At 33.1% G+C, this 120,568-nt stretch overlaps 7 protein-coding genes across 7 annotated transcripts; 4 read left to right on the top strand and 3 right to left on the bottom strand.

Annotated features, from left to right (window-relative positions):
* Positions 1 to 3,523: 3,523 nt before the first annotated feature.
* On the top strand, positions 3,524 to 5,317 carry LOC126771147 (magnesium transporter NIPA2). Its single transcript, XM_050490902.1, has 3 exons — positions 3,524 to 4,220; positions 4,297 to 4,439; positions 4,512 to 5,317. Exons 1-3 carry the CDS (start codon positions 4,013 to 4,015, stop codon positions 5,184 to 5,186), a joined length of 1,026 nt encoding a protein of 341 aa, XP_050346859.1. The 5' UTR covers positions 3,524 to 4,012; the 3' UTR covers positions 5,187 to 5,317.
* A 2,621-nt stretch (positions 5,318 to 7,938) lies between these two features.
* Positions 7,939 to 11,801, top strand: LOC126771110 (ribonucleoside-diphosphate reductase large subunit). The gene is made up of 5 exons (XM_050490839.1): positions 7,939 to 8,513; positions 8,595 to 8,683; positions 8,947 to 9,124; positions 9,553 to 9,752; positions 9,828 to 11,801. The coding sequence occupies exons 1-5, from the start codon at positions 8,474 to 8,476 to the stop codon at positions 11,706 to 11,708; spliced, it is 2,388 nt and encodes a 795-aa protein (XP_050346796.1). The 5' UTR covers positions 7,939 to 8,473; the 3' UTR covers positions 11,709 to 11,801.
* Positions 11,802 to 12,373: 572 nt separating this feature from the next.
* On the bottom strand, positions 12,374 to 15,742 carry LOC126771152 (uncharacterized). Its single transcript, XM_050490908.1, has 6 exons — positions 15,350 to 15,742; positions 14,926 to 15,272; positions 14,681 to 14,827; positions 12,936 to 13,032; positions 12,660 to 12,858; positions 12,374 to 12,582 (listed from the first exon to the last, which is right to left on the bottom strand). The coding sequence occupies exons 1-6, from the start codon at positions 15,416 to 15,418 to the stop codon at positions 12,506 to 12,508; spliced, it is 936 nt and encodes a 311-aa protein (XP_050346865.1). The 5' UTR covers positions 15,419 to 15,742; the 3' UTR covers positions 12,374 to 12,505.
* A 304-nt stretch (positions 15,743 to 16,046) lies between these two features.
* On the top strand, positions 16,047 to 20,780 carry LOC126771119 (T-complex protein 1 subunit delta). The gene is made up of 11 exons (XM_050490852.1): positions 16,047 to 16,276; positions 16,595 to 16,647; positions 16,780 to 16,869; positions 17,167 to 17,334; positions 17,670 to 17,811; positions 17,985 to 18,193; positions 18,293 to 18,432; positions 18,704 to 18,908; positions 19,304 to 19,586; positions 19,674 to 19,873; positions 20,280 to 20,780. The coding sequence occupies exons 1-11, from the start codon at positions 16,171 to 16,173 to the stop codon at positions 20,295 to 20,297; spliced, it is 1,614 nt and encodes a 537-aa protein (XP_050346809.1). The 5' UTR covers positions 16,047 to 16,170; the 3' UTR covers positions 20,298 to 20,780.
* On the bottom strand, positions 20,772 to 23,449 carry LOC126771170 (mediator of RNA polymerase II transcription subunit 8). Its single transcript, XM_050490927.1, has 4 exons — positions 22,924 to 23,449; positions 22,265 to 22,510; positions 21,370 to 21,466; positions 20,772 to 21,068 (listed from the first exon to the last, which is right to left on the bottom strand). The coding sequence occupies exons 1-4, from the start codon at positions 23,086 to 23,088 to the stop codon at positions 20,827 to 20,829; spliced, it is 750 nt and encodes a 249-aa protein (XP_050346884.1). The 5' UTR covers positions 23,089 to 23,449; the 3' UTR covers positions 20,772 to 20,826.
* A 1,479-nt stretch (positions 23,450 to 24,928) lies between these two features.
* LOC126771123 (beta-1-syntrophin) lies at positions 24,929 to 31,617 on the top strand. The gene is made up of 5 exons (XM_050490855.1): positions 24,929 to 25,628; positions 26,261 to 26,455; positions 26,728 to 26,945; positions 27,289 to 27,819; positions 28,397 to 31,617. The coding sequence occupies exons 1-5, from the start codon at positions 25,133 to 25,135 to the stop codon at positions 28,490 to 28,492; spliced, it is 1,536 nt and encodes a 511-aa protein (XP_050346812.1). The 5' UTR covers positions 24,929 to 25,132; the 3' UTR covers positions 28,493 to 31,617.
* Positions 31,618 to 43,975: 12,358 nt separating this feature from the next.
* Positions 43,976 to 117,766, bottom strand: LOC126771161 (uncharacterized). The gene is made up of 6 exons (XM_050490916.1): positions 117,549 to 117,766; positions 98,536 to 98,648; positions 57,043 to 57,257; positions 46,710 to 46,845; positions 46,290 to 46,549; positions 43,976 to 44,463 (listed from the first exon to the last, which is right to left on the bottom strand). Exons 2-6 carry the CDS (start codon positions 98,588 to 98,590, stop codon positions 44,233 to 44,235), a joined length of 897 nt encoding a protein of 298 aa, XP_050346873.1. The 5' UTR covers positions 98,591 to 98,648; positions 117,549 to 117,766; the 3' UTR covers positions 43,976 to 44,232.
* Positions 117,767 to 120,568: the final 2,802 nt, after the last annotated feature.

The raw sequence follows: 120,568 nt of genomic DNA, 5'->3' as shown, positions 1-120,568 counted from the left end.
TATCGTGCGATATCCCCGCACTATGCGGATGACCACTCTCCGCTGCGAACTTTGGATCTTAGTCCTGCAGCGGCGGACGCCCGATAGTCTGTGAGACCAAACGGGTGCCCCGTAGAGGGCCATCGATCGCACGTCACCGGCATAGAGACGGCGAACTTCCTCCCTCGGTCCCCCGAGATTAGGCAGCAGTCTGTGCATGGCACCCGCTACCTTCTCGATCCGGGGGGCTAGGAAGTGCTCCTCGAAGCCCCGGCGACCATCCAGTGTGAGGCCCAGGTATTTCATGTACCTGGCCACCTGGACGTATGAGTCACCAACGCGGACGTGCAAGTCAGGCGGTTCCCTGCTCCTTGGCAGTTTATGGAACCATAGCGCCTCCGTCTTATGGGACGCGATCTGAAGGCCCAACTCGCAGATCTTTTCGACGACAATGTTCACCCCAAGCTCGGCGAGCTCTTTGGTTCTCTCAAAATTCTCCCCCGTTGTCAGCACCAACGTGTCGTCTGCATAGCAGACAATGCTGATACCTTCAGGGAGAGTGACGCGCAGGACTGCATCATACGCGAGATTTCACAATAGAGGCCCCAAAACTGACCCCTGTGACAAAGCCATTTCGAACTAGGCCAAATTCCAATAAAAATAAACAAGCCGAAAACAGAGATTCTGAGCGATTCTATTTGAATAACTCCTCAGCAAAGAAAATGGGGGGAGGGGGACGCAGGTACAAAATGGCAAGAAAGTTAAAAAAAAAATCAAATAATTTTCAACCTCTAGATGTTGAATCAGTACATGAAACTGAGACATTTTCATCTTTTCCACCATCATCAAGTTCCCAAGTTCTTACAACATGGAGATTGGATGGTCAAACTGGATTTAAGCCAGGCCAATTATCATCTCATCTTACCATATGATGTAAGGCCGCAGATCTGGAGGTCCTGGGTTCAATTCCCAGGTCGGGCCAATAAATATATATATATATATATAATATTGGGACTCTTCAACTTTGCAACTTTCATCACCCACCGGGGAAGGTTGCATTGCCTACAGAAAACTCGTCAGAATTTGCTCGTGCGACTTGCGACTGGCAGTTGGGAGCTAAATCAGGTGCAACGCCTCTTAGGACACCTCAACTTTGCGACCTTCATCACCCACCGGGGAAGGTTGCATTGCCGAGTCCTGCAGTACCACAGCAGCAAGCTCAGGAGGTATCCCCACTTACCAACGCAGCATCTGGACGAGGTACGTATAGAGCTGGAGTGATGGTTAGAGAACATCAGTCAGAGGACGCTAATTAATTACTAATAAACACGAACCATGTCATCACCGACGCGTCGAACATTCAATGTGAAGCCCATGTAAACAAAGAAAAGGTGAAAGGGTCATAAGATCACCACCAGAGCAAATGGCACTGCAATTTGAAGGAGATGTAATCAGTGACAGCAGCCATATCCTCCAGAGCAACGTTGCCTCAAGACTCGATAGTCATTCTTCAGAGCGACAACAGAACAGTTGTTTCCTACATAAAGCAAGAGGGAGTAACCTGGTCACGATAATTGCTAGATCTGGCTCAAAAATTACTGGGTCTAGTAGACCACCTCAATGTTGTACTTCTCCTTCACCACCTACCGGGGCTTGCTAGACTCGAAGGCCTGCTTTCACGACGCGTTCAGCAGATTTTGGCACTATCAGCTGGAATGGTTGTTTCCGCAGCCCAGTCTGATAACCAGGGTGCTGGGCCACCTCAACTCAGCCTCAGGTCGGTATATAATAGTGGCACCCAAGTGGAAAAGACCCTTTTGGAGCCAGACCTGGAAGCACGTGTCCTCAAGCGATTTGTGAAACTCGGAGCACCAGTCTAGTAGACACAATGACAATGATACCCCCAGCTCAAGTCGGCATTCTATACCTGGAAGCTTGGCTCATTTGGGTGGGACACGTAATCGAACCATGCTTGTTCATAAATCGATTATAGCATTCGTTTGCGAAACTATCGATATAAAATTAGCGTCGGGCTCAATAGTAAAACATATACTCAAAGCTATTTCCTTGGCAAAGCCTGCACCTCCTAAATTACCCATATGGGATGCAAGAATTTTGATTTGTCATTTAAAGAATTATAATATAGATTTAAATAGTGTATATCAAATATCCAGACACACTGCAGCTATTTTGCTGTTATCTTCTGGTCGCAGAGTACATGACCTTACTCTTTTGCATGTTGACAGTGGCCATTTTATTAATAATGTAAATTCCATTACCTATCCCATATTTGGGTCGAAAAATGATTCATCTTCGTATCGATAATCAAGTTGGACCTTTGTGGCTGCTCCTGGCCGAAACATCGATGCAGTATACTGGCTACGCACTCTAGTGAAAATGACACAGCAAATCAGAGGGAATATTAGTAATCTATTTTTAGCAACTAAATGCCCTACTAAACCGGCTACTGCAGCGATGATCGATGGTTGGATAAAAGGACTTTTAGCAAATTCTGGTATTCAGGCCTCAGCTGGAGCTTGTATAGCAGCGGTTTCATCTTTAAATTAGATAGAAAATTAGCACATTAATGATATTTTACCTAAAGAAAACTGGCAACATGAGCGTACCTTTAGAAAGTTCTATATAAAACATATTATTAATACATCAAATATAGAGATAACTTCTGAGAAACCTCTGTCTCAGTATTTTTGTCCTAAATCTTAATATTTCATTGGAAAATATTTGATTTATGTCGATTTAAATCCAGTAGTTAATATTATATGCTTCATCACCAGCCGAAAGACGTCCACTGCTGGACAAAGGCCTCCCCCAAGGATTTCCACGTTTGCCGATCTTGCGCTGCCCGCATCAGTTGCGCGAATCATGAGGGGATATGCCATAATCGCCACGCTTGGCAGACGGGTTGGCGATCGCAGTAAGTTAGTCATAGTACTCAGAGAGACGCTGCTGCCCGTTCTCTGGTGTATATTCCCTCGGGTCGACTTCTACGCCCCCCACGGGATGAGATGGGGTGGTGATATTCGTCGCCGTCACCACACGGCAAATTATATGCTTACATTCAATCAATTCAAATTAGGTACTTAATACCTTGTTTCAATTAAATATACTGAATCACATTGTTGCGTTTTAAATAAATATTATTTTATTACAAATACAAGCCACCAGGACATAACAAACACGTCTCTCATAATGGACTTCGGACATCGACCGGAACACATAATATAAAAATTTTTTTAGATATCAACATCTGAGGACAAATGCTCATCCAGTACCATATAAAGATGCTGAAGTATTATTGATTACGGAAACAAAAACAAACAATGCAACGGTTTTTGGGTGCAGTTGGAAAACAAAAAAAAATATTTTAATTATAAATATGTAAAATACTAAAAAGTAATATTTAATAACCACATTTTAATTAAATCCTGAAAGTTATTTATCTCCCAAGACAGGGAATGCAGTTATTATGGCAACATTATATGCACATATTGACAAACTAGTCTAGGTCTTTTAGTTTCTACGAAATACGAAAAAGAAATTAACTACTAGTATCTATCTACTCTTGTTGACATTGTAGGTAGTGATTGATTCATAAAAAGTCAAAAGTTCAAACGTCAACCGTATTCCGTAAAACGGACACAGGTACTCCGTACTACTGATAAGAATGTAATCAATATGTAGGACCATTAGAAGTGAAAAATGATCGGCTGATTACATTATCTGTTAGTTAGATTCTCTATTTTCTGTTCACATATAATTTTAATACTTCAATACCTGTTTGGAATATAATAATTGTTATTTGAATATACTTTAATAATAAATCTTAAAAATATCGTAAACCGTGAAACCGATAATAATAATTATGTAGATAAAAAGTGGATCTTTTATTTCTAGCAAAAAAATGAGTTAACAAACATATAATTGTATGATTTTCTTATTCAAGTTTCTGTGGCAACAAAATGATGACATCATTTCATAGCTTTATCATGTAAGATTTACTGTAATAAACAAAATGAAAAGTCCAACAATTAAGGAAAATGACAATGTGTCTTTTACATTAGGTCTTTCCCTTGCAATTTTATCTAGCGTGTTCATTGGATGTAGTTTTATTATAAAAAAAATTGCTCTAAAAAAAGTTAACACTTTGGGAATTACAAGAGCATCAGCAGGAGGATATGCATACTTGAAGCAATGGATGTGGTGGTTAGGCCTTTTGACAAGTAATATATATTATTAAAATAATTTTTAAAATATAATAGACCTCATTTTGTTACTAAATTTAAATTTCATCGACAGTGGGTATAGGAGAAGCTGCAAATCTATTGGCATATGCATTTGCTCCAGCGGCATTAGTTACACCTTTAGGTGCTTTGAGTGTGCTTGTTGCCGCAGTACTGTCTTCAAGATTACTCCAAGAAAAACTTAATTTCATTGGAAAGGTATAGTATTTACTACTATTATGAATCATCAACAAATATTTTACATGAAACTGTATGATTTAATTGTTTCAGATTGGATGTTTTCTATGTGTGATTGGGTCTATTATATTTGTTATACATTCACCTAAAAACGAGGAGATAAGTAATTTCTCAGAACTATCTAATAAATTGACTGATAATACTTTCTTAACATATGTCATAATTATTATAATTATGACTTTATTGATAAAGATAGTTTTTGTTCCTAAATTTGGAAATACTAATATTGTTGTGTATCTGTTGATATGTTCGGCTGTAGGAAGTTTGACTGTAGTTTTTTGTAAGGGTGTAGCTTTAGGTATTAAGGAAACGTTAAACAGTGACGTAAATAATTTATCTAATCAACTGTTTTGGCTTCTACTATTTTCGTCCATATTTTGTATCATGGTACAAATGAATTATTTAAACAAAGCATTAGATATATTTAATACCAGCATTGTGACACCAGTATATTACGTCATGTTTACAATCTTAGTCATTATTGCATCAGGTATTCTGTTTAGAGAATGGGAGCATATGAAAACTGAAGACATTTTAGGTTCTTTCTGTGGTTTTCTTGTATTAATGATAGCAGTATTCACTCTTAATGCGTTCAAAGATATTGATATTACATTTGAAAGTTTAAATTTAAATTCAAGACAGAATATAACAATACATCACGATTTGGAAGCTTCACATAGTATTAAGTTACCGAAAAGGATGAGATAAGTTTAAGAATGAAAACATTTAAATATCATTTTACTCTTCTAATATAGAACTATTTAATAGTTTAATATAAAAATGTAAGTAGTACAAAATTTTATTTAAATTTTAATAATTAATAAATTAAGATATTATTTTATAGTAGTTTAATTATATACACATTCTTTTAACCAATACCAACTGAACTAAACAATAACTATTTTTAAATTATCCAGGAATGCCTTTAAATGATATATATCACAAGTATACAGTGACAGAGTGGTAAATAAATGTTCTGCAAATAGGACATGTACGCTGGTATCCATAAAGACGCATGCAACATTCAGTACAAAGACAAACATGACGACATGGCAATGTCAAGACACATTTCTGTCTCTCCTGACAGATAACACATAAAGCATCTGCAGCATTTGCTGGATCATCATCATTATCATTCATTAAATGAACATCTGGATTTCTCGATACAACCGGTTGTCCACCATCAACCATTTGAGTTATTATTCTTACTTCTGAGTTTGTACAATAATTATATATAACATAATAAATATATGTAACTTTTCTTATTAGAATCCAATAAAAACTTAAAATCTGTGAATGTATGCTTTCTCTAAAATGTATGCATAAGCGTACAATTATCATGGCAGTAATTATTCCCATAAATGATTGTAGAGGTACATCTGACAAATAGTTTGTGATTTTCAACAAGGCCATATACCCATCAATAACATTGTTCACAATAATATCCTTTAAATATTTCATAAATATTTTTATCAAATAAGGCAATTGCACAGGCACAAATGTAAGCACAAGCCATAATGTATCACCACAGAAAACTACACTACACTTTAGAATATGGAGCACTTCGCCAATGATGAATATCGTACTAGAAAGTGTCACTTTAATATTGCTTATTATCATATTTACTCGAAAAGTTGTCTCACTGCTGAATGATGACAATATATTCTGTAAATTGGACCACTGATTATATATTGCATCGTTCAAGTTACTCGCCAAGTTGGGCAGGTCATCAGTGAATATAATAATATTGTCTTCATAAACTATTTGAAAAAATATGAATATGTTTCTCACTATATTGCATATAAATGAGATAATTATTGTCGTTAAAACCACTATCACTTGTCCAATTGAAGATGCGAAAAGTATTATGTTTTGAATTATTGAAACAAAAAGGTTTACAATCTTGGCTAAATATGCAATCATTTTTAAACCTCATTATAAAATTAACGACGATATTTTTTAATTTGAGTGTGATGTATTTTGCAAATTGCAATAGTCAATGTCAATTGGCTGTCAGTAATGATAAATGACAATTGATATAATTTATGGTAGGTACCTACCTATTCTCTATTACCTATAGAGAATAGGTACCTTTAGACTAATTCATCGCCATATTGCCTTGTCTCTTTGATACGTTGACATAATAATATCAATGTTCAAAAAACATGATAATTCTTTGCCAGCTCACGTGTTCTTACAACCTGGGTTCCTTCAAGGCGTGAAGAGGCATCTTGTGCAGAACACTTTTCCCGAATCCTCACTACTGGCCGTGTTGTTGCGTTTGGACTCTACTACCACTTACCATCCGGTGGAGTAGTCATTTGCCTTCCCCACAAATATATAAAAAAAAGAAACGTAGCTGCTACGCTGGGGTAATAATGGGAACAAGTTGAAGATAGTTTTTTGTGACTTCAACCTCGCGAGATATAGGACGATGCAACTTACAATACCTTGACCAAAAAGAAAACTAAGGGATTAAGAGCCACCAAGATTTATTTTATGGAGTTTATTTTGTTAACATGTTACTACAATTATATAATATATATTACAAACAAAGTTTAGTGTTATATCACAATAGCATTATTGTTATTAATGAATAACCTACATATGGCACTATGGTGTAGTTCATTCCATAGTTGTAAGTCCATTCAATACTAAACCAGTGCAAGTGTGTTTTGTGTGAAATATAAATAGCCATGTTTAAGAGCGTATCACAGGCTATTACTCTGTTCGTTTCCATTCAGGATATTCGGTAAAGAATTGCTTGTGGCCACGGAACTAACTCAATTCGTTGCACTAACAACGCAACAAATATAGCTTAAATATTTGATAGTGTGTTACGTCATAGCTTTACCATGAATTCACAGAGTACAGAACACCCAAGTTTCACGTTGCGCCGAGTCAGCGCAATGTGACGACAATGACGACGACGGTGGTCGCGACTGACCGCCATGTACCGGCATAATAATGCGCTACAGCATACGTTTGCTCTCAACCTTGAACTAGTCGCTACCTTTAGTCTAGACTTAAATTGTATTGAAAAAATAAACAGTTTTGATTAATTTCGGCACTTTGCAACCTTCGACTATAGCCCTCGTAATTAGTGTGTATTCTCTAGGATCACAACAGATAAGTTTTCGTAATAATTATATCAATGTTGTGGAGTGCGCGCTTCAATGGCGCCTTTTTGAACGTGTTACCCAGAGCAGTGCCAGTTGTCGAATGCTATACACGTACCACCCGGAAACGTGCAACCAAATAATATCAAACATATCAGAATTGTGTGTTGCAAATGTTTATATACATATAAAACAAATGCAATGTCTTTCTTATTGTTATATCTCTATAAATGATTTAAATGATTTAAATTCTACTGGTGGTAGGGCTTTGTGCAAGCTCGTCTGGGTAGGTACCACCCACTCATCAGATATTCTACCGCAAAACAGCAATACTTGATATTGTTGTGTTCCGGTTTGAAGGGTGAGTGAGCCAGTGTAATTACAGGCACAAGGGACATAAAATCTTAGTTCCCAAGGTTGGTGGCGCATTGGATATGTAAGCGATGGTTGACATTTCTTACAATGCCAATGTCTAAGAGCGTTGGTGACCACTTACCATCAGGTGGCCCATATGCTCGTCCGCCTTCCTATTCTATAAAAAAAAAAAAAAATTATTTTATTAAAATAGATATAGTAACACTGTGTTTTCCCGCCATAACGGACAAATTATTGTTAGATCTAATTGTCATTGAACTTACACTCGGCTCTGGACTAGACCGAAAAAGAGATCTTGAAACTTGGAATCAAAGAATATACTGCTTATTTTTATTTAGAATAGTAGCATTTGGTGATATCAAACATTAACATTTATATTATATTAGATCTACAATATTCAGACACCCAGTTCATATCATTGTTAAAAAATATATAACGTTTTTTTTAATAATTTTATTACGATTATCTTTCTTTTATTAACAAGCTTATCAAATTTCTAAAATGGTCGGTAAAAGTAACAAGCTGTATGTACTTAAAAGAGGTAAGTAAATTATGTTTCATAAGTCTAAAATTCGACATACCATCTAAAAATGCGTATTACTAATGACTTGTATTTTAACAGGTGGTAGAATGGAGGAAGTTCATATTGATAAAATTACATCAAGAATAAAAAAATTATGTTATGGCTTAAATATGGACTTTGTTGATCCCGTAAGTATTATACATTTAGAATTATTTCACAATTAAATAATTGGTAACTAAGCAGTTATTATTAACTGAACTTTTTGAATAGTTTGAAGAGTATTATTCTGTCAGTGTATGATATTATGTAGTACAATCTAGGGAAACTTTGTTGTTGCTCAAGAGAGCTTTCACCCAAAATTTTAAATTATACAAATTGTCCTTACTAATTTTGCTGATTTTTATATAAGACTCAATAACTTTTTTGAAAAAACTGTATTTTGTGTTTATAGGTCAGCATAACATTGAAAGTCATAAGTGGCATTTATTCTGGAGTAACAACAGTCGAACTTGATAATCTGGCTGCTGAAACAGCAGCTACAATGACAACTGACCATCCAGATTATGCAATTCTTGCTGCCCGCTTAGCTATTTCAAATTTACACAAAGAAACTAAAAAGCATTTTTCAGGTAAAACATCTATTTGTTTATTAAAATCAATCATTTCACTAAATACTGACTTTGTACAACAAACCTAAAAATAGAATTATTTATCTTTATTAAGTTATATAGAATAAAGATAAATAATTCTAAGCAAGTGTTAAAGAATTTCACGGTCCACAACCTGTATATGTAATTATGAGTATCTAATTACTTAGGTTCTGTAAAATAAAAGTACATATAATTTCAATAGTGGTTATATTAAATAAATTATTTTATTTGATAGTACCAGTAGTTCTCCCTATGTGTGTGGTTAAAGAGAAAACTTTTAGTTAGTTAAGCTATTTTGTGTATAACAGATTTGGAACTTTATATATCTAAATACAACTTTTAAATGACAAATTATAAAAGTAATATGAAAAACAAAGTTCTACATTAAATTTTTTTTGTCATTCCAGAGGTCATGACTGATTTATATAATATTATTAATCCACATACCAAAAAAAGAGAAGCAATGATATCAGAGTTTCATTATGATATTACAATGAAAAATAAGGATAGACTAGATTCTGCTATTGTATATGATCGAGATTTTAAATACAATTATTTCGGATTTAAGACTTTGGAGAGATCATATTTGTTAAAAATTGACAACAAGGTAAGTATAATTCATTGCTTTTGTCTTTTTTACTTTGTTTCAATTTATAATTACTCATAATAGCATTTTTTATAGGTTGCAGAAAGGCCACAACATATGCTTATGCGAGTTTCTATTGGAATACATGGAGAAGATATTGATGCTGCAATCAATACTTATAATTTGCTGTCAGAAAAATATTTTACACATGCAAGTCCAACATTATTTTCGGCTGCAACTCCAAGACCTCAGTTGTCCTCTTGCTTTCTTATAGCTATGAAAGATGACAGTATAGAAGGCATATATGATACTCTTAAACAATGTGCTTTAATCTCAAAATCAGCTGGGGGAATTGGCCTTCATGTGCATTGCATAAGAGCTAAGGGAACCTATATAGCTGGCACAAATGGAATCTCAAATGGTCTTGTCCCAATGTTAAGAGTGTATAACAACACAGCTAGGTATGTGGACCAAGGTGGCAATAAACGACCGGGAGCATTTGCAGTATATTTGGAACCTTGGCATGCTGACATATTTGAGTTTTTGGATTTAAAGAAAAATACTGGCAAGGAAGAAGTTCGAGCAAGAGAATTATTTTATGCTTTATGGATACCAGATTTGTTTATGAGAAGGGTAGAAAAAAATGAAAATTGGAGCCTTATGTGTCCTAATAACTGTCCTGGATTAGCTGATTGTTATGGTGATGAATTTGAAGCTTTGTATGAAAAATATGAACAGGAAAATCGGTTTGTTAAACAAGTAAAGGCACAGATTTTGTGGAAAGCAATTATAGAAGCACAAGTTGAAACAGGAACACCATTTATGCTTTATAAAGATTCATGCAACAGAAAAAGTAACCAAAAGAACCTTGGCACAATTAAATGCAGCAACCTCTGTACAGAGATTGTAGAATACACATCTTCAGATGAAGTAGCTGTATGCAATTTAGCTTCTATAGCAGTAAATATGTTTGTTGAAAATAAAACTTTTAACTTTCAAAAATTAAAGGAAGTGACAAAAATTATAACCCAGAATTTGAATAAGATTATTGATGTTAACTATTATCCAGTGCCAGAAGCAAAAAATTCGAACATGAGACACAGACCTATTGGAATTGGTATTCAGGGGTTAGCTGATGCATTTGTATTGATGAGAGTACCTTATGAGAGTGAAAAAGCAATTTTACTAAATCAACAAATATTTGAAACAATTTATTATGGTGCATTGGAAGCTAGTTGTGAATTAGCTGAGAAGGACGGTGTTTATAGTACTTATGAAGGTAGCCCAGCTAGTCAAGGCATTTTACAATATGACATGTGGAACAAGACTCCCACAGATTTGTGGGATTGGGCAGCACTTAAAGAAAAGATCGCCAAGAATGGTCTTCGTAATTCTCTTCTATTGGCTCCAATGCCAACTGCCTCTACTGCACAGATACTCGGAAACAATGAATCTTTTGAACCATTTACATCAAACATATACCAAAGAAGAGTTCTATCTGGTGAATTTCAAGTTGTTAATCATCATCTCTTAACAGATCTAACTCAAGCTGATTTATGGGATGAGGAAATGAAGAACTTGATAATTCACAATAATGGATCAATACAGAATATTGAAAGAATTCCAAAAGAAATTAGAGATTTGTATAAGACAGTTTGGGAGATATCAGTTAAAACAACTATACAAATGGCTGCAGATAGAGGAGCATTTATTGATCAAAGTCAATCATTTAATATTCATGTAGCTGAACCTAACTATGGAAAATTGACATCTATACATTTTCATGCATGGAAGATGGGTTTGAAAACTGGAATGTACTATCTACGTACCAAACCAGCTGCTAATGCTATTCAGTTTACTGTGGATAAGTCGAAAGTTCAAGTTACAAATGGCAAGTTGGAAAAGGACGAAGCTAGTATGTCTATGATTGCTTGTTCCTTGGCAAACAAAGATGAATGTTTGAGTTGTGGTTCTTAATATAAGTTGTACTTTTAAGTTTTTCTCAAGTGCACTAACTTACCTAATAAATCATTATGCAATACATTTATATAAACAATAATCTTTTTAAAAATAATGGCATTTCATTTACCTAGTTTTATTTTAAAATAAGTTAATTTAAAACATAAAAACTTAGTCAACGTAAACGGCTGACATTAAGACTTCAAATTAGACTTCAGTCCTGTTTTGTATATACGACGGATGTCTCTTCGCTTCCTTTCAATCACAGAGTTATTTGAATATTGCACTGTGAGCCTGGTCGCAAGAATGGATGTTTGAACTATTAATTCAGGTATAGGTCGTAAAGCTTTTAGTACTTCTTTGAAGTTGGAATGGCTGCTTTTAGGGCTTTCTTGTGCATTGTCGAGTACAAGACCTTACCTTGACCTTAGGTGGTCGAAAAGCCTTGTTTCTCGAATCCTCCGGTTTCATATTTTAGGTATGTTCAGCTACACTTATTCGGCATTAACAACGACTTAATTTTTAAGATAAAGGTTTGTTTATAAAAATCATATAAACTTTCAATTACATTAATAAGTGCATCTTACTTAATTTACTTATTATAAAATTTGTTATTATATAACAACTAAATGAACATGTTATGAGGTTTTAGGAGTTATTGTCTGAACATAAAAAAGCCAAGAAAATGCATATCAATTTTATTTGATAATAATAAGTAACATTATTCAATTCAGTTCTGGAATATTACTGTTTATTGTTTTATCATTGAAAATACCTCGTACATAGAATAAATATATTATATATAAGGTAATATATTAATTTTTCTTAAAACTTCTGAGTATTGGGTGTATAATATCTAATGCTTCAAAAATTTCATTCCTTGTCTTCCCACCTACAATGAAACGTAAATATGAAACAAATAATTATACCATTGATATAATTAAATGGAATTTGTTTTTTAACATTTACCTGTAATAACTAGTTTTCCATTGACAAATATTAGAAGAACCACCCTTGGTCGTATCATTCTATATACTAATCCTGGAAACAATTCCGGTTCATACGATGTAAATTGTCCATGTGCTTGCTGTAGAGCCTCTAATCTTATTGGGAATCTTAAATCTGCAGTTGCGATAAAATTTTGCACTTTGAAATTAAGAAATTTAGCCTAGAATCGAAAAATTAATATAAATAAAATTTAAAACACACTTCTCATATACGTTTTGGCATGAATCAATATTTTACCTGAAAACCAAGTTTTTGAATAATTCTGGCAAACTTTCTAGCGGCTAAATACGAATCATGTTCATTCTTAGCTCCTGTGCAAACTATTTTACCAGACCTGTAAGTTTTATTACTATACTTTATTTTCGAATTCAAATACTATTAATTACATAAGCATTATATTCGCTTATTGATTGTAAAATATCTATCACCGATTCTTAAAGAAGATCTCAGACCTGACAAAATCAGCGAAACAAACTCGGCGGTTTTATAGCTTTTCATAAATTGTTGTGTAAAATATGTATATAGTATATATTTATTTACAACTGCCTGGGGCGATAACTTGATTCCCAAGGTGTGCAATCATCTAAAAAGTCATTAGTTTTAAAGCTAACCTTTGGCGACAAATTTGAATTTGACAACTGATTATTTCGGAATTCCGGTATTAAGATAACAATTGATAACCTCGTGTAGTCGGGTAACAGTAAATAAATGTTTGTCCTTAGTATTTATTGATTACGGCATTTTCCAAGAGTAGAAAGCCATATTATATCAGGATATAATGGAAGTAACTGAACAACATAACATAAATTAACATTGTTATTATTTTAAAGCGAATGCTGCAACTTGAAGTATACTCGCCAATCGATTAATGTGACGGGCTCATTGTAACTTAGAGTCTATTTTGATTATTCGTTTTAATGTTCAATCGTAGATTATTAACATGAAATCAAAGTTATTTTTTAGATTACGTCTTATAATTAAGTCTTTTTATTTTAAGAATTAGTAAAATATCATCAGAAACTATTAGAGATAGTATTCTCGAATACTGTGTATTGCCTAAGATATAAGACAAATCTTTTGTGTATATAAGTAAAAGAAATGGACCAAGGTTTGATCCTAGTATGAACCCGACATTTATCACAGCCCCCTGGACCTCTTTTCATATACACAAGATTGAACGCTTCTCCAATGTTATAGTGACAAAGCTTTTTAGGCTTTATATATTTCACAAAATATGCCTCAAATATAATTTGACCTTTCCCAGGCATAAAAAACATTTTCAAAAAGTTTAATACACTACATTCATTAAGCTTATACTTTACTATCTGATAACACAAATAAACAATTTATTTAAAATAAGTTATATTTAGAGGTTTTATTTTAATGATAACATTAATTTAAATTATTATTAAGTATTATTTGGGCAATGATTTGTTAAAATTTGAATGACAGGAGAATTATGTTTAAACACTTGATTTATTTGGTGCTTGGGCTTTGTGCAAGCTCATCTGAGCAGGTACCACCCACCCTTAACATCTTGAGCCACTGTAACTGCAGGCACGAGGGATACCACATCTTAGTACCCAAGGTTGGTGGTACAGTAGGTATTTAAGGAATGGTTAATTTTTCTTAGGGCAACAATGTCTATGTCAAGGTGGTGATCAATTACCATTATGTGGGCTATCTGCCCATCATTTATTTTTTATATTCAACATTTATTATAAAAAAAAATGTGACAACATCACTCTCTCTGGTATCAATATTGAGATTAAATATGTAGATATGGTCTTTAACTCTTCCATTTTTCCAATTAATTGTGGTGAATGATGTGGATTAACATTTAACATAATATATATATATATATATATACATTTATATAATTTTCTTTGATTATAAAGCTAGTGACATAATTATTACATACATATATGCAAATATGTAATGTTAAATAATAATTTAGAATTGTGTATAAAAACAAATTATACCTGAAAACTAATGCTGTGGCACGTGGTTCTAAAATTTTCATAACCACTCCATGAAATCTTGCAGGGTTGTATTCCGAAAATCTTGTCCGACAATATATATCTAATAATTTCAATTCACAACCTAAACTTACTGTTGAGACACAATTTCTGAAAATTGTAATAAGTTGTTTAGATGTAATTTATGGACATTAATAATACAATATTTTAATTGTACATTTGTTAGGAAAATGCATCTAATAACATACTGAAATTTAACACTGCTTTTTGCTTGACTAACTGCACTTGCCATCGGTGTAATAGCAGTCATGGAACTGTGAGGGTTTGTCAGCTGAACTTGAGGTGTAAATGACCGATGTGTAGGAGTTAGTGTTACCTCCCCGGCTAAATTATGATGTAACATATTTTGTGGGGTTGAAGGAATATTTTCTGAAATACTTTGTTGAACTGGAGTACAAAACAGAGAATTGTCAGCCTGCAAATTTTCTGTTCTATTCCTTATTAATGTTTGACTAGTAGTAGCTGCTTCATGTTTAACAGCTGTTTGTAACATAAAACTTTTGTCAATAATTTCTTTATCTAATTCCATAATATTCTAAAACAAAATAAATTTTAAATATGTAAATTCTGTAGTTATATATATTAACAGTAAAAATCCTGTGTATTTTATACCTCTTGATCTTGTTCATTTTCTGTAGTATTTGATTTTGTTATATCATTAGGATTTTCAATGCGATCCATGGCGTTGATTTTTCTTTCGTATTAAACGTTGTTTTAGTCTTGGGTATTAATTTAATTCATAATTCACTATTATTTCATTTCATTAATAAATCATTGTATGGTAATCTTCAAATGCTCGTATTAATTGCCGTAATGTAATGGCTTTGGCAAAGTTAATCTGGTTTCCCTAATGTTGTGACTATCAATTATCATAGAAAGAAGAAACATGGGTCATATATATATATAATATTTTTTCCAGAATTTTGGATTTGAGCACGCAATTCTAAAATTATAATCATTAAGTGTGAAGAGAGTAACTCTAAGCACTAAGCAGTAAGCACTGGCAAATGTTAAGTTTTTGTCATTTGTAAAGTGTCAACTCAACTGTCAAAATTCATGATTGCCCACTGTTTGCCAAGATTTAAAGCACATTCATATTATACCTAACAAAAACACGAAAATAAATTAGTAACCATCAATTCGCCTTTCTTTAGGTATATAACAATTTATGAAATGCTTATTTCACACATTTTAGTAGAAATTTTTCCGGGTAAAAATGAGAATATGAGATACTTCTTCTTACCTTCACACTCCATAAACAAAACAAAGTAAGTCAAAGTAAATCCAAACTGTCAGAGTGACAGTGTCACTTGTCATAGTATATATTAAGAATTTTTGTTGCGAATAGACTTGAGATTGTGAACCATAAGCGGTTTTAAATCCATAATAATCTCAATAATTAATTAATTAAAACGTCTATATACAATACTAAAATGGCTCCTAAAGCTGGTGGTGATGCTGGGAAGGTTAATTCAGCCATTTACAAAGACAAAAGCAAGCCAACTGACATTCGTTTAAGCAATATAAATGCCGCTAAAGGTTAATATAATATAACTTAAATATTCTTGAATTATTTAACGTGCCGCTTTACATTCTAAAATAAAATATAACAGTAAAAATTAAAGTCATAAATAGTTATATGCAGATCTTCATCCAAACTGTTTATCAAAATAATGATATGTCAATTTTAGTCATTTCCTACACCCGGTTTTATTTTGTGTATTTTTACATAAAATCTTTATTTTAATTTGAATGATATATTTCGTAACAGTTACATGATATGTAAAATAAATGGAATGCAGTTAAAAAAGTTTATTTTTTTCTAATAAATAGTTAAATAATTTTGATATTTTACAGCTGTGTCAGATGCGATTAGAACCAGCCTTGGTCCCCGTGGAATGGACAAAATGGTAATCAAACAAAACTTATTATAATATAATTCTTCTAATTTTGTGATTTACAAAGTTTTTTCTAGCTTTTCAAAGATAACCTCCTAATATTCAAATATTTTAAAACAATCTTCATAATTATTGCTATTGCAGATTCAAGCCGCTAATGGTGAGGTTACCATTACTAATGATGGAGCAACTATCTTAAAACAGATGAGTGTCATACACCCAGCAGCTAAAATGGTAATTCTTTATTCTGACACTTTATTAGTTATTGTTATGTTCTGTGGGAATAGTCAGTGTTATGTTTATTAAACAAAGGAATTAATTTTTTGAGATATTTAGATTTATTCATAAAAATGTCTGTTTTTACAATTGCAATAATTTTAATGACTCAAATACATTCATATACATAGCTTCTAGAATGATTGAACATGGAAATGATTTTGTATGAATTACTTAAATAAACTTTTCATATCATAGCTATATTTTATATCCCATAAAAAAAAACAGCTTAAGCTTGTATTGTTTTTATTTTAGTTAGTTGAGCTGTCAAGGGCACAAGACATTGAGGCAGGTGATGGTACTACATCAGTGGTGGTAATAGCAGGAGCATTACTTGACGCAGCTGAAAAACTTCTTCAAAAAGGCATCCACCCCACAGTTATATCAGATGGCTTCCAGAAGGCCTTGCAAATGGCTTTGCAGGTAATATTCATTCAATATAAATCTTGCATATGTATTTAGTTTTATAGTAAAAAATGACAGTGTTGTGTATCTTGATGTATGCACAACAATATGAAATAATTATAACTTATAATATTGAATATAGTTTAATAGATATAATCTGTGACATAGCTATATTTATATTTTAGTAACATTTGTAAAAATAATGATAGTTATACGAAAATAAGTCCATAATAAATATTGATTATTAACTATTTTAATTTCACATATTATTTATCACATAATTTTATATATGTCAAATGCTTCTAGTATATAGTTTATTGTTGTTAAATGTGTTATTCATTTTAAAAAAACAGGTAGTAGAAGGATTATCGATACCAGTTGATTTGTCAAATGAAGATGCACTCTTAAAAGCAGCAGCAACATCTCTTAATTCGAAAGTTGTATCCCAGCACTCTACGATTTTGGCACCAATCGCAGTTCAGGCAATCCGTTCAGGTATGAATAATCATGATCACTATCTTACAATCTTGTATGGAATTGAAGTTATTAATAAGAATTGAATGTCAAATAATTTGATGTTTATGTATTTTTAAAAACAAAGTGTAATGTTATATATTTCTCTTTTAAAAAGAATTGAGAATTAGAATTATTCATATGAAATGTTTTAGTAATGGAGCCAATCCAAGGAGGAGTGGGCGCGCGTGTTGACCTTCGCGACGTTAAAGTAATTGAACGTATCGGCGGTACCGTTGAAGACACTGAGCTGATTCAGGGGCTTGTAATCCCGCACCGCGCTTCTAATGTCAATGGACCTCACCGCATTGAAAAAGCTAAAGTTGGACTTATCCAATTTTGTATCTCTCCGCCGAAAACTGACGTGAGTTATTTTCAAAGTTATTTTTATAGAAAGAATTCTTAATTTAATCAAATAACTTTTAAAATATTGTTTTTTTTTTTTTTTTATGGAAAACAACAGATGGATCACAATGTGATTGTATCAGACTATGCTGCTATGGACCGTGTTCTAAAAGAAGAGCGTCAGTACATTTTAAACATTGTAAAGCAAATAAAAAAAGCTGGCTGTACTCTATTGCTGGTACAGAAATCTATTTTAAGGTTTGTAATCAACTTTATTATTAATTCAATGCATTTATTGAACATCTTAACTAATATCATAAAAATAAATATTTTCTTCTATTTAGTTGTGTTATATACAATATATTGTTATTATACAATGTAATAGATGAGATTACTTTATACTTTATTGTACACCACAAAGAGAAAAAAATACTAAACATGGATACAGCCTAAATAAAAGTAGTATACAATTTTGGCGAAGATGTTTATTAGTAATTGTAAAAATTAAAATATGTAATGCATATTACAGGGATGCGCTAAGTGATCTAGCTATTCACTTCTTAGATAAAATCAAGACAATGGTTATTAAAGACATTGAGCGTGAAGACATTGAGTTTGTTTGCAAAACTCTTGGATGCCGTCCCATTGCTTCCTTGGATCATTTTACAGCTGAAAATTTGGTTAATGTAGATCTTGTAGAAGAAGTAAACGAGCCTTCTGGAAAGTATATTAAGGTAAAAAAATTAGACTTTCAAACTTTTTTTATTCGAACTAATACATATAGTAAGATTTTAAAAATAAATATTGTCTTTATTAACATATATATATGTAAAAATCTTAAACCACTTTTTAAACGTCTCTACTAATAATCAGGACTCTCTACAGCATAACATATAAATGTTGGGTTTAGCAAAAGCAGGTGATTAGTGAAACAATACTGTCCTTTTCTTTCGAATGTCAAATAAATGGCATAAATAGCATAATCAGTGTTTAAGTAAAAAACCACTGAGCAATGTTTATACATAAGACAGTTTATTTAAAAATTAGGTGTTGAATACAGCTAGTTATCAGTATTTTGGATAACCTAACGAGTTGTTCGAGAGCTTAATAGAGAATGATGTTACAATAGATGACGGGTTGCTCCGGCGGAGGCCACACCGTGTCGGTGCTGGTGCGCGGTACGAGCGGCGCCGTAGTGGCGGAGGCGGCGCGCTCGCTGCATGACGCGCTGTGCGCCGTGCGCTGCGTGGCGCGCCGGCCCGCGCTCGTGCCGGGCGGGGGCGCGCCCGAGGCCGCCGCCGCCGCTGAGCTGGCCCGCGCCGCTATCGTGGCACCCGGTGCGGACCACTACTGTTTCAGGGCTTATGCCGACGCGCTCGAAGTCATTCCCTCTACGCTTGCCGAGAATGCAGGTTACTATCATCGTATATGTGTGACGTTTATAAGCGTTCATTAGCTTGTGCGTTTCGTATATTGATCGGCAAACGTTACTCTTCTAGGTCTGAACCCTATCGAAACTGTGACCGAGCTTCGCGCGGCATACGCAAGCGGCACGCAGAGCGGTGCCGGCGTGAACGTAAGGCGCGGGCGCGTCACCGACATGCGTCAAGAGCACGTGCTGCAGCCGCTCCACGTCACGGCGTCCGCACTCGCGCTGGCCACTGAGACCGTGCGCGCTATCCTCAAAATTGATGATATCGTAAGTATGCATGTGAGGCGAACGTTTGACGATGTGCGTAAATTATAATATAATAGTGAATTATATATTATTATTTATTATATATAGAAAAGAAATAATTAGAAAAATCACGCAATAATATTATAAATTTATTTTTCTTCTGATAAAAGTACATATAACGAAATGATACTGGTTACAGTTTCATCATCCTGTGAGTGTCATGTGTATTGTTATCATTATCTACCAAGTGATAATGATAACAGAATTGATTACTTGTTTCTTTCATACAATTTTTTTTTATATTATCATCATTTTAACAAAATATACTAAAACATATGGCAAATACCCTATATACTTCAAATGAAGATGTTACCATAATGTCATGGAAAAAAATTACAAAATTAACATATTATTTATTTATTTTCAGGTCAATACGCTGAATTAAGGAGTAATGCACTTAATAATTATTAATTAATAAAAAATTAAATCACAAAGTATTAACAACCTACTCATGTATTTAGTTTTTGGCTAGCCCATTATGGTATTTGTAATAAATATTGCAAATTTTGTAATTAATGCACACACTTCAGTTTTCTTCAAATTGTATTGATTTTGTCGTACACAATTTTTAAAGATTATATTGACAACTAAAAGAATTATTACTTTTTTTAAGCCAAAACTGTGAAAAACAAGTAATAGTATTTTTAGTACAATTCAATTAAAAGATATTGTGTATGACCTGGGCCAATATTTCTGTTAAATATCTTATGTCACATATTTTTTAGTGTTTATTCATGAAATGCAGAAAGAATGGCTTATTTGTTTGTTTATATAATAGTAATTACATTAGAGCTCGTAATGCTTTAGTTAAGACGCGAAATATTTTTAGTTCTTAAAAACTAATTTAAATAAAAATTACTAAGATTTATACATGTTTTATTTTATAATGTTTATTATTTTTATATATTTACAAGTTATCGTTGATATGGATGAATTTGGTTTGCGGCCTTTATATTGGTCTTAATTGCTGAAGGTGCTTTGGGCATAGTAGGAGTCGCAGCACCCATCTGAGGAGTTGGGCCTCTAGCAGGGCCCATTCCAGGTGTTCCAACACCAGGTGGTCCAATAGGTGGCATTCCCGGTCGGAGTCCTTTACCAGTTCCTACTGCTGTTACTAAAGCATGGGTGTCAGCTATGCTATGTGTTGGCTGTATACCTAAAATATAATAAATATTATGTTAAAATTGCTTTTAAAGAAATATATATAAAACTGATGTTATAATATTACTATCACATTTCAAGAAAAATAAATTATCATTACAATATTTTAGATGGTTAATACAATGTATATTAATTATTTAGAATACAAGAGCCAATACAAAACATAACAATTTTTATCAACAAAACTTTTAATGATTAAAATTAGGTGCTAACCCTAAAAGAAATTGTCATGAGATTTATCTAATGTTTGAAGCAATTTGGACGATTTCTTCTAACTTTTAATAAAAATAAAATACCTGCAGATCTCATTGACTCTCCTTCCCAATCTTCACGACCTTTTGATATAATTTCCCATACATGACTTACAACTTTTGTAAATTGTGCTACCTGTTTCTGTAAAAAGACATTGATATTTAGCAATAATACACAATATTCTCATCTCATCTAGATTATACTGAATTTCCTGTAAAATTAAAATTGATAATATTTCAGCATTCTTTAATCACATCTTAAAAACACACTAATCTTTTCAGTCTAATTTTATTACACAACTGCCCAATATATTTTCAGGACTAATAATCCTATATAGACTATGTATGTGAATATAATGTGACAATGTGAATGTACCTGAATTTATTACAGCATAACTCCTATTTAATTTTTATTTTATTTACAATGTGTTAAAGCCTAAAATGATTATAAAAATACCTACTGTACAAAATATGAAATACAATCAAATACCGGATAGGATTTGGTATTGTTAGAATCATCCCTAGTGATGCTGTATATTTGTTGAATTGCTATCTTTTTAGTTTGTTATCTTGAAGGATTTTAAAAAGGTAATTAAAAGATATGCAGTTATGTTTTGATATCGTCAAAATTAGTTCTTTTTAGTAACATTAAACATATTTTATATATTATTATAATATAATACATATTTTATAATAATATATATTATTTCACATAAAGACATCTTAAGTTTTTAATATGTGATTTGAATGGAGTTAGCAGCAAAACATGTCAGAAAGGTGTAAACTATACATTTTTTGTTGTTTTATTCTCTTCTAGTCTAATCAGGGGCTGACACAGTAGGTCCAATGTATTAATATAAGAAAAAACATACTTTATTTTGTGGTCATGGGATCTGATAATATGATATCAAAGAATTAAATCTAATGATCGTTAAAGTACCTGAGCAGTATCATAGCTTAATGTGCTAGCTTTGTGGTTTAACTGCTGTAGTCTTTGCTCTGCTTGTGGCTCAGGCTTTGTACGTAGCAGATCCGGGACGAGGTCATGTGTACAAGCTGGCACTCTCCCTTCTGACAGCCTTGCTAGTTCCTCATCACGCTCACATCCCAATTGTAAAGGTAACACTACAACTGATCTTAATGATGGAGGCAACTCATTTTGAAGAATTTTGCTTAAGCCTGTCAACTAAAAAAGTAAAATAAACATGAGTTTCCCAAATTTTTTAAAATGATTATTATCAAAATAAATAAAGCAGTTGCAACAAATATGATTATTTATTCAAATAACGAATATTCAGCCACCTTTGCAAAAAATCATATATGAAATAAAACAGCAAAAAAATTGTTCAGGGATATAAGATAACCTGTGATCAATACAATATTATCACTTAATTAGTACGACTTACTTGTAGATATTAGTTTTTACAAGGTTTATAGAATATACAGTGAATCTAATATTTTGGTCGCACTTATATGAAGTAGCTGAATATTTAAGTAGTAAAACAAGGCTTATGGGTGCCAAAAATAAAAATATTATTGTATAAAATTAGAGATATACATTTATAATTTTCATTGCGTATAATCGAGAAAAATACTTACATGCCCAGACAATATAGCGTAATTATCAAGAAACGTAGGCCAATTTATTGTTTCATATTCTGTTTCTAATTTTGCTATTAACCCCTGTATAGCAGACTTAAGATCATTTACTCTGTTTAAAATAGCGTGCAATGTAACTTCCAATTGTTTTTCTTCACGTTGCATGGTTATATCGTGTTTTTAAGCTTATATTATAAATACCCATATAATTATATTTTAGCATTTGATAACTGCTTGGCAGTGTTCAATTGACAGATATGTATAGTTAATACTTTAAATGTTAAATTGTTACTGTAAATTGTTAAATTAACAACAAATAACACTTATTAGACCCTTATTTATTGTTATGGCGTGTATCTGCACAAATCACGTGAAATTCATATAAATTATAATGTCCACTTTGTCACATTTAGAATTTGTCAGAATCTGTCACTGTAACTTGTTAGTTTTGCGTAGAAAGGGAAACTATAATTACTAATTACTTTAAACAGAGGAATTAATGAACCAAGGGACCGTGAAATCGCGTTTGAGACAGAGATAGTTTGTCAATGTGTGTATAATGTTGCCATAGTAACTGCGTACCCTATTTGGGAAATAAATAATATTAAGGATTTAATTAAGACGAAATGAGGTTTTTAGAGTTTTATTTTTTAATATATATTTTTTTTAAATAAAATATTTTTTTGTTTTCCAACTACACCCAAAAACCGTTACATTTTTTGTTTTGTTTCCGTTATTAATAATCTAAAACACTCAATTAAATTATTAATAAAGAATGGTTGCCAAATACATTTCTATGTAAACCTCTTGACTCGAAATGTAATAATAGTATAAATTCAAGAAGAGTGTTAAATTATGTTGTCATTAGGAAATTAAAAATAGGAAAAATAATATATTTAAAAACAACATGATGATCGCACCAACTGTCATGTTTGTTTCGCTACTTGAGTAGCCGACCTTGATAAAACTGGTTACGCGATAAGGGACAATAGATTTGATAATTCTATCTCTGTCTAAATCATTTGTAACGTAATCTTCGTTCTCTTTCTTGTGTAAGTGAGAAGGAAATCGTCATTGCGTCTATTAGTTTCCCTGTCTACGGTCTACGCCCCATAGTAATCGTAGACAAAGAATCTTATTGCTGAAGTACTATTGATAACGGAAATAAAAACAAACAATGCAACGGTTTTTGGGTGTAGTTGGAAGACAAAAAAATATTTTAATAAAAAAATGTATAATAATTATTAAAAAGTAAAATTTAATAATGTTATTTTGTTTTAGTTAAATCCTGAAAATTATTTATCTTCCAAAACAGGGAATGCAGTTAATATGGCAACATTTTACGCACACTTTGACAAACTATCTCTGTCTCAATCGCGGTTTCACGGCCCCTTGGTCTATTTGTTTCTCTGTCTACTAGTCTTCTAGTAATACTTTTCTATAGATTAAAACAAATAACAACTCGTCAGAATAATCCTATGACATCAGTTTTTTTTGCAAATAATTGGGTCTATGGGATCATTATTAAGGTATTATAAATTAAATTGCTTGAAAAAAAAAGAATTTTTAACTTGAAAAAAATAATGATTAAACAATTAAAAGATATGAAAAAAGACCTCAAGTTCTTCTCAGGTCAGTATATTTTATTTTCTGAAACAGTGGCAATTTTTAACTTAACTATCTATACGTAAATAATCTTTATATTAAATAAATAATTTTTATTTGAAGTATTTTTTTCTATATTTAACTACTTGATAAATAAATAAAGTTATGAAGCTTTTTGTGTATGAATTGCTGGTAACGATGGATCTATACTTAACATTTATAAATACAACAAAATTAATTCAAGTACCATACCGTGTATACATAGCCGAAAAACATATGAAGTTAAAATGATATTTTATAATCTGTAGTTTGAAGTTTGATAATATTTCATCTGTATTTTCTATAGTAATTTTAATTTGATAGTATTATTGATTGTAAAATATCAGTTGTATTCATTCGATTATCTCGTGTCAATGGTTAATACTGAGTTACTTCACTTTAAATGAAAGTATAATTAAATAATATTAAAATGTAATGAGAATAATTTTGTATTGAACATTACTTTTAACATCTGGTTTAAAATTTTTTCAAATAATTTAAGGCTACATATTTACATATTTATTGCATTGAAGCATCAAGTTATCATACTATTTTAGTGGAAATTATGGTGGAGAACGGTGCATCTAGTGGCGGTAGCGAAAGTCCAAATGCAACCACTGGAAGATCCGGTCTACTAGAAACATTAGTTCGCGGCGTTTGGTATCGGGTGCATTGTTCCTTGGAGGATGATTATCTTAGTGTATGCTTAGATGATGGCTACGACGCTACCACAACTCTAAACGGTACCTTAAACAATAACAATGTTGAGACACCGAACAGTGACTTCACTGAAGTACCGGAAGCTATTGCTAATCAGAAACGGATGGTGCAAGTTGTTAAATCAGATAATAATGGCTTGGGGATATCAATTAAGGGAGGAATAGAAAATAACATGCCCATACTTATATCAAAGATATTTAAGGGTATGGCAGCAGACCTTACAGAACAACTTTATGTGGGTGATGCTATACTTTCAGTTAATGGAGAAGATTTGAAAGATGCCACTCATGAGGAAGCCGTTAAGGCCCTTAAAAGAGCTGGAAAAATGGTTCAACTGGAAGGTAAGTTCTCTTTTTTTTAATTTATATATTGCATAGTATAAATTAGCCCATCTTTATTATAATGTATCTTTTTATAAATAATATGTTTAAATAAATTCTCATCATGTATTTACTTACTATTTTGTGTATTCCTTTGCTATGTATGTTTTTTTTGGTTAGAAGTACATATCTAATAGGCTTAACATAAAGTAATTGAATTAACCTATTAATTAACCTTCATCAACATAACTTATATGACTCAATCTTTGCTGATGATATTATAACAGTGGTCTATAACACTTGATAATATCTGTGTTTGCAACTGTCTTTAAAAATTTGCCAAAAATTACATCTAAATTCTTGTTTTCGACTCAAGTTATATACAGAAACTTTTGTCACTATGAACATTGACAACTTAATATAATAATAGATAAATATACTACTCATACAAATATGTGTAACAATGATGACAGAATAAAAAAAAATCCATATGTAGATTGAAGAAATTTTATCACAATAACTTTTTCTCTTGTATCAATATACCAAAGTTATATTAATAGTTATCAAAACACTATAAAAGTCATTATGTTTTTTTTTAAATTCTTACTTTACCTTATTACTAAAGCTTAGAATATAATTATTATATGTTACAGTTAAATATCTCCGTGAAGTTACTCCATATTTTCGTAAAGCTTCAATTATTAGTGAAGTGGGATGGGAACTGCAACGTGGCTATATGGTAGAAACTCCACCATCACCGCCCTCACCTAGACGTCGACGTGCTGATACGAGATATGTACCACTTCTCATGGCCTGTGTCGCTAAGAATCTTCGACACCATGATCCAGGTAACTAATGCATCGTTCCATAAAAAAATATAACCACGACAAATATAATAATTCTACAAGTAAGAGCACAAATTGAAAATAAGAAAAAATGAAAGAATTCAATAATAGTTAATTTTTCAATAAAATTGCTAAAAAGAATTAATTATCCATTTGCAGCTGTTGAATTACAATGATTATTTTGTAAGTAAAGCAACTAACATCCTAGTCACATTAAAAAGTTTTAAAATTGGATGTAGTGTGTCGTGTACAATCGGCAATGTGGACTTCCACAGAGGAGCGCACGATAGAAATCTACTCGCCCGACGGCGTGCACGCGCTGGCGCTGCGCGCGCCGTGCAGCTCGTCGGCGGCGGGCTGGCACCGCGCGCTGCACGCGGCGGCGCGGCGCGCGGCGCGGGCGGCGCTGGCCCGCGCGCGGCCCCGCCTGCGCTCGCTCATAGGCGACGTGCGCTACGCCGGCTGGCTCGCCAGGCGCCCGCCGCAGGACCACGTGAGCTTCTTTACTATTGTTTTTGGGGTGTAAGGTCGCCTAACATATATATTGTATATTTATTTATTTAGGTTACTAACATGACGTACAGTAATAATTACAAATTTATAGGTCTAAGGGTGCTATACTTATATATAGGTAACCATGACATGCAAAAGAGGCACTGAGCATCTAAAATATTAACGAAAGAAAAGAAAAATTTAAAAATAAATTATTATATAATAGTCAGTTTCATAGATATCATGCGTATATTCAAAGTAATAAATTTTATTCGGTAGTATTATTTAAATATAATTTGATGTCCCGTGGTAAATAATCAGCAAACGACGGATTTCTCCCCCAGATGGGTGCGTCCGGCGGATCCGACGACTCGGACGAGACGGAGGGGTGGCAGCCGACGTTCGTCGCCATCACGGACCGGGAGCTGCGGCTGTACGAGGCGGCGCCGTGGTCGGGCGAGGCGTGGTGCGCGCCGGCCGAGAGCTTCGGGCTGGCGGCCACGCGGCTGGCGTGGTGGCGGCGCGGCTCGGGCGCGGCGGCGCTGGGCGTGCGCGCGGGCACGGCGGGCGGGCTGTGCGTGCGCGCGCTGCGGGCCGACGCGCCGCACGACCTGGCGGCGGCGGCGGGCGCGCTGGTGGACGGCGCGCACCACGCCGTGCGCGCGCAGCCCGAGTTCACGTTCCGCTGCCGGTACCGCGGCGCCAGCGCGCGCCTGTCGCTGGGCGCGGGCGGCGTGTGCGTGTGGGAGGCGGCGGGCTCGCTGGGCCGCGGCGGCGCGCGCGCGCTGTACCGCCGCCCGCTGCACGCGCTGCGCGCCTCGGCCGACGACGACCGCGCCGCGCTGTGGCTGCACTTCGCCGACGACGACACGCTCGTGAGTGCCCTGCACCTCGTTCCTAGCGACGGAGTAGCGTCCGCGACCTAAAACTGCGTCGACATATGACGTTATTATTAATCGAATATTCCAGGCACGAGAGAAGTAAAAACAAGTAAACAACTTTGACAATGAATTGCCGCGATATCGTTGGTCGAGATCTTGACTATCTATTTTTATTGTGGATTCGCAAAGAAATGACGCCTTCAATGTCGGTTTTTTTTTTTATTTAGGCCACAAAACTGACTACAATTAAACGATCAATAATGACATACAGTAATACATTTAACCGAATATATTTACAATTGAGTCTTCTCGATGTGGAGATTACATGCTTGTATAAGGGTTAAAAAAATATGTTAACATTTTAAACGGGAAACGCGCAAACGCGTTTTTCCAGCAAAGAAAGAAAAAGGAAAAAATAAACCACTTCCGTTTCGCGTTAAAGGCAAATGTATATCAGGGTTTTTTACATACATAGTGATATCAAAATGATGATGATGAATTTGTACATACCGCTTTATTTGTCGCGTAAGATTGTGGAACACATCGTTTATGCCACCATTTGCATTCGCAGGAACTGGACATGGAGGGCAGCCCCAAGCCGGCGGTGTTTATTTTACACAACCTGCTGTGCGCGCGAGTGCACGCGCTGCCGGCCGACGCGCTCTAGCCGCGCCCCAGCAGCGCCCTAGCTGCGCCCTAGTCGTGTCCTAGCCGCGCCCCAGCCGCGTCCTAGCCACGCCCTAGTCGCGCCCTAGCCGCGCCATAGCATTGCCGTAGCCGTACACTGACCGGATGCGCGCCCCCTACGACGGTTCGACGATTTCTTTCTGTTCGTATGTTCTGGCGTTGCGAGATGATGCTGTTTGACTTAGTTACGACATCGAGACGGTGTTCATATTATTTTCTTGTGTTTCCGACTGAAGTGTTGCCGGTCTCTCTAGAATTCTGTAAGAGAAATTGACTATTAGCGATAATAATGCAAAGTATCGCACGAATATTTGTCCGTTACATTCCAAAGCTGTGTTTTATTTAATTTGGATTAGGTTTTTTTTTAATATTTAAAACGTATCCTGCGCTCTTCCAAAGAACGAATCTCTGTAATTTTATTTAATATTAATACAGTAAGGATTTGTATGATATGTTATCGATTATAATATATTTTTTATAATTTATTTGTTGTATATAAATAGTTATAGTGTTTTGTAATTCGTACGTTTCCGAATGTAGAATAGATTTACTTTAATAAGATTAGATAATGTTTAGTCTCGAATACTTCGCCATTGACTAACTCTCATTTGTTTTATTATTATTTCGATTGAAGCTTTCGTAATCGACAATACGTGCAATAATTTGTTAAAAGTCTAGTAAATTTATAATGTTTCGTTCTGATCTGATGCGTGTAGAATTATAAATGTATTATTATTAAACATAATAACATTTAAACACGATATTATGAGGAATATAAAAATTATACTGTTTAGTATAATTAATTCATTAATCCCTTATATTAAATTGTCTGATTAAATAGGACGAAATTAATTGTTTATAACTTGTTTTTTCATTTATGTCAATGGTATGACTTTTGTTGGACGAAATGGCTGGTCTTATATTTTATTATTGGCAATACTTTGTTATTGTTGGCCCTCTAGCCTTTTGAATCTTTTGGCCTACGTTTGCATTTTTGAATGCATATGTAATATATAACGTGGCTTATGTTAAAGTAGCTGAATTTAATGTATTAAAATATGTCATGCTTTAAATATTTATATATTTAATAAATATAATGAAAATTCAAAATTAACTCTTCTCGATGTGTAAAAATTATTCAAAGTTCAATACATGATGGATTGTCAATTTTTATTTAATAATATATTTTTTATTACGTTGTTGTTAAAGTTACGTTGGTTTATTTCAATTCGAAGGAACATTTATTTACAACATTACCCAACAGTTAACATTAATAATATGAACACAAGTGAGCAAATCTAAGTCTCGCTAAATCGAGTGTTCATCGAGTGAACCGTTTAGTTACCATATACAAAAATTGAAACGCTTAAACGCATAGATTATAATCATCATATTAATAATAAGTTGTGTAATGAAACGTGTTGCCATATCAATTATACAAAATTAATGTATGATGTAAGTCTCAGTAAACTTGTAATCTCTTAGCATTTCTATGATACAATTGATATTTCTCGGTATACTATTCGATCATGACTAATTTTGTACTATTTGTAAGTATTATTATATCATTCCCTTCTTGGTAAATGTTAAGATTGTCCGCGACGAGATGATTAAGGAAATTATATGAATGCAATAACATTCCTAACTGTAATACACTGGGTCTGATTATTATAAAGTTTATAATAAAAGCTATCAAGTTAGTAACAGGATTTTATTGAATCTACAATGGTTTGGAATTTTGGGATGGATCGGTTTAAAATCGCATTGCTAAATTAGATTCATAATAATTGCTAAATAATAATAAATAAAGCAAATAAAAAAGTTTGTAAAACACACATAAAATGTACATTTAGATCTTAAAGTAAAAAAAAAAAATTAAATTATTTGTATATGTGTTATTGTGTATATGTATGTATGTATATTCTACCGCAAAACAGCAGTACTTGGTATTGTTGTGTTCCGGTTTCAAGGGTGAGTGAGCCAGTGTAATTACAGGCACAAGGGACATAACATGTTAGTTACCAAGGTTGGTGGCGCATTGGTGATGTAACCGATGGTTAACATTTCTTACAATGCCAATGTCTATGGGCGTTAGTGACCACTTACCATCAGGTGGTCCACATGCTCGTGCGCCTTCCTATTATATATATATATATAATGTCAAACATTCAAACATTAACCTCTCTGTGTCGGTCCGGCATTATTACAACAATCTGTCAAATTGTCTAGGACAATCTTATTTTATCAAAACGACCCGTAGCATAATAAAACGCACCGATTTGCATAACAAACGTCACTTTGGAATTGATTTACAGACAACAGGTTGAGACGGAGCAAGGTTATCAAGTGAGCTTAAAAAACTCTCTCAGAATTTATATACAACCTTCTTTTTTTAATATTAATTTTGCGGTGTAGTTTTATTGTCTCGGGTGTACATTCCCTTCACTGTAGATCTCCGTTACACGCACTACCAATGGCACATAGTATTTTCCTATTTAACTAAACCAAGCACTTATACATTTTTTACTAAAAAATAATCGATATCAGAATATGGATGCTATTAAAACATGAAAAAATTAAAAGGGTATATTATACTAGTTACCTCTTTCTTGATACTAGTGTATAATGATAGCATTTGAGTCATTCGACGTAATATTTGCTAGTCCGTGGAAACAAACCTCGTCTGTCCCCGTGTTACCAATTTAATTAAAAATATCCTACGTATTACTACTCTGTATCTTATAGTTAAAGAATTATTTAATTTTGTATTATTTAATGTATAATTTTTAAGATTATTACGAATTTCATTTTTAAATAGGAATATTCATCAATTTACAGTTACGCTTAATACTCTATGCACATGTTAAGTCTCGCAAGTAAAGTGACATCTTAATCGTGCCTTGTATTATTTATAAACATGTCAATGCATAATAATATAAAAATCTCGTTTCTGAAACTCTAATCAAAGTCAAATAACTTTGATATAGATGTATCTATTGGTCGATGGCATTAACGGGTGACCAATGAGCGTTTAGATATAATTAAAGATTACTTAATTTGACTTCGACTAGCGTTTCATAATCAAATCACGCTTTTATGTGTAGCACGCACATTTACAATTTTATGTATTAACATACTTATGTTTGTTTTTTTTTTTTAAATTATGAGTATGTAAAATAAGTACTACCTCGTCCAGCAGCAGATTTTTATCATAACAATATAACCAAAGGACTCATAGATAAGTCGAACGAGCACAAATTCGCGGGAATTCTTTTAGGCTTCTATCGCCATCATCATACCATACGCATTGGTACCGAACTATTGTATTATCAAAGTTGCATATGTGTACAGTACAGTATAAATTATTAGATTTTCTTTTCATCTAATTACATCATATTTTTTTAAAGTATAAAAAATGTATTACTTTAATAATAGTATTTTTTTAGTAAGACGAACGATTAAAAAGTGCTATTTGGTTACTTATGTTGTTAGTTATGTTACTATTTAATAAGTGACATTTAGTTAACTTCGAGTTATATATTTCAGATATCAACTCATAATTACTTTATTTTAGCTCCCAGTCAGTCAACCACTTTTAATCGAAACAAATGGTTTTGGATTCTATCTATTAAATATTTGAATAATAATTATAGTATTTAAATACTTGTAACAGTAATTCTTTTTATTTTGAATAAGTATATATTTTGATTGTTTGTAAGGTTTTTTGTAATAGCTAAGAACTCACGGCGCGGCGAAAGCGAACATTATTATTGACTTTCAAAATCGCTGAAGGCCTTGTTTATGAACATTTGCCTATTTACTAATATGATAACAATTTTATAAATATTTTAACTTTATATAATAAGTTAAAGTGAATAAACCATTAACATCGTCTGGACAGTAACGAGTGTTTTACGCGTGCCTTTAGCTTAACTTGTACCTCGTACGTTTTAAAAGTTCAAATACTCAAGTTATTTATTTTCAAACCTTTCATTTCAAACAATTCTACAAAAATAACACACACACATACACACACACTCATTCTCTCTCTCATACACACACTTTACAATGTAACTTATCAGCTAACCCATGCTATGTGAGACAGGTTAATACTGACAGATGACAAACTGTTTGTTTTTCTTTTTTTTTTAAATGTATAAATCCCGCTGTCCTCGTGACTAACATAATCGCGCTGTGAGATCTTAGCATTTAGCTTACCACTGCCCTTCTATAAATTAACAATACCAATGTTTAAGTACTTCCAGTTAATGTAACAGTCAATAATTTAAAATGTTCGATTTGATTAATTACATATCGTTTTAAGAAAAACATTATTTTATATCAATTTATATGTTATATATACTTTAGTAGTTGTTACATTTTTGTAACACCGATACGATATTATATATTTTAACATTTTGTATTAAATATTATAAATAAAAAACATTTGGTTTTCTTTTTTGTGATGTTTTGCAAGACAACAAGATTGTGAAGATCAATAACAGTAATGTTGTGTGATCCGTTGGTACGTGTGATGTAATCGATAATTAGATCCGTTAGCATTCATTAAAACAACGAACATAACGGACTGTTTCATTTACCCTGTTCCTGTTATTTGTAATTTTGTAGAAATTATATCGGTATCAATAACGTGCGGAGGTAGAGCAAGCATAATTCTTTTAATAATCAGATATTTTTTTTATCTAGTGTTCAGTGTTAAATTTGAAATTTCGCGTGGAAATCTGCATATGACTGAATGAATTCTACACTTGCACTGTAAATACATAAAAAAAAATGTGTAATGTTCTTGACTATTGTTGAGTTTGACGGAAGCTATCTAAATATTTATGTGAAAAATGTATAGGTATGTGAAATTGTGTCACATCGTCTGTATCATATCCACCAACCCATACTGGAGTAGCATGGTGGAATATACTGTAAACCTGTTTGGTAGGAAGTATTCCATCAGCGATAGAACTTTTACGAGTTTTTCCTGTGTTTTTTTACAAAGGATCAAATAAAAAGTTAAACTGAAGTGTACGATTTTAGTTTTTCATAACCAATACATATATAATGAATTGTGACATATATTTTTAATAATGTCAATTACAAATTATATCATTTTATAATTTTTTTTAAAACAAAAGTAATATTTAGATTGCAATTTAATTGTATCTGAAACCAAAGCTTAAGCTCAAAAGTGAGCAACTCAATTCGCTGTTATAGCGTCACATAGCTGATATATTTATAGATAGATTATAACAGAACAATTTCATGCTTGTAGCCCTAAGAAGATAAGATTTAGGTAGGACTTAGACAAACTGCACAATGTTTTTAAAAATATAGCTAACATTTTGTCATTTTAGTTGAAAATTATTAAACGAAAAATGTTATTTGATACTTTTCTTTTTATTGCAACTACCACTCTGTGAGTATATTCTTACTAAAGTAAATTATTACTTGCACTTTATATTATAAACAAAGGTTAAAAAAATAATTGAATTCAATAGCATATTAGCATGTTTTTACAAATATTATGTATTTCATATGAACGTACCTATAATACAAAAAACGAAAATTATTTACGTATAGTGTCATATATAAAATATTTCCTAATTATTGCCCGATTGGCTAGCTAGATAGACCTCCAGGTCGGGCCAATAAAAAGTTATTCTCAGTAGCAGCCCGGGGTCTGGAAGTTCCCGTACCTCGGAAAACACGTAAAGTCGTTGGTCCTGCGCCTGAACTCTTTCCGATCGTGTCAGATTGCCGTCTCATCGGATTATGAGAGCTAGGGAACAGGTGTACTCTGCACCTATATTTGTGCACACACTTGTGTACTATAATATGTCCTGCTCAGTTGGATAATTTCTCTTGAGATTGACCGCCGTGGCCGAAATCGGCTTGGAGGACATTATCTTATACCCCTATCCGTCATGGTGAGACGTCACGGGCTAACGCTGGCATATGAGGTTTCAATTATAGTGCTTGACGTGCCGTGTCTACGGACGTACCGCCAAAAAACTTGCCTCCACCGTTGTCAGGACTTTTTTTTGCTTAATCATATAATAATATAAGTGAGACTACATAAGTAGATTAAGTTTAAAACTTATTAGTAACTTACACAAGTAAATGTTTTACCGCTGGGGATCCTTAATACAAGTGGGGGAAAAGAGTAAATGAGTTTTTCCAACGAAAAAAAAAAATGGCATTCGTAATAAATAAAGTTTGTCTGAATTTTGTTGCAACGGAAATAAAAATTGTTCTAATTTTGTTTAATGGACATCGATTATTAATATTTTTTTAATTACGTGTCACGGTTGTTATAAAATGCTATATCTTATATGTTTTTCACGTTCACCTATATATGTTCGAGCTATAAGTTTATCGGTGTGCAAACGACCAAAATATGTGTTTAAATCTCTCTCAGATTTGGTGTAGAGGTGAAAGAGTCGGTTAATTGGCGACCCACAGTTGTAGAACATAATGATTATTCTACAGAATTTTGTATCATGTAAGATTAATTTAGTGTACAATAAAGGATTTTACTAACAATATCATTAATTTTAAAAGCAGCTGAGGGATGTAATAATATTATATTGTGAATTTCGTAAGATTGAGAGACGAAAAGCTCGTGTTTTGGGTTTGTTAGCACACACCCGTCAAGAATGAAGAAAAATATCTCGGCTTAAGCCTTTCTGCTCGGCGCGCAAATAGAGATTTATTAAATCGCTTCGTAGGAATTCGCGCAGTGACGTTCTGTTGTTACGTTTATTTTTCTTTATTTACTGTAGGATTACTTTGAATTGGTTATTTTAACAGGCAAAGGTTAATAATTACACATCGAAAGGGAAAATGGGATCTTATTTCAACTAACATAACCATAACAAAAAAACATAAAAAATTACTAAAACTAACAATTACAATAAAGTAGAGCTCACCTATTAATCTTTAAAGTTATTTTCTTTTGAATACTTCATAAATGGGATAACAAACGGTAACTTTAGTTTCGTTAGTAGTAGTAGTAGCTAGTAAATTTATTTTTCATACAGTATTAATCCTTATAAAAATAATAAAAAAAGTAGAATTTAAAGAGTTTTTTGTAAAGATAATTAAATATTGAAAACATGTCTATTGCGATTCGACTCCAGTAGTTTGATAAATATTATAAGATTATAATAAATCAATAATGAATAAACGCTGATTAAAAAGTTGGTGCAGTAAGATGAACGAACGAAAACATCGCTTGACGGAGTACGAATTGTAATAATCCGAATCATTATGATTGTTTGTATCTCATTATTTATAAGCTACGAGGTCAACCCCAAATTTTTTCGTGCGAAATCGGGACGGGCAGCTAGAATTTATATAAGTAAAAGTAAGAGTACATTGAGATTTATCGTAAATAAAAACTCTTTTTTAGTAAAGAACGTATAAATAAAACTTAGTTATACCTTTTGAGTTAAAATTAAATACGTAAACCTATTCAGTAGTAATTCATTTCGTATTCTACATGTTCTCGTATTATGTGTTGAAGTAGTACTTCAAGAGAGGAGACGGCATTCATAAGTTGCCTGCAGCATCTCACATAAATACCAATATATTCTTGCCTCATATCTTGAACTCAAACAGTTGAATTAATGTTGGAAACATTTGTGTGGTTATTAAATGTGCTTCATGTTCTGTTTACCATTTTACTTTAATGGACACTTCATGTTAATTTAATCTTAGTGTTATATAGAAAAATAAATGTCGAGAACATGTCATGGGCCAACATGATGGAGTTGCTACAAAGCGCGTGTATTAATATTTGTGGCCGAAATAGCAGATTAGAATTTGAGTATATTTTGTTTACACTTTGCCTCGTGCTACGAGCACAGGATAAATCTTAAGTATCTATCTTTAGTAGCATTATACTAATGTAGTTACTTTATTTATTTATTTATTTATTTAGTGTACAGGAAACAAACAGTGAAATAATTACAATAAAATAAAAAATATAAAACAATTCATAAACCAAAACAGTTTCCATTTATAAATTAATCATAAGTAATTACAAAACAAGACATTTTTTATATTTAATATAAATTTAATTTTTAAATCAAGAAAACATAATTTAATAATAAATAATCAATTTATAATTAATTAATTAAAAATGCATGAGTAAATTAAGCCTCTTGAGAGTATAATATTTCTTTTACTTGCAGTTTGAATTTTTTAAGGGAGAGATGAAATATATCACATTCAATAAATGTTTTATTGTATTGTTTAGATGATCTATTAATAAATGCATTTGCTGCATATTTAGTCTTTGTCAATGGAAAATCAAAAATAGATTTATTGCGACTACCAGGGCGAGGACACTTGATATTTATTTTAGAAAGGAGATAAGGGGAATCAAATATGTTGTGGATCAATTTATATAAAAACACCATATCACGTTCAAGTCGTCTCTGTTCAGTTGTCGGTATCTTTTCTATTTGATTCAAATTATTTATAGACGCAAATTTTAAATATTTTAAAAACTTTTCCTGAATATTTTCGATGAATTCTATATATTTACTATACTGTGGATTCCAGACAGTGCAAGCGTATTCTAGAATAGGTCTCACAAATGATTTATATAAAAGAGCAAAAGTTGAAACACGCTTAAACTCTCTGGAAATCCTCAGCACAAATCCTAGCATACGAAACGCTTTAGAAGTTATGGAATTTATGTGTTCATCGAAAAGAAGTTTAGAATCGAGTGTTATTCCAAGATCTTTGACCACTGATACACGTTTTATATCATCTTCCTTAAATCGGTAGTTGTAAATGATCACTTTTCTTTTTCTGGTATATGTTATACAATTACATTTCTTTATATTCAAAAACAGCGAATTGGTAGTACAATAATCGCTAAGTAAGTTCAAATCTTTTTGCAGACTAATACAATCATCAACACTCTTAATAATTTTATAAGTTTTTGTATCATCAGCATATAATAGAAATTTAGAAGATGCAAATACCGAAACAACATCATTTATATATATATTAAAAAACAGTGGTCCAAGATGTGAGCCTTGAGGGACTCCAGATGGAACGGGTAGAAAAGATGAGCAATATCCTTTCACAGTCACGGCTTGACTTCTATTCAATAAATATGACTTGATCCATCTAAGGAGGTCACCATGTACACCGATGAACTCCATTTTTGCTATTAAGATAGAATGAGAGATTTTGTCAAACGCTTTGGAGTAATCGGTGTACACAACGTCCACCTGATATCCTTTGTCCATTGCAGTCAAAACATAGTCAGCTTTATGAAAAAGTTTAACAATACGAGGAGGGCTAAGAAAGCTACTAATGTTAATATCTATTAACATAATATCCAACGTGGGATGGTGTAAATCTTCCTTTACTAAAGGTGTTTCACAGCGCATGACCCTACAATTTGAGTTACTGAAGACAAGGTCTAATTGGCGATTATTGATGTTTGAGACTAAGTTATATTGGGAAAAGTTATTTAAGGACATGAAGGAAGTCATTGCATTGACCATTGAGTTTCCAATATTCTCACAGAGCTCAGCGGATGTGAACGAAGGAGACCAAATAGCACTGGGAACATTAAAATCACCAACTATTAAAAATATATCTTTCGGATTCAATATCACTAATTCAGAGATACGTTCATAAAAGTTCAACTGATCTTGAAATTGTGAACCCGACTGAGGAAAATAACAACAAAAAAATCTACAATTAACGGGCTTACCTTTTGTCCTTAAAGCTACGCATAATGAAAAAACGTCACAGGAAACAATATCGTTTGACGGCAAAAAGACAGGGTCTTTAACAACGAGTCCGTTACGCACCGCAATTAGGACACCGCCTCCCATTTTATCGTTACGTTCATTGTAGTTACGATCACATCTATAGACCGAGTAGCGACTATCAAAAATTTCTGAATCAAAAATTCCAGGTAATAACCACGTTTCAGTTAGGCAAATTATGTCATGTTCACAATTTAATATATTCGAAAAGAACTCAGAAGTTTTTGTTCTAAGACCTCGCACGTTTTGGTACAAAATCGCTATTTTGGATACCATTGCGAAATAAGTAATTTATAAATCATATAAGACTTAAGAATTATACTAAATACATTTAAACTGACCATTTCATCTAAAATAATTATAATAATTCTCCTTTCTAAAATTATACAAATAGAATAAACCTTAAACAGATTTAGCAGTTTCATCTCTCTCTCAAAGCCCAATAAAATTACAATCAAATAGAAAAGCCAACATAATTTTAGTAAATTTATAAAGAAGACACCAAACGTACTTATATATAATATGTTGGATAAATTAATTGCGCGTATTACAATTTTTTTAAATCACATTCGTTAAGTATATGAATAACAGGGCTAGTGTCAGTTTTTCTAGCCATAATAGAACAGTTTTTTACCCAAATATACGTATATTTTTTATCGCGAGCTATTTCTTTTGTTTTACGAAGAAGCGCCTTATTAGCACTTGTTAGATGATCGTTAAAGTAAACACGATTAGTATTTCCCACGTAGCCAAGGTCGCAAGCCCTGATATTCTTCTTTGCTCGTAATCTAGCAAGGAAATCATCCTTCTTCCATCTAGACAAAAATCGAATAATTACGGGTCTTGGTTTTTTAGAATCATTGTTTTTAGGGGCCACGCGGGTTATAAAATCGATGTCCGAATGACTGTAAGCTGAGTGATCCACCAGTTCCGATAACTTATTCATTGTTGTCATTAAATTTTCGTTTTTGGATTCGGGAAGGCCAATAATCTCAACATTAGAACGCCTGGACCATTGTTCCTTATTATTAATTTCATTTTGGAGGTTTATCATAGATAATTGGCAGTTTTTTACATCGGAATATAATGCATCACACTTTTTTATCCCATTCTCGACTGTTTCTAGTCTCTTAAGAATCGCATCATGAGTATCACTTAAAAATTTCACAGAGTTTTGGAGTGACAAAATTTCCTTTTTAACATCCTCAAGGACATTTTGAAATCCAGAAAAAGCCTCTTTAAACTCAGATTTAATAATATTTCGAATTTCATCTCTTGATATTTGTAGCGCAGTGAGATTTACCTTATGTGTATTTTTTTCAGAAGACGTACTCTTATCAGTTTTTTGCTTGGACCGCTTTGTGACATTGCGAATTGGGGTATCAGATTTGTTGTCCCGAGAATTATTTGAGGTACACGATGAACACCGCCAGGAGATTCTAAGATCATCGTCCGGTTTTAGTTCTTGATCTTTTAGCTGTAGCATACAAGCTACATGGAATTCCCTATCGCAAGATGTACATACAATAGGATCTTCAGTATCTTTTATTGATTTGCTACAGCAGGCGAACTCCATATTATTACTTCGCAACCAAAAAAAAAAAAAATGTAACGATGCGCACAAGTGAGATTTGAACCTGTATCGACTGCGTATGCGGTGCGTTCGAAACCTCTGTTCCAACAACTGTTTAAGTTGACCGGGCAAAAATAGTTATCAGTTTTGTACGTTGTTTATGTGTGGTCAATGACCTATCGGTTGCGGTATGTTTTTTCAATATGAAGCTCATTAACGTCTTGACGCACGAAGTAGATCACGATGCACTTGTCCAACGTTAAACATATGTAAATCACTTTTATATTTGCAAAGTTATTGTTGAAAACTATTATATTTTGGCACTGAAATTGTTATAAGTTTACTTATACTACGTATTAAGATCTTAATTTTCGAGAAAACTGTTAGCAAAATCACTGATTTTTACAATAATATTAAAGCACCAATAGTTAATACGTCTTGTCGCTATGTAACAAACAGTGCAACTGTTTACTGTTACTATCGTATATATTGTTTAAGATATGTATAATTTGTTCAAAAATAAATAAATAAATAATAAAATAAATATTTCGGAAAGAAATATCTAAATGTCTTTATTATTACGATACAAATATTTCCACAAAATTGCAACTCTTTTAAACATGAGTACATAGTTTAAATAGGTCGACGAAGATCAATAATTTTTTGTTTTTATAAATTATTAGTTTTCGTCCGCGGCAATATCTGCATGTTAATGGAGGATAGGTGTTATGTATAAAAAAGCTTTCCATGGAATTCGAGTTTGCTTAATTTCAAATTTCATCTAAATCGGTTCATTAATTAAGTCCTGAATGAATATCAGACAGACAGTGTTACTTTTGCATTACATTTTGCATATAAGCATAGATTTTATTACTGTTATAGATATGTGTTAAAAATATTGTTATTCCATAGACACAAAGACATTTTGATCATATATTCGCTTAAAAACTACATGTAACATACTATTCTATGTATTTCACAGTCATACCTACAATACATTGACATTAGAATTGCTAAGCCACTATAAAATATAAGATTAGGAACACGTATTCAGCGGTGCAATGTAACGATACTGCGTTTTAGTAACAACCACCGCAGAGCTTGTAGACGTTGAAAATATCTGAGCTTTGTAGCGAAAAGCCTCTTGAAACTCGAAACAACGGTTATACAACAGAATAACTAGAAATTTGTATAAACTAACTTTAATTACAAACTCTCTTTACATGCGTGTAGGAATGTTGCATGATTGATGATAAAATGTAATTAATCATGAATATAAAACGGTCAACACCACATATAAGCCACCAATTATAGTGTAACTATTCCTTAACCGTCAAATGACCGCCAATCATGGGATATTATGGCACCAGTACATTCTATATTCTATAGGCCGAAAAGAGTTTAGGCTTAGGACCAGTGGGCTTATGCAATTTTCGAAGCAACGTAACTATACACACCTATTATATAACTATTTACTGGTGGTAGGGCTTTGTGCAAGCCCGTCTGGGTAGGTACCACCCACTAATCAGATATTCTACCGCAAAACAGCAATACTTGATATTGTTGTGTTCCGGTTTGAAGGGTCAGTGAGCCAGTGTAATTACAGGCACAAGGGACACAAAATCTTAGTTCCCGAGGTTGGTGGCGCATTGGCTGTAAGCGATGGTTGACATTTCTTACAATGCCAATGTCTAAGGGCGTTTGGTGACCACTTACCATCAGGTGGCCCATATGCTCGTCCACCTTCCTATTCTATAAAAAAAAAAGATTCGGGATTACCTACCTATTTAGAATTTTTCCACAGAAAAACCGTATAACTCTTTATTTGCTCGACCGGCGTTTGGATCGAGATCCTCGGAATCAGCGGCTCTTTAAGCTAGCCGCTAGATTAACGAGGCAGACAATAATAATAATAATAATGTCCTCTAGACCGATTTCGGCCACGGCGGCCAATCTCAAGAGAGATTAGCCAACTACGAGATATTATAGTGCACAAGTGTGTGCGCAAACACAGGTGCACTCTCTATTCCCTAACTCTCATAATCCGAAGAGACGTCAATCCGACACGACTGGAAAAAGTTCAGGCACAGGACCAACGGCTTTATGTGCTTTCCGAGGCACGGGAGTGTATATACTTCCAACTTCCAGACCCCGGGCTGCTACTAAGATTTTTCTGACAGAAAAACCCAATAACATTTTACTGGGAATTGAACCCAGGACCTCCGGGTCAGCGGCCTTACATCTAGCCACTAGACCAACGAGGCAGCAAATATTATTAATCTTTTCGTTAGTATAAAGACGAGGTTTAATAATACGAATGAAACAACATGCTACTTCTCTTATATTTATTAATTTGAGCTTTTATACTCATTATTTACACATATTACATACTATAAAATTATATTCTTATAACAATAAGCAACAATATTCATTAATTTACCATTTTCATATGTACGATTTTTAATTAAAAACATTTAATTAACAAATTTTAAAGTAAACATGGTATTGAAAGTAAATTTCAGTTAATAATAAATAATATGTAATTAATTATACAAATAAAATGAATAATTTTATAAGTAATTTTTTGAATCAATAATTAATACATAAAGAGCTAATTATAGTGATGTATTATAAATGTATTACTTTCGCAAGAGATGATATTATCAGATACAGTGGAATATTCAAACCTTCACTAATAAACTTTGCGTATCTGTTGTACCTATATTTACCTTCGTGTAAATGTTTTCATTCGTCGATTTATTCAATCAATCTGTTAAACAATATTTCAAAAGGAGTATTTATTATTATTTAGATAGACAAAAAAAAATTTTTTAAGTCTGTTTAATTGTCGTCGTATATAAGTTTTTAAAGAATGTTTTAAAGTTAGAATTGTCTTTGTTAGATAAAATAAAAACAAGTAGTCTTATTAACGTAACTCTTATAAAATTGTAAATATTAATGACTTTATTTTCTTATAATGCATAAAAAGTACACAAATATACAATTTAAAACAAATTATTAAATAAATTAATAAAAAAATATAGACAATATAAATTTATCATGCGGGAATTAGTTCGCGAAATATTGGTATTTAAGCCATGATATACCAATATTCGATAATTTTATTTATTTTATTTCGTACTAATGTAAAATTTTATTAATTACATAACTGTAAACGTTTTTTCCTATTATTACAACGGTTATACCGCAAATTGACTGCGTGTCTATACACTATACGATAAATAGTTACAATATAATATTTTAATTACTGAACAAGTTCCATTTTTAAATAAAAATATTTGCTATACAAGTCTTCCCTGTACACTTCTCTGATTGGATTAAATTTACTAAAATTAGCATTGTCTTCTTAATTTAAATTTTGTTTCGCCACGTGCTACGTAATGATGGTCTTTATATTATGTCAATTAGTAACAAAACATTACCTATTTAAATAATATGGTATGATAAATAACAACAGATAACACAAATTTGTAATGACGATATATTGTATTTTTTGGATTTATAATTTATTTCTTTACCATAAAAATTTGAGTAACATGAAAAATTGTACTAATCTTTTTGTTAAAATATGTACAATACACGCCAGAAAAGAGGAAAAAAAATGTACAATTGAAAATAGTTTCATTTTATATGTAGAAAAAAGATTTACATATAAGATTTAAAAAAAATGTTGATTACATAAAGTGGAATCCATATATATCTTTTTGGGTAAGCTATGGCAAAACTTTTGTTTTAAGTAAAATGCATTATTTAAAAAAAATATATAACTGTCGTTGTGGTTTTTTGTTAAAGTTGTATTTGTCTTTACATTTTTAAATACTATATCTTTGATAAATAATCAATACTTTGGTCATATTCATATCTTTGGAATATTATGAAGTCATAACAAAAGGAGTTACAATGCTATTCAAACGATTTGAAATGAATACTGTGAAAATTTCTGTGTAAAAAATAGATTCAGCCGACAATATAATTTAATAGAAATATATGTATTTTAAAATTATTTTATATTAAAAACACGTTAATATAGTTTTTTAAATGTTTAGGGTCGTATTTACAATTAAAGCGATATCTACGATTTTTCTCATGTTACTCTTAGCTGAAGTTATGTGTACTAGTATCACATTATAATTACTAGTATTATAATGTTATACTAGTAATTTATTTTAGTTATCTATTATTTAAATCAGTATGTTGCTTATGATATGACTGGAATTTTCAATTATTTTATACTTTTATTTCCGGTACGCTTATAAACTCTTATTCATTGAAACGTGCCGAATATTAATGGAATGCTAAATTCATCTTTCAAAATCCTTACATTTTGTGGAATCTCATTGGAAAATGTAGAATAAGAGTTAATAGGAGTGTCACTGGTAGTGGAGGTACGTTATGGCCGCGGTATCCAGACTTGCCCGCGGCATGCACGCGGTCGGCGCGCGAGGCGCCCTCGAGGGACTCCTTGGAGCGGGAATACCCCTTCGACCGTTCTCCTTGCACGCTTTCTTCGTTACTACGCCAGTACACTGTGGCGATGGTTGCGAGGCACTGCAGGGTAAAAATTAATATCTATTACTGTTTTGTTACGTAACCAATAAATATAATAACTTCGGAGATCCATTTAAATTTTTGTTTGATTGTCAGACAGTTGCTTTTACCGGTTCTTCTCAGGTCAGGGTATTTCCTTTCCGAACCAATAGTAGTTTCTAATTTGTCAATTAATAAGTTAGTGGACTTTCTATGTTGAATAAAGCATTTTGATTTGTTATATATTTTAATAAGATTATTATAAACATTATTTAATAATTTAAGGCAAATATACTATTTTTGATAAATCTATAAAATAGCGTGAATATTGGTACACGAAGTATATGTAAAAGTAAAATTAAATGAGTTAATTATACAACATATTAAGATTTTTGTCTATTTTTCTACATATTATGGTTCGTTACGTGACATATCAAAACTATCAAGAGTATTAATAATAATTAATGAAATGGAACTGAATATAGACAAATTTTCAAATAAGTTAGTCAATATGAAATCAAGTTTTCACTTATATTTATCTATAGTAATTCTCTAACATTGTATTACAAATGTGACATATATAAATATATATATAAACAGTCGTGGCCAACTAATTAGGGACAATAGTTCTATGTGACTGAATATTTACTTTAAGTCTATATTACGAGTGTTTCTGTAGAGCTTTGATGCTTATTTTGGTACTTAGTTGAAAGCACAATTAACCCTGAATAAAGCTGGAAATGAAATCAAGGCATTGTCAACAAGATATATTTTTTTCAACGGTTAACAATAACTTTAAATTAAATACTTTTTGAAATCATGGACAGCTAATGAAGGACACATATTAACAGGAATCACATTAAAAATAATTTATTAAATTACCAATTGATCTTTATTGTAAATAATAATTTAATTAAATACACTCTAAAACATATTAGTAATTCGTGGTTACCATTGTTGATTATAACCATTTGGCATCGACGGGGCATGGATGCCATTAAATTCCTGCAAGCATTTGCAGATATGTTATTCCAACTCTTGAAACTCGTCGTAGAGCTAGTGTATTGTTGCGGAACGTTGAGTTGCAACATTCTTCTTTACTTCAAACCATATGTGCTCTATGGGGTTTAAATCTGGGCTTCTTGCGGGCCAGTCAAGTACCGTCACAGACTCCTTTATAAGAAATGCTCAGACAGACTAAGTTGTGTATTTAGGGTCGTTATCATGTTGATGTTCTCTTCAGCATAAGGCAGCATAGTTTCTTCTAATATTTGTCGATATTGCTGTCGGCCATTTACTTTCATAGAAATTAATAATAATTTTTCGCATAGTAGCATCGCAACTTTTGCTTTTACCTATTTTGAGTCAAGAAATAATTTAATTCTTATCGTTTCAAGATAACAAATCCAAGAATGGCGCCAAAATTAAGTAGCACGAGAAGAAAAATGTATTTTTTTTTTATTTTGAATTTATAACGCAAATGTGATAATGTCCTTAATTATTAAAAAAACGCAGCACGTAAGTAGTAAAGAGTTTATCCTTATTTATATCCTTATTTATGCTGTTCAAAGATCTACATTTATACTTGAAATATAGACTTAAAGTAAATATTTATTCACATAGAACTATTGTCCCTTATTAGTTGGTCACAACTTTATATATGCAAACTTGATACGTGACCACGTAAATGATTTAATTTTTATTTGAGCCCTTAATGCGGATAAAAACTACTTATAGGTAAATTAAATATAGTTCAAAACGTGTTTATATTTTAATTACTCATTTGAAAACGTTAATTTCTTAATTGTTCAATCCATAACACACTGTTACACGACCATCAAACATACCTTCAACTTCAAGTCTCCCTTCCGAAAGTGCTTCGGCTTAGCTTTAAAATCGAGGACAAGACTTGTAGTCTCCAACCCATCTTCGTGCTTGTAAAGTTTTGGTTCAAGAACAGTGGAGAGTGGTGCTGGTTCACCGTTGATGTACCACGAGAGCCTCGTGGCGGGGCGGGACCGACCAGACGTACAGTTCACTTGAACTCGATCCCCAATCTGATAACGCAGTCGAGAACCAGTTATAACTGGTCCTGTAGAGGGTAGAGCTGAAAAAGTGCATTAAAATAAGTCAAGAAATAATATAAAAATAAGCTACGAATCCTTTATTTGTAGTTTATTTTTATGTAAGATGGTGGCCAATGGGCAGGACGCCATTATTGAGGGCTGTGTGTGTACAACAAATATAAAAAAAATAGGTGTTCATACCTACTACGATCATATCAGCATGATCTGAGACGGTCGGAAAGAGTGGTCTCTCGCCAGATACCTCGCACCGATAGCGTCCGCCTGTCTCGAGTACCGCTGGGTAAAGCGTTACGTTAGATGCGTTGGGAGATGATTGCTAAAATAAATAAATTATACTAAATATATGCTTCCAGCTTTGTGGTTTCCTGTACATTACAATTAAGACAAACTATGTGAGAGCTTGGATGTCGTTAGAGGGAATAAGATTATAAGAAATATAAGGGATTTTTTGGTAATTCAAGCAGGCGGTTGACCGTTAAAGTCGGCCAAATCCTTTTTACTGCGGTGTTATGTAAAGCGCGAACCCAAAACAAATGGGATAAGCGAATGATGAATGATAACTGAATGTTAGCTTCCTTTCAAACAATGATACTATTTATCGACATCGATACGACTCTCTTGGTATGCTTCATTTACTTTTACCGTGTAATGTCTTTAAACATATAAACATCTACTTTGGGCTTAAGTCACTATTCATGCCATATTTTGTTTTGCAAAAGACTTACATGCACGCCTTAAAAAACAGGCCCCCTATTTGCGCTATTTATGAATAAAGAAATTTAGAAATAAATGACATATATTCTATACATAGTAGTATATAGTGTGACTAGAAAAATATTATGAAAAAATGATATACATAACATGAGAACAAGGTCCAAGCTTATTACGCCTGGATAATCAAGCATCTTTAAGCAAATCTTTTGTTTTATAATACGTACGGTTTCACAAAAGAAGTCCAGAAAATGTCCAAACTGCCTCTGATGCTTAAATTAAAAAACATGTATGGAAGTGTTTTGTTAATCGTTCAGAGAACTTATAAATTGTATATGATCATGATTACTAAGAAAAACTTGCTACGTTTCTTTTACTAGTTCTTTTCTTTTACTCGGGTCTCAGTGTTTTATTTCACGGCGGATGGTAGTGTTTTCTTTGACTATTAATGAGTGTAAGGTTTGCTTGAGGTGGTGTCGTGTCGGATTACCGACCTGTTGGCCTCTGAGACTGTGTTTGCAAACTCACTTGTAGTCGACTATCGGTCAGAAGGTGTCTTTTATAGACATTATCGATGCGCATAGTAAGAAAACGTTGTAAGACTACTGTAATTTATTATCTATTTATAAAGTATGTGTTCGAAGGCAAGAATATATATTTATATCCAAGTCGTTGCTAGCCAAAGCAAAACAAGGGATCTATTTAGGTATAAATAACGACTCCCAAAGCAACTAATTAAGTCGAAAATAATTAGTCATAGAAGTAAATATTTAACTATTATTTTTATGTTTTAGTAAAAGTGATATGACATAAGGCAATTTTTTAAAATCAATTTTTCTTGATTTTTGTTAAAATCTATTTATTTTGAATTGTACATAAGAGATAGAATGATAAACCTTATCATTTTATGGGTCATTCTGATTATTAAAATAAATTCTGGGCTACAACAAGTCTTTAAATATACAGAAAAGTAATTATAATTTTATATATCAAATACTTCAATAGAGAGACGTACATATAATAATAATAATAATGTCCTCCAGACCGATTTCGGCCACGGCGGCCAATCTCGAGAGAGATTAGCCAACTGCGCAGGAGATATTATAGTGCACAAGTGTGTGCGCAAACACAAGTGCATTCTCTGTTCCCTAATTCTCATAATCCGATGGAACGGCAATCCGACACGACCGGAAAGAGTTCAGGCGCAGGACCAACGGCTTTAGGTCCCTTCCAAGCTGAGGGAGTCACACTGCCTTTCTAACTTCGAGCCGTTACTAATCACTGTATATTTTTTTATTAGACTGACCCGGAATTTGATGTCAGAAACCCGAGATTTGCAGCCTTATCAGGTATTCATTCGACAAAAGTAGCAGTTCAAAAGTTTAAATATACATTCGTGAATGGGCTAAGGCTGAGTTGTTCGGATGATATGAAGACCAATTTTAGTTAAAGACAAATATATTTTAACAAATCGTAAAATATCGTACACTATAGTAAATTAAAAATAAACACTAGGTGGTAGAGCTTTGTGCAAGCTCGTCTGGGTAGGTACCACCCACTCATCATCTATTCTACCGCTACTTTGGGAAGTAAGATGTAAAGATTGGTTAAAATTTCTTACAGCGCCAACGTCTATAGACGATTGTGACTATTTACCTGCCTTTTAATTATATAAAAAAAATATATATTTTTTGTTTTGACTGAAAAACAATTAATAAATAACGAATATAGTTGAAGGTTTGAGAGTTGAGATTTGTCTACTGGTGGTAGAGCTTTGTGCAAGCTCGTCTGGGTAGGTACCACCCACTCATCAGATATTCTACCGCAAAACAGCAGGACTTGGTATTGTTGTGTTCCGGTTTGAAGGGTGAGTGAGCCTGTGTAATTATAGGCACAAGGGACATAACATCTTGGTTCCCAAGGTTGGTGGCACATTGGTGATGTAAGCGATGGTTAACATTTCTTACAATGCCAATGTCTATGGGCGTTGGTGACCACTTACCATCAGGTGGTCCACATGCTCGTCCGTCTTCCTATTCTATAAATAATAATAATAATAAAAAGGTCATTATTAAAAATACTGTTATTGAATCTGAGCTTTACAAAATTGGGTCCTAAAGTGGTGTTAACATTTTAATCTTTTTTTTCTTAATTCGCTTTAAGGTTTTAAATGTCTGTTTTGTATATAACTTTATACTACTATATTCATAGTTTATGTTAATATTAAAATATTCCAGGAAATAATGTCTTTATTACTTATTTTATTTGCGTTTTTGTTGTCATTAAGTAAGAATTTTTATTTTCTTCTTTTGTATCAAAATACAATGAGGTAAAATTTGTGAGTATGTAGGAACTCATTTCCCAAGATACTCATCCAATTTTAAAAATTATTTAATTAATATTCAGAATAAACGTAGGCTATATATTATCTCATAAATGAAACGATTTTTCGAGGAGATCAATTTCGCAATGTAAGTCGACGGAAAAAAAAGTTTGATTTAATGTGTTTCCTACGACCGCCGCCTCAAAAGTTGTAGAGTCTAAATATCTGAAACAAAGCGCAAAATGACGTATATACTATATTCATTTATTTACTGTTATTTCACAAATTGATAAAAATAGGATATATTTATTTAAAATTAATTTTACGGGCAGGAACAAGTCTGGTTTTGTTATTATTATACCTATAATATTTTATTAGAGTTTAAAAACTAATTTTAGTATGATTTATTAACATAAACAAAATTATATTTCAACTTCTCGCGGTAAATAGCGGAGTCAGAGATACTCGTGGAATAATGTTTGTGTGTATTTTAGTCGGTAAGGGTTAAACGTTGCAACTAATTGGAGGAAAGTCGGAATAGCTTTTTATACAAGTTTGTTTACGCGTCTGCCCCTTCACAGTGTAATATCCGCTAGTTGTGTGAAAAGTGCTGCCGAGATCTAAGTAAACGGATGATCTCTCAATTGTATTAATTAATAATTTGACCTCTAGGTGCTATGCGTTTATTATTTATCTATTATCATGAATGCGCAACTAATTTCTGAAGGGATAACATAAACTTACAACTCTATTAACGTAAATATACATTCAAATTTAACAAGATTATAATATAAAGGTCATGTTATTATTTAATTTATAATCATGTGTTTATAAATTGATTAATAATTTAATTGGTTTGATTAATTGTATATATCAATTCGCGAAGAAAAACTTTATACCCCTTCTGAGGCTTATTGCGCGCTTGATGGATTTTGACATTTATTTATATTTTTTTATAAATTAAATATATGTGTACTAACTTTATAACAAATAAGTTTATAAATATCAAATTTTATTAGCGATTAATTAAAGTTGAATTTCGGTCCTTTTTTTCAGCCTTTTGCCGTCCACTGTTGGACGAAAGCCTCCCCTATAGAACGCCAACCATCCCGCTCTTGGGCAGTCTGCATCCATCCCTACCTGCCACCTTTTTTAAATCGTCGGTCCATCTTGTCACAGGGCGTCCTACACTACGTTTGCCTAAGCGTAGTCTCCACTCTAACACGTGTCGGCTACGTAATTCTACGCGCAATGTCGGTGACTTTAGTTCTCTGGCGAATTTCCTCATTTCGGATTCTTTCTGCCAGAGAAACCCCAAGCATCGCGCGTTCTATTGCTCGCTGAGCGACCTTAAATTTGTGGGCCAGTCCTACGGTAAGTGTCTACGTTTCGGCACGGTAAGTCATTACAGATAGGATGCACTGATTAAAGACCCTGGTCTTAAGCGACTGTGGGATCGAAGATTCAAAAATATGACGCAACCTCCCGAATGCCGCCCAGCCCAAACGTATTCTTCTTTTAGCCTCCTTCTCAAAGTTGTGCCAGCCAAGTTGTATAGTTTGGCCCAGGTAGATATATTCCTGTACAACTTCAAGTGGAGAGCCATTTACGACCACTGGTTTCGGGGATACATGTTGGAATCACTCAGGTTGTTTAGCATCTCTTCCAAATCTTGTAGAGTCTTTGCCATGATGACAATGTCGTCGGCAAATCGCAGATGTGTAATGTGTTGACTATTTATATTAAAGCCGCGTCCGTTCCAAGCGTCTTGAAGACCTCCTCCAATGCATTGGTAAAAAGTTTCGGTGAGATTACATCTCCCTGTCTTACCCCGCGATGCAATTGGATTGGTCTTGTGATCTGATCTTGTCCTTGGACGGTCATGGTTGCAGCTTCGTACAAACACTTCACCACCTGGACATACCGACAGTCAATTAGGCATCTCTGCATTTCCAGATTCCAGAACAGCCCAAGTCTCGATGGTATCGAAGGCTTTTTCGTAGTCCACAAACGCTAGGCATAGAGGCTGATTATATTCCTCGGTCTTCTGTATTATTTGCCTAAGTGTATGTATGTGGTCTACGGTACTGAAGCCTTTTCAATACCCAGCCTGTTCAACGGGTTGAAAGTCATCGAATTTTCGGGCAAGACGATTCGTGATTACCCTTGAAAACAACTTGTAAACATGGCTTAAAAGTGAAATGGGGTGGTAGTTTTTCAGAAGAGCTATCACCCTTCTTGAAAAACAGCACCACTACACTTCTGCTCCATGTCTTCGGTGTTATACCATTGTGGAGGACGTAATTAAAGATGTAAGCCAGCTCTCAGCTTGTTGTTTCCAAATTGTCCGAGAGCAAACCGAATCTCACCCAAATCGATGTCGGGAAGATCGTCTGATAGGTGGCGTGTCACTCTGGCTCGTGGGTCATCCGCACTGTGGAACACAGGTGGAGGTACTCGTGATGAGTACAAATCGCCATAGTACTTTTCAACTTCAGCTAGAATCTCTGGTTTTGAGGTGACGGTTTTGCCTTGTATGGTTCTGAGTTTTGTCAGGTGACAACAGGAGGTATGTGACTTTGCAAGAACCTTTGAGCCCCAATTGAATGCTATAGCATCTTCAATATTCCAAGTATTCGCTCGTCTTGTGTCACGCCTTATTAGTTTTTTAAACTTCCTGTTAAGTGCCTGACACTCAGATGGCGTCATATTCTGCTGTTCTCATCTCCTCGTGATCTCGTTCAGAGTCTCGCCTGAGAGCTTCGACTTACGTCCATTGCTCTTTTGTCGAAAGTAATTTTAGCCTACCTCGCGGATTACACGCACCAGACTATTGGTGGCGTCATCAATGTTCTGCCTGGTTTCCTACATGGCAAATCGGTTCTGTAGTTCCAGCTGGAAGCTTTTGCAACCAGCTTCGACCTGTGGCAGAGTTGGTCTAATAGTCGACTTCATTAACCGCGATCGTTCGATTTTAGTGTTAATATTCAGGGTGCCTCTTACCAGGCGATGATCACTTTCAGTGTTTACACTGTTGATTACTGAGACATCCCTGAATATTTGGCGCTTATTGACTAAAATGAAGTCGATCTTATTCATCGCTATGTTATCGGGGCTTTGCCAGGTCCACTTCCATTGTGGCTTTTTCTGGAAAAATAAATTTATCAGAAATAATCTCTGAGCCTCGAGGAAGTTTTCCAGCATTTGCCCTCGATGATTTCTGCGCCCATAGCCGAATTTTCCTACCCTCGATTCACCATCTTCTAGTACTGCGACTTTGGCATTGAAGTCACCTATAACAATTGTGTAGAAGGTATTGGTACGAGACATAGCTTTCACTATGTCTTCGTACATGGCTTTGTCCTCTGATAGACCTATTATATCCCAGTTAATACGACTTAACTCTACTTCCAATTCTGTCAGATGTTCGTCCAGCCGTTGAGAGCGTCCATTATACGTGGCCAGAAACAGTCGCCGTTTGTGGTACCCTGCCGTAGCCCTGGGATTCTTAGCACCCCTCATCGCACCGATACGATATATGGTCGGTACCGTGGCCAGGAATAGTGCGATTACCGGGAATTGGGGGTCGTGAATTTGCCTTAGTCACCACGCAGGCGGGTCGGTGACCGCAGTGGCTGGAAATCATTCACTAATAGCGCTACTGCCCGCTCTCAGGATTTTTTCATTTTCAGATTCCAGAATTTGTGTGTTTATACCGCCACGATTTCGGTCACTTTCGGATTATAAGAATAGAATCGTTTGTTTCAAAGAATTTGACGAGAATTAAGAAATATTTTAGTTGAATTCCGATAACCGTTATCTCTGTATGTTTTTTTTTTCTAAATTTATATAAAATACTTTGCTCTACTTGAGTACGGGCAGTCTTAACGGGTTGGGTTACTCAATAAAGTTCTGATAATAGCCAAACCATACAAAACTACAAGGTAACATAAACTCTTCAGCTTAATAAGAAGACTAGGTGTACCCGCATCTTCGCTCGCGTATAAGGAGAGGAAGAAGTTAAGTATCCTACGTCCTTTTCTATACCCCATATGCAAGTTTTCAAGCTGAAAAGTGGAGCAGTTAAAATTTACAAGCGCAACAAAGAAAGAAACTCACATTCAAATATATAATATTAGTACGGATATATCATAAAATGTATGCTTTTGAAAACTGGTGTTGGACAACTGAATCAATGTTCAATTGTTGTTAAGTTATATGTTTAACATATTTTCAGAAACCGAAAAAGATTTCTAAAATATAATTACACATACTTTTATACAAATAGGATATTATAAGTACTTTTGAATAGTCATCTTATCAAACAAATATGCCACCGTGTGAAACAGCTCTCTGCTCAAAGAATTGCGACCGTATAATAGTGAAAATTTATAATAGGTTGCCTTCCGATATTAAAGATCTCTCTTATTTAAGATTGAAGAAAAAATTACATGACTGATTGGTTGACAAATGTTTTTACGCTGTAAAAGAATTACTGCCATAAATGTCAAATAATTATTATTTATCAATTTTATAAGTGTTATTTAAATAAAGAATGATTATGTCGGTTTATAATTCAATGGCAAAATGTATATTGTGACATACCTTTATAATGTAATGTAATGTAATATTTAATAAAATCATTAATAATTAATTTAAGTTAAAATATTTGCACGTCATAACTATACTGACTAAACATGTGTAATTAATTATGTTTAAAGCAAATAAATCGAACTGAATTGAAAATGAAAATCAACATTTTTTTCATCGGTGTAATCTATTATCGAGTAATTTGTCTCATTTATCAATGTTTTTTTAACATGAGATTACAATACAAATGTTTTTGCTGAGCATAGTTGTTTGACTGACGTTAATGAAAATTAAAAATTATATTACTAGCTTTATTAGACAGTAAAGCTCATCTGTTATTACAAAACTGCACAAAAATGGAGTGTCATATTTTCAGGGTTCATGTATGTGAGTTTCTTTATTCCTCCATAACATTTATATGCCTGAACAGATTGGGATTTACTTGGTGGTAAGCCTTTGTTCAAGCCTGTCTCGGTAAGTGCCATCCATCAAATATTCTACCGCTAAATATCAATACTCAGTACTGCTTTGTTCCGAATGTAATGGTGAGTGGGACAGTGAAATTTCAGGCACAAGGGGCATAGCCACCAACCTCGGGTTCACCCATTGAGGGCGTATGTGTACTGAAAGGAATGTTTAATATTTCTTACGGCACCAATGTCTATGGGCTGCGGTGGCAACTTATCTTATCGTACTTATCTATATAAGAATCCTTATATCAAAGTAATACTAGATATAAAATTATACATTCAGACCAATCGTGTTTTAAACTTTACTACGTAATTCCAAGACGACTTGCGCGTGCAGCATTACGATGCAGTTCAATGCAAGAAACCATCAATTGTTTACAAGTTCTAAACAAGGTTTTAACTCAATCGGATGAATGGTTTCAAGCCAATACAACATATAATATACTAATACAATATATTCAGCATAACTACAATTAACATTGAATTTAGTTTTTACTAATAATATTAATAGTTACTGTGTATACATTGCTTATTTTGTTTTTAATTAGTATTTGTGTTTACTTGATATCCGTAACCGTACCGTAACAGCCTGTGAATGTCCCACTGCTGGGCTAAAGGCCTCCTCTCCTCTTTTTGAGGAGAAGGTTTGGAGCTTATTCCACCACGCTGCTCCAATGCGGATTGGTGGAATACACATGTGACAGAATTTCAGTGAAATTAGACACATGCAGGTTTCCTCACGATGTTTTCCTACACCCACCCGTCGGTTAAGATTCACGCGTTCTTACCACTGGGCCATCTCGGCTTTTTTGATATCGCTGACTATTTAAATGATTCCCAGAATATTATATTTTATAATCAGTAATTGATATAAGTAAGTTAAGTTAGCTACTTATCCTAATTAAACGTATAAAACGGTAAATATTTAGTAATTAATTATAAATTTATACTAATAAATGAAGTGACTTTTTTGCTTAACCGAATAAACCGCTAAATCAATATGCCTACTATAACTATAAATGAATGAACAAATAATAAATAAATGTGCTGTCGAATTGGAGGGCGTTAGTAGCTACGACACAGTATTATACTAATGTAGTTACTATCGTGTTTATTGTTTAAGATATGTATAATTTGTTCAAAATAAATAAATAAAAATATAAAAGTTATACAAGAAGGTACATCGAGTTTCAGAAAAGGTTTAAAATAAATATGCAAGTAGGTAAGTAGTTGCGCTTCGTAGGTTAATGTGCTTTTAATTTTGACTATTGACGTGATAAGCGTGAAATTCATGTTCTACAAAAACATTAAATTAATTGATGTTATTTAAATATTATGATATAGTAAATAAAATATAATAATGTTACAGGAAATCAGGTATTATATATTTTACATATATATTTTAATAAAATATTACAACATTGTTTGTGTTTTAATTACCGGATATTGTACTCAAGATTCGTGTTATATGATATCGTCCTAGTTTCTTCAGCTAAGTATTGTTATGATTCGTAAACAATTGTTTTTTTAATTTGAATTATATTTATTAATTTAAATTAAATGCCCCAATTTCTATTGTAATAATAACTATTCATTCATCATCCGAACCTTTTTTTTAAATGTATAGGCTAGCGCTTGACTGTTATCACACCTGATGGAAAGTGAAGATACAGTCTAAGGTGGAGCGCGCTTGACTAATTCAAAATAAAACTTAAAACGACTTCAAAAACTTAACTTATTTAATTATGTATATTATTATATTTATATTTATTCACTTCGTCTTTGTGATACATGCGGCAGAAATGTTCCGATACAGGTTACCTCACGATAATTTTCTTTAATTTAAATATAATAGGCCAAGTTTTTATTTCAGCATTACTTAAGTTATTTTATTGTTGAGAAGACTTTAATAAGTTGGAATGCTCTTAATGCAACGTACCCAGAACGTACCATATCTAATTAATGTTCTGATCAAAATTGTTTGACCTAAATAATTGCATATTCAGCTTGACTCTCAAGCTGTATTTTTATTGCATTTAATCGAGATATTATATATATATATATATATATATATATCTCGATTATATATATATATATATTATGACATAAAAAATAAATCTTAAATCTCATTACATTCATTCAGTTATTTAAAAAAAATTGCATAAAAGTTTAAGCCAATTATCAATAAAAAAATTATTAGTTTGCTATAAAGTAGGGTCTCATTCGTACTGTAATAAAATTGAAGCTCGAGCATATTTTACGTGTTACTCGGTTACAATAATAAAGTAGTTCAAATTACCCAGTCTTAGTTTATAGCTTATATAAAAATACCTATATATACCTACCTATATAATAGTGATATAAGCCCAAAGTCAAAATAAATCTTCCTAAATATTAAAATATATAAGTAGTTAATTACCTCTACGTCAACTCCAGGCAGCAAAAATTTTCTCCTCGGTTCAACATCACGCGGTACGTGTCTAAAGAATTCTTTTCCATCTTTGTACCACTTGACGGAGTATAGTATGTCGGTGGGACTCAGTCGCCAGCGACATGACAGCGATGGCCTCGTGCCCAGAGGTACGTGTGTCGGCACTCGGAGCTCTAACAGTTCCAAGCTTGTCACGGTGTACTCTGAAACAATGAATAGATATTTACAATGTATTTATCATAATTAAAATGAAACTTTTAAATTCTCACGCAAAAATGTTATCAGTAGTAGGTATGCAAACACGCTTGCAGTTATTTAAGTATTTTGTATACTCGCGTTTTTATTTGGCGGTAGCATGTTATGAAGGCAAAAATCCATTAAACGCCACGTCAAATAATTTCCCATGTGACGTTCACTCGCGGCCCGTAAAAGAGGCACTATTGCCCTCGCCCAGCAGTGGATAATATTACTTTACGACACGCGGGTGGAGCGCAAATGTAAGTAAATTGGCGAATAAAGACACTTGCGGGCGAATTTCACGGCTTACAATATTGTCCATACTGTGCAAACACTTCAATATTAATTTAAAAACAATTTTTTTTAAGCTACCAAAATTTTCTTTGTTTTTTTTTTTAATCACTTTTAAAACTGGAATATGTTTTATTTGATTCGTTTCTATTATAATATTCAATCATCAATTCAATTGTCAATCATCTCTAAATAATCTGGAGTGAATATAATTTCCGTAATTATATTTTCATTTGGACTTTTAAATTCAAATATTAGATACCTGACAGTAGTGTTTTGCGCCAATTTTTGATAGATACCATATAGAAACCACACACTCATCGAATATTCTACCTCCAAACAGCGATAATTGGTGTTGCTGTCTTCCGTCACATTTTTACCGTCAGATGTCACTTACTAGGTAGGCCTACCTATATATTTATATATATATATATATATATATATATATATATATATATATATATATATATATAGTAGTATAGGTAGGTATATATGTAATGTTGCAGGTCTTCCTATAAAGGCTCATTATCAATTTGTCGCAACAAAGAATGGAAACTGTAGATAGACTACATACTTGTATATGACTTTCAGTCGCGTACTTAACGTTTTACAAGCTTTTATTTTACTTCAACTTAATCACTTACTTCAGGTTAATACGAGTATGTGTAGGTTGACAACTAAGTTTAAAGCAATTTACGTCTAACTTAATGATCTGAAATATAGGACACTTTTGGTTCTCCGGTAAATATTTAGTAAACAATAATTTTAATTATTTTTAATATATACATTAAATGAAAGCTTGTTGACGTAAAAAGTTATTTTACGACATTTTTACTTCTGTTAAGCATAAATGAATTGTGTTCAATAAATATGTATTATTTTTTTATCATATTGTAAAAAATACGTGTTTTTTGTAAATAAATTCTCTGAAGTTGTAGTTGTAGCTGAATATATCAAAAATCTTTAATGGATATTACTGGACGTCTTATTGGGTAAATTTTAGTACAGAATCGAAGTGTATTCAATATTATCGATGTATATTGCCATAATATTGATTATTCAAAATGATTTACAGATTGCGCGAATAGCCCTTTTCTGAAGCCCAAATATCGTATGTATAGCGACTGGGCTACCACAATGTATACCTATGTATACTTTGAAACATATACATTATGCTGTAAGTGAAAAATACTAAGCTAGCCATATAATAAGCTAGACATTGGTAAATATTTTTTTTAATATTTATAAGACTCTTTGTAACTTTGCATCAAGAGTAAGGACATGGAATTCAGCTAGCGATAAGTCTACTGGATCTTTCAGCATCCCCACTGATAAGTGCCTCAGGTTTTACAGTTCTCACGCTTAGTGTGTTAAATTTTAAACTTTTGATTTTTTATCATTTAACAAGATTATTTACAGTAAGCCAATATACTAAATAAGATAAAAAATTAGGTATGGATGGTATGATATGCTTTCCGGTTGCATTTGAAATATAATAATGTGGAGTTAGTATTGTTTCTCAGAAAATATTGTCATAACTGTACGTTTTATTTATTTTTCGTGACCGTCAGCTGTGGACGCAAATTTGTCACGTTTCGCACGAAATCTGAGCGTATTGAGCTTACGTAGGTTTTATAAGGCGCAACATTATTATAAATACGCTGGAATATTTTTTATCAGTTAGATTGCCATGTCAATATTTGTCAATTTCATTGATTTTTACATACTAAACATTATTTTATTAAACATATCCGATATATTTTGTCCACAATTGCATTCCTCTCGATGGTGGATATTGTATTTTTTTTGTAATTTGATATTATTATAACTAAGAATGCTTTCATTTACGCCATATTAATTAAGTTATTTATATATGTTTTATATGAAACCTAACTTTTTTTATGGAATAGGTAGGCGGTTGAGCAAATGGAGCACCTGATGGTAAGTCACCACAGCCCATAGATATTAGCATTAAATGAAATGGTAACTATCGCTTACATTGCCAATGCGCCACCAACCTTGGTACAAAGATATTATGTACCTTGTGTGTCCATTCACCCTTCAAACAGGAGCACAACAATACCAAGTACTGCTGTTTTGCTGTAGAATATCTGATGATTGGGTGGTACCTACCCAGATGAGCTTGCACCAGTAAAACGTGAAAATCCTTTTGATTTAATAGAATTTGCATGTTGAACCAAGCAGACATTTTTGAATCATTCATTAATTTTAACATGGTGCATTTAAAGACATTTTATATATAAAATTTGCATTACACGTAAAATACGCAAAAATTTAACATACAACATTGGTACAAAACATATTTTGGAAAGATAAATATGATATTTGTTGTTGTCTATTGTTAAAAATTAATAACATCTTTATAAACAATAATATTTATATTCTTTTATAATTTACAGTCTTATTTTATTTATTTATACCACCAAAATATTAATTTTCTTGGCACCCATGGCCAAATCAGCTTGTTTGGGTGCTAAAATTATTCCAAAAACAATAAATTTATCTATCCGGAGATTTTCACAATATTATATGAGGATTAGACAGAGAGAGTAACAACAGTCAGTTGTTAGAACACGTGAATCTTAACCGATGATCGCGAGTTCAAACCCAGGCAAGCACTTCTAAATTATCATGTGCTTAATTTGTGTTAATTCATCTCGTAGTTGGCGGTGAAGGAAAATATCGTGAAGATTAGATAACACCTGCATGTGTCTAATTTCACTGAAGTTCTGCCACATGTGTATCCACCAACGAGCATTGGAGCAGCTTGGTGGAATAAACAACAAACCCTCTTCTCAAAGGGAGAGGAGGCTTTTGCCCAGCAGTGGGACATTCACAGGCTGTCACTTTACTTTGCTAAATGTCTTTAGCTTCACATATTATATATATTTATATTCTAATTAGGTTTAATATCAACTAAAGCTGAAGCGTAAGATAAAACTAATTTCAATTTCTTCGTTGCCTCCTACGTGTAGCGTCAGTTATGCTATTTAGTTGTTTATTTACGTTGCTAATTAACTATAATCTTTTTCGTAGGTGAAGGAAAATAAATTATTTGAGATATTCGCTATAATAAAATCTGTCGATATGTTTTTACAAAAAATATCAGGGCGTTGCTTACAAGTTATCTTAGATTAAAATGTATTTTTATTGAATAATTTGTAATCGCTATGATAGAATGATATGATATGATCTATGGATGTATGGGATTATTTTATTTAAATGAAAATATATGGCGTTTGTAAGTAACTTTACTTTACTTTTGGCGTTAGTAAGTAAACTTGCTACTATTATGATACGAGATTGAAACGACGACATGCAGTCTTCAATTACGAATAAAAAAAGAAATATAATAACACCGTCATAATACAAAAATAAAAAATAAAAAAAAAGATATATTACGCAACATACGTCGATGTCGGAAAATAATTCGTTATAAAAAAAGGTTTAATTTATATCTTATACTAAACTGTATTATTACAAAATAACTTACTACTTAATACAATCTGTATTTCCGCCAGTATCGAGTGTGTGCAAAATTTCCTCAATCGGTTAAATGCAAATGTTTTAAAATTAAATTTAAAAATTTAACACACCAAACAAACAGCAGTAACACGCCGGAAAGTGGATACATTGACAGAAGTTAAATAAAATATTTGGAAAATATAAGAAAACTTTACTTTCATAATTTATTTAATTTGTTGCTAATTAGGGGTGCATTTGTTTAACAATCCTGTATTTTTCTTTCGATAAATCATCATTATTTCAGAAATGTTAAAAGAGAGAAATCAATTTTTAACTAAATAATTTATATAAATAAAAATGCTGTATTTCGGATAGATCTTACACATTTTAAATTAATGAAATGAGATACTGTTACATGCCATCTGTTTAATGTTCACTACACACGATATAGAGCCCGTCACTTTACACATGGATCAGATGGGCTTAGCTTCTAATAAAAAGTAATTGATTCGCAATGGATGCCCATTTTTGTGGGTAATCCCCATTTGGGAGATGGTTGTCCGATACGTTCATGCATCCGGCTCATGTTTTTCTTACACAAGTTAACTTACCAATCACTTATTGATTTAATTTAAATTTCATAATGGTATTTAAATAAATAAAATAATATAGCCTTTTATTTCTCGATTTTCATTTTCACACATTAATATTAAGTACTGCATGCAATAATAATAATATTGAATTTTACTTGTATATTGAATTAATTCGATATTATTTCAAAATAGACAAAAATATACAATAATTGATTTTTTTGATAATTCATGTAATACGTCAAAGTTTAAGCTAACTGTCATGATGAGCTATATTAAATAGTTGTTATAGAGTTACGGTCCGTGAGTTAAAATGTACATACATTAAAATAAATAATAATTTCCTCCTATCGGGGATTCGACCCCGTTCACTTTCTTCTCACTCTCATTTACTTCCATAATTCGATAGAATAGTAATCCGAAAAGACCGCAGATACATTAAGCTTACAGCAGTCAACTTATTTAATTCGTGCTGCTACAAAGAATTTCTTGAATGAAAAACTCAACAAATGTTTGATTTGTCTGATTCAGGATTTTCATTTTCAGATTCAGCTTTTTTAGCTAGCCGCTAGATCAACGGAGCTAATATAGAGAATAGAATAGAATCGCTCGTTAGAAAGCTACGGTATGTCAGAGAATCAAAATTAACATAAATACAACGAAGAAGGCATTAATGGTCTTAGTTATAAACCTTTAGCGAGTGACTAGTTAAACAATGCTGGGTCTTCTTCTTTCGAAAGTCAAATAAATCAATACTGACAGGAAGCGAAATCGAAGTTTAAATAAACAACCGCTGAGCAACGTATAAAATTAGGGCCGTAAGTCATTAAGAAAGATATAAGTATGCAATACCGTCTTGAGCAGTAAAACAGAGTTCTTTTGTCTTTTTTTTCGTAATTTAATATTATTATAATGAGGTTTTAAAACATTAAATGTTTATAAACGCTTAACATTTTAATTAAACCACTTAAGTACCAGTCACGGAAATATTGAAAAGCTCCGGGACGAGGGTGCTCAAGCTGGGTATGCAAAGACTACGCTTCTATACAACTAGGCAGTCACTTCAGTTCCCTAGTTATTTTAAAAAGTCCTCGTGTTAGTCGCAATGGTAAATAGGCATTGAAAGATTTGCACTTGAAATATAACGTGAATATCTTGAAGCTAAATTTTAATCTTAAGGTAATTTCTTCAGTTATAATATGCTCTCTTCTATGCTCTCTCTTTAATGTTAATACATCTTGTTCTAACAATGGTATATGAACGGATATTTTAACTTTGTGATTTAATTAATTGGAATCATTATTTTAGTCTTATTTAAAAAGTTAGTAGTTGTTGATTATTGGGAAGGATATATAATTTTAAATGTATATTATATACCTATTTTATTCGATTGATGTAAACGAGTGATTAGTGAGTTCTTTACAGTTATTCTCATTAGAGTCTTCATTACAAATAGGTACCTTTTAAAATTACGTTTAATAAGAGCAGTAAATATATTTGAATAAAGTATATTTTGAATTTGAATTAGTAATGGGTTTTACATGATAGATATGATATATAAGAATTTGACGATTAAAGTTACCTGACATCTTCTGTTTATAATTAAAATCGTATCACCTGTGTTACAGAATTTCAATTGGCACCAAGACTTGTGTATTTTAAAAATAAAATAAATTTTGTAGGCAAATCAGCCACCTGATAGCCACAGCCCATAGAAATTGCTACTGAAATTATTATTAACAATCCCGTCGTCCATACCCATCTGTAACCATTCCATCTTCGTCAATCGACCACCAGCCTTTTGAACTAAGATGTTATGACCCTTGTGCTTGTAGTTACACAGGCTGATTCAAACCGGAACACAAAAATTCTAAGTATTACTGTTTGCGATAACAATTTTTTTAAATATATTTATATGCTTTAGTTCCATAAATATCGAATTTATTACAAGCTTGACCATAGCGCAAGGGAATAAGGGTCAGGGAATTATAATGATTATGATGTAATTGGAAGCGCTATTAGTGGCAATTAGAATAATTAAAATTATTAGTTTGTTGACGTTTTATATTTGAACAGAAAAACGATTGAATTCCTATGACTATTAAAAACAATATCTTGTAGATACTGGATAAGATAATAAATTAATTAAAAAAATAACAATTCAATTTTATCTAAAGCATTTATTCGTATATTTTATACCGTTCTAAGACATTGGCGCTGTAAAAAATATTAACCATATCTTACATCTCCAATGCACCACCAATTCTTTTGGCTCTAGTTACACTGACACACTCACTCTTCAACCATACTGAGAATTATGTTACATAATGGTAGAATATCTCAGGAGTGGGTGCTAGATAGTGGGCTTGCACCAAGATATATTACGTGCACATAAAAATGTGCGTAATTTGTGTCTGTGTAGACGGAATGGATGATGTCAATAATATATATTACCTGCATGTGTCTAATTTCACCGAAATTCTGCCACATGTGTATTCCACCAACCCGCATTGGAGCAGCGCGGTGGAATAAGCTCCAAACCTTCTCCTCAAGAAAGGAGTGGAGGCCTTAGCCCAGCAGTGAGACGTTCACAGGCTGTTACTTTTACTATAATTGCAATTCCTTTATTAGGGGAAGGTGTAATGCCATTGTTAATAGCTATATAAAATATATTCATACAAAATGTACTTGAACAACAACCCTTGTCAAAATAATTAAGGGACTTATTGTACCGGGAAATGTAATGTTACACACTTTACTTAAGTAAGTGAATAATTAAAAAACGTCGCAGGATGTACGTTATTAGTAATTTATTATCATTTTATGGTCACTAGTTATTCCAACGTTTTTCTTTAGGTTGGCTATTTTTAACAGACTTCAAAAAAGGAAGAGATCTGTATAGACATATATACAATCATGTATATTACGTTTTTTTAAATTATATTTACAAAATAAAATTATTTTATTCAACATAGAATCCTACACACTTACTTATTGATAGTCAAATTAGAAACCGCCACCGGTTCGGAAAAGAAATACCCTAACTGAGAAGAACCGGCGAAAAAATCTCAGCGGTAATAAAAATAATAATTTCGAGTTGTAATTACATTCGTTCTATATATAACTATAAAAAGGCAGAGATAAGGCAGTTCACATTCTTCTTATTTGACAACCAGTTCTTTTGTTTGAAAGGTTGACGCGGTTTCGTGTTATCAAAAGAAAACAAATTATAACTAAGAGTAGAAAAAAAATTGTAATATGCGAATTCATATATCTTTTCTTAATCAAATATGATTACGGTTACATAAATAAATTCATTTTGAAACTCAGCCTTGGTATTAGTTAAAGTTAGACTTAAAATTATTTATTTTTACACGAGCGTTAAGTAGCCATATCAATAAAGCAGTTCTACATTAATCGATAAGTGTTTCGGTCGTAAACTGGCATGGTCCGTAGACATACATTTTATGTGTAATTAAAAATGAATTGCAGATAGACAGCCGACAATCGCAGACGTGGGGCGGTGAATAAATTTACGCAAACCAGACGAACTTATATTTTAAAATGATCCTATATTTGGAATGGATCTTTAAATATTAATTAAACCCGTTAACTTCCTCTTTCACGCCCGTGAGAAAATAAGTAATGACAATATTTGTTGACGTTTTATTTATTTTCACTTTAATTATGCTAAGGCACTTTGATAATGCCAAATGAAATTCAGTACATTAATAAAGCCGGGCTAAGTTTTCGTTTATCAAACTGAATTATTCGTTAAATGTTTCTTAATTGTGAACCAGTTACTTATAATATTAGCATATATTTATAAATATATATTTAAAATCGACGTCGACGTTGCGGGTCTTTCTTATATTTCATCAGTTGAACTTACTCGTAATAAAAGATAGACATAAAATATAAGGTCCCATTGGGTACTTGATATGAATATTACTCCACAGTCGAACCAATTTATACTAACTTCATAAGCTTCTATGATATATATATTCTTTAACTGGTTAATATTATTTACGAGCTGTTCCTCCTACTTTAGTACCATCCCATTTCGAAGTTGTTGTAATGCGTCCGATTTTTGGAAATCATAATTCTGACAAATTACATGTTTTTATGTCAATTGTGTGTTTTATTAAGATCATGTATGTATGAATGTGTGTTTGAGAATTATTATGATATTAAATTTATAGTAATACGTATATTTAAAACTCTTTAATTATAGAAAGCATGTTTATAATCTGTACTTGTTATGAGAAAATATATTTTCAGTTTCTGAAACGTTGATCTAAGTCAGATTTAATCTGACTAAATACTGGACTCTCAGTGGTTGCTTATTGCGTCATCGGCCAACGAATTATAATTCAGATTAAAGAAAATTTACTATGATCATCTTTTAAGAAACTGGAGGTTCGATTTTATCATAAATGAAGTCAGAGAGAAGTCTTTTACTCTGCTACTGTTTTTTAGAAAAATGCGAGCGAAACTTAAAGTAAATACACTTAAAACCATATGGGTTTTAATTTCTTGAGTTTTATAATAATATTTTCAAAAATATTTAAACAGCGTATATAATTTAACAGATAAGTTAATTCTTTATATATACGACGAGCCGGTTGGCGTGGTTGGTAGATACTTGCCTTTAACGCCGAATGTTGTGGGTTCGATTCCCACCCGGGACAGACATTAGTGTGCATGAACATGTCTGTTTGTCCTGAGTCTGGGTGTAATTATCTATATAAGTATGTATTTACAAAAGAAAAGTCGTATATGTAGTATATCAGTTGTCTGGTTTCCATAGCACAAGCTCTGCTTAATTTGGGATCAGATGGCCGTGTGTTAATAATGTCCCAGGATATTATTATTATTATTATATAAATAATGTTTAAAAAATATAAATTGTATGTTTAATTTGAAGTCTTATTTCAAGTAATACTTGTACATGGTAAGGTAAATTTCATAAAAAATGTGGCCATGTTTCACGCCAAAATGCGCAGCATGAACGAACGCAATGAAAATCGAGTATCTTCATTTATCAGCGTGGGGGAGAAACCCAAATAATATTACTTATGTTGAATAAGGGTAATATCCGACGCGTAATCTTTCGCTTTGTTTTCACGTATGATATAAGTCATTGTTATATAAGTCATAAGTTCTTGTCGGTCTCCAATAACGGTATTCTAAAGTACAGATAACATTTTGTGACTATTTTTATACAATAATATAATATTGTTTATATGATTATTATTTTTTATTTTGATTTATTATTTACAATAAAGCCATACATACAAATAAAAAAACAAAATTGCTATTGAACAAATTATGACCGCGCGAAATGGTGGCAAGAATGGTAGTAGCATTTCCCCTTTGAATCGCAATTCCGATCCTCTGGGCGAAAAATGAACCAGCCTTTCTGTCATCAGTAGAGGCAATCACACAATATTTTTAATAAAAGTTTTGTGCACTTTTACTTGTGACCAAAGACATGTTTTGGCGGCTCTGACCTTTAACATTATATGATTATTATTGTATTATAAATGAGCAAATTATATCTATTATTAGGATATATATTTTATTTTAATTAAATTAAGTAATTTATGATATTTTATATAAAATTCAAGAACATGAATTTCACGTTTGTCACGTCAAAAGTTAAATTTTATCATTACAAACAGTCTCTTCATTTATAAGTACAGATTTACCTTTAACTAATACTATATAAAACTACTATATACTATATACTAATTAATTTATAATATTTGACTGCCTCGTTGGTCTAGTGGCTTGATATAAGACCGCAGACCCGTAGGTCTTGGGTTCAATTCCCAGGTCGGGCCAATAAAAAGTTATTGGGTTATTCTGTCAGAAAAATTCTCAGTGGAGCCCGGAGTCTGGAAGTTGGAAGTGTGTACACTCCTGTGCCTCGGAAAGCACGTAAAGCCGTTGGTCCTGCGCCTGAACTCTTTCCGGTCGTGTCGGATTGCCGTCCCATCGGATTATGAGAGTTAGGGAATAGAGAGTGCACCTGTGTTTGCGCACACACTTGTGCACTATAATATCTCCTGCGTAGTTGGCTAATCTCTCTTGAGATTGGCCGCTGTGGCCGAAATCGGTCTGGAGGACATTATTATTATTATTATTATTACTAATTAATGTATTTTATCTTTTATATACTTGCAAAAATTTTGTTAAATGTTAGTCTCTTTGTTAAAACATTCTAGCAAATAAATTAATTAATGTCACATATAACATTCTGACATTACACGGTAGTGTTCATGAATGAAGTTCGTGTTTGTTTTTTATAGGATAGCAGCACTAATGATCGGTATTGCTTGTATGTCCCTTGTGTGAATAATTAGGCACACTAGATTTCCCTGTAAACCGAAACAGCAATACAAACACAGCAGTGTTTTACGGTAAAATATCTGCCGGTTATATAGTTCCCACAGACAAGGGACTGCAAAAGCCCAAATTAAATAGTAAAGTTGGAAGGTACTATTTGCGATTATTTAAATTACATACTAAAGACTTTGCGTGTTCATGGAACTAAAAAGTAATTTTGAGATACATTTTTTCTTTTATTATATTTGAAACGAAAATTTTATTAATACCAACTATCAATTCAATTTATTATTAGAGAACATAAAATATAAATAAAAGTATATATTCATATTATTAGAGCAATATTGAAAAAAGATCTAAGGAATATGTGACTTTATAAAAATATCAAAATTAAGATAAATTTATGTATTACTCTCTACCTGCCTAGAAAAGAAAATATTCACGGTATTTTAATGGCTATATTTTGGTCAAGGTAATCGTTTCTATAAAAATATTCTGCCGATATTTTTAACATGGCCTCTTAATATATTTCAATCGCACGACAAAGAATAGAAGACAAAAAAATATTAAAAAAATAAAAATATTATTTTTTTGGATTTTTTATTTTAATATTTTCACTTATAGAAAGAAATATTATCATACAATCATTATCGCGCCAAGCAACATGTCTAGCCGAGTGAATTGATAAAGCTATTGTTCGCCTGGTTATCGTTCATGTTCTAACTTCAAATGTATTTCATATTAAAGCTATGATATTATATATTTTAAAGATCACAGTAGAAATTTGAAATTACTTACAATTTATTTTATTAGTCGTTTAGAAATGTCGAGTTAATATTGATAAAACAAAAGAGGTTAGTATGCAAACGATTGTTTGACATCAGTAACATCTAATGGTTGATTAACGGATATATGGTGAGCCGGTTGTTGAATTGGGAGACAAAACTATTTTAGCAATCGAATAAGGATACTTAAATAACCCATGTTAAGATTATTGCGTTTCTCTTCTTAAGTTAAATTGTAATTACATAACCAAAATTACACGATTGTACTATTTCGATGACTGATGTCCATTGACCTTCGTTGATTAAAATGTATTTATTTTCCTTTCCTTCCCTTTCTTTCACATTGCTGTGTGAAGTATTACCGTTTTATATAGATACATATCAGCGAGGAGAATCAATTTAACACATTTTTTAAAAAAAGAATCTTTAAATTTTAAGAAATAATACACACAGTATTATTAAATATAACCTTTTAGAACAATAAAATTCTTGAGTTGCGTTAATTTAAAATGTCCTGGAAAAACTGTACGCAGAAATTTACTATTTAACCCATCTTTTACCCGAAGCAAGTATGCGCAAAACACTTTTGTCAATCGAGCCTGCACTCGCTATTATAGACAGTTTAGTAGATTTTTTCATAACTGTGAACGTCGATAGTTTTCAGATACTGTTATTGAGATGCTTAGTTTTTGAGGAATAGCGAAATTATATATTGAATAGATTTATTTATTTAAACACAAAAACAAATTACTACTAAATTTTATGACTGTTATTGTAATTACTGGTGGTAGAGCTTTATGCAAGCTCGTCTGGGTAGGTACCACTCACTCATCAGATATTCTATCGCAAAACAGCAGTACTTGGTATTGTTGTATTCCGGTTTGAAGAGTGAGTGAGCCAGTGTAATTACAGGCACAACGTAACATCTTATTTCCTAAGGTTGATGGCGCATTGGTGATGTAAGCGATGGTTAACATTTCTTACAATGCCAATGTCTATGGGCGTTGGTGGCCACTTACCATCAGGTGGCCCATATGCTCGTCCGCCTTCCTATTCTATAACAAAAAAAATTGTATTATTATATATTATTATTATTGCCTGATATTTTTATTTCTTTAATTGTTATTATTTAAATCAATTTAAACATATTATTATATATTATTTATAAAAAATCTATTAAATTTTACAATTGTAATTAATTCTCGGTCGTATTAGTATTTTTAAGTTATTGTTATTGTCTGATTATTTAGCTAGTTTATCTTGATTTTATATTTTAAATTTTAATTGAATCCGTATTGATAACTATTGTTTTTTTTTCTCTGCACTGTTCTATTTTTGTACAATTTCTAAGTAGAAAGCTTTGATGGAAAATGTCCTGGCATTAATTGGTTTATTTAATGTAATATTATACTATTTGTTTAACTAATAAAAATAAAATGAAAAAAGAGTTTACTATAAATAAGAAAGCATCGAGATAAAGAATTACATTAATTACATCTCAAATTGTGACTGAGAAGTATTCATCTGGCGTATCATTAAATTATTCACAAATAAATGCAAGATCACGACGCTGCGAGCCCAGTTCTCGCAAATCCGACGATCGCATATGTAAATACCACTTTGTAATTATGCAGACCACGCGACAGTTGAATTATGAAACAACAAATTCGTATAGTGTGAATAAAACTTATTACGATACCGCACCTTAGGCGCGATGTTCGTATGTGAATGAGTGTATGAGTGTATGTGTGTCTTTTGTTAACATTTTATTTATATAATTGTTTAATTACAAAAATTTTGAACAAAAAATTAATTAAACTGATGTACATTATACACACAGTTCTTCTCACGGGATTACGGCCGAAGCAGCCGTTTTAGATTTATTATGATCGTGCGTATGGGTTTACAAAAACAGGTACTCTGTTATTAGTGAACTAAGAGTTTTGTTCTCTCATAGTTCGATGGGGGGGGGGGCGATCTGACACGATCGAAGAAAGATTAGGCGCTGGGTCGATGGTTGTACGTGCTCGGCGAAGAGAAGACTTGCTACATATTAACGTAGCTAACTCAGATACGTTAGAGAATTTCATGGGTTTTTCACCCATTGAATTTTTTCTGTCTAAATTAGGGTTTGAACTTGGAATCTGATCAGCAGTCATATAGCTATAGACTAATAATGCAATAGACACGATACTTATATACACTCTCGATACAATAGAAAGAGTTTGTCAAATTTTTAACTTTTTTGGTTAGGGTGACACTCGTAATCTTTTTATTCATTTGCTTTCCTTCTTAATTTGATATGAATAACTTACTTGTATTAAATATAGCTATATAAATGTATAAAAATAAATTTACATATGAAATACTATAGATAAAATACAAAAAAATAATATAGCGACTGTATGTTGGTGTTAATTTTCCATTTTTACTACTATTTTTGAGTTTCCATTAAATTGAATACAGAATTGCTTGTTTAAACCAGGAAAAGCATTTAAAGGGATTGTTATTCATATAGTTTATTTCTGACGTCGTACCTTGTTCTCGTATTTTGGTAAAACCGGATTTATTGCAGGCTGATAAGGTTAAATTTCGCTTGTAGTAATAACAATGTGAGATTACTACGTGTCGTTAAGATGCTCGTTTAGATATGGAACATGAGGAATTGTAGATCTAGAAGAAGCAGAATCTTGAACCATATGATGCTGTACACCTGAATGACATAATTTTTCACGTCACGTTCTTTGATCTCGAACACTTAATCATTGAAATATGGTCTGTTTTCATGTTCCCAAAGAAGTTTTTTTGGTTTTGAGTTTTGCGTGATATCAGCGCGGCGTATAAAAGTAATAAGTAGAATCCCACAGCTGCGCAAATGCCTTCTTAATAGATATCCTCTTCTTTGAGGAGCAAATTTGAAGTTTATTCTAATGTGCTGCTCCGTTGCAGGTTGGTGGTTAGCGGGGCGTACAATGAGACATTTTTTTTATTACAAAATAGGAAGGTGGAAGGCTAATTGGGTCACCTGATGGGTAAATGCTCTCACCACCCATAGATATTGGCACTGCAAGAAATACTAACCATTCCTTACATTGTCAATGCTTCATCAACCTTGAGAAATAAGATGTAATGTCCCTTGTGCTGTAGTTACACAGGCTCATTCACCTTTCAAACCGGGGCATAACAATACAAAGTATTGATTGAGTCGGTTTGCACAAAATTGCATTTTGCTGCATTAATAACATATTTAGATAAGATTTTGGCAGCACAAAGGATCCCTACTGACGAAATGAGAGTTTCGTTGAAGGTTAAGAAGAAGAGTCGATTCTCCGGATCAGAATCCATCCTTAAATTGCAATTTTACTAGATTTAATACAAACTATTCCCGAATAGTTATATAAGCTTCTAGAAAATTTCGTTCCATATACACTATAAATATGCCTTATAAATAATATTACATCGGTCGCAGTTCATCTCCAACATTGACTTAGAAAAAGATAGGACAAAGAAGATTTAACCTGTTAAGCTACATGTATGTATGTATGTATATTTTGAGCGTAATTGAACTTGAAATAAATGAAAATGAAAAGGTTAAAGACACTCATATTACAGAGTAGATTGTGGGTTTATCTCATATTATAAATTTCTTAAAAACAGTTTTGTAAAAAATATATTGTCGCTTACTTCTACAACTTGAAGTACCTTTCTAGGCAATACGCGGTTATTTTTGATTCATCTCATGCTTGATTGAATGAGGAAATTTTCATGCCTCGGATGAAAATCCCCATATATGTATCGACCGACTAAAGTGGTAGAGCTAATTTTCCATAATAGTTATTTTTTATACGAAACATCGATTAACGACCCTTGGCGGTAAGACCGCCTCGCGTGCCGTAACGGCAAACGGCATCACCACTTCCCGCCACTCTACTCTCTTCTGTGTGCATAGCTTGTTTTTTTTATATATTTCGTTGCTATGTATTATTACAATAATAAGAAAAATATGTTTATTTAATAAACAAAACTGGATTTTTATTTATTTTATACATAGCATTATTGGTTTTCTTTAATAATTTTTTTTATCAGTAACCATTAATTTCTATATTTTTGTGTTCCGTGCTCGCATTTTATGTAACATTATATTGCAATATTTAAACGTTTTCTGGGATCATTTTGTAAAAGAATATACATTGTTTCAACTACTACTTTTGTCAACTAGTTGGTTAGATTACAGCCGAGGTCATAAAGTTAATTTCAGTAAATGCTTACACAACGCTGTCTCCATTGTTTATATCGGATTAGGAATAGGCTAAGAATCACATTGAAATAAATACAGCTGCTCAATTTGCGTTATAATAACACAACAACGTTTTAAGTAATAACGTTGCTAAATGATCTCCTTTAGTCTCTATAACACAATAAACTTACTTCATTTTGACACTACAATGAATACTAATGTTCTCGCTTTAACCATAAAATAAACTTTATCTGAACAAAGGCAATGTGTTGTTCCTCTGCCACCTCTTCTGAAGTAATAAATCTAAAAAGAATAAACTCGCCTAATGTTAAATAATAACTTAATGTAACTTTATAAAACTTAATCTTTAATTTTAATTAGGAATAAAAGTTATATCCATTAGAGTATATAAATAATTAACAAATTTCGTGTGTCATAAAAGAAACTCACAAAATACAAAGTTATTATATCGTTATTATTTTTATACTTATGTAATTCCGTTATAATATTTAGTTAGAAATTATAGCATAATACGAAAAAAAAGTAAAAATGTATTATGAATCAAATATCTAATATATATATAGTTGGCATATAGCATACTTTTTTTTAATGTGTAATAAAAAAATAACAGTTTTGTTTTTAAAAATGCATGTCTTCTTGCAAAAAGCCAAGCGATTCAAGGAGGATGTAAGCAAGACAATAAACAAAAGCTAATCTCGTTGCGCGCTCCGTTACATTTGTCGAGTAAACAGCCCGAATGTTTGTGTAGACAATAGCTAAGTACAATAATTGCGCGTGAAGTGCCCGAGCCGCGGCTTGTTGGCACTGTTTGCACAGAGTCCCGTTAAGCCGTTCCTATGTTGTTACTAGTGTTTGAGTATGTTAATTATATGTTAATGAAGGCACGAGGTTCCGAGGTTCGTAACGAGATCATCCGCCTCCGTTTTGATGGTCGATCGGTCATCGGACTGCACTTAAACAGTGTACTCTATCAGTATTTACAAATCTTTCTAAATATACATTGGTGTGATTTAATGTACAAACAAACGGGCTTTAGTTCCGTTTATTTGGAACAAGCTGAATCGCAAATATTACTGATAGTAGTTCGAGTTCAGTGATAATCGTATTATTTAACTGAAATTGTTCGATTGCACAAAAACTTTTACTTTCATGATTATTAATAATATGTTACATGTAATCAGAGCTGATGCTGAGCTGGGATGGCCCAGTGGATCTAACGTGTCGATCCTAACCGACGTTTGCGGTTTCATAGTATTACCGTGTTTTAATGTTATACTATGCTCGACGGCAAGAAAAACATTACGTATTTATGAGCACTGAAGCATTATGATGAAACAAGCTTCCCCTAAACTTGATATATTTCAGCCATCGCCTCTCAATGTGAAGGTTTCTATTGCTCGCAATAGACAACACTTACGATATTAGAAAAACAAGTTCGTCTCTGCTTTCTGTTTTATTCTTTCGAATGTGGAATTTGTTTTCAGACCATTATGATATAGTGAATATCGTCTGTTACTACGCACTTAAGTATTCCAAGCGCCTAAAATTAAAATGTAATTGTTAAGGTATAATAATGTGTGACAAGGATATTATACTAAGGCTAAGTAAAGTTAGTAATGTTTTCTAAGAAAGCAAAGACAGATATAAAAACATAATTTAAACGTCCCTTACGTTTATAGTATAAACATAACTGAATATAATATATAAATAAACATTAAAAAGAAAAAAAAAATGAAATTGTGTTCATAATATAAATAATAGTTTCGAGATATTTATAAAATAGGAATAACTCAATAAATTAAAAAGATAAATAACTAACCGTAATGTGTCTCAAATAGATACCATTTAGCTTCTTTGTTGGGATCGAAAACACAATATTGATTATCAACCTAGCTGTGATAGGCCGTTAGTATTATTACGTAATTTGAATGGTAAACATTTATTAATATAAATAACTAAAATATAAGAATTAATAAAAACTTTAAAAATCCTACTATAACCTATATATTTAAAGTTTTGTTGTATCTGTTATAGTTTTGGCAGCATTCGCGCCTGAGCTTTGGAAAGCGCCCGGACCGACAATTTGCTTCCCGACTATGTTGACGTAATAAGTTATAAAAATGTAATTTATATAAACGTATTATGTAGTCTATGTAAGTCCTGAATAATGTGTAAGGGGTTGTGTATCTAGTAGAAAGTGTTGTATTTGTGCTTCAATAAGTAATGCAAATGTAAATTATATTAAAACAACAAAGCCGGTCGGTATGTATTACACAACAGTTCTTTAAATTTCAATTTATTTATTGGGTGGAAGAGCCGGGGATTATTGATGAATAGTCTAAATAAATAATATAAAAGTCTATAAGGGATAATATTTTACGAGTCTGTTGTTACCTGAATTAAATAAATAAAAGAAAAAATAATCATTTATTTATTATGTGCCAATTAACAACAAGAAAGATGAATGTGAATCTTAACCGATGACCGCGGGATCAAGCCCAAGGAAGCACCACAGCAATTTTCATGTACTTAAATAGTGTTTACAATTCATCCCGTACTTGGCGGTGAAGGAAAACATTGTGAAGAAATCTGCATGTGTCTAATTTCACTGAAATTCTGTAACACGTGTATCCACCAACCCGCATTGGAGCAGCGTGGTGGAATGAGCTCCAAACAAAGGAGAGGAAGCCTTAGCCCACCAGTGGGACCTTCACAGTCTGTTACTGTTCTTGTAAAGCTGAATAGCAATATATGAATATAATTTTGTTGAAATTTGTAGTATCATTTCTTTATTTATTTCGTTTTTACCTAACATAACTTTATTTAATATTGTTAACCGACTGTACTAAAACGAAAAATTTATTACTTGAATATTTACAAAGAAGTAAGTTATCTGTCGTATTTGAATAATTATTTTGGTAAAACAATTCTTATATAAGCAACATAATTCTTGTTTTATACGCATCTCATGACTGATCATATTAATTACGTTTTCTACTTTCGTATTCAACTTATTTATTTAATTTTCTATTAAATTAAAGTTTTCACATTTTCATCTAGCTTGCGGATGAAATATATACATATATATTCGGCAATAAATCATGAAGTCGTTGCAGAAATTTACTTCAGCTTAACCATCTTACAATGGTACGTAGTAATAATTCAGGTTGGTTTTCATCCAGCTGCAGTTGAATGAGACAACGTTTGAGTGAATTTCTTCGAATAAATTTAACAATTTTAAATGCCATGTCCATTACTAACATAATTCATCTCATGTTTTACGATGAAGGAAAACATCGTGAGGAAGCCTGCATGTGTCTAATTTCACTGAAATTCTGCCACATGTGTATTCCACTAACCCGCATTGGAGCAGCGTGGTGGAATAAGCTCCAAACCTTCAGAGGAGAGGAGGCCTTTAGCCCAGCAGTGGGACATTCACAGGCTGTTACGGTACGGTCCATTACTTCTTTTTTTTATTGCTATCTGACGCTAAGCTATTTAAGCTAGATAAGTACATTATTTGGGCCTGATACTGACTTCAGGCAGTTTTATTTTAAATATAAAACCTTTTAATAAAATAAAAATTATCTTTTTTTATGTTACTTTTTTAAATATATTTTTTTAATTATGAAATTATCATTAACCTACAATATGTCCTATGGCTTTTCTTCAATGTAATGGCAAAATTACAAATTCGATTTGAATACTTCAATCAATTAACATCCTTATTTCAATTTTAAGAGTAACTAAAGTTAATCTGTATATAATGTAAAACCTCGTTAACCTTTATGTCGTGACAAATCATATAAAATGAAAATAATACAAACGGTTACTTCACTCTCATAAATAACGAATTACATGAGAAAGCTGCGCTGATAACAATACGTTTTCAAGAATAATTCATAGCCGTTGCATTCATATGAAAGAGGCACGTATTCGGTAACGTACGGCCCAATTTTGGCGCACAATTTACCTGCAGATGCAACAAACACAAAGGTTATATTCGAGGAGGGCGCGGAGGCGTGCGGGTCTGTGTACAACTGCGAGGGGATTGAGGAGGAGAGGGTGAGTGCGGACAGCGTGTGCCGGGTCGGATTACAGCGCCGGGCGGCCATCTGCTGCGCGACACAACAATCAACCTAACGACTCGCGACAGGATTAAAGCCTAATACCACTGTGAACAATAGCGATCATGCCCTTTATCACTTACTATAACAAATAGCTCGTGTCGCGACAATGCCCTTTTTTGTTTATGACCAATCTTAAGTGGAATACATTCGCGCCGAGATCATTTGTCCACGAGCCAATGAAGCAATAAATGCTAATCGAGTACTTACTCAATTTAATTTTCATAAAGCGAATTAGCATCATATAGTTAACCTGTTGCTTCACCGAATACCAATACACACGTTTTTGTTTTTGTAAATTTATTTTAAAACAAAAAAAAACCTTTTATGTATTCATCCGGGTTGAGCTACAATTAGGCTTTGTGCCCAAGTGTCTGTTGCAGCGAAAATCTTGAATCTCGATACAATGCTTGTCGATTCAGTCTTAACCGATTTTGGCGCCGTCTCAAACGACAACATAGAAAATTAAAGACTTTATATTATAACTTAACATAACTTTACAACTGTTTAATTTTAACAGTTTTCCCTTATTTAATCCCTGCCCGCTATTAAAATGTTAGTTTTTCTTATATAAAGTTTACCATAAAAATAATTTTCAGAATCGCCTTTATTCTACAGGTGTGATTATTTGTTCATTTATTATCGTAAAATATATCGATTTGATTTCTGATTTGTTTATACTTTTATTTTGTAAAAATAAAACATGATTAAAATTTAGAATAATAACAAAATTAAGATTCATTTTAGATTATTAGCTATAAAAATAAAGTAAATTGAATATAATATCCCTATTATATTCGAAAAGTAGAAAAGTAAGGTTTATGTAACAAATCAATAGTAAAATTTACTAAGATTTCCATTGTAAAGTTTAGGAAGTTATAAAAGTTTCGTAACTTTGCTCATTGTCAACACAGCGAAGAGAGGGGTGAAACAACTAAGCATGCTGCTAGAAGAACGTGACTGTAATGTATATCAATCGGAACTTGATTTATACGGAAGGATCTCAAAAATATGATATAAAATAAATATTGACAGCCAAAACGATGAAATACGAGGTACTGCTGTGATTTAAGGGCGCGTTTCAAGATATTTTATGGCGCTATAAAATCAGCTCGGTCCGTACCCCACGCGCACGTACTGCACAGATTTGACAAAACAGACCGTGGACATTTATTTGTTTGCCTTTTTTTTTACAAGTTTTATGGACCGATGCCAACGTTACACTGTCCCAACGACAGCCGATTACGTTTGACAGAATAAAAATTGAACACTTCAATTTGATTTCTCTTTCAATACGGGGACGTTTATCAATTGTTTTCACTTTGTATCTAAAACATGTATCACAATTATTAAATTCGCAACTCTTAGTATGAAAAGACGTATGTAACATTATGTGTACTTTAAATTAGAGCATAAAAATGAAGTATTTATTTACATTTTAATAACGCAAATAAACTTTTAAGCAATTAACGTTTAAGCCTAATTGTAAGATACGACCTTTTGCGCTAATATCCGTTTTCTGAAACGTTGATCACATTCTAATTTATTAATTTGTCTTAATACCGAACGCTAATTGGTTAACAATTGCCTCATCCACTGACACGATCGCGATCAAAGTAAAATCAGTTAATTTAACGTTGATCAGCCTCTCAGAAGAAGGAAGTACCAGAGATGAATTATGTTTTGTATTTATCTATTTATCATTCGAAGATGAGAGATCAACTGATGAAGGGCACTTTATTTTGCAAGCTCATTACAATTTAGTTCGTTTATTGATAGGGATCTGTAAAGTGTCCATACGCCTTAATTTCACCTTATTATGAGTCGGTGTCGATCGCTAGTTGAAGATAGAACTGTGTGAGAATCACTAAGTGATTAAAACCAATGTTTCCTAATCGTTTTGACATTCGTATGAGTTGTTTGTGGCGCCGAGCGACCACCTTTCAATCACCAGCTTTGTAGTGTGTCGTGTGATGGGGTCAGTGTTTTTATAGCGAATGAAAAAGTATTTAACATATATTTTAGAGTTTTCGTTCATAATTTAATATATGTGTGTAATATATTGTATATATTGCGTGTATTGTTCAAATTCATTTTATATTTGTTATAACATATTCATTTTTAGATATTTCTTAATATAGCATTTGCATAGTATGTCTAAAAAGCAACTTTGCGTGGAGTTTTCGAGAAAAGTCCACTACTTAAGTGATAAAGGCGCCCTTTGCTATTTCTTTTTATCTTAAGCTCTCAGTGTAATTTTTTCCTCATTTTGTACGTTACATATTCCGATAAGAAATAATACTATGTACTTTGTGTTGAACAAGTTAAAGTTATTTCTTACTTTTATCATAGTTTTGGCAAAAATTAGTTAGAAATATGCTTTTGTAGCGTTCTTTGTAGACATTTTGAATATATTTCAATATATTTCTTTTAAAGTTATCGTGTAACTTCCAAAACGCTTAATATGTATTTACATCAGGTAAAATTACCTAAATATATATATATATATATATATTATTTGTAACTATCCTTACCTATAATTTAGCTTATACAATGATTAGTAAGAAATGAAAATATATTGTTTTAAATAATTTTGATAAATTAATGATATATATACAGAAATGTCGAAATAAATAATTATTATTACATTTTCTATCTTAAATTAAGCATATATTAAATAATATTTTATATTGAAATTAAGAACACCACGGGTCTATATTACTCAGTTCAATAATACTACTATAAAAATACTATAAAATACTATAGAAACTGTATCCTCGATTTTACTCGTGTAGTCCAGGAGGTGAGATAGAGGGATATATCTATTGCAACAGATTTGGTTAAAACTAAATAATTTTACGCTCAAACCCACAGTTAAGTTGGCAAATAGTTCAATCGTTACTTGTTTAGCGGATATACTACGATTTTTTCTTTTACAATGTTGCCTCGCAGACTATAATACAAATGGCCGCACGCTTCATGTCTTTTTTCTCATTAGTTCTTTCAAACCTCTTACGCCAGTTGCTCAAAAATACTAGTCTAAATTGCAAAGTTGAATCGGTGATTATAATTTACAAACTATGCGTATTAACTATTTAAATAATAATATTTAAATAGTTAATAATAATCTCTCTATATGATAGCACTAGTTTTTTTTCTTACCGTTTTTCTTCGTAGACATGTGCGTTCGTGCCTCGGTTACATTTATACTAATATTATAAATGTAAGTAGCTTTGTATGTCTATTATGCTTTCATGGCTAAACTATACTCTTTTTTTTTTACCTAACACTTGCGCTTGTCGTTGAAGCCGCGGATGAAAACTAGTTGTTAAATATACGCTTAGTTAGAACATTACTATTCGACACGATAATACATAATATACAACATTTTTTTGGACTGTGTTTTAAAGATGATTACGTATAGTTCTATAGGGAGTTGGACGCACTTAGCTTCTTAATGCGTACTCGTACTTTACCCTCTTGTGAGTTGATTTTCTTGAAAGTCTAAGTGGATACTTGGAATTCAAGTTAATAGGTTTGATTGATCCAGAGAAATGGTGATGAGGGTGTGAGTGATATATCCCTTATATAAATCAAGCTTTTCGACGGACTTCGTACAGTCCGTGATGTACAGTACTTACGTATAAATATTGCTGTGTGGCGGCAACATATTTAAGTCGGTGGTACCCACCTAGACGGGCTTCCACAAAGCCCAACGATGGTTGTTAAGAGTAAACATGTTTGTTACTGTTTGTCAATAGATGTCGTTGATTCATTATTTGAAATTCCTGAATCACGCTGTCTAAGTTTTTTTGTAATAGTACGTATACGTAATGTCAATGTTACATAATTGATCAAATTTACAAAAGTACTGTGAACAGTGAAATATAGTTATTTCGTTCATCATTTGGTTCCTCCGAATTTCGAGTACTTCGGGAGTAAACAATAATTTTTGAATAAAATTAAAAATCATTAGAAAAAATAATTCACTTTGTATTGCTTTAGGAAAAGTTATTTGAAACTTAAGTTATGTTATGTGCACTGATTGATTTTTACACTTCACTTTTAGGTCTGGTCTACGACACCAGCGTATAGTTTATAGAATACACATTTCTTCTAAATGTCATTTATATCGTGCAAATGTCGTTAAAGGTATTCAATACTGTTAGATATAAGCACATTTTGTACGGCTAGTTATTATCAAATACGAGTATATTAAAGTTTAAACAAAACTCCTCTTACGTCGGAGATAATAATGCGTCACAAGAGAATGTATTAAGAGATAAAAACTCAAACAGCAAACTGGTATTAAACATCTGGAATATTAACTGCAGCAAATGCTGAGTCACAAATCCGAACTCTAATAGAGTCCGCGGCTCATGTCACCGCGCTTATATATTGTTAAATATGAAACGTACAGTCACACAGTACAAATAACTTCGTAAATAAATATACGTATTAAAAATACTCTTAGATTTAGTATTGTTATTTTCAATTTAACAAGAGTTTTCGAATCTCGATTGTTAAAGTAATAGTTACTATATAATTATATATATATAATATTTTTTTTTGTTTTGAAGCACTTTTGGATTTTTGTTTTAGCTCAATATAATAATTGACTTTTCCTGTTAATTACTTTAAGAGTTATTAACATTCTTAGATTTTATTTAATTTTAAATAAATTTTCAATAAACGTTTACAAAATAACTTTCAAAATACTACAGTAAAATACGAAAGCAGCGTTCGTGTAATGAATAGAATTGAACAAGTAATATTTCGTGGAATCGGTCCAAAACAAATTTAATTCAGAAAATGACATTCATTTTTGTTATACATTGTTTGTGTACAATCAGGGCTGAAGACAGGTTGCGGTTAAACTGGGTGGAGTCGGCTTTGAATACCGATGACGGCGCAACTACCCCACTCGTTTCAATCTCTACTCTATGCATATGTAATGTGAAAAGTATGGAGACATGGCTGCTATGCGGAATACACTATCTACAATATTGTTGTGAATATTTACTGTAACGACTTGCTATTTGTTTCTTAATAGGAATATTAGAAGTAATAAAGCTATTTATAGTAATTCTAATAGGTAGAACTTCAGTTTTATTAACATAATTTTTTAATAGGTTAGTGCGTAGTAAAACTGATAAACGCTCTACATTAAAACAGGAAAAAAAAGAAAATCCGAGATCGTCAAAAAGACCTACATAGCCTAGTTGTACAATCGACAATAATTGCCTAGAACGGGGTTGTACTAAGTAGTAGTCTTAATATTGTTTGTATTGTTTTTTCTAGGTGCAATAATCCGTAACAGCCTGTGAATGTCCCACTGCTGGGCTAAAGGCCTCCTCTCCTCTTTTTGAGGAGAAGGTTTGGAGCTTATTCCACCACGCTGCTCCAATGCGGGTTGGTAGAATTCACATGTGGCAGAATTTCAGTGAAATTAGACACATGCAGGTTTCCTCACGATGTTTTCCTTCACCGTAAAGCACGAGATGAATTATAATCACAAATTAAGCACATGAAAATTCAGTGGTGCTTGCCCGGGTTTGAACCCACGATCATCGGTTAAGATTCACGCGTTCTTACCACAGGGCCATCTCGGCTCGGTGCAATAATATAGGTATTAAATAAAACTTTCACTATTATTATATATTTTTTGGCTGATTAATATATATGTAAGTACATAACCTTACAAACCACTCATCACATATTCTACCGCCAAAAAGCAATATTTAGTATTGTTGTGTTCTGATTGTAATGGTGAGTGAGACAGTGGAACTTCAGGACGTAACATCTTAGTTCACACGGTTGGTGGCGCATTGGCGATGCTAGGAATGGTTAATATTTTCTACGGCGCTTTCGTACGGTGTCCCTATGGGCGGTAGGACCCGCTCGCCTTCAGGTGGCCCATTTGCTCGTCCGCCTACCTATTTTAGTATTGTTGATATATATCTTCCAAAGATGCCGAGTTAAAAATGTTTTTTCCATTAACCGATTAAAATGTTTTTTCGAACCAAAACAAATAATAATAGTTTTTTTATTGGTCATCGTAAATAAAAATTCCATTTTAATATTTTAATTTGGTTCGGAAGATTTAAATATATGCTTCACTTAATGCATAAAAAAATTGAAAGATGTTCGACAAGGATTATTTGCTTTGGATAAGCTGGTTAGATACGGGCGGAGATCGTTCCGTGAGATTGTATAATAATCATGCCCTGCCCAGCGGTTTTACTCGCGATTAATTTCAATAATGATTTTTTGGTTTTTGTCAGATTTCTTGACTCTTAGGGAATTTTAAAAAAAAATTGGCTATAGGCGCGCTCTTAATTTACTATTTTTCTTATTTTAGTTTAAAAAAAAACTAAGTTTAGTTTTTTAAACTAGTTTTAGTTTTTTACTTTATTGTTATTTATTTATGTTAATTTTAATTAAGTTTACGCTTGAGTCGTAAAATAAGCTTGCTGCTCGAGATTATCTCGAATTTATTTCAAATGGTTGTAATCTCTTGACTTTATTTCTCTTCTCTGATTGTTATTGAAATCTGAGGTTACCAGTATCTCAGTGTGTTTGCAATTAACTGTTTAATATTAACAATATTTTATATGGAAGATTTATGACTTTAATCTTTTGGTGTCCTAAATAAATAAATAGTTAAATATGCCACACTTCCTTAAACTGGTACACCAGCATTGCTAACGAAATGGTAAGCTTTCTAAACTAACTACATAAATTAGATCTCTGCACCTTGAGCTGCATATATGTACTGTTATGAAAAAAATATACAATTATACAATAGTAAAGTAATCTTATAAAGAATGTGAATAATATATTTTTATATTTATTATACTGACTGCCTCGTTGGTCTAGTGGCTAGATATAAGGCGGCAGACCTGGATTCAAATTGCAGGTCGGGCCAATAAAAAGTTATTGAGTTTTTCTGTCGAAAATTCTCAATAGTTGGCCGGAGTCTGGAAGTTGGAAGTGTGTACACTCCCGTGCCTCGGAAAGCAAGTAAAGACGTTGGTCCTGCGCCTGAATTTTTTCCGATCGTGTCAGATTGTTGTCCCATCCGATTTCGAGAGATAGGGAATAGAGAGTGCACCTGTGTTTGCGCACACACTTGTGCACTATAATATCTCATGCGTAGTTGGCTAATTTCTCTTGAGATAGGCTGCCGTGGCCGAATTCGGTCTGGAGGACTATTATTATTTATTATACTAGCTACCTGTTCTTAAGGGGGCTACATAAAACGTTAATATCGTAGTACATATAACTGTAATGGTTTACGCGGCGTACGCCAGTAAACTTGGCCACTTTTTTTCCGACATTTTCAAAAATTTTAATCAATTATCCAATTAAAAGTTACTCATGAATCACTTCTTCATTGGTGAAAGTTCAATAAAAACCCGTTCGGTAGTTTTTGAGATAACGCGTTCAGACAGAAACAGACATACAGACTTACGCGTTCGTGCCAACTCAGGTAGCCAAAATTCGAGATAGTGAACATTCTATCTTCCTATCTATCTATCTATCTATCTTTGTGAATGTGACCTAGACAAAGTTTTCGCAACTAATATCCCTTTTTAAATGTCAACCTTCTTCGTCCCATTTACTTGTGTGTATGTATACATTTAAGTACTCTACCTCTCACTCACTCTACTCGAATATAATGGACATTATTATATCAAGAAATAAACGAGTTCCCCTAAATAGTCCTTAGAGAATGTCATTCAATACATCTATTGCTATGTTTGTAGAGGTTTAAGTTGATGCATTATCTAAAAATTAGAATAATAAGGAATTAGGTTCAAAATTTTCGGTAAAAGAAGTATTCACATGCTATGAGCGAGCATGTCAATAAATGAGCGGTTAGCGTGGATACTGTCTATTCCGACTGCGGTAGAAACTAGGCGCTTATTTTATTATTATTGACAAACAGGCACGCCTTTATTTTTGTTAAGGTTAATTTTAGTAAGAACATGTTAAGAAAAATTAAAATATTCATTTTTAGTAGAGCTCTGTGCAAGAATATCCGGGTAGCTCCCATTCATCGCATATTCAACCGCCAAACATAACCTAATATTGTTCTGCTCTGGGTTTAAGAGTTAGTGAGCCAGTGTACAGGACAAAGGGACATTACATCTTAGTTAGTTGTATCATCGCATCGACGTTTTAAGAAATCGTTAATATTTCTTCCAGCACCAATGTCTTCGGGAGATGGTGACCATTTACCATCATGTGACCGCTCATCTTGCCGTGCGCCTTCCTTTTTAAATAAATATTGATTTTTATCTTCAACTTCGGTAGCTAGTGGCGAGTTATTTCTTTTTTTTTTTTTATAGAATAGGAAGGCGGACGAGCATATGGGCCACCTAATGGTAAGTGGTCACCAACGCTCTTAGACATTGGCATTGTAAGAAATGTCAACCATCGCTTACATATCCAATGCGCCACCAACCTTGGGAACTAAGATTTTATGTCCCTTGTGCCTGTAATTACACTGGCTCACTCACCCTTCAAACCGGAACACAACAATATCAAGTATTGCTGTTTTGCGGTAGAATATCTGATGAGTGGGTGGTACCTACCCAGACGAGCTTGCACAAAGCCCTAACACCAGAAGAATTTCGGTTACCTACAAGTTAAGAAAAAAATAGTTTTTCTTTTTTGCACTTTATTTGAAACATTTTTATTTTTACGGTTGGTAAAAGGAAAGTTGGTCAGTTGGTGGTTGGTTTGGTAATAGTTTGATCTCGATTGACAGACCTGATGATTACAAAGACACACTATCGTAACTGTAACTTATAAATACTTTCTAACTATCTACATTTTTAAATATTTAGTTGATATATTTTATCTGTGTCGGTGGTAATTGTCAATGTCAAATATCTGATACAGAAGATTCGAAAAATTGTCATCGCTCGCTTTTTTTTACAGTCTTCTGCTGTGATGATCAATAAAATTATAAATCATAGGGCAAATCAATTTCCGTCCCACAGACTATAGTATACTATAAACAGTCGATTTTACAATTAATAAATATAAAATAAATACATAACTTAAAATATCATAGCATTCGCTGAAAAAAAATTTCATCGACTATTTCAATTTTATTTCTATTGTTATAATTTAACTTAATCACAAAAGTTCAATGTAGCTATTCAATATCATTGGAGATGAGTAATTGAAAATATTTTTTTTAATGAATTAATTCATATAATTAAATACAAAGAAGAGTATTGCGTATAATGTAATAATAATGTAGTAATAAAATATTGGCAGCGAAAAATTATTTCACTTAAACATACATATACTCGCATTCCATCAGTTGTACATCGATCAAAGTTCTAACTGTCAACCGTGTAATGTCATACTCGCCATTTATTGTAATTTTTTTCGTGCTGTTTTTTGCTATTCTTTCATATATGTATTAGATGATGTACAATAATGCTAAATAAGTAAATTCGTCAATAGCAAAAAGTACAAAATTATGCAAAAAAAAATATTTTTTCTCTTACAAAAATCATTTTGGTAAGAGGCTAGAACAGAATGTCGTTAACCAAACCGCTGGACCAGATCACAGATTATAAAAACAAAAGGCAGATGGAGAACGCGGAACGAACTTTGTGTGACAAAATTTAGTACATGTTGTGTGATAACGCTGTAAATATAAGTGCGCCGGTGTGCTTATAGAGTTGCTATGGTAATGTCAAAAATCCGACTTTTTTATTAAATTATATTAAATGTTTATGTTAAATGAATATATTCAAAAATAAACATTATTATTAGTATTTACTTATTCAAACAAGTCTACATATTATACTGGATACAAAACCAAATGATATAGAAATATAATAAGAAAATACATAATACACGAAAATTAGAATATAATATAATAATATATATAAAAATTAAAATCAACTAAAGGATTGAATAACGAAAAACTATACATGTCAGACATGATACATGCAAACAATGGGATTCCCTAAAATTGAAAATTAATTAATTTATTTTTCATTAATTTAAAATATTTCGTTTTAATTAAACAACACAAAGTTAAAATGTAATAAAAACTAAATATACTCGTATAAATATATCGTACCGATAATGCTGTATGAAAAAACTTAAGGATGTTTTTCATTATATAATGAAATATATGCAGACCTAATGTTTTATTAATTATTGTTTTCGCACTGATGACATCATCCTGGCGCATTTTAAAAACTTTCGAATTTCGAATTCGAATTTAAAAAGGCTGAATCCTCAATTAGGAAAAAGCATAAATATTCAACAGGACTATATAAATAAAGTAAGTTGAGGCCATTTATTCCGATACACCGAGACGCTGCGCACAGACTGGAAAAGTTAGGAGGAAACGGGATTTCCTAATGCGATTTTAATTCTTTCTTCTCGCGACGAAGAGGGTAATTTTAATAATAAAAAAACATCTTATATTTAATCCAAATAAAAATTGAGAAACGATCAAGTTGGATCTATATACACGGCAACTTTAAGCGAGAAGCGTTGTTCATTAAAATTTCCGGATTTCTATTTTTAAATGTTCGATTACTGTACTATAATATGCTTAGCCTAATTTTGGCGATACTATAATAAGAAATAAAATCTATATGTTCTATGTGATACGGTCATTATAAAAATAGGTTTGATGAAACGGTTTTTATGTGATAATCCATGTATATAATATTTTCGAAGGTGTTTTTGGTGAAATATAAGCTGTCTATATAATTTGTTATTAAGTAAATAAAATATTTTAAGTATAATATACCAAAATGTTATTTCAATGGTAATATTATTGGTAAGTTTTAACATAAAGATGCTAGAAAATAACGATAACGTTGAAATGTTTATTCATTGCTATAATAAATAGTCTCGCCGGATTCGAAGCTGAAACAATTAATATGTACTCGTAACTACTAAATGAACCGAAGTTCTTCATGATTTTTGATGAAACGCTTCGAATTTACTGTGTGAAATTGTATAACAAATCGGAGGTACAAAGACATACATATAGCTATTGAGATTTTTTGTATATAACCATGTATATTTTTTTTTTTTTTTTTTTATATGCCCCGGGATGGCAAATGACTCCACTCCACCTGATGGTAAGTGGTAGTAGAGTCCAAACGCGACGACGGCCAGTACAGTCGGGAAGAATGTTCTGTACTAGCCGTCCCCGCCATGCCGGCCCGCAAGATGCCTCTTCACGCCTCGTTTGAAGGAACCCGGGTTGTAAGAGGAGGGGAACACGTGAGCTGGTAAGGAATTCCATTCTTTGGTAGTGCGGCAAAGAAAGGAGTTGCCAAATTTCTTTGTGCGCGATGGAATTGATGTCACAGTTAGGCGGTGACATCGAGAACCAGCTCGCGTGGACTTAAGAAGGAAGGGGGAAGCAGGAATTAGAGAGAATAATTCCTCAGAGCACTCGCCGTGATACAGACGATAGAAAGCGCTCAGTGCTGCTATCTCGCGACGCAATTGTAAAGGTTCAAGGGTGTTTGTGACCTTTACGTCGCCAATAATGCGTACTGCACGTCGCTGCAAACGGTCCAAGGCCTCCATTAGGTACTTAGCGGAGCCATCCCAAAGGTGCGAGCAATATTCAACGCAAGACCGTACCTGTGTTTTGTATAACAGGCACAGTTGTTGTGGCGTGAAAAAACGCCGCACCTTGTTCAGAACTCCGAGTTTTCGTGAAGCTGTTTTTATAATAGCCTCGATGTAATCCCTTGGACTAAGGTCGCAGCGAACGTCCATCCCCAGCATGGCGATTTTGCTTTGTATCATCAGCGGTGTGCCACAGAGGGAGGGATGAGGGTAAAATGGTGACTTTTTCGCTGTGAGAGCGCACACCTGTGTTTTCTTGGCATTAAACTCAACAAGATTATCAGAACCCCATTTGGCGATGAGCTCTAATGTTCTATCGAGTTCAATGACAAGATTCTCCCGCCTCTCCTCAGTTTCCGCCCGCTCAGCCACTGCGCGTCCGTGGTATCCACCATGCACTGTACTGTCATCTGCATAGCAATGTATGTTCCCAAGAGAGAGCATATCATTGATATGCAAAAGAAAGAGTGTGGGAGATAGCACAGATCCCTGGGGGACCCCAGCATTCACTACATAGAATTGTGAAGCGCAACCATCTACTAAAACACGAAGGCTACGCTTGTGTAGGAAGCTGGCAATCCAGGTGCATAGCTGAGCAGGCAGACCATATGCCGGTAGCTTGGAGAGAAGACTTCTGTGCCAGACCCTGTCGAAAGCCTTGGAGATATCGAGGCTGACAGCCAACGATTCTCCATGCTTGTCGATAGCTTCACCCCAGAGGTGCGTTACGTACGCTAGAAGATCACCTGTGGACCGTTTTGGTCGAACCCCGTACTGACGATCATTAATTAGACAGTGATCTTCTAGGTAATGGATCAGTTGGTTGTTTAAAATCCGTTCCATCACCTTACAAAGTACTGAGGTGATAGCTATTGGCCGATAATTTGCCGGGTCAGACCGATCCCCTTTTTTGGGAACCGCTTGCACATTAGCTCTTCTCCAAGCCTCCGGCACACATCCCGAAGAGAGAGAAAGTTGGAACAGGCGCGTTAACACAGGAGACAGCTCCGCTGCGCACTTCTTCAGCACAATGGCTGGTATTCCATCGGGGCCGCTAGCTTTCCGTACATCAAGTGATTGCAGCTCCGCACGCACATCACGTTGCCTGATTTTAATGTCAGGCATCGTATGGCCACATGCAGGTATTGTAGGTGGCAGTGCACTACAATCATCGATGACGGAATGGTCGGCAAAGAGTTTAGCCAGGAGATCAGCTTGCTCTTGCGGACTGTGAGCTAGCGATCCGTCCGGATTTCTGAGCGGTGGCAGCGAAGGTTGGCAGAAATTGTTTTGCACAGACTTAGTCAGACGCCAGAAGCTACGGGAGCCCCTAGGATGCGAAACAAGGTCATGACCAATCTGTACAATGCGCTGTGCATCCGCTCTCGTGTATGCCTTTCTACAGGACTTGGAATTTTTATTATAGTTTGCTTTCAGTGAGTCAATGTTAGATGCCCCGCTAATGCAGCCGTTGATCCACTTGCGATATGCCGCCTGCTTAGATGATACAGCATCGGCACATTCACGAGTGAACCAACGGTTACGCGTACCCCTATTGATGAGATCTGAGCTAGGAATGTAGTATTCCATTCCTAACATGATCTCATCAGCAACAGCAGCGGCACTAGCTGTCGGGTCATTCCCACTGAAGCAACGTTCCTTCCAAGGGACTGACGCATAGTAATCGCGCATACCGTCCCAATCTGCCGACTTATAGTGCCAAACGCGACGTTTGCATACCGCTGATGGCGGCAGCTTGGCCTGTGGCACTTTGGTAGATATAAGGCCGTGATCCGAAGAACCAAGTGGAGCCTGAACCACAACCTGATATTCCACCGGGTGAGAAGTCAGCAGAAGATCCAGTAGAGAAGGCGCTTGCCCATCAATGTCCGGGATCCTGGTGGGCTGATCAACCAGTTGGGTCAAGTCGTGTGTGAGAGCAAAAGCATGAGCAGTTCTTCCAGCATGGTCAGTTTTGAGGGATTTCAACCATGATTCATGGTGAGCATTAAAATCCCCCAAAAACACCAATTCCGCGTTAGGAAACTGCTCTTGCGCAGCATCTGCCACCCGACTAAGATGGTCGAATAATCGGCTTGTCTCCAAGTCACCATTGTGGGATCTGTAGAGGCACACATAGACTCGACTAATATAGATAATAGGATCATCATCATCATCAAATCATCTTAACAAGCATTTCTCGTGTTCTGATACCATAGATGGTGCGACGAAAACAAGCACTATTAGAAATATTTCAGCGTCTTCTACTCCCAATATTCCTTCTTTCTCTTTTAGTCAGTTTACTGTATGTGATGTTAAGAAGAACATTTTAGACATCAACTCTGATGCCGTGGGTTCGGATTGCATTAGCCGTAAAATGATTATTCCCATTATTGACCTTGTAGCTCCTATCATCACATCTATCTACAACTTGTCGATAGAATCCTGTACATTTCCTACGATCTGGAAAGATGCTCAAATAATCCCTGTACCTAAAAAGCCCAATCCGAATAGTTACTCCGAATTTCGTCCAATATCGATCCTTCCTTTCTAGTCAAAAGTATTTGAGCGTCTTATATATCAACAAATGACTCCCTTTCTATCCAAAAATAACCTTATGAATCCTTTCCAATCCGGTTTCCGTTGTGGTCATAGTACGGCTACTGCCCTCGTTCAAATAACGGACGACATCAGACTTGGTATGGACAACCAACTGATTACAGTGTTAGCACTGCTGGATTTCAGTAATGCATTTAGCACTGTAGATTTTGACATTTTAATAGCTATACTACGTTCTCTTAACATATCTCCTAAGGTGACTGATTGGTTTCAGTGTTACTTGCGAGGGCGTCGGCAGCGCGTATAAACTAATGGTCGTAACTCAGACTGGTGTATGCTAAGCGCTGGCGTCCCGCAAGGTGGCGTGTTGTCTCCTTTATTATTTTCTATATTCATTTCCTCTATCACTAATCACATTTCTTCTCTCTACCTCTTGTACGCAGATGATCTCCAAATATATTCACAAACTCAATTTAGCGGGCTCTCGGACACCATTGATTTAATAAACGAAGATTTGATGCACATAAGTCAATGGAGTAAATCTTATGGTCTGAGAGTTAATCCCACTAAAACAAAGGTTATTATCATTGGTAGCCCGAGACTTATTTCACGGATTGAGTGGAAACAATTACCACCCGTCCTTTTTGATGGCGTCTGCATACCAATCTGTGAAACAGCAAAAAATCTCGGCGTTATCTTTGATAGGCACCTTTCTTGGACACCTCAAATAAATGAGGTTAGTAAAAAAATATTCTTTTCCATTGGCTCACTGAGAAGATTGAAAAACTTTCTACCCATTCCAACTAAAGTTACGCTAGCACAATCTCTCCTTCTACCGATTCTTGACTATGCTGACACTTGTTACACTAACTTAAGTGAGGAGCAATTAAACAAACTTGAGCGATTACAAAACCTATGTATACGGTTCATATTTGGTTTGCGCAAATATGATCATGTTTCCGAATTTCGCCAAAAACTCAAGTGGCTCCCTATTCGCCTTCACAGGAATACTCACATTTTATCTCTTCTCTATTCTATTCTTTTTAATCCAGCGACACCCTTCTATCTTAAAGAGCGTTTCACTCTCCTAAGGGAGACTCATAAGCGCGCTCTTCGCTCGAATGAAAATTTAATTCTCTCCATTCCTTCTCACTCTTCTTCCTACTATTCTAAGTCCTTCACAGTTGAAGCTTCTCGACTTTGGAACTCATTATCCTTAGCTACAAGGCGCGCACAGTCATTGGCCGTTTTTAAAAGTATGGTTAAGGACTTTTACTTGTCGCATTATTAATACTAAGCAGTCGTTGTCGTTGTTAATTTTTTGTTTTGTTATATCTCCTATTTTTATTATATATATATAAATATATATTATGTATTTATTTATGTATGTATTTATTATAGTATATATATATATATTTATATTATATATAATAGTAGTGTAGTATATATATGTATGTATGTATTATGTATGTAGTAGTGTATGTAGTATATAGGTAAACTGGCTTGTACCCTTCCCATTTATAAATATTATGATCCTCTGCTCAAAGGTTGCCTGGAAGAGATCGCTGCTTAGCGATAAGGCCGCCTGTTGCACCTCACCTTTGTTTTGTTTGTTTAAAAATTGTAATTTTTAGTTTTAAATTTGGGTGCAATAAAGTGTCAATAAATAAATAAATAAATAATAGGATATACATATATCAAAAGGGTGTTTTGAGAATTGCATTTATATTAGCGTAAATATTATGTGTTCCTAATAAATACCCGAGATAAAGAGCCGAGATGACCCAGTAGTAAGAACGCGTTAATCTTAACCGATGTTCGTGGGTTCAAACTCGGGCAAGCACCATTGAATTTTCATGTGCTTAACTTGTGATTATTATTTATCTCGTGTTTTGCGGTGAAGGAAAACATCGTGTGGAATCCTGCATGTGTCTAATTTCACTGAAATGCTGCCACATGTATATTCCACCAAACCGCATTGGAGCAGCGTGGTGGAATAAGCTCCAAACCTTCTCCTCAAAAAGAGGAGAGGAGGCCTTTAGCCCAGCAGTGGGACATTCACAGGCTGTTACGGTAATGAATACCAATAAACAACGGTACACTGGTTTTATAAGTACAACTTACACTTATTTTGTACAGTCATTTCTGTATATATATCTGGAAGTAGTGATCTAAATTGAGAAATCGCAATACTTATTCACGGAAAATAATCGAAATAACTTTGTCCCGTAAATTAATCCACCTCGCAAACGGTGTCTTATAAGTTTTTTTTGGCACCGTAGTTTCTAACAAAGCGACTGAATATATATTTTTTTATATTTCAATGTTTGTTTAATGGATACGATTATTAGCTGTTTTTCATAAAATGATATTCAATTGTTTAATGTTCGACACATTATTCTTATTGTCAATCATTTAATTAATAATTTAATTAATAATCTTGTTAGAGAGTACAACATAAACTTAGTTTCTATAGAGACTTTTAGGATCTCTATAATGATATTTAATAGAATTAGATTTAAGAGACCCTTCCTATACGTGCTCTTGGTAAGATCTCATTTCTATGCTTTTTCTATCTACAATGACCGATAATATTGAATTTTTTTTTGTTGCACATATTTAACAAATTATTCTGAAGAATACGGTTTAGTTATTTTAATTATAATATGTAAATTAATACAAAGCGCTGTAATTTTTTTTCATCGTCCTCTCGTTTTAACAACGCCATTATTTTCTATCGAGTAAATATTATTCTATTATGTTTTTGATCAAACACAACCCTTAAAAATATAATGTAGCTATACATACATATTTAATTTTTTAATTAGATTTACCCGGGCAACATCATATAAAATATTGTAACAATTTTGTATGCTACCCGTGCTTTACTTTTTTTGCTTTGCTTGTCTGTTAATTTCACTTCGATTATTTATAAAAATCCTCTGAATTCTAATAGTTTTATGGATAAGAAAACCAACTCATTAAATTTTTTTCTCGGTTGACTCTACATATCGAGCATATAGATTTACATTTAATATAATCTTGTAAAAAGACAGTAAAGTATATTTCGATTTGATGTGATTATTTTAGTGTACGAAATAGTAGCTGCGCTAATTAAATAATATTTTCGAAATTATTTATGTTAATATTTTTACTATACATAATAAGGAATGTAATATAAAGTTTAAATTTTCTATTTTACGTAATAATTCAGGTGTTTAAGCTACTGAAACACGTACTATTATTGAGTATTGGACGGAGATTGAAGATCGTCTGATGTCGTATGCGTGCTGAATAATAATATTATTATCACGTCACTTATAAAGCTATACTAGCATTCCTCTCCTATGCACGTGCAATTGAATTATATATATAATAATGTCCGATTTCAGCCACGGCGGCCAATCTCAAGAGAGATTAGTCAATTGCGCAGGATATTACTGGTGGTAGGGCTTTGTGCAAGCTCGTCTGGGTAGGTACCACCCACTCATCAGATATTCTACCGCAAAACAGCAGTACTTGTGATTGTTGTTTTCCGGTTTGAAGGGTGAGTGAGCCAGTGTAATTACAGGCACAAGGGACATAAAATCTTAGTTCCCAAGGTTGATGGTGCATTGGCTATGTAAGCGATAGTTGACATTTCTTACAATACCAATGTCTAAGGGCGTTTGGTGACCACTTACCATAAGGTGGCTCATATGCTCGTCCGCCTTCCTATTCTATAAAAAAAATATAATAAATATATATGTATTATAGTTCACAAGCGTGTGCGCAAACACAGGTTCAAAATCAAAATCCGATAGGATGGCAATCCGACCCGACCGAAAATAGTTCAGGGCAGGACCAATGGCTTTAGGTGCTTTCCGAGGCACGGGAGTGTACACACTTCCAACATCCAGACTCCGGGAGGCTACTGAGAATTTTGACAGAAGAAGCCCAATAACTTTTTATTGGCCCGACCTGGGAATTGAACGCAGGACCTCCGGGTCTGCAGCCTTACATCAAGCCACTAGACCAACGAGGCAGTATATATATGAAAAAATATTACTAAAATAAAATGACCAGCAAAATGAGATATAAAATGATTATAGTAATAAAAATATTAAAACTAAAGCGAAGTATGCAGTGATAATGTATTTTTTGAGCCTTGTGCGCTTGTTTGATTATGCCTTCTCTATTAGTGTTATTTGTTTATAAGCTTTAAATTATTTAATTCGCAAAAATATCTGAAAAATAGGTAAAAGCCGAGATGGCCCAGTGGTAAGAACGCGTGAATCTTAACCGATGATCGTGGGTTCAAACCCGGGCAAGCACCACTGAATTTTCATGTGCTTAATTTGTGATTATAATTCATCTCGTGCTTTACGGTGAAGGAAAACATCGTGAGGAAACCTGCATGTGTCTAAATTCACTGAAATTCTGCCACATGTGAATTCTACCAACCCGCATTGGAGCAGCGTGGTGGAATAAGCTCCAAACCTTCTCCTCAAAAAGAGGAGAGGAGGCCTTTAGCCCAGCAGTGGGACATTCACAGGCTGTTACGGATTACGGAATTACGGAGGTAAACATATTTCTTCGTGCCAATTAAAATAAATTTAAAAATGTGCACGGGTGGCCGTCCACCTGTAGCCAGAACCGTTTCTGCCTATAGGTGAATATTAAGACATGTTGGTGGTGAAAAATAGATATGGTGTTAAATTATATACCAATTATATAAGCTTGATATTGTGGATAATATTTCTAATAAAAATCTTTAATTGTTTTTTTTTTCAATTATACCAGTTCCGGGGTCGTTGATATTTAATACGGGGGAAAGACCAATATTTATATTAAAAATGTGATTTGATATCCTACTAGACACAATAACAAAGATAAAAACTGTTGAAATGACTATAAGTATGAGCCAGTATTTTAATCTGTAAAGTGTCAAAAAAAAAACAAAAGTTATTAATTTAGCACATTTTGTAAGAATTTCAACTTCATTACTCACTCGTGAAATGTTCACACTTATAAGTGATTGACTATTTTGAATATTGAAATTGACATTTCACGACCGTTTTCACCGTGAGTTTCGAGTTTGTGCTTTTTTATTCTTGTTCTTTTCTCAGTGAATCAACTGAATTTCTTGTTTTACTTTTGATACAGATTGGTGAGTACCGTGAGCTTCCGTTAAAAAATTAAGACTTATTATATCTAAGATATTCCTGTTACTTTTTGTTTTAGTAAATTCTTATGGAACCATAATTTGGGGTAACGAATCGACATTGGTTCTACAGAAGAGCACTATTTGCACAATCTAGAAAATATACAAAAATTTCTTTAATGAAAAATAACATAAATTTATGTGACTATGTCAAAAAATAGTAAATATAAAATTCGAGTTCGAAAAAAAAAATTAACATTTTTTTGTGTAAATGTATTTTTTTGTGTAATGATAATAACTCATAACATTTTTTACATCGTTAAATAAAATTGATAAAGACGGCACAATACATCTTATATCACAAGGTTATATCATTGATATATCTTTTTAGATACCTTAGAGCATCATTATACGGCCAATTTGAAAATTATTATACTATATACCAAATATATAATACTATATTGCACGGTAATTTTCCGTCGTTAAAATGAGAATTATATTCTTTAGAAAAACGTGACTGCTATAATACTGTGAAGTCAACAACATACGTGCTTTTAATAATATGGTTTTGTTTATGATTTAGTTATTATTCTGACCGGGGGTGGCCTAGTGGTAAGAACATGTATATCTTAGGCGAAGATGCATCCTGTGCTTACAAATATACCTCTACGTTTTCATGTGCTTGTTGTGACTGTTAAATAAGCTATACAATACACTAGTCAAACGAATGAAGAAATATTGTTACTAATGTAAACTGATTTATTTATTAAATAATCTGTTTTCCAATTTAACGTTAATATGTACTGAAACTAATATTGCTAATGGATAGAAGTTAAATTGTATATATGAATTCATTCCTCGAAATTATTTCAATAGTTGATTTTATGAAACCGGATATTACGCGAAACTATTAAAAGTATTTTAGTCCAATTCTATGGTTACGAAGTAATTTTAATTAAAAATATGTGAAGTAATCCGCAGTTCACATTATTTATAAAAATGAACAACATTTTTTGTGAGTATTTGAAATTAATACACCTCGACTAAATTTCACCGATTACCGTGAATTTGATTCATATACATATGTATATATTTTTTCATAGGGATTATTTATTAATTTTTTGGTATTCTAACAGCATATAAAAATTTTACGTTACATATTATCTTACTCGTACATAAAGCCAAAATAATATTACACAAATAGTTAAAATTTGTATTATATTAAAAATGAAAAGACAGAAATGAAAAGAAGTTGAAGTAAAATAAGCTTAATAAAAAATTAAAGTAATGAGTATAGGGATGAAAATCTAATGTGTGTATGCGTGCGTTCATTCGTGTGAGTATATGTGTAAATATGCTGATTTTTATAGTAACTATTTTAGTGTAACTTCAATATATCAATCCTGTAATACATCAACTTTTAAGCCGTTAAGCGCATCGACATTTTGTTTTTGATTGTAGATGGACTAGCAAGCCTGATGGTAAGTCAGTACTGTCCATAAACATTGGCGCTGTAAGAAATTTTAACTATTTCTTACGTCACCAATACTTGTAATAATACTGGCTCTGTCATACTTCAATTGCAAGCAAGGTGTATGGGCGGTGGTAAGCAGTATCTGGAGCCAAATTTATCCGTCGGCCTACTTTCACGACAGTAAAAATAAAGACAAGCTGTAGTTTCCGATAATTGAAGAAAGTTATATATACATAGAATATGCTATATATATTATTTATTTATTTTTTTAGCTTATCGCCGTCCACTGCTGGGCGATAGCCTCACCATAGAACGCCCGCATTCATCCCGCACCTTTCTCAAATCGTCGGTCCACCTTGCCGCAGGGCATCCCACAATACGTTTGCCTAAGCGTGGTCTCCACTCTAACACGTGTCGACTTCATCGGCTATCGATGCGCCTGGAGACATGACCAGCTGACTTTTACTTCAGCGAGCTAAATCTACGCGCGATATCGGTGACTGCAGTTCTCTGACAAACATATATGTAAATGAATAATTGTACCTTTGCAGAGCAGCATCACGATGGAGATGAAAACGTGCACGTGTCCCGAAGCCATGCCTTAATGCCACCAACGTAGCGCCGATCCTCCACAAGAGCTGTTCATCTGACGACCCCTGACAACCAAAATAAGATAATCTTAAATAATTATAATTATTCTGTATTTATTTTATTGACAAAAGAGCTTGGAGATAGTTTTCGTTGATTTTCATAAAAAAATAATTGTACTCGTTTGTCGATGTACGTATTTGAAAAACAGTACTGAGTTCCTTGCCGTCTCTTCTCAGCAGAATTATAAGATGACCATTCGATATACCTTGTAAGAGTCTACTTTAATTAAGTAATAGTAGGCGACTACAGTACCCATTAGACAAATTGGTGTTGTTGTTTCTCGCTGAAATTAAGTATTGTATTTCACACGCAAATACATTTTATGAATATTTTTTCATGTTTCACGTAGAAATTTAAAGACTTAAGTTTTTCGTTTAGGTTTACCTCTAAGCTTTGAGTGAAGCCTTAATCGAGTATCAAAATAACAAGTAAGCTGTACTTGCAAACTTTCTTTAAAAATTAAAAAAACAACGCTTAAAATTAAGATTTTTTTTAATTTGATATTTTTGAGACATCATCATTTTTTTATCATCTTCAGACAGACAGATGTGGCGGAGGGTTGTATAATATGTAGTAATACTTTTGAGTTTTTGTTATTTAAAATTATCTAATCAGACTACCAGAATCAGTTTTTATTCCAATTAACCTATACATATGTGACTGTTTCAATATAAGCATTAATTCCAACTTTAAACATTCAGTAGATTCGGAGAAATAATCGGACTGTGACAAACGGATACAGAAGTAGGATCCTGTAAAGGTTTCACTTCATCGAATGTATAAAGAAAAAAAATCTAAACAAATTTCCAAAAATGTTACAATTCATATTTTTAGACTATTTATAAACAGAAACCTGGATATTTTCAAAATGAAGAATTATTAAAAGCTTTTATCCTTTTTAAAACCAAGACCATGACATGGGATGACTTTTAAAAAATCTTACATAGTGCTTATCTACGTTGTATGAGGACCTCCTGTGCAAAATGCATTTATACCCCCGGAACCCACCACTTTGCGTTATCAGTTTGTAAGTAGTTAAAACTTTTATCAAGTAGATTATGAATTTAATACATTATAACTGCTATGTTTACAATAACGCCGTAAGTTAGCTATAAAGTACCATCACGAAGTATTTCAAGAAAATATTACTAGCTGTAAGTTGTAATTAATTTTATGTAGTGAAATTGAATGTTAATCGATATATATACATTGGCTTAAACCTAAAATTAGATTTGAGTTAATACTTAATGACTCAACATTATACACTAAAAGCGAACTGTATACTAAATATAGATTTTTTTAATATATTGCTATTAAATTTACACAAGCAGAATCATTTATTTTGATTTTTCACTACGATAAATGCAAAAGTGAGTGTGTATTTGTTTGTTACGCTTGCACATCTTAACTACTCAACCGATCATCATGAAATATTGCGTACAAGTTGTCAGGGATACAGAAAAGACATGGGGTATTTAACACCTGCTGGCCCCCACACACGTGGGTCTGAACTAGCGTTTGATAGTCCAGTTATACCCAGAACTACGAGGCAAAGCTAGTATGCTAAAAAAGAGCTTATGATCCGCTTAATATAAAAAGATTAAGCTTAATTTAGAAACTGATATAATTTTAAAATTATCAGAAATATTTTTTTTATATCTCAATGTTATATTTTAATAAAATTTAATTATAGAATCGACTAAAGCCAAAAATACTACGTGAATTTGTTTATTTTTAATATTTAATATAAAAGATATTTAATATATTACAAAATATATTAATATCTATTTCGGCTATATTACCGGAGTAGTTTGTTCATGCAGAATGTGTATGAACTAACTCGAAACCCACCGCAGAACACGATTAAATGTCAGAAAATATATAATATATATAAGAAATACCTACCTAGGACAGATAATACAAGTCGGTAGGAACAACTTCGAGAAGGAAGCCGATCGAAGAATTCGCTTGGGATGGGCAGCATTTGGCAACCTTCGTCAAGTCCTCAAGTTGTCTATACCGCAATGTTTGAAGACGAAAGTCTTCAACCAATGCGTCTTACCTGCCATGACAATCGGTGCCGAAACGTGGACACTAACTGCGGGACTAGTCCACAAATTCAAAGTCGCTCAGCGTGCTATGGAGCGAGCTATGCTCGAAGTATCTTTGAAGGATAAGATCAGAAATGAGATTATCCGGAAAAGAACCGGAGTCACCGACATAGCTTGCAAAATTAGCAGGCTGAAGTGGCAGTGGGCTGGTCACGTATGTCGTAGGACCGATGGCCGTTGGAGCAGACGAGTCCTAGAGTGGAGACCGCGAATCGGCAAGCGCAGCGTAGGGCGCCCTCCAGCCAGGTGGACCGACGACCTTAAGAAGGTGGCGGGCACCAACTGGATGCGGAAGGCGGAGGACAGGGAGCTTTGGCGCACCTTGGGAGAGGCCTATGTTCAGCAGTGGACAACGATTGGCTGTTGATTGATTGATATAAGAAATATGCGATTTTAATAATTATTATAAACATTTAAAGGATACACGCATTGAAATAGAGGATAACCGTAAATCGGTTTTCTAGAATGATATATAATAATAGTTCTCCAGACCTATTTCGGCCACGGCGGCTAATCTCAGTCCCTTGAATATTATCTTACCTGTATCATATATTCCTTAGTAAACAATTAATTACTATGAATAAATCTGAAACAGTCTGTAAGTTTAAGTCATAGTGACCAAGATTTTGCTTAAAGTAATGCAAAAAATGAAGATGTAATTGGATCGATTTATTTATAACGGTGTATAACACTTCAAAGTAATGATGTATTTACATACTTTAAAATAATATGGCGTTCTCGATTGATCGAATTTATAGATTCGCAATAAGCCAAGGCCACACAAAGTACATTTAACAATTGTCAAAGAGTTTTCGAACTTAGCTGTCGTTAAATTATTCAATTCAATACCTCACCTATTGATCACATGATAAATCAATACGTATGTTATTTCCATACATTTCGTGTTTTCTACAAACGACATCGATAACAGCTTCGTGACTTTGTCTACAGTCATTGGATATGAAATACGTAGAAGTCGCAAAACACTGAAAATAATATAAATCCAGCAAGTTCACATGAACTGTAATAATATTAATAATTATTATTATGTCATTACCAATAGACGGATTTCATAACTTGGTTGCTTGTTTCAAAACTAGTTGAATTTTTTAATAATCGGAATCTTCATAAGGATTTTTTTTCAACAAGCTATAGACACATATTTTAGTTCAAGTTTGGTCGCTCTGGGCCCGGGCCTACTCGGCCTTTAGAGAAATCCGCTCCTGATTACCAAATTATACGTCCTATTATAGACTCATCGATAAAAGTTGCATGGAACAAAATCATACAGTGCTAATGATGATTGATGAAAAATTATCGGAATTTCCTTTATAATATTTAACATATAAATATTACGTAAGGAATAAGTTGTTCAATCTCATAAAGTTAAATATTTACTAGCATATTAATCATATCCGTAACAGCCTTTGAATGTCCCACTGCTGGGCTCATTCCACCACGTTGCTCATGCGGGTTGGTGGAAATTTATCATATGCTATTGAATTAAAAATTGTCAAACATTTATTGCCTGTTAAATGTAGCCGAGATGGCTCAGTGGTTTAACTGCGGAAATTTTAAGTTTTGATCTCTTATGAATCTCATCTTTTATGAATTTTCATGTGCTTAATTTGTATTTATAATTCATTTCGTGCTTAACGGTGAAAGAAAACATCGTGAGGAAATCTGCATGTGTCTAATTTCACTGAAATTCTGCCACATGTGAATTCCGCCAACCCGCTCCAAGCCTTCTCCTCAAAAAAGGAGAGGAGGCCTTAGTCCAGTGGAACATCAGACTATTTCTATTTACATTATAAACATTTATTAATTGCTTATTACTAATTTATTCAGATAAAAATGTTAAAGTTTGTATACCTTAAGAAGAGTATTAATATGAAATTCGAAACGAAATTAAAACGTTTACAATTCACATTTAATTATTATTGAATACTTGCTTCCGTTTGGGTGGTCTATCACAAAAGTGCGCTGATGCGTGATGGATGTGTATAAAAATAAATTATATTTTACTACACCAGTGACCGGTAACGCCTTGCGGTTTTCTTCTCTAAACATTGCATCCGTGTATATGTTTTCGACGACATCATCATAAAAATTTGGCTTTTAACCGAAATTATATCTTGGATACAATGGTAAAAATTAAGAAAAAAAAAACTCAAATGTCAAAAACGATTTTACGTAATACACAGGCGATTGACCACTATAACAGTAAATTGAACAATTTTGTTTAATGAAATGGAAATACATCTTTGAGCTATATATGATAGGAATGCATATATTACATTATAAGATAGAGTACTGTACGTTTAAGAGCAAGAGAAAATATTAATTTAAATTTCTTCAAGCGCGGCACGCTGCGTCGTCATATTGAAAAATGTTAAATAAACAAGGTGTAGACAGGGAACATTTATATTAATAAATAATAAGTCGGCTCACAGGGTGGTACATAAATCCATCCTGCTGATGGCCGTCACAATACTAATATATTAAGACAAATGTTATTGCAAGTTATGTTATTTTTAGACCGTCCTCCGAAACACAAAACGGCAACATAGTCGACTGCTATCATAGACATATTAATTAAGGTTGAAACTTTAATGTAATTATATAACCACAAAGACTTTGAAAACAATACACATCAAGTTATTTATTATTATGAATAAATAATGAAATAAATATGAAAATAAACAAAACATTACGTAATGAATGAGTGAATTAATGAGGGATGCATATAATTCAAATACATAAAATAATAATAGTAAGGAAGTTTATTATAGTATTGTTGTTGCCAGGCTTAAGCCTTCTCTCCTCTGGTGTAAATAGCTTGAAGTTTATTCCAGGAAGCTGCAATGCGGACTGATGGTACATATGGTGCATATGGACTTTCCTCACGAATTATAAGCATAAATTGAGCACATGAGAACTCAGAAGCATTCTTTGGTTAAGATTCACGTATTTTAAGTACATCACCATAATTACAGCTCAAATTAAGCGTATGGGAGCGTAAAATGTCTGGCGAAGTAATTATTTGTTATAAGGGTGCGCATATAATGGGGCGTGACATGTGGCCGCGGCTGCTAGAATTAACAGCTATGGTACGTTCGGTCAATATGGCATTGTCATACGATACAAGCTGTTTTTAAATTAGCTACAAAGACCACCATGCATCTTGCCTTGTTACTTATGTAATTGAGTATGAGTTAAGAAGTTAGTGCGCTCGTATTCATTAGTATATTTTAACCAATTCATCAAATAAATTATACACTTTCGACCTGACTCTGTTTAATTGAAATTAATGTTAAAAATAAATGTTTTTTGAAATTAGTCCTTTCATCATAATCGTGACTTCCACGTTTTCATTTTGACTATAGTAAGGCTCTGAGTTTAGGTATATCTTTGATTATAAGGCCACCTGGTTGCTTCCAGTTAGCGTTTTGTATACTTTCTGTTATTTAAATACAAACCAAACAATACCGTACTAAGCAATCAGGCCGTAGACAAAGTTTTTTTTTCAATTGTTCTAGCAGTTCTTACAAAAACGAATATACTGTTCCGATTTACACGAAGCTGTCACATCGTAATAGGCTATAGTTTCAAGATATAGCCGTAACGTCAATGTAAAACTATTCTGTAACTCATTTTGTTTCTCACTCGTGAAATTGAATTTTGATAGCCGACTTACTATGATACGCTATTTTGATGTATATATGAATAATATAAATTGACTATAATAACTATAGCTTATACGTGATTATTTGAAAACATAACAGTTTTTGACATTTTACGATCGTGTTCTGCGGTGTTCGTGTTTGTTCTCACAGAAAAGCTCTAATTAATTAATAATAGCTTATACATGTGTGGTGGTTTTATTTGCTTTAATTTATTTGTGAATAATTGCATTCGTTGATGGTGCGTGGTAGTTTTTTTTTATGTTATAGCCAGGCGGACGGGCAAATGGGCCACCTGATATTAAGTGGTCACGACCGCCCATAGACAGTGGCGTTTTAAGAAGTATTAACCATCCCTTATATCGCTAATGCGCCACTAACCTTGGGAACGACGATGTTATATCTCTTGTGCCTGTAGTTACACTAGCTAACACATCCTTCAACCCGGAACGAATCAATAGTAAGTATTGCTGTTTAGCGATAGAATAATGATGAGTAGGTGGTCCTTACCTAGACGGCCTTGCACAAAGCCCTACCACGTAGTACGAAAGATATATGGCTTAGTATGAAAGATTATGGCTAAGAAAGTACGGCTTAATAACAACTGTGTGTTTTAACTTATCGAATGAACTATACAAACACAGACGTTGATTTTTTACATATAAAATACCCTTCTATTCATCCTTACTAATAGTAATAATGCAAAAATTACACTGTCTGTATGTTACGCTTTCACGGCTAAACTTTTGAACTGAGCTTGATGAAATTTGATATAAAGTAAGTTTAAACCCCAATGAAGGATATAGTTTTTATACCTTAATAATAGTCCTCCAGACCAATTTTGGCGGCGGTCAATCTTAAGAAAGATTAAACAACTGCATAGGACATATTATAGAGCACAAGTGTGTCAGGGTGCACTGTCTATTCCCTAAATCTCATAATCCGTTGGAACACGACCGGAAAGAGTTCAGGTGCAGGACTAACGGCTTTACGTGCTTTCCGAGGCACAGGAACCTTTTGTACCGTAATAAGCGGGTAAAGTCACGGGCGAATACTAGTTTCAAATAAAATTTATGTTGCATTTCTTAGTATTTATTAAACGGTAAACAAAGATTTTTTTCTAAGGCTAAAATTGTTTTATATAATGCTCCTTATTCGCTAGTATCCCGTACAAGAAGCTCCTTACTCGGTAGTAGCTCTTAGAGTCAATTTCCTAATGTACTATTGCAACGCATTGATAGTGAGCAGTGTACCAACACTCGACATCTTGCCTTTGAGACCGGTGGTATCACACAGGTAGACTTACAATAATCGTCTGACTGAATTTAAATAATACCTCTTGGATACTTCTTTCATTAATTGATACGGTTTCCTACGTAAAATAATTAATAATGAAATAAAGCGCAACGAACAAACTTTTAGTTAGGATATCGTTATCAGGTCCGCGTAGATATTCCAATTGTTGCATTTAAAAAAAACACATCCATTTCACTTTTCGTTTCGTAAATAGAACCAAGCACACGTGATATCTATATGCACTTAATATAATTAATTAAACAATACCTAACATATAATAATAATAATAATGTCCTCATTTTCAAGAGAGAGTAGTCAACTTCGTAGGAGATATTATAGTGCACAAGTGTGTGTGCAAGCACAGGTGCATTCTCTATTCCCAAACTCTCATAATCCGATGGGACGGCAATCCGACACGACCGGACAGAGTTCAGGCGCAGGACCAACTACTTTACGTGCTTTCCGAGGCACGGGAGTGTACACACTTCCAACTTCCAAACTCCGGGCTGCTACTGAGAATTTTCTTACAGAAAAACCCAATAACTTTTTATTGGCCTGACCTGGGAATTGGATCCAGGACCTCCGGGTCTCCGGTCTTATATCAAACCACTAGACCAACTCGATTCGAAAGTAAACTCTCTGTCTATTACGCTTTCACGGCTAAATCACTGACACAATTTTGATGAAACTTTGTAAGAAGCAAGCTTGAACCCGAAGAATAGATTATTTTTTATCTGACACCTACCACCTGCCCCTATCACGCGTTAAAAAGTAGTGTAAAATAAAAATAATAATATGTATGACATTAAATGAGAACATACTTCAGTTAATATATATATACACACACGACTATTCATACTTATACATATATATATATATATATATATATATATATATATATATATATATATATATATAATACATATCTGCACGTGATATGGTTATGTTATTATTGTAATAGTTACAAAATTATATCAATAAAAAAATATAGTATTCTTTAATAATGATATTGATTCGATTTTCTTTTTTTGTATTCCTGTATAGTATTTTTGTAGATATGAATTGATACCAATTCAAATACAGTGATCTTTCATATGAAATGCTTCGGAGATAAACACGCGTCGGAATAATTAACCTCATTCACATCTGACCATTAGAGCAAAGTAATAGAAACAGATAGACGTTGTGTTTTTATAAAAAAAAAATAGTTAATCAAAATAGATTTAATTCATTTAATAGTCCTTATAGAGTCAACATGGTTCAGTGGTTACAACACGTTAATCTTAACCGAAGGTTGTGGTTCTAGCCTGGGCAAGCACCAGTGAAATTTGATGTTTAGTCTTTACCTCGCAGTGGGCAGACCGTTACTTAAACTAAGGTAGTAAGTAAATTAGTAAAGTATACGATCCTTATGATTAATAGATTCGCACAGGGTGCCATCTGATAGAAGTGGATATTTTTCTTGAATAATTATATAAATATATAATACTTATATCTAGCATGTGTTCTAATGCCTCTTAAATTTTTTATCCAACTGTCATAACGATTAACGATCAGCCGAGTGCTATACAAGTCGATGTACTGTAGCGCCTTCAAGAATTACTACAAAATGGATAATAAAAACCCTTCTCCGTGAAAAAATACTCTGCTATTTTTTGTAGCCGGTTAAACGTTATCGAGTCTTTTTACCTCAAATATATATATCAATGTTTTATATGATATATTAGTACAAAGCATACCCGCAACATCGAGTAGGGTGGTTAACTGCTCTATTATCTTTATCTATGCAAGAATTGACATTAATAAAAACTAGTAAATATGTGTAATATATAGATTTTAGTATTTAATATCAATGTGATTTTAAATCATACAGCAATGAGTAAGACTAACATATTGACGATGCAGCTTCCTATTGTTTTTACGGAACGCTCTATACCAAACTCGCCAAACACAAACACCACGCAATAAAGCGCTGTCAGCGCTTGTTTCCGATCACTTTGATCGTCCGGTTGTCATTGTAGTTAAAACATTTTGCCGGACAGTTGAGCCCATATATACAATTTAATGGCATTAAGTAAGCAATTGAATTGAACGTACAATTTAAATTTAGTGTTCCGGCTTGCATTGATAATATTCTTAAGAAAGAGATCGCTTATATGTTATGTATATTTTCGAATATGTAATGTCAATATATCCTTCCTGGGGAAGGTAATAAAATTTCGCAGATCATATTACTTTGTACAAAATTATGTTTAGATGATAAGAGCTTGGAGTTAGTATTCGTTGATTTTCATGCAACATTAATTTAATTGTATATAATATGTATGTTATAAATAAAAGGAGAAACTATTGAGTTTCTTGCTATTTATTCTCGGTGCCAATTCTATTTAGCCGGTGGTAATTGTATATTAAATTAATTCATGAAAAATATGCGGTTGAAAAAATGGCGGTTGAAAAGAGTCTACTTGAATATAAAATTAAAGTTTAATTTGATTAGTTTTTTAAACATATAACACGAACTATAAAACTTATTTTTTTACCGAAGCTATCAAAAGATAATTTAGTGTTTTCTTTGTTCCATAGAGTTTGGTAACTTGTGTTAAATCTACCCAACTGAATTAATTAAATGGGCAGTGAAGTTATAGCCTTTATAAAGGGTCCTACTTTAAGCTTCGAACTGAATTTCTGGTACAATGTTTGTCGTAAATTATCAGATGTGAAGTTTAGTATGGTGCTATGAAATTTTGATTAGGACTCTGTTAGATATCTGATATAAAGAAAATACAAGTTTTGTTTATGGCTTTTAAACATTTAAAGCATCAATTTAAATTTAATTTTAGGCAATTGCGCCTAAGTTTTACGCATTGTCTAGCGATGTAAAGTCGCTGATTCGATGATCGTTCATGAATCCTTGGACTATTTTCGTAACCTTTTACTCTCAATGTAAGATAATAATAATAATAATAAAATACTTTTTTTAAATAAAGAAACACAATGTACAAAAATATGCAGTCTCTGAGCAGATATACAAATAGGCGGTCCTATTGGATAAAAAGCAATTCTATCAGAAAAATTAAGAGTAATAGAAAAATATTGCTACATAAACAAATAAAAAGGCAAGATGCATAACTATCTATTACAATTGTATAATGATAATAATAATATGTATAATATGCATATTTATAAATATATATATCTAAAACATGAAACTTATACAGTCAAGGATTTTATGATTAGAATCCAAATAATTTTAAACGTAAGTCAGGTTGTGTGACGTAGTTTTTAAATTTACGTTAAATTAGAAGAAATAAAAGAAATATTAACAATTCTTGTATACTTCAATAAAAACGAATACATTTTAGAACGTGTTGGAAATTAGTTATTTTAAAATTTCAGATTGCTAGCTCGAACTATGCTAGGAGTTATGCCAACATTCCTCAGTAGGGTTTCGTACTTATGCAAATTCAACGAAACAAAGTTATTGTTCGGTTAATCATGTGTTCTGCATATTAACAAGGGCACGTTAAGATTGTACATTATAGCTCTCAAACTTACTAATGCAATTAAGCTTTAAATCGTTTTGATTTAATTATAATTGATATGTTGAAGTATATTTTTTTCATTCATTCATTAATTCATTTTCATTCTTGAATAGGGTTTAGGAAAAAATATTATCAACATTAAATAAAATTCGAGTCCATAAAAAGTTTCAACCCTTATTTTGCACTGTTAGAAGTGGTATATTTTCTTCAGTTTAAATGGGACCAAATAAGACAAATAAAACAATAAATAATTTTTCAAATCGGTTCATAAATGTCAGACATTAGAATATCATGTCATGCATATCATATAGAATGTCATGCATGGGAAATCATCGAAAGGTAAACTAGACTCTTAAGGGAGCTCGATTATGTGAGTTTTTAATCACTTAAATTCTTAGATTCCCATTCTCGAGGAGTATTTGCGTGATACGGCAACGCAAGGCCATTCCGTCTGCCTTCCTCTTCAGTCGACAGCACCACTAATCGTATTCGTATAGAAAAGCTATACACAATCGTCTTGACAAAAGTCTAGACTGTCAATCAGTTACTAACATTGATGCAATAAACGCAACTCCATTTATAAACATTAACGATTTAGTCTAGAATGGCTTTGACACAGGCATGCACTAAATTTTCCAATGTGTACCAAACTTATAAATCATAATGATTATGTTCTATGGAATTGAACAATGAAATGATTACGAGCCATTCCAAAAATATTCAACACTCAAATTATGAATCAGCTCTATATTATGTAAGCTAGTTTGCTACAAGCTTATGCATTTAGTATTTATCTTACTGGACTTCCTAGAAAGCAATTGAGAATATTTAAAATGAACGCCGCCATTTATTAAAGTGTATGAGTATTTAAAGTAACGGTTTCGCGCATGGTCGTAATTAGCTCATTTTTTATCTGTGGTATACCATAGATACTTAAAAAGAAAAATATCGATCAATTAGTAAAGGTTTCGCTTTCGTCTTTTTAATATTGAATAATTAATATGTAGTACGTAGTATTTAATTTAAATGTTCAAAAATTTTCAATGTTCACGTAAATTAAACATTAGTATCATTTTTGATCGATTCGATTCGAAGAATTGTATGAAATTCGAAAAAATACTTGTATGTCTATAGATTTTGTTGAATAATACGTTTTAGTTTAATTCTCATTTTAACAAAAATATTAACTAAAAAAATTATTAAGTTAAGTTATTATCAATATTTACTTAATATTTTAATTTAATTCATACATCCAATTCTAAAATTCATCTTTTAAGTTTGTAATACATTTGTAATATAGATGAAAATACGGTGGATCAATCGGATTTAAAAAAAAACACCTGAGTTGAGCTGAGTTTCTTTCGACGGTTCTTCTCAGGGTTAAGTGTTTCTTTTCCGAACCGGTGATAATTTCTAGTTTGACTATATATATAAGTAAGTGTAATGCTTCAATGTTATATAAATTATTTTGATTTTTTAATTAATTTTTTTCGCGGGATATAGAAAAGCAAACAATTTAATGTCACTCAGTCAGAAGGATGTTGTCATAAGATAAACATTTCGCTTGCAGTTGAAAGCATGAGTACATCTTATTATTCAAGTATAATGGTAAAGATGAAAGTTGCGTTTGTTTGTTCTCAAAGATCCATTCGAAATTACTTAATTAGTCGACATTTAATTTTACGGGATGTTAGCATATACTTACAAGATGGTTGTAGGGAGTATGTCTTTTATGTTGAGTAAATTTTATGAGACATGACTTATTAAGTATAACGAGAACTGAGTAAAATTATTTTATATTCTACACCTTACCTGTACCATGTCCTAAAACCATGTCTGCAAAATGCACTATGAATACGGTTGCTTTTGTATATATTATTCATTTACAATAAATAAACAAATAATACAAATTATATTTATTGTCAATTAATGAAACAATAAAATAAAATCTAAGAAGACGCACAAGACACTGTCTTATCGCTTAGACAGTAACCTTAACACAAACATAATAAATATAGTTGTAAGATATATATTAAAAGATGCCCTGTTGGTTTTAGCCGTGCAAAGTCGGGATGGTCACTAGTCATATATATAGAACTAACGAGCTTATGTGCAGACGCTCGTTTGCGACAATCCGCAGCCATTGACGACTGATTGCTTAATTGCTTCGTTTAATCAAATACCACTTAAGAAACGCACGCAAGCTGTGTTTAGACGCAACCGACTTATCGATAAACTTCGGTGGGTCGTGTTTAAAGCTTTATAGAAGGGCGATTTTATTACGAGACTCGTAATAAAATGTATATAATGTGTTTAATTTAATGTTTAGTTTAAATGCAACACATACACATAAACTCCGTGTATGGGATAATTATATTTGAACCTTTATAATTTATTATGTAATTGAATTAAGAAATTATTTATAATTTAGTTACATTGAAGTCCTCAAAAATACATCAAAATACAAATTTACATAAGAATAACTCAAATTAAGAAATTTAATAAATATATATAAATAATAAATACTTTTTAATTTGATTTTGCGAGAATTTTTTCGTAATCATTTGGCACTGAAACTCCAAGTGTTTCATCTCAAACTACACAGAGATTCATTTCAGTGGCAATTTTAAGTTAAATTAAGTTTTGTAAAATATCAATTTAAAAGTGAATGTAATAGCCCACGTGAATAAAGTATATTTTGATATTTAATTTTGAATTAGGCATTCTGTATTTTCCGCTGCAGCTTCCGCCCTTAAAATTGTTTCTCTGACAGGTTAAGTCCATCCTCGTTCCGAAAAAAACAGCGTCATAACTCTTTAGCTTATCTAACTTTTTACCATTATTACGATTTATACAAGGGGGTTCAATTAGAGTAGATATCTGAAGATCCGACCCGTGCAGAGATCCCTTGAATTTCTGTCCAGAGGGTGTTTACTATTTGTAGTTTTGCAGGGATAGTAAAAAACTTCGTTTAAATAAGAGAGAACCTTCGGTTAGCTTTAACCAAAATTAGAAAAAAATATGTAGTCATAAAAAAATGTTCTTAATCAAAACAGTCGGTAGAGTAATTTATCTTCTCTTTCAACTCTTTAATAATTTAATTAATAATATTTAAAAAAAAAAAACAATCTTTTAAATAATATAGTAAAAATCCTCGCGAATTTGCTGACGCTATCACTAGAGGTCGGGAAAGGTCGCATCCCATTCTGATCTAACGCTACGATTTATTATGCTAATTTTTTTTTATATTTGCCGGCAATATCAATGACTCTACTCCACCTGATGGTAAGTGGTAGTAGAGTCCAAACGCGACGACGGCCAGTACAGTCGGGAAGAATATTCTGCTCTAACCGCCCCCGTCGGTCTCCCTCTGCCGGCCCACAAGATGTTCCTTCCTCCGGGTTCTTTCACACCTCGTTTGAAGGAACCCGGGTTGTAAGAGGAGGGGAACACTGTGAGCTGGTAAAGAATTCCATTTTTTGGAAGACGACAAAGAAAGGAGTTGCCAAATTTCTTTGTGCGTGATGGAATTGATGTCACAGTTAGGCGGTGATATCGAGAGCCAGCACGCGTAGACTTATGAAGGAAGGGGGAAGTAGGAATTAGAGAGTATAATTCCTTAGAGCACTCGCTGTGATAAAGTGGATAGAAAGCGCTCAGCGCTGCTATCTCTCGACGCAATTGAAAAGGCTTGAGGGTGTTTGTGACCTTTACGTCGCCAATAATGCAAACTGCACGTCGCTGCAACCGATCCAAGGCCTCCAGTAGGTACTTAGCGGAGCCATCCCAAATGTGTGAGCAATATTCAACGCAAGACGGTACTTGTGTTTTGAACAATAGGCACAGTTGTTGTGGCGTGAAAAAACGTCGCACCTTGTTCAGAACTCCGAGTTTCCGCAAAACTGTTTTTATAACAACCTCGATGTAATCCTTTGGACTAAGTTTGCACCGAACATCAATTCTCAGCATGGCGTTTTGCTTTGTATCTCCAGCGTAGTGCCACAGAAGAAGGGAAGAGGGGAAAATGGTGACTTTTCGCTGTGAGAGCGCATACCTGTGTTTTCTTGGCATTAAACTCAACAAGATTATCAGAGCCCCATTTGGCGATGAGTTCTAACGTCCTATCGAGTTTAATAACAAGATACCCCCGCCTCTCCTCAATTTCCGCTCGCCCAGCTACTGCGCGTCCGTGGTATCCTCCATGCACTGTACTGTCGTCTGCATAGTAATGTATGTTCCCAAGGGAGAGCATATCATTGATATGCAAAAGAAAGAGTGTGGGGGATAACACAGGTAATTATTGCTTTATAATAATTTTCTGTATTAAAAACAAAAAATATAATGTACTAATATCAGATAAAACTATTGGTCTATATTTGTTAATGTTTGGCATATTTTAATGATTAATCAATATATGTAATACGTATGATCTCATACGAAACATTTGTAAGAATTGTTTACTTTATTATGGTGCAATGGTCATAAATTCAATGCGGACAAAGAGCCTACAGCCAACGTGCAAACATTGCAACCTTGCCAGATGTGATTATTTATTTAGTTGTGTTCAAGTTAATTTTTTATTAAGGTTTTATACACACTGCCCCTTATATATATAGGTATACTTTTTTTATACTGTTAAAGTAGACGTACATTTAGTATGAGCTGTTGTATAATTTTATTTTATTACGTTGGTAGAATTATTATACTTTATTTCATAAATTGTTTTATAATCTATATTCATTTTTATGTTATCTAGTATCAAACGTGAGAGTAGTACATGAATTGTTTTTTTTTTTAAATTGGTATAGTTGGATGTGCCTGATGAGACTTTTACATGTTTAAAATATTTTATTGTAATATAATAACTCAAACTAAACTTTGAATAAGTAATTTATGTTTTTGTTAGGCATAATTCGTATTCTAGTGTTCAGAAAAGGTTAAGAAATGTCGACAAAGATTATTTTGGGCTTACTTAATTAATTGATTCTTGTGTGAATTATATATTTTTTTGTATTTCATTTTTAAAACTAAGTTTATCTGTTGCTGCAATTTCGCATGTATTAACTTATAATTATAACGGCTTAAACTAAGGAGTGATTATCGACAATAATTAGTGATGTATTCGAGTTTATATTCTGGCTCATCTATCATTTGTATGATTTTTGTCCGTATGTGGGGCTGTGGGAGGGCCGAGACGATGCTAATGTTGTCTCCACCAAACAGGAACTGCCCCTTCCCGTTCCCGCTCCGCTGTTTCCTTCTGGATCATGACGGTCTCAGAGAAGAAGGCTAAGGCCCTCCACGCCCATTTCCTGAGGAGCATCGCCAACACGATTGCTCTCACGGATAGGTCTTGTCTGAATTCACGGACCAGGATCTCCCTTGCCACACCCCACGCGGGGCACGCCTCCAACGTATGCTGAGCGGTGTCCCGGTCCGCGCCACAGTGGTGAAACATCGCCATCGATTCGCGTCCGATCTTACACAGGTATTCTCCAAAACAACCGTGACCGGTCATTACCTGCGTAAGTCGGTAGGTGACTCGTCGCTTTCGTCTCATACAGGCTTCGAAGGCTGGCAATTGTTAGCGATCCTTAGGCCAAGGTAGCATACGACCTCGGTAATCCGTTGAACACCTCTATGTCTATGTATTTAAGTGTATATGTACGTTGTTTACTTACCGTACCGTAACAGCCTGTGAATGTCCCACTGCTGGGCTAAAGGCCTCCTCTCCTCTTTTTGAGGAGAAGGTTTGGAGCTTATTCCACCACGCTGCTCCAATGCGGGTTGGTAGAATTCACATGTGGCAGAACTTCAGTGAAATTAGACACATGCAGGTTTCCTCACGATGTTTTCCTTCACCGTAAAGCACGAGATAAATTATAATCACAAATTAAGCACATGAAAATTCAGTGGTGCTTGCCCGGGTTTGAACCCACGATCATCGGTTAAGATTCACGCGTTCTTACCACAGGGCCATCTCGGCTTTTTTTGTTGTTTACTTAATAGATGATAAATATTGAATAGTTAATACGAATGTCAATCAGGAATATTATCTGCGTATTATAAGTTTTATTTTGTTGTACGAACACTGTTATTAATATATTATTTCAGTACAAAAATAGATTACCCATTTTATATATATTTCGGATTTTTTTATTTTTAAAGGACTGAATTTGTTGCAAAATTAATTTAATCTTAAACTCAAAGATAGCGACAGATTGCAATAGTTATTATTATATATTTTTTTCAATACACACTCGAAGACATAAATAAATATATAGATTCGTCTTAAGCGAAGTAAAATCAAATAATAAAATTTAAATTATCAAGTAAATTCAAAGACTATTACACTCGACTGCAGCCCACGGTGACCAATCTCAATGGAGACTAGCCAAATTCGTAGGAGATATTTTTATGCACGAGTGTGTACACAAACACGGCTTATTCCCTCATACTCATAATCCGAATAGACGGCAATCCTGGACAACCAGAGACAAAGGAGGTAGGCTATGCCCTTCCTTGGGGTTCAAGCTTAGTTCATACCAAATTTTATCAAAATTAGTTGTGTCGTTTTGCTGTGAAAGCGTAACAGACTGACAGAGTACTTCTTATTCAGAGTATTTAAGCTCGTCTAGGTGGGTACCACCCACTCATCAGATATTCTACCGCAAAACAGCAGTACTTGGTATTGTTGTGTTACCGTTTGAAGGATGAGTGAGCTAGTATTGTATTGTAGTAATTACAGGCACAAGGGACCTAACATCTTAGTTCCCAAGGTTGGTGGCGCATTGGTGATGTAAGCGATCGTTAATATTTCTTACAATGCCAATATCTAAGAGCGTTGGTGACCACTTACCATCAGGTGGCTGATATGCTGCAATATATATTTATAATATATATGTATATACATTTTCTTTTAATAACTGGATCCTAAATTTTCCGTTTATATCTCCCTTTTATTATATTATTATATCGATATTATTACATTGATATTCACGGAAGGAGGGGTTGGTGCATCATGGCAACATGGCAAAAAATAGCTTAGATATCACATAGTATATTATGAACATTTCAAAGAAATGACAAACGTGATATCCAGTGATTTTGCTCAGTAAGATATCTAGTGCCTGAGGTGTGGAGTTACAAAACAAACGCTACCTCCCATTAGACCACAGATGTACTTTAAGTATTTATTAGAGGGAGAGATTGAGGCTGTGACAGTGCACCCGGACAGTAACAGTGACGGTAGAAGCAAAGGCCCCACCCCAACTCCGTATAAGAAGTTTGGAGGCAATTCTGTCCACGCCTCTCCACTTCGGGATAGTATATATTTAAAGTATATGATTAATAATAATTTTGATTTTCATTTCATTCAACACATGCAGTTTTAACGTTTACGTTATAGTAAGTAATTGGTGGCTCATCAAAACTTAGTGGTGTCTAGAATTGAACACGCGATCTACAGTTAGTACCCACGCTTTTTTTCCACTGGACCACTGGTCAAAACTTAATTTAATAACATGGTGAATGAAGATTAATATCAATTCAAATAAACCACAAATTATATATTGCAACCAGTTCCGATTATCTGCGACGTCATTATTATAATAATTCAAATTTGAAATATTAATTATTATGTGTCACGTTAATTATTCCCCTATGCGTTTGCCTCTTAAATAATAAATAAAAATAAAAAAAATGTAAAATTGCCTCTTCAGTTACAATTAAAAGGTGCTCAATTAAAGTAAATTCTCATAAGAAGTTCCATAATGTAAAATAATCTGTGAATAAAAAGCAATTATTTTTTAGGTACTCTTCGTATAACAATATATTAATACAACTAACAGTAGGTACATAATAATTTCTGATACATATATATGTATATATATGTATATAATACATTACAAAAGAACGAGTATTATTTACATGTATTTTATCAATTACACCTGTAATTATTTATCTAGAATAATACTTGGCGTTTAATTATCTTTCTCTAAAACATTATATTTAGGATGTGAATTATGATGAAATTTTGATAGATTCTGGTACACAGAATATTAAATTATAATTTTTATTTATATAATATAATAACATATAATCACAATAAATTTAAGATAAAATTATTAACATTACGAATGTAATAAATTTACAATACATTTATAACTTAATCAAACAATTTATACATACATTAATGTATTAAATATTATAGAAAAAGATAAATTGTTAAACATGATATATTTGTAATGAAAATAATAAAAATATGAACTTACTCATTGTACAATAATTGTGATACTCCAATAAAAATGTCCAATTATAGAACTGTTACAAATCTATGCAAACGGCACGTATATATTCACAAAGCACAACATTAATAGCACAAATTGCATCCAATATTCAAGCGCACGAAACTTTCTGAAAACTTAGACGGTATGCTAACGTGCTTGCGTAGATCGTAGCACGTAATACGGAACGCGTGCGTACAACTTGGCGTCCGACGCGAGAATGAAATTAAGCATCGAATTCGAGCAGGCAACTACGTCATTACCAATTTATCGCCCATAATGCTTCTGAGTGATGCGCTTTTTTGTTACCGGCATGTGTTAGTCTTATCATAACAGATGCAACTACAGCAATCTGATGATATTTTTATCAATAATGTATCTTTAATAGTTTAGTTCCTATGAAGTTACGCTATCGATTGTCTAGTCGTTTAATTTTACATATTTATTGAATATAGTAAATCGAAACGGCGATCATTAGTTATTCTGCCGCTGAACTTTGTCTTGTACCAGTTTGAAGAGTGAGTGATTCAGTGTAATTACAAGAGGGACATAATATCTTAGATCCCTTTGTTGACGGCGCGCTTACGGAGTGGTTAAAATCTCTTGCAGTGCAATACATGTAATTATGTTTGTGGTTCAATCAAATTAGATAAATAAACTCGACTTCAGTTCCACTTAATGGATCATAGAAGAGCTATAAAGTCTTGACAAAAGTTATAGGTATATATTATCTGTGATAGAATTCATCGGGCCGTTTACAAACAAATAAAACAAAATACATATTTTTAATATTTTGAAGTCTTGCTTATAATTTTTATAGCTATATACAATATAAAAATAATGGCTTTAAAATGATTTATTTTAATAAACATTTTCATTTTATAAAATAGAATTAATTATTTTTTTTCTATGAAGCGGCAAGACACGGCTTCTACTTTTCTTAGAAAGAAAAATTTAGTTCACAAAAATAAACATCTTAAAATGTCTTCCGAGACGTGTTCTTTGCGATTGTTTCTCTTCATCGCAGACGAGATGAAAAATTTAGAGATTTTCTACATGTTTTGCAAATCAAACGAACTACTTTTATTCTTTATGAAAACGTAAAATCATTTTAACAAAAAGCATTATGTCAAAACCAAGTTCTTCATTTAAGATAAAACCATTATTATAGCGATCAAAACTTAATCAGCGGTACCTATACAAAATGTAATAGCAAGTTATGCCTCATGAATACGTAATGCAGAGCAACAATGAAGTCTAATTTGGCATTTTAGATTGCAACGTTGCTTGTTTTCGTCGAGAATAAGCTTAAACAAGTCTCGAAACATCGTTCGTCTTTTTTGTCTATTACTTATTACAAGTTGTACATAAACTACTAATGTAACTGTTGTGTTTCTAGTAAGTATATGTAATGCATTACTATTAATATTCCTACCCAGTCGCTAGAACACGTGAATCTTAATAGAAGATTGCGGATTTAAGCCCGGACAAGCACCACTAAATTTTTTTACCTTATATCTTGTCCTGTCCGCTGAGCAGTTAAAACGTAAAAGCTAACAAAGAAACACCCACTCACTTCGCGTTTATAATATTATTTAAGATGAACGGCAATATAAATGTTATACAACCATCTCAGTTGCCGTTAATTGCCTGAAATATTCAAGTATTTCATTAGCCTTAGAAACGATGACGTGAACATGTAAAGGAAAAATATACTTAAAAAATAAAATGAACAAATAACAAGAAATTATACGCGCAAAATCTTATTAGTAATGGCTTAACTGACTTTAATGTAACAGCTCTCAGTAAAACTGATAAAGGTTTTTGTTGCTCTTATTGTAAATGTATATATATATATATATATATGTACATTTGTTTATATATATATATTTTTAATATAATAAATATTTTATTAAATAGCAATGAAAAAAATATAATATTAAATGATTAATGAGGCAGTAATTAAATTCAAAATCTTATTAAAATTTAGGGCTAAAGGGTAGTTAACTCTGTTCAAATACTGAATTAAAATATTTCGTTACCATTTCGTGCAATCACATTGTTTCCAAAGCTTCGGGTTATTTAGGTCGGTTGACAGTTTGCTTTCAAGGGACAGAACATTATTAAACTTTATCTATGTATATGTTGAATAGCATATGTTTATTTTTACACATTTTTAAATAATATATCCAAATCCTATGTGTAATATAATTGTCAAAAATGTACCATTCGTTTGGAAATACTGGAAAGATCCAGAGAAATAAATTCAAGTTTAACTTTTTTATCGGTCTGGAGGCAATTGTTTTTCCCAAGGTATGTTACCATTTATCTTAAAGATCATTTTGTTTGAATTTCGAGACTAAGATAAGTTATTATTAAGATATACATTTAGTACTTACTTAACGTGACAGATCAAACTAAGCACCATTAAGTTTCACAAGTGCTAAATTTTTGTTTACAATTCATCTCGTACTAGGCGTTGATAGAAAACATCCCGAGGGAATCAAATTACACTAACTAGATAAGTCATAATATAATGATAACAACAAAATGCTGTCAAGGTTAAATTAAAAAGACATTTTTAAATTTTTTATTTACATTTAAAAGATAACTTTGTGAAATATGTACATTAATACTGATTGGATTTTAACAAAGACATTTTTTTTTAATTTCAATAATAGACGCGTCACACTTACTTAACTGTCAATAATCTACCACTATCTACCGTATACGGTAGATTATTGACAGTTATCATACTATAGAATCATACTATAGTATGATTCGAACTCACACTAGAACTATTGGTGGAGTAAGCCCCAAAACTGTCCCTAACGACTCCTCTCATGTCTAGCACCGGGATATGTACCTAGAGACTGTTATTTATTTATTTTAATAGTTTAAAATCTATTTACTTAGTAACATTTAAGCAATTCAAAATCAATCTCTTCATTCCCAGAGTCTAAACAAGAAATAAAATAAAATAACCCTAATATTCTTGTTATAATAAA

Source organism: Nymphalis io, chromosome 10 (assembly GCF_905147045.1).
Source record: "Nymphalis io chromosome 10, ilAglIoxx1.1, whole genome shotgun sequence".
NCBI classification, from domain to species: domain Eukaryota; kingdom Metazoa; phylum Arthropoda; class Insecta; order Lepidoptera; family Nymphalidae; genus Nymphalis; species Nymphalis io.
The sequence above is the reverse complement of the archived record's forward strand: the minus strand, read 5'-3'. Positions and strand labels throughout refer to the sequence as shown.

Coding starts and splice junctions, on each gene's coding strand:
- LOC126771147 (XM_050490902.1), top strand. CDS start 4,013: ATGAAAAGTCCAACAATTAAGGAAAATGACAATGTGTCTTTTACATTA. Junction 4,221..4,296: donor GTGGTTAGGCCTTTTGACAA/GTAATATATATT, acceptor TTTCATCGACAG/TGGGTATAGGAGAAGCTGCA. Junction 4,440..4,511: donor AACTTAATTTCATTGGAAAG/GTATAGTATTTA, acceptor TAATTGTTTCAG/ATTGGATGTTTTCTATGTGT.
- LOC126771110 (XM_050490839.1), top strand. CDS start 8,474: ATGGTCGGTAAAAGTAACAAGCTGTATGTACTTAAAAGAG. Junction 8,684..8,946: donor ATATGGACTTTGTTGATCCC/GTAAGTATTATA, acceptor TTGTGTTTATAG/GTCAGCATAACATTGAAAGT. Junction 9,753..9,827: donor TGTTAAAAATTGACAACAAG/GTAAGTATAATT, acceptor CATTTTTTATAG/GTTGCAGAAAGGCCACAACA.
- LOC126771152 (XM_050490908.1), bottom strand. CDS start 15,418: ATGGATCGCATTGAAAATCCTAATGATATAACAAAATCAAATACTACA. Junction 14,828..14,925: donor AAAAGCAGTGTTAAATTTCA/GTATGTTATTAG, acceptor TACAATTTTCAG/AAATTGTGTCTCAACAGTAA. Junction 12,859..12,935: donor TTCAAAAACTTGGTTTTCAG/GTAAAATATTGA, acceptor TTTCGATTCTAG/GCTAAATTTCTTAATTTCAA.
- LOC126771119 (XM_050490852.1), top strand. CDS start 16,171: ATGGCTCCTAAAGCTGGTGGTGATGCTGGGAAGGTTAATTCAGCCATT. Junction 17,812..17,984: donor AGTTCAGGCAATCCGTTCAG/GTATGAATAATC, acceptor GAAATGTTTTAG/TAATGGAGCCAATCCAAGGA. Junction 18,909..19,303: donor CTTCTGGAAAGTATATTAAG/GTAAAAAAATTA, acceptor ATGTTACAATAG/ATGACGGGTTGCTCCGGCGG.
- LOC126771170 (XM_050490927.1), bottom strand. CDS start 23,088: ATGCAACGTGAAGAAAAACAATTGGAAGTTACATTGCACGCTATTTTA. Junction 22,511..22,923: donor ACGCTATATTGTCTGGGCAT/GTAAGTATTTTT, acceptor TTACTTTTTTAG/TTGACAGGCTTAAGCAAAAT. Junction 21,069..21,369: donor AGAGTCAATGAGATCTGCAG/GTATTTTATTTT, acceptor ATTATATTTTAG/GTATACAGCCAACACATAGC.
- LOC126771123 (XM_050490855.1), top strand. CDS start 25,133: ATGGTGGAGAACGGTGCATCTAGTGGCGGTAGCGAAAGTCCAAATGCA. Junction 25,629..26,260: donor AAAAATGGTTCAACTGGAAG/GTAAGTTCTCTT, acceptor TATATGTTACAG/TTAAATATCTCCGTGAAGTT. Junction 26,946..27,288: donor GGCGCCCGCCGCAGGACCAC/GTGAGCTTCTTT, acceptor TTTCTCCCCCAG/ATGGGTGCGTCCGGCGGATC.
- LOC126771161 (XM_050490916.1), bottom strand. CDS start 98,590: ATGGCTTCGGGACACGTGCACGTTTTCATCTCCATCGTGATGCTGCTC. Junction 46,846..57,042: donor TGCCTGGAGTTGACGTAGAG/GTAATTAACTAC, acceptor TATTTATTTTAG/CAATCATCTCCCAACGCATC. Junction 44,464..46,289: donor AGGGAGACTTGAAGTTGAAG/GTATGTTTGATG, acceptor TTTACCCTGCAG/TGCCTCGCAACCATCGCCAC.